Here is a 137,583-nt window from a genome sequence, read left to right on the forward strand (position 1 = left end):
ACGCGTATTAAAAAAGTACTTCCATTACTGGTCGCGGATGACCAAACAGGATTTATGGCTAATAGATACATTGGGGACAATATTAGATTCATATATGACCTGATAGTTTACCTTGACCACAAAAATCTACCAGGTTTATTGCTTAGTTTGGATTATGAGAAAGCGTTCGATACCATAGACTGGTCCTTTATGCACAAAGTATTAAGGACACTTGGATTTGGGACTGATATCTGTAACTGGATAAAAACATTCTACCAAAACATTAAGTCAGAGGTTATGGTTAATGGAAGACTATCAGATTGGTTTGAAATAAAACGTGGATGTAGGCAAGGGGATCCAATATCACCGTACCTATTCATACTTTGTGCTGAAGTCCTAGCAGTAATGATAAGGAAGAATGTTAATATAAGAGGTATTAGAATAAATGAAAAAGAACATAAAATATTACAGTTTGCCGATGACACACAAATCTTTATGGAGGGCGATGAAGTATCGTTTAATAACACTTTGATTACATTAAATAAATACACTAGAATGTCAGGACTACAGATAAATTTTGAAAAAACAGAAGCTATCTGGCTAGGAAATAGAAAAAATTCACCCATAAAATATGCCCACACCTGAAGTTTTAAATGGAATCCATCAGAATTTAAAATATTAGGGATATGGCTAAGCACTAAGTTAGAAACATGTTACACTCTAAACTTTAAGGAAAAATATATTGAAACAAGGAATTTAATGAAATCCTGGCTTAAACGAGTTATTACTCCAATGGGAAGAGTGGCTGTATTAAAATCATTAATACTATCAAAATTAATTTATTTATGGATACTGCTACCCAATCCCCCTATCCAAGATATACAAGAACTTCAAAAGCAATGCTTTAACTTTGTGTGGGATGGAAAACCTGATCGAATAAACAGGAAAGTTGTAGTGAAAACTGTTCGTAATGGGGGCTTAAGTATACCCAACATTTATCAATATATAAAAGCGCTAAAGCTGATGTGGATTAAAAAGCTAAATGTCACTGAACATAAATGGAAAGATGTAGTGATAAAGACATACCCAAAACTCGTAGATATTGATAAATATGGCCCAAATGTGTACTTTGACACACAACATAAAAATAAATTCTGGAAAGATGTATTAAATGCTTATGGGGAATTCTATTATTATGTCAAGCCAGAAACATTAGAGGAGGTGATGGCAGAACCAATACATTTAAACAGTAGATTTCAGCTTGGCAAGAATGTTATTTTCTTTAAAAACTGGGTTAGTAAAGGGTTATATAGAATTCAACATTTTTATAATGAATCTGGTGTACTTCTGTCCCTGGATGGAATTAATGCCAAGTATGGAACAACAATAGATATAGTTACATATATGGGATGTGCAAAAATAATTAAAAAATTTATACAGTCAGTGGGCATTACAATTAGGAACAACACTGCACAAGAAACTTCAAAAGCTATTAAACTAATTAATTCTATAAAGAAAGGTTCCAAATATTATTACGAAATATTGACAGAAAGTACAATCAGGCCCAAATGTTGTGAAAAGTGGGAAAATAAAATGGGGGTTCAATTACCCTGGAAAATAATATTTTCAAAGGTTCAAGGAATAGAAGATATTAAACTGAGATGGTTTCAGTGCAGAATTATACACATAATTCTAGGTACAAACTCCCTGGCAGAATATATGGGGGTATAGAAGTTAATAATAAATGTACTTTCTGTGGCAAGGAAAGGGAGACAATTGAACATTTATTTTGGCGCTGTAAGGCAACCAAACTATTTTGGACAAGCTTAGAAAAAGCAATAAGAGAAAAATGCCCTAAAAATAATAAATTAGCACTTAATGAATCTGTAATACTATTTGGATATGAAGAAAACTGTCCAATAGATAAGACGTTAGAGAATATACTACTAGAAGCAAAGTGGTTTATCTATAAATGTAAAATAGAGAAGAAACAGCCAGACTTAAGAGTTTTTATGCTACAGCTAAATAGAAAATACAAGATTGAGGAATTTAGTGCACTTGTTAATATGAAATTGCATGAATTTATAATAAGCTGGGCTGATTATAAGAATTTTATGAGTTTATCTGGAAATATATAATTTCACGACTATGTTGTTTAATGTAAATTGCATGGTGCAACATATTAATCTAACACTAGCCAAGTGGACACCTTTCTTTCTTTCTTTTTTTTTTCTTTTTTTTTTTTTCCTTCCCGCTCTATCTCTTCTCTTCAGTTATGGATTTTGTCTAGCAGATAGATGTATTTTTAAAATTGTTGAATTTGTTGAATTTATGTGCACATGTTCATTGTTTATGTTTGATATATGTATTGCTTAATAATAAAAAAAAATTACTTTGCCTGTACAGTTTCACAAGTAAAGTATAACTGAACAATTTGTGTGATATTTCATTGTTTAAAAATTGCTGTTTTATATAGAAAATATTTTGGTTCTTCATGGTTAGCTGCTGTGAACAAAAATGGGTCTTGCTATTATTGCTCGGAATAACAGTTTGTTGGCTGTTGCCTCGAGATTAAATAAATTTGTAAATTTCTATTATGCAAACATTCCGACATAGTGAGGGTGTAGTTACTGTCGTGTAATGACTAGATCGAACAATTGTTTTCAGCTTTTTACTAAAGCTTTTTCCTACTTTTGATATATACATATATATACATTTGCTGAACTTGTGTGAAAGATAATTTTTGTACAAAGGAGAAACAAGTTTTTGTGAGAACAGTATGGCTGCAGTTTTTGTGTCAGTCAAACTCTGAGTTATGCTGGAACAAACTGCACATTTCTGGAAATTGTTTTGCAGTTTGTGGTATGCAACCAATGAAGATGGAGGTTCTCTGTTAAAAAATTTTGCAATCACAACAGCATGATTGAGTCTGCACTGTGATGTCTCCAAGCGTTTATTGTAATCTAAATACTTGTTTTGCTAATCCTTCAGCCAGTAAATCAATCATTCAATCATCATCCTCGTAATCATTCATAATCATCCTCGTAATCATCATCAATATGTACTTGTACTTGTACTAATGGACTGCCTGCAGGCGATTTCTTTTCAACCTCTGGAACGAACGAATGATTGATACCTTATGTGCATATGATTGTATTATATTGCAAGATATTGTAATTTCTATTTCATGTATCTGTGAGACAAAATAAATGTTATATATAAAATAAAAAAAAAAAAAAAAAGTCATCAGACTTACAATTACAGAAACAGCAGAAACAGTAACTATAGATGAAAGAATCTGATGCGAAAAATATTCGGACTGAATTAAATACAAAATTAAGCAAAAAACAAAACAAAAAACAAACAAACAAACAAACAAACAAAAACAAACAAAAAAAAACAAAACACACACACACACTTTAAAAAACGAATTATTTTGATATATTTTCTACTTTGTAGAGGTTATTTAATTTGCACCAACGGGTAATATTAATCCTGGTGGTTGAATAATTTTTATCTGTTGTAGGTCATAACACACAAGATTACATTTTATCAAGGGCCGGACTTTCGTGAACATCAATCTGCATCCTTTATGAAAGTCATTTATGGCATGAACGATTCTCTCTTCCATCTCGTGCTATCATCAGAAATATCCAAATCACTTCGACTAAAAAACGTATCAACAATCAGGGCTTGTCTAGATATCGAACGTTTTTCGTGTTACTGATACCCACGCAAAGACAAGATTACATACGTCATCTCTAATTCCATTAAAAAGAAATAATGATGAAATGAAGCAGATGTGTATATAAGACTCATTCTCGAGAAATCCCACCAGAGTGCGAGACTGCTCACACGTACGTGACCATGAAGCTGTTGCTCGTTCTTTGTCTTCTGGCTTCTACCCTCTCGGTGTTCTCATCGACAAATCACAGTCTTTTGAACCTCCCATCAATTCCATCTACATCTGCATCTCTATCAAACCATCCAGGTCAGTTGCCACGCCAACAAGCTTACTTTTGCTCTTGTGTTGTCTCCACCTGACCCTCTCCACAACCACCTCTTCCCTTCCTCCTCCTGATGCTTCGTTCGTGTTTGCCACGGCTTCGTTTATTTTTCACTTACAAATATTCATTAGCCTCTTGCGCTGTTAGTCTCGGCGAGCCTAAACAAAGAATGTGAATAAACCGGAAGCTTTCTTGTCTCATATTTTGTTTCAGTAGTTAACTGGAAAAAATCGTCGTTAGCTTGTCGACTTCCGACAAAGCACTGCTTAAACAGATATTCACCTGTGTGTGGCACCGATGGTCAAACTTACCAAAGCTTGTGCATGTTGCGCATAACGAAAAAGTATTGCAGGTAGGTTAATTGTTTTCTTTTTAATTCCATCTTCTCTCTCTCCCTTCTTCTGTTTACAAATATTAAGAAAGTAATAATATTTTGCATGCAAAACATACCTTATTATTAATATTATTAATAACATCTAATAGCTAAGTCTCCAAATAATCGTTTGTGTATGTTTATGTTTCACAGCTCCTAATAACTTTTTAAAAACATGTTTTATCATCGCTCGTATCATCGAAGAACCTTTAATAAAATGAAAATCTGTTAGACTTTATGTTTCGAAACCTGGTTAACATCAGTAGTATAAAAAGGTGAAACTGTCGGATAGAGTATGACGATTCTTGTTCATAGTGTCCATTGCTTCCACTTTAGGGTACACATCTAAAATAACCAGTCAGCTCGAGCTCCCAGTGAAAGTTGATACTGGTGTATTGGTCAATAACGACACAATAAATATTATTATACGTTGTTTCCATTACTGTAGAAACTAACTCGTGTGAAAACAACCTTACATTTTCCTTTCTTTCCAATATGTCAGAAAATATCAGCTTCAGATGGCCAAAGTGGGACCCTGCCATCGGCGTTCTGTGTAAGAGAAGGTTTGACCTGACCTCCATCTGGCGACAGATTTGAAGACCGTGACCTTTGAGTACCGACTCTCCCAACATTGTTAACCGGCTTTACCTTGCTTTTGAATGATGTAATGTTTTATGTTATTTATTGTATGTGACTGGGCAGTGAACCGACTGAAACATACCATTGTTTAAATTTCAATAATTATGGTTGTATAGTCATTGATATTCAACCACCTGCGACCTGTCATGGATGTTATTTTTCTGCTTTTTTTAAAAAACAGTGTTTACCAACAGATCATCTAGATGCCGCAAAATTAATTGCGTAAGGTTTTGCATTTCTTTGCGTTCGGGTCAGTTATCTACAATGATAGCTCTGTAAGGTTGTCACCGCAATAAAGAATGTTTTATTAGTTTATGCAAGTGTCTGTGCGATTAGCTCATGCAAGCGTCTGTGTTTACGTTTGCGTGTTTGTGTTGAACCCTCGTGCATGAATGTTCATGTAGACACACAAAGAGACGCGCACGTGCACACACACACAGGCCTGACGAGAGGGGGGGACAGGGGGGTCTGGTGTACCCGGGCCCGCGGCTGTCAAGGGGGCCCGGCCTTGGTCAGTGGATTTTTTTTTCTTCTTCTTCTTTTCTTTTTCTTTTAAAGAAAGGTCTAAGGACAGAACACCAAGCATTACACATGCAGAAGTTGAGTTTCAAGTCTGTAGAATACAATTTCGGGGTGCTGGGGCCTGTCGTGAGAAGTGTAGTCAGCAGGTATCATATTCTCGCTGGACAAGCCAAGAGTTGACGGCCGCTGGACACCAAAGATTTTATCGCGTGTGAACCGCCCTGAAGAACGTTCGTGCCATGAGATTGCTGGCTACAGGTGCCACAAGGGGAAGGGTGGGGTGGAGGAGGGGGCGGGCCCTGCAAGCAAATCGGAATTAACAGTGGAGATCAGGCAGGTATGTTACTGATGTGTGGCCACTCTGTGAACCGACATGATGGGGGCCCGCCCCTGGCGCTGCAGCCTGTAAGCGAGAGACATCAAGGCTGCCTTTTTTCGTAGTTAATAAGCAACACTGAGACTGCAAAACATTTTAAAAACTGCTGTCCCGCAAATATTAGACTTATAAATTGATCACGGTGGTGTCGCGGGAAGTTTGGAGCTGGAGGAGGATGATAAAGAGGAGGCTAGCATGAGAAAGGTAATTTAAGTGTAGAGACAGCCCTGCGTACCGCAACGCGGGCGCACGCGTGCGTGCGCGGGCGCCTATGACGGGCGGGCCGTACCGCAGCGAAATTTGAGTGAGCGCCCGCGGGCGCACGCGTACTTGCTCTAGAGGTAGTACGCCACGGGCGCAAAGATGGCCGCCATGGTTGTCGAGTTTAGGCGTGTCGATGATATTCACGGTGGATCTTCTAATAAATAACTATTTTGCAACAGATAGATATATACGACGACAAAGAAGTGTATTAAAAGTTCAGATTTCATCGTCATGTCTTTCTAGAGATGGTAGATGAATTTGCCTTCGATCTTGAAACTCCGAATCGGGACGACAACAACAGAAAGTCTGCTCATCGTTTGTTTTTACGTGATATACTTGACTACCGCATTGTTCTTTCCACATAATCTTTAATTCTTATGGACTTTTTTTCCTCTTCTAGTTCCCAAATGAATGACACTAGAAGTATATTGTTTGGCGCTGCAATAGATTGCTTCTATTAATTAGTCGTCGTTGTCAAATATGTCCATCAACAAAATTATATTCTCGACTTCACTGTCAGCCGCCATTTTAACAGGCGCCCACGGTGGGCGAAGGGTATCACAAGCTCTTTAGGGCGTGAGTGAGCGCCCGCGGGCATCCGCGGTGAGCGCCCGCGTTACGGTACGCAGGGCAGTGTTCGACCGGTGGGTGGATGGCCCGGATAAAGGTAGGGAGGACAGTTATGTCACCGGGAGGACTCTGACTACTGTAACTAAAGGTGTGGGACGATCGCACGACCTCCAGCGATGTACCAGCATCGCCCTGTAATAACACATCGGCCTCCGACCTTCTTTTGCTCTTTGCCGACAAAGCCCCCGGTAAAAAGGAAATACTATCTACACACCATCCGTCCCCCATAGCCACCTCGGAATCTTTCTTATTGTGCGCTAGTTGTCTTCAAGGAAGCTGTCATATATGATGCTGCATACAGTCAAATCTCGCTACTATGCCACCTACCGGGACCGAGCAAAAGTGGCATAGTAGCGAGGGTTCGTACAAACGGATTTATTTGCTCAAGTTACTTGTCAGTCCTATGCTCTCAAGAATCGTCGGCTGGCGCTAGCTGTCTCCTCTCATTCTCCCCCTCGCCTCTTCATCCTCCACCCCTCCCAACCACATCCGCGCACCTGCATCCTGTCGCTAGTGGACCCCCTCACACCTTCCCACTTTCACGTGGCTGTCACCCGGCCAGCGACCACCCGACCCCCACATTGCCAGCCTCCACCCTCCCTGTGTGCGTGCTATGTTCCATCCCACTAACTGCGATGTCCACACTACCTGTTACGAAATTGAGTATTCTTAGTTTGACGGGGCCTTGGCGGAAGTGGCGATGTCAAGGTCAGGGCGTACTGCGTCTTAATTTTTTTATATATTTTTAATATTTTTTTTTTATTTTGTATTTTTAACATCTTAGAAGGGATCTATAAAAAGCTGGGGTAGACCTAGGTGGTCGTTATTCGATTTTTCTGAGTTTTTAGTAGTACTCTGTGTTAGTAGACTGTGTGGCAGTCCGCTGATTATGTGGTTATAACGTTGAGTTGTTGAACATTGAAATAATACTGAGAAATATTACAGTGTGAGCCGCTGTATACATGTTCTATCCTCTGTTCAACGGATGACTGAAGTGACTTTGTACAGGAAAGTGTGACACCGCAAATTTTCAGATCTTTAAACGAGCCAAGTTACCGCTACAGTCGTAACACTACCATACAGTATAATAATAGAGTTTATTGGCAAATAGCATTTGACAAGGCAGGAACAGCAGTGTCAATGAGAGTGACTAGCGTCTCAAATTGACTGACAATAATGAAGTTTGTGAGAAAAGCTCATAAAGTTTTTAGTCAGCAGGTAAAATGACAATATTAGTACTGTATAACTTTGTTCTATGAACTATTACGATTCAGCTAAAATATGCTAAACATTTCTATTTTTCTGTCATTTTTACAAAACCTTCTAATCTCCTTAAATATTAAAAGTATTAACACTTACTAGCTAACTAGTCTTTAAAACAGTTGCTTTGTCTTCTAAAACTGAGCAGGTATTTTAACGGCTAGTGACTGATGGCGGTTGAAGTCGACCGAGTTTATGCTTCGTAAAAAGTTGGATGAATTCAAAATTTCTGCTTTAAAGAGTCTGAACGCGACAGTTCAGTTATTTGTTTACGTGTAACAGCATGCGTGTGTGTAGTTATTGTGTGTGTGTGCGCGCGATAGGTGCTGCGTGTTTGTTATGTAAGTTGATAACAATGATAACTGATGTGCTCTGCTGTTCGTCGCAGCAAACACTTTTTTAATGAGGTTATTAACGACACTCGATGAAGACTTGTTTAGGCATTTACTTCTTCGGTTCTTCCTCTTTACATGTGGAAGTATAAATCACTTACATAGAGAACATTTCCTTGCACGTCAGTGAGCTTAGTACAAAAGCGCAGCACTTAACTTAGAACAAAAGGCGATGTGATACATCTAGCAGTTGTTCTAATCTGTCGAGGTTTTGACATCGCTGCTGACTAAGGGGGGGGGGGGGGGTCTGTGGAGCGGGGTGCTACAAGTCTGATCCTTTAACATCATTTGTCCTCATTTACTAACCACTCGCATGTAAACAACTTTATGTTCAAGTAGTGATGTAGATCCTAGTGCACTTGTCCTACTGTTTTCGTTACTGAATGAAGTGTAGATATTGAGATTCCAATTGTAAACATACATTATATACTGGGAAAATAATTTACGATTACAAGTACAAGGGGCCCGGAGAGGTCGTCTGTCCCGGGGCCCGGGCTGGCTCTCGGCGGCCCTGGACACACACAGTCTGTATATGAATGCAATGCGTGTTGCTAAGTGTACCTATAATTTGCACTCCTGGAAAAGACATATTACATCACACAAGCAAATCAAAACAGAAGAATTTTCTGGGTTTCTCTAGCATGCCAGATTTATTTTTGTCCTGTCACTTATCGTAAAGCCGGTCACCAAAGTCCGGACAGGTGGAGCTGAAAGGTTCGGTCTTCAAGTCTTTGTCCAGGTTGATTTACCTCGCATGGATCGCCGAGGGCAGGGTCCACTTTTTGTCGTCTTCAGATAAGGTCTGGAAAAGAAAGGAAAAGCTGAGATAATTGTCACGTGACTTAGTTTCTTCAAATTTTTATTTATTCTTTCGTTGGGAGCTCGTGCTGATTGGCTATTTGGACCAAAAAGTGGAAACGTTTCTAAACGTAGCATCATCATACTCTATCCCACATTTAATACTATCGAGCTTAACCAGGTTTCTAAAAACACTTTGCAATCTGACAGATTTTCATTTCTTAAAAACTTTTTCATTCTGTCTGAGATCTTAAGGATATATTATGTTATAACAACAGTTTTTATTTTAAGCTATCAAACCTACTCAAACTTCTCGCTGGAGACTTTGTATTCTTTATTTATTGGTTAATAGCAATAATAATGTTTGGTATTTTTCATGAACAGTTTTATGTATATATTAATACTTGTAAAGAAAGAAAGGGAGAGAGAGAGGTATAAAGAAAAGATGAACAAGAAAAAATGGACCCACTTGCAGTGTTTCTTCACGGCTTGGAACATGCACATGTTTCTGTAAGTAACACCATCGTTGCCACACACAGGTGCTCGTTTCTTTGAACAATGCCATGGTGGTGGTTCACAGCTTGACCATGTGGACACTGCAAAAGAGAGTATAAAAATAGGCACAATGATGATGATGATGAGAAAAATGATTGTATAACACAGTATAATATTATTTATGCAAGCGTGCTTGCCGAAAATGTAGCAATACCGATGTAATCAGTAACCGAAATTCCTTAGGGTTAGCACACAATAGATTTTACAATATTTTCAAGAGTAAAATGAGGAAACATGAAATACCTTACGGAGAAGGTAAGCCCGACTCACGATGCTACTCACCCACAAGGACAAAAGCCAGAAGACAAAGAACGAACAGCAGCTTCATTGTCACGTGTGAGCAGTCTCGCACTCTGCTGGGTTTTCTCGAGAATGAGTCTTATATACACATCTGCTTCAGTCCATCGTTATTTCTTTCTAATGGAATTAGCGATGATGTGTGTCATTCTGTCTTTGCGTGGGTATCAGTAACACGAGAAACTTTCGATATCTAGACAAGCCCTGAATGTTGATACATTTTTTGTCGATGTGATTTGGATATTTCTGATGATAGCAGGAGATGAAAGAGAGAATCGGACATGCCGTAAATGGCTTTCATCAACAGCCGACAAGAGGATGCAGATTGATGATACACAATTTTCGTGCACGACATGATGTGAGGCTTTCATCTGGTGTGTTATGACCTACAAGAGATATTATCGTTAAGAAAAAAATTGTTCTTTCAGTCCATCACCAGCAGGAATAATATGACGGTGGAAACTAAGTAGTCTGAATGAGACCAAAAACATTTTTGACCTATCCACCCCAAACTATTTGTGGGCTGTATCTGTAATTTTTTTTGTTGTTGTTGTCTCTTTTGCTCGGTTAGTGCAAAACTTCATTTGTAAACAATGTGAATTCAATAATGATTTCTGTCATTTCATTTGAATTTTTTTTTTTGGCCAAAAAGCATGTGTTTAAATTTCTCAAATTAAAGCAAAGCGACAAAAGTTTAGATAACTGCAATCTTCGTGCCATTAGCATATTATGGGTACCTCTCTTGCTTCAACTCCTGGGCGGTAAGAGAAAGGGAGCTTTGGTCACTTCAAGTGAATTATTTACCTAGCTACCTATCTCTTGGTCTATTGGAAGCAATATTGGTAGATAGAATATTTGACAATTTCGATTTCTAAAGTTTTGTCAGATTTGACCAGTGCCGAGAGAGAGGGTACGTGGACTTTCATTGAGCGAAAAGCACACTAAATGACAGAAAATCAAATAGATTATGGTGTATTTTGCGAATTAATTTGCACTTACCTTTTCTTTGCTCTGCTGTTTTCTTAAAAAAAAAAATTATTGTTGTGTTGTTCTTGATCGTGGAGTTTGCTCATTCTGTGGCACACAGTTTATTACATGGGTTGTGCATGACACTACAATCAGTTATTGGTGAAATTGTATGAAAAATGAAAGCATGTTAGGAACAGGGGGTTGTTGCCCCTGTCTGTTGTTAGTCAGGGATTATTGCCCTTACCAGTATGAAAATGTGTTTGCTGCGTCGTGGTTTCGCGTCAGAACCCGACGTCATTTTATGACGTAATTTTAGATTGTTGGGAGAGTGAAAATTTTTTGGAAGCATCATGTTGTCATCGTGTTTTGCAACAGTGAATCTGCTCGACCGGAAACTGTCTTCGATATGACAGAATGTCTGTGTGTGTGTGTGAGAGAGACGTCTACACGAACATTCATGCACGAGGGTAAACATCATGCAAACATGCAAACAAACACAAAGACGCTTGCATAAACTAATAAAATATTCTTTATATGACATTTATTTCGGCGACAACCGTACAGAGCTATCATTGTCGGAAACCGACTCAAACGCAAACAAATGCATCGCCCTAGGACAATGGGTTTTTACCGGCACCTTGGTATTTTGTTAGCAAGCAGAAAGTTAAAAAAACCAGACAAATAATATCCATAACAATGGAAGTCAGTTACTACACACAGGTAATTCTAGGTGGTATGTTTCGGTTGGTCCACTACCCACCCAAGTACTATAAATAACATCAACAAAGCATGGCATTATCCCTTTTTTTCGCTGTTGGTCAGCAAGGTTCCTACATAATTTTTGTGGGTAGATTAGTTCTGTCGCTCATATGTTAAGTTATAAGAAAAATATATCACTTCATGATATGAGTCGTTGAATCATACTGTAAAAAAATATACGTTTCAAGAAAGCTCGTTCTAATGGTCCATATTAAAATTAATACACTTAGATCAGACCTGGGCAAGGGGCGGCCCGCGGGCCGGATCCGGCCCGCCTCCTGTCTCTGACAGGCCGCCCGTCAGTATGCATACCATACATACAGTATTGGGTAAAACTGAGTTAACTATATTAGTCCGGCCCTCTAAAACCATCCGAATTTCTCATGCGGCCCCTTGGGAAAATTAATTGCCCACCCCTGACTTAGATGGAAGATTTTTAAAACACAAAACCCATTTATGTGTTGAAGTTTGCAAAGAATTTCGATTAAGTTTTAAAAATAATATCCTCCTCAAGCGTTATACAGAAGCCAGAAACAGCAATATTATGCAGAATTTAAGGAATATAATAAGTACCAATATCTAAGAAACAAATTTATTCTATGAGTTCTGAAGGTGTGATGCTTTTTCTACTTCTTTTACTTCAGCTAACAAGGTTCAGAATAAGACAACCCGAAGCTTCTAAACTTCTAATGTGCTCTAGCTAGAAGTTTATCTAGGGCGATTATTCTGCTTATTCAAACTCCTAAAAGCGCGAATATATAATTTTTTCAGAAAGCATTTTATCATGTGCAACTTAGGGTTACTAATGTCAACAACTATGTGCAAAATCTAAACTAGGGGTTAAAAGAAATTATAAACACAGCTACGCCTAGTGCTGCCCTTAAACAGAAAACAGACAGATTAAATATATCTTAAGAAAAATAAAGCTATACATAAGAATATCGAGTGTGAAGAAAACATGTCTGTACAGGAATCCTACATATATACATACAATGGGTAAAACTTTCACTTTCGATGTATAACTGTCACATTGACGATTCGAAATGTCACATTAGCAAGGGCTATAACTCACTGATTAACAGGTTAACATAAACTATGAAGAAAATAATGTGAATGTTCGGCTTTCAAACGGATAAGTACAGAGATCACAATGAAAGGCAAAAGGTCAACAAAAAAATTCATGAATGTAAAATACAGTATAGGAAATAATATACACGCAGTTGAAATGGCAGTTGATGTAAAAGCGTTAACGGTTTTGTCATGAAGCCATGTCTTTTTCCCTTCAAGGAAACCGTTCGACATGGATGTGGTGGCTTTTGTGGGTACGGGGTGGGGTGCTAGTGACGACAACGACGACGACGACGAGGAGGATGATCATTGTGGTAACTACAATGTTAATAATTTTCTCCCTTAGTTGCAGAGTGGCTAGGGTCTATCTCGGTCTTTACTCATTTTTATTTTAATTGTCATCATCATACTTGAATTAATACTTTCACTCAAGTACGTGTCCTTTCCTTTAATGAATCAATTTATGTCTGAGCCTCGACTCTGGTGAAGACATTGCTTTAAAAAAATGGAGGACAGTTGAAAAAAAAGTTTTGTAGGACCAAACAAATAATAAAAATATTTCATTTCATAAAAAAATGTTCACTTTCACTTTTCCTGACACAGCAGGACACAGCACAACCACCAAAAGCATTATTAAACATTCGAAATGCTGCAACTGTATTTTTAGAGCATATGAAACTGTCACAACTGTACAGAAAGACACTAAAAAGAGTATGAAAACAGGATTTCTACTTACTCAATATTATCAGTCTATAATGAAATGTGTCATGACATGTGCTGCAAAAATGAACAGAGGAAAAACAAAAACAAAAAAATGACATGGTGTAAACAATGTCGAAAATGATATGTGAGAATATCAATATCAGAAGGCACCTGCTCACGTGGACTCATACATAATGTCAGTATTCATACGAGGCTAGTCTCAGCGCGAGCACTCCCATTCAACGGTTCACAACTGCTTGCAAAATGATTTCTGATGAAACAATTTAATGATATCATTTGAAGTCCGATTTCATTATGCCATTCTAACTAGCACCGCGAACATGCCAGTGTTTGAAATATAATTCATTTTGGTCACTTTGATTGACTGGTGCTGCATGACCTTCGTTTTTTTAATTTTTTTTTTCTCCAAGAATTTTTATAATGTACATAACGGAAATGCATTTGCGGACTAAATTTCTTGAAGAGGAATTCTAACGAGATTACAGTTAGAAAACGTTTCCATCCGTGAGAGAAAAAAGACAAGTCTTGTCTCAGATTTCTGTTTCTGTGTCTTCCAAGATTTTGTACTCTAACATAGGCGAAAACACAGACTGGTCTTTGCCGGCCTGAAACCTCGCGATGACCTTAGCCATGCCGGAATGCGATGAGGTCAGGATCTGACCCTCCCACGTGAAGCCGATCTTGCGCTTGAGGTGGTGGTAGATGTCTCCGATGACAACGAAGACCTCTACGGCCTGCGGGATGTCCATCTTGAAGATGTAGCGTTTGTCGGTCAGCAGGTCGCCGGCTAGGGGCTCGTGCAGGGTGCAGCGCTGCCAGCGGGCGCACGTCTTGGGAACTCGCCCACAGAGGGGCTGGGCTCCTGACAGATGATCAGGTAGCGCATAGCACAGTCCAGGTTGTTGGCAGCCTCCCCCGCGGATGTAGTGTCTGCCGCGAACAGAGAGAAGATGTAGAAGCCCTCCTTGGGGCAGCGTACCAGGTAGTTGGCACCCTTCTCATTCCGCGAGCGCAGAAAGACGAAGCGATCGATGTCCGAGATGGAACCGTCGTGGACGTCAAAGTACTGAAAGGTATGGCTGATCTTGAGGTCCTTCAGTAGCTGGAAGTTGATCTCCAGGTAGTCTGAGTTGCAGACGATCAGTGGATCGACGTTGGTGTCGGCGGAGATACCCAAGTGTCCATCACGGGGGTGGGGCCGAAGAACGGGACTGGTGGGTAAGGAGGCGAAGGGCGTCCGGACATGGCCGGGCAGTTGATGAGAAAGGTGCACGCGCTCTCCAAGCACTCGGAGTTCCAGTAGTCGCCCACGTAGACGGTGAAGTAGAAGAGACCAGGGTTGGGGAGAGCAACAGTGAAGATGGCCTCGTTCTTCACGTAGCGCAGCAGCACCCGCCCGTCGTACTGGCGGGGATCCGACGCCGATTTGTTCACGGGCTCAAGCAAGGATCCGAACCCCAGGATCTTGGGCGTCACCAGACGGATCTCCACCATGCCGGTCTCCGTGGTTAGGGTGGCGCCGTAGTTGGAGTAGAAGCGAAGCCCGTAGTTAAAGAAGGGTGACTTGACTACGGGGAGGTTCAGGAATTCCGAGAAGGGCAGAGGTATCTCCAGTAGCTGCCAGGAGGGTTCGTCCGGGTAATGTTGATACACGTAGTCCTCCGGGTCTGTCAGGAAGTAGAATTCATCGTACTTGTGGAAGAGCTGCGGAAGGTTGTCCCGGTGGCCGGTGACGTGACGTGCTGCCCACGTGCAGTTGATCAGCCGCCACGAGCCCTCCACGTGCACGGCCGTCCACGAGTTGCGGAAGGCGTTGCCATCCATCCGCATCCCCGGCTTGTAGCCGGCACCCTTGGAGTATCCCAAGATGATCTCGCAGTGGATCCCCGCGTAGCTACACAGCATGAACAGCGAACAATCAAAATAATAAATAAATAATGTGTGTATGTGTTTATATACGTGTTTTGCATGTTATTATGTGTGAGCGAGTGTTGACATGACTCGTTTGTCTGTTGTCATTGCATTCGTTCTGTCCTCGATAAATTTCGTTGCATATATTAATTATTCTGTTTCAGATTTTTAATCATTTCTTTTTAATCCTGTCAAATTCGAAAATTTTGAAGCCTTTAAAACTCATTTAACTTTTATTCGTCTAATAAAAAACTTCTCCCAAACAAGTCACATTCTTTTACAGATACCATTTATAAAGTCAATACCATTGATACTATTTATTCGATCGACAGAATTAATCTTCCTCTTGACGGATCGCTATTTTTGTTGCGTATGTCTACTGTCATTATTTACTAATCGCACACCAAGGGGGACAATTAGTACATAGACTATCCTCCCCTACCTGCAGAGTTTCTTGAAGAGCTGGTGGTAAGTCTCCTTGCCGCTCTTGACACCTTTCAGCAGGGCGTTGGTCTGCTGAGGCCTCACGATCTCACTCACTTGGTTCTTGCTCAGGTCCTTGGCAATCACCCATCGGAATATGGCCCTGGTTTAAAGCAGTGTGGGAATACACTGAGCACAAAAGGTGTAGTTGATCGAACATGCACAGGTAAAACACACACAAAGGGTCGAGAATTCAAACATTCGTGCGCACATACACTCAAACACAGAAAAAGGACATTGCCACAAAAGTTCGACACAGGATAACCGAGCACCACCAAAACAGTCGTACCTGACTTTCTCAAGTTCGCTGTGACAGTCTCGTGTTAAATCCTTCACCAGGTCGGTGTAGTTTTCGTAATCTTTGTTCACCAGCTGAAACATGCAGATAATATAATGATAAATCTGTTTTGGGAAAGCCAGTGTGTCTCTCAGACCTGACGGTACGTATCTCCATCGTATTGTAAGTTAATTAACTTTAGATAAAAAGTAGTATTACAAGTCACGAACTAAACTACAGCCTTCAGAGTTATTCAAATAAATTCTGACCAAAGAACTAGGGTCGTTGGTGGCGCAACGGCTAAGACTCCTATCAAACCTGAGGAAATGGGTGGAGTTCAGGTCTCATCTTCACTCTGGATGTCACACCCGTTCCAAGACTCGCCCTTTTCCCAGCTACTCCAGGGTTCTTCCACTGTGTACGTAAATGTTGTCTCCTATGGAGGGTGTTCTTTGCACCCTCACTAATGTTTGCAAAAGTTATCTGCCCTTGCTGTTAATGTATGAATAATATTTAAAGACCTTAATAATAAACAGTATTAAAGATTATAAATAACATCATTTTATTACTAATGAAATCTCACACCCGTTCATCCGATTCTCCCACGCACGGATCCATTACTTACCGCGATCGCTCTCAGGTCGATGTTCTCGAAGACCGCGGGTGTCTTGTACAGGTGCACCTTCTTACTCTCCGGGGTTTCGATGGGAGGGCGCATGCTGTGGTCAAACAGGTTAGTGCGGTCCATCTCGCGGTCCTGCACACAAACACACACACACACGTGTGCAAGGTGTCTCATTTGACAGTGTCTTTGAAACTCATGAAGAAAATTGTGATCTACAAGAAAGAGTGGAATGACCAAAGATATATATATATAAAACATATATATCGCGGGACACCGCGGTAGCTCGCGGCCAGACAGCAGCAAGGGGCGGGCTACTTGCCTTCTCGCCGATGAGCATAAGCATCTCCTGGCAGTGGCGGTCCAACATCTTGCCGCTGCGGGTCTTCTCCTCCGTAGAAATCTTCTCGCGGACCAGCTTCAGGCGGTCCTCCTGCACGCGCTGGAAATGCTCCTCGATGCGCTCACGCTCTTCCACAAGACTGCGGGCACCGTGTTCTGCAGCGACATCTGGTCCAGGCTGTATGGCAAACAGAATGCTACGACTTCACCGGAAATGACTCGTTACAGGTAGTCAGGCGTGTTTCTAACAAACATGCATACATACACCAGCGAGAACAAACGCCCGCAAACACACAATCGGGCAAGCCATTAGGACACATAATTTGACGGATGGAAAGAAAGACAAATAGATAATAGATATAGGACAAACGTACAGACTTATGGGTAGGCAAGCAGGCAGACAGAAGACAAGAATGAGAATCAATAAGTGTTTTCTGCCAGAACGTTACTAACCTGCTTGCCGAAAGCGGGAAAGACGTTAAAAACGCCCGTTTAAAAAGTCGGCACTGCCTCTCACCTGCTCAGGAGGTCTTCCGCAGCCTTCTCTTTCTCGGAGGCGATGGTGTCGTTCAGCCTTTTGAATTCCTTCTCCCTTTCCTCCGCCAAAAACCGTTGCAGCCTCTCCTCTTCTTCTTTGTGTCTCTGCTCCAGCAAGGGCTGGACCTCAAAGATGCCGCTGTTCTCAAAATCCTGCCAGGCAGAAATAAATAAAGTTTACTTCACAATAAAGCATTGTCTTCCAGTCATTAACGAATCCTTTGATGTAGCTACACCAAGCTTCAGGATAAAGGCCGTTATTCAAGCGGACAAAGTCCTGAAGAGTCCAAACCTCCTAAGTACCCCGATGTCCCAATGTGTTGGCAGATTTATTAGCAATGTACTAGCAAACAAGTTTGAACTTGGCATGTTGGCCAAAGTTTTAATATTCTGACCGTTCGCCCCCTAAATATTGGTGTTCTGTGACTTTCACACACAACTTTGCGAAATTTGGATAAATGCTCGACATTGGCTTTGTTCAGAAAGCAAGTCCTACGGTCTTGACATGAAAGTAGGGTATGGGTGAAACAAGGTCATAACAGATTTTATTTCAATTTTCATGGGGATGAGGGCACGACTAAATACTCTTTAAAGCCACTCCCTGCAATGACTATAAAACAATAAATGAAGACAATTTAGTCTTTTACCCTTACAGATAAAAGGCACTAACATCGGGTCAAGGGTCAAATCATCCTCATCATCTTCCAAAGAAAACCACGTACCTCGTAACTCTTAAGAGTGGGCTGCGGATGCGAAAAGTTCTTCATGCTGTTGGCATAGCTGGCCGCCAGGGCCGAGCCATGGGTCATGTCGAAGGACGCGTTGGGCGAGGCCCTGGCCGTCCAGACAGATGTGTCGTTGAGGGAGCGGCCCGTGATGTTGGTCAAGCTGGGGGCAGGGCTCGTGGCCCGGGAGGTCAAGCTTGGAGCGGGGCTGGCTCGAGACACGGGCGATATGTGGGCACCTGATGACGGCAGGGCATGCCGTGAAGTGCCCACGATCTTGAAAATAAATTAATAAATAAATGTGAAAATAGAGGTGGCATTGTCCCTAAACAGAGGCTTGAATCAGGTTTGGATCTGCTGGAAAGTGAACGTCAGTGATTATTTGCACGAAGCGGAAAATGTTACTACAGTTACAAAGACACACTACCGGTTAAACTATTAATGCATTTTCAGACTTTAGAGACAGTAATAAATACATCAGTTGTTTAATATTAAGAAACGCAACATTTGTATACCGCGTACTCAAACTCCTAAGGTGCATTCTCTTAGTGCTTAAAACAAGAACGAGACAGGCAACATACGAGGGACATAAGAACAAACAACATTTGAACTATTGAAGAGTAAACAAGTTATTAATGCCAACAATCATCCCCCACAAGCCATTCTTATTTATGGGTTCCGTGCTGCTGACTCACCCAGGGTCTTCGACTGACACCTTGCTCCAAGCCTAGACAATGCGGAAGTTTGTCCAAAGGAACAAGCAAGACAACTGCATGATAGTCGGAAAGATTATTGCGCCTGCCCGAATAATAATATTTGCCGCTTGACATCGTTCTAGATAAGTTTCTACTCCTCCGAATCGGCTTAAAACTCAACAGCTTCTGTGCATTCAGCAAAATCTTCACATGCTCCACCCTGCTTCGAATGCAGACTCTGTACAATCTATCATCCGCACATTCTCGTTGACAAGGCATTTAAAAAAATAGCTTGCAATTTCTGCGACTAGCTACCCTAAAATGCTTTACCAAACTCAAACCAATTGTCGTATACTAAAACCACGTGACTCCCTCGTCGCAGAGCACACCCGCATCCTTCCTCCTTTTTTCCCTTCAATGACCAAGAACCATACGTCCTTTCCGCTTTCCGTCCTAAATTCTAACAGTACCCTTCAAATGAGATTTTATTTCCACCGAAAATCCGCAAAGCTGCCATAAAATTTGAAAACATTGTAAGAAAATTCGAGAACAAGTGATACATCCCCAGCAACATTTATGCGACCTTTAGAAAGAGAGAGAGAGAGGGGGGAATAAATAAATGATCAGTACAAGTGTCGCGGTTAAACCCTCTGATGGTCGGCACATCGCGACATTGCTCTTGCGATGGGTTGCGCGCAGATGTTAATCCAGAAGGAAGGCAGGGATGGTTTTCACAAACCTGCTAAGATCTTCAAACATCTGATATGTTTTCTCAGCGACGAAACGGGTAGATGCTTCGCTGGTGACGCATCCTGATGCACACCTGGCGGCACGGACGTTAAACAAGAAAACATCACCTTTTCTCCGACAGTCTTATTTTTAACTCAAGAAACATCTGTGCTTGCAATTAACCTTTAAACTGTACAAAACGTAATTTATCTTATATACCAAGTACATATGGGGTGGGTGGGTAGGTGGACAGGGGGAATGACTTTCACAGGCTGTCAGGTCAAAAATGAAATAATTTAGTTCTGGTAGAACTTAAATTCAGGTCTCATTAGTTTGTAACAAAAAGACGTTGTGAACTATTATTTTTTAACAGAAAGTCAGTGGATCGACCTGACGTCTGGTGTCACCATTGCAGCACCCAATGTGCTAATGCGGTCATAACCGAGCCTCAACCCTCGTTCTTGGACACAGAAAACGGGGTGTTGATCTCTCCAAACCCCAGGTGAGAACTGCGATAATCACATGCTTATAAAGCGTGGGACAAAACCAGGTAAACAGTTGGGATCGGGTATTACTACCCCGGGCAGATGCATCTCGTGAAAGGCACTAAACTGATCGCTTGCATATGGCGAATATTTTAATTCAACAAACAATATATTAATTAAAAATTTATATATCATTATCTCTTAAGCTTAAAGAATGTTTGTTAATGAAGGAACATAACCGAGCTGGAAATTTTAATCCTAATCCTTATCTATCTAGTTCTACAGTGTACAGCGGTAATATGCGATTAGCAGACGACAAAAGATTTCTTACATACAAGTTATAGCACGAATTTGTATTACTGGACTGCTGGCAGACAATTTTTTTTTTCAGTTAACTACTAAAACGAGGCATGAGACTACAAAGTTTCCGGTTTAGTCACGTTCATTGTTTAGGCTCGCCGAGACTAACAACGGAGAACTTCGCAAGAGGCTAAGCGTTGGTCTTGGCAGACAGACAGCAGTCCACCTATCCATGGTTATACTTTGATACTGTGACACGGAAAAAGCACAATAAAATACAGAAAATATTTCGAATGATTCTGTAAAATGTTTGATCCCAGACAAAGCGGAGTTTAAAATAGCCTAGATGGTAAATGAATGTAATTTTTTCAGGGTTTGATATATGGCGTCCTTCATTCAGTTTTTAGATTTAATCTACTTGCCAAAAGCACGGATATACATAGCTCTCTGGTTAAAATCGCCATCGCTGGTGACGTCAAAATGGCATCAACACGTGTGTATGACGTTGTTTTAGCAGACGCAGAATATTGACGTGTGTTTGAGGTCGTTAAGTACAGATTGTTAAAAGTTTTCCTCGAGCTCTTGAAGGGCTACATCCTCTACAGCCCTATGCTACACCAAGATCGTTAGACATGCAAAGGAAAGAAGCTTAGCAGCTGGCCAGACACATCGTATCTCCTTCAGTAACAGTGTCCTCTACCTTCTGTTCATCATCATCCTCTTGGAAAGAAAACTTCTTCGCGTCGACTGCCATGCACTTTCCCTACGGCAGGGGAATGGGGAGGAAAGAAGACATCTGTCACATTGGTCCCCCACTTGCTCCTCCGCCAGGTTTGAACTTCCCACCAGACGGCGGAGTCACGTTGGCTGGCGCACAAAGGTGAGTGTACTTATATCTACTTCATATTAATTGCCAGCATCCTAGTTTTGGACATGATCGTGAATGGGTCAAAAGCCAAAAATTTATTTCCTTCCGTGAACTCGGGTGGACAGTGTGTTCTACGTATTCACACACACATATTATATATATATATGAAAATCAATCTTATTGAATCAAAACCATGGTACGCCGATTAATAATATTTTTAAAATGTTTCTCAAGGTGTTTATGTTGCACATATTTGTGCTGCAACATTGAAGGCCACACGACTAGCCACGTGTATTTAAAGGGGGATTCACAAAAGTTTCACCAGTAAGTACACTTGCCACAAACTATAGCTAACCCCCACGCCCGGTGTTCACTTTTTGCGACTAAGACGCCCAATGCCTGGCCTGGAGGCCTAAAAACTGTTACTTTAAAAAAAAACAAAAAACGAGTTTCGTTCTGTACTTGTTTAAAACGTTTGCATCCTGCCATACTTGTTTATAAAGCGAAAAACCTTGACATCTTTAGTCTACATATTTGTCAAGCAATCTCTGAACAATAACAACAATGAGGGTTGGTGGGGAGGGGAGGCAACTAGAAGCTGAATGAACATTTCGGCCAGCTGACCTCGTACCTCAAACAACTGATTATGTTTCTATTTCAAGAGTCCTGTGTTTAATCACTGGTGCATGTATACTCTAGGGAGACACCGCACTCACCTCATCAAGTGAGCTAACAGAACCACAGGGTCTGTTATCTGTGTATACACAGCATCACATTACATGGGCGAAACCATTTTTTTTAAAGTTGAAATTCCTACATACTTTCTTGTATATATAGAAAAGAAATACTTCAATTTACTAGACTGTCATCTAATTAGAAGCACAACACGATGGGCATACACACACACTAGCTGACGAACACACCCACACAAATTCTTCCTCACTCTTAGTTTTCTTAAATTAGCATTTTTACAAGAATGATTCAATTGTTAAATATCACTTAAACAAAGTAAACTGTGAAAAAAACATAGTGTGTACATGAATATATATGTCAACATTTGTATTGAAAAATTATGTATAATTCCCCTGGTTTGAGATGGTGAATTAAGTAGTTAAGTACATGCTGTTTAAGCTCAGGCTTAGCTTACTCTGTAAACAAAACAAAATAAAGGAGATTGATGCAGGACAGGCAGGAGAAGGGGGGTAAAGTGAGTGTGTATGTGTGTGGGTATGGGTGAGGGATAATAAAAGTGGGGATGGGTGAGCAAGCAAGAGACAAATGTTATCTATATATCTATATATGGAAACAAAGGGACTGTTTTAACAAACAGAATGTCCTGTTCAACAGTGAAAAAAGAACTAAGACTGAAGGTCTCAAATAAAGCAAGACAAACTTGACAAACAGGCTCCCTGCACTTGTGTGAGAAGTATGGGAACCTGTTACAAGTTCAGGCCTGAAGAGGAAAGTGCATGCAGTGCAAGGCCATGGTCTAAACATGCAACAGGCCATTGATGATCTGTCAGGCAGATGTTGGGGTATAAAGAACATGCAGGAGAGTGCGTCCAGAACCATACATTGAAAGGCTTAGCAGGCATGCAACAAAAACACTAGGAGACAGTATTTAAGGTGGCAGCACAAATACACGGTATGAGCACTGCTTCAATAATCATGCAGAAAATGCTAACTGAATATTGGCTTCTTGTAAACAAAGTTGTAAGGTATGTCACACACAAACTGCAAGCAAATGAAACATCGCAAAGATTTTGCTTTTTTGATAACTTCCATTAGGGAATAGAAATAATATTACTGCCAAAATAACAATAAAAAAATAGTGATGTATGCCTCTGACAATGTTATCTTCAAATTTATGCAGATCTGTTGCAATAAAGTGTTGAACATTGAAATGGAACCAGTCCAGTCAAATGTGCTAGATTATGATTAACAAAGTTATGTAGCAGCAGAACTGGAAACTGGTTTACTTAGATACAAAGCAGACAATTAAATATGCCTCCTGCTTCTAATTAGTTGCTCTATCACAATCCTACCACAGATGGCTTTATTATCATTTAACTATAAACTCTTCTCAGTCTTAAAATGTTGACAAACCATCTCATGCATAGGGTTCAAATTTATTACATGCTTCTTCAGCAGTTATCTCCTTTCGAAGTAGCAATAGAAACATCAGTCTAACTACAGACATTTTAATAATTACAATAAAATTAGTGTAGGGTGAGTGTTATGGTAAGATTTTAGAACAGCAAGTCTGGGAACCGGTGATACCAGGGACCAGCATGTCTTACTGCTGACAGATCAACATCCCCTTTTTTGGCTAACGGAAATGTTTTCTTCGACATTGTGATTGCTAATCTCTCACATCATCACTGTTATATTATGCGACCACATATATTTTATCATTACTATATTATGTGACCACATGTATATTACCCTTCCTGTTACAGCCTCATGTTTTAACCAATTAACAAATCTTCTAATAAAAAAGGTAAAAGAAATGACACGGTTTTAATAAGCTAAATCATTTCTCATGCCTACATTAAATGAATAGCCTTAAAACAAATCTGAAAAGCTGTTCATGAAACTTAACAAGGAAATCACCTTAAAAACCAAGTTGTGCAGATGACTTAGCAGCCTGTGAATTGTAAGCTGCTTTATGTCAATACTACCTAATGCTATGAAGGCAAAAGCATTGTGGTACGCAAATGATGCCATTAACAGTAATAGAGAAAAAAAAATTATATTCTTATTTGAGTGGGCATAATTACTGAAAGAGAAACATTTCACCTCTTTTTTCATTATGCATGCATATGCGCTAATACATCATGCATACCCCACAGTTGCTTAATACATCTAGCCAAAACAAAGGGTCTATTCTGCAACATGTTAACACAAAATGGGATACATGTACACACCCATACATTTACTAACACTAATGAATAAACTCAGTGAAATGAATGATAAATGCATGCACAGGGGTTCTGGCACAAGGACAGACTTGAAAGATTTCAAATTCAGTGTAAAGATATTGCTTTTAAAGAAAATGAGCATATCATTTTCAAAACTGAGCAACTGAATTATATAAGCTTTGTCAATTTTTTATGTAGGATTCAGATTTTTGTTCTTTATGTTCAATAGCAATCAGTGCTTGTCTAGGCACTTTGTCTACAAGAAAAGTAAGACGACTAAATACTATACATGTACAACCAAAAACACAAATCCCATGCTTGTGCAAAGTTCATGCTTTGACAGGAGCTATATACAGTGCAAGTTATGATGAGGTCAAAGGGAGGAGGCTAACCTGTCCAGTTTTTACCAACCACTCCTGTGTGTACACGTGATTGTCAAAAGCTGTTTCTGTCTGAATAAAATCAGCAAATTGACAAAGGATGTCAAGCAAAGAAAGGCAGATATAATGGAATACTTGTGGCATTATATGTTTGCACTATGTGAACTAAGATATAGTGATTCAAGTGCATGCATATGCCTATCCTAAGCAAACTCAGAGACTAGACAACAGCTTTTTCCTTATAAGCAAAAATAAATACAGTATATTGCGTTTTATAACTTCTCTCTACTTCTGATTTTTAATAGTGGTATTGATGATTCAGAATTTCCATGTACCATACATATAAAACATCTGTTCAGCAACATAGGTAAGCAAAGCTCTTCTGCAAACAAGGTGTAAATAATGCATACATCAGTGTACAAACTGAAAGCAAGCAATGTAAAGCTTACAGTTAAACACAATGTTAATTGTCTTAAAGGGTCATGGACAGAAAGAGGTGTGTGTGTGTAGGGGGTGGGAGTATCTTTTCTAGTTTTGGAAGGCATTTTCTTACATTTTCTCTTCCTCAAAGTCTCTACCTTTCTGATTCTCTCCCACACTGACCCATTTTCAAAACAAGCAATACTGAGGTGAAAATAGATATTTTTAGCTTTACGTGTTGTATATATCATTGATCTTTACTTATCGAAGCCATTGATTGTAATTCTGTATTACCTGTACAACGTATTTTTCCCGTCGACTGACGGCCCCTCAGCACCCATCGCAGGTACCTCCCCTCGCTGGATCTGGCCGATATTTTTGCCGATGTGTGTCCGGCAGTAGACTTCTTTGTCGCTGCTGCCATTGTCGGTGTTACGATGAAACGTCTGCTGGGTTAGGGGAAGGCCGCAGATTCGACACCGGAAGCACTGCTTGTGGAACAGCACATCTGTGACCAGCAGCTGGTCCTTCGGCTGAACCCGGCGATTGCATCGAAAACATGGGTCGATGGGATCTGGAACCGGAGCGCGATTAAACTTGAATTCGTACAGAGTCGCTTTTTCGTATGTAAAAGAGTAATTATACGATTTGTCCTCGCCAACTTTCTCCACGATCTGAACCTTCGGGCCGTTGTTGTTTGCGGGAGTTGGTGGCATAGTTGCAGCCATGTTGTTGACGCTTGTAATTGTCGTTACAGCTCCTTTCTTTTCGTAATCAACGATCCGAGAACGATACGAAAAACATTACAACGGTCATAGTTCGGAAAGAAGGTCTACATAATAAATCGTATGCATCGAAAGTCCTCGATCACCACATCTAGGAAGAACGCGGATTGTCGGCCTCCATTCGAGAATGAAAACACACCTACGTCATTTCCACCTGGCGGGGAGGGGGGACGGTCGTCTGCAACAAGCTTCTGTCCTCAGGGTGTGCCGCGCAACGAATGAACGATACACTATTTTCAAACGATACAATCCAGAATGGAGGGACCAACATAACCTACTCATATCAAGGAAACGAATAATTTTTTTCAGTCTTGTTGGTAATTATGTCGAGTGGCTTGACCATTAAATTTTGAGCAAATAGCAAAGTTGATATGAATGCAGTTATGCAGGCGACAAAGTAGAGCACCTGGTTTGGGTATTGTATGGTCAGCGGAAGTGTATAGCTACACCCCCATTCATGGCCCATTACAGTGACCCAATTTTCGCGTCGCTCTGCGCGTCGTGTCGCGGCTCTGAGTCTCACCTGCGCGTGAGTCGAATGACGCATTCTTGTCTGGATGAATAGAATGCTAGGTGGTCCCGTTGCCCGCTTATTCACCCCAACGGCGTTTCTGGTAACTGTACTTAATTTCAAATGTACCTCTACAAAATGTCTAATCGAAGAAATAATGTGAAATGAAGCAGATCATGCAGGAATAATTATAACAAAAGACCGTGCATGTCTGCAGCTCTCTGTGTCTACATTTCATAGCAGGAATAATATATTTCTGCAATCCAGATGAAGGGAACAATTAAGAGCGTCGTCTGCATGCATGTCTTTTTGACGAATTTAACATTAATATCTATATCCACATTCCTACCCAAAACATTAGACCGCTTCTCATCAGACTCCCGCATTCTATCGATCCCTCCCACAAAGACAGTCACATATGGACAATTAATTAACGGACGTCCTCCTCGATCTGTGCTGCTATAAGCAGTGGAACTCTCTTCCACATCACATTCGCCACTTTTTAGTACTCCAGGGTTACATTCAAACGCTCTCTGAAAATATGTGTTCATAAAGTACTATCTCTGAATTAGTATTCTTTACTCCCTAGCAATATACTGTCTGTCATGTACAACGCCTTTAACACGTACGTTCTCTTTATATAGTATCTACATCCCTTCATCCATCGCTTTACATTCTACTCTCGTATCTCATCTTTATATTGTTGTGTGCCTATTCGTACCTCACTGTCCACTGGCTGTTATCTTTCATTTATCATTATTGGTCTGAACAAAGAGTACGATATGAATCTTATATAATTATAGTCGTGATGTTGCGCGTTTTAAATTCCCTGATACGATTCGGCGAGGGTTGATCAAGTGATACAGCATTAGGAAACAGGAAATCAAACTGTGGCACAAACATATAGCGCAGATACACGATTCTGTAGTCCAAGCGAGCGTTAATTATGTTTGACGTCGACGGCGTTGCGGGCGGATTCAAGTCCTTATAAAAAGCGGATTTAACGTAAACCCCTGACAAGGCCGGTGGTGCCATTAATTCTTTGAGACAGTACACTTGATGATGGCTTTTATTACACTTGATGATGGCTTTTATTACCCAATAGGCGCATATTTTTACATGTACGCACCAACTTTTCTCTTCAATTCTTTATTCTAAAACAAACAATAACACACTTGACATCAGTTGGGCGATAACAACTCACACAGCAGACAACGCCTCACTTGACCACTCCAAGGGACAGCACTCTGCCCTGAGCGGAAGTCAGCGGGGTTATGTGCCGCTTACTATCAACGAGTGACTAAGTGGGATACGTGTTGCAATGATAGAACCGACGTTTACTTCTAGTGTTGAAGAAACAAAGGCATTAGTAAACTAAATACGGTGTTCAGACTTCCAATACTGATACGTAACGGTAAGTACTACGTTGAAAATGAGGAAATTTCTTCGGTATTAACAGCACCGTTGCTTAGTAAGCTGTCAAAACACTCGAGTGTGTGTTGCTATTGCTATCAGTAGCTAGTTTATATTCTACGAACACCTCTTTGTCATCTAGCATGGAATTCTTCAAAATCTGGGTTTTTCGTTAAGCTACATCATTTACTGTCTTACAAACCTTTGTTAATTTATTCATATCGGTCATGACAAGGTAGCCTTGTAACAGGAAGCTGGATCAAACAAACATTTATTCTATAAGATAACTCAAATAAGAAAGCTAAGATCCTTTTCTAATTTCTTCTAGTGACATTACTTACTGCGTATTATTGTGACATAATCTGTAATAACAAATAGCAGAGAGAGAGAGAGAAGTTAATGTAGTTAATTTCTTGTGACATCTGATGATTTTGATGTACTATAAATCTCACAAAGTTTTCCTCTGGAAATCTCTTCATACCAAAAACAGTTTTAGATTGTCAAGCCCCATTAGCCACGCACTGTTGCCTCTTTTATTCTCAGTAGGAAACTCTTTGATGCTAATTTGCAGTTTACAAGACAACAGTGAGTGCTGCTGGTGATTATAATGATAATCATTATGATCATTGTTTTTCTTTAACATTATTCAGTTTTGTGTAAAATGTAGAATTTATATCACTACATGTAAATGACTTTCTTTAGTAGCATACTTCATTTATTTGATGCTGAGAATTTAAAATATATAGTTTAAAAAAATACAGCCTTTTTATTTTGTTTTGTTTCATATGGTTTCATATGGAAGTATTAATTTTATTTATTAATTAGTCAATATAGCAAATGCCATGCCACATTTTTAACTGGACCAATATTACAACTATGCCTTTATCCTTAAGAAAAAATCTTATTTGTTACAAACGTTCGTTTTGCTTGTCAGAAGACTGAATAGTTCTCTTTCACTCATTTAAGAATATCATTGCAGGAGAAAGATTTATTTCACAAGAGGTAATTAACCTTAGTATACAAGTTATACTTCTTTATTGTATGTTATTTAGAGAGAGCAGTAGGGTTATGTTTTAGTTTTTGTTGTTTCAGTTACAGCACAGGAACCAGCATGTATGGCATTTACAATAACCAGTACTCCAATATCAACTACCATGGACCTTCCTCTCCCTATGGTCATGGACTGGCTTCATCTTCTGGTGGTCCTTCTCCCATGCAGCAGATAGATGAGACAGCAGCTGTAGCTTTGCTCCAACATCTTAGCAAGACTGAACTTCAGAACCTTCTCAATGATGACTCAAAGCTAACAGACATCATTAACGATCTTTCTCAGGTAAAACTAATGTAAGGTGTATGTGTTCATTTTATTTACTGCCTTATTTTAGCTAGGCAAACTCATTGCAGTCCAAACATTCCTTTCATTCGTTTGTTTGATAAATGACAAATGTATTATGTGCATTTTTCTGTGCAGGCATTGAAGCATAATAAACACTTGTTATTGATCTTGCCCAGATTACTTCCATAGATTCTTAATCATTAAATACTATTTTAGGTTCGCAGTCTCCAGTCTGATCACGATGACCTAGTTGCTCGGAACAAGAGCCTGGCAGAGTACAACCTCTCCCAGCAACCTCGCCTGGACAGTCTTAAAACAGAGGTGGCAACATTGTATGAGAGAGCCAACAAACTGAAAACAGAACTTGGAGAAGAAAAATGCAAGCTAGGTACAGTGAAGGGAAAGCAAAAATCAAATTATAATGACATTAGAAGAGTGCTAAAGCTTTATTGAACTGTGTATGAGTACACAATTATATAAGAATGAAACATTTAAGCATTAGGGATGTTATCTAATATAGCTCATTCACAGCACCAGCTGGCCTCAAACCACTTTTCATACACACACAGGCACACAAGGACATACTTCTTTAGGCATCAAATGCACCTTCATGAATATTTATACAAACAGTGCAGAAATGCATACACCTTCACAGCAAACACACAGAGTGTACTTAAGGTGGAAGCTGCTCTGTAATATATAGCTCAACATATTTTGTCTTGGTATGTTTCATAACAGTGTGAGTAAATGTCTTCAAATTCAATTCTTTAATAAATGCACCAGTAGCATTTCATTGCATCAACCCTCCTCTCCCCGACTAAAGACATAATTTAAAAGACTTGAGGAACTTTAAGTGTCGAAGCATTGAATTTATGTGGTAGCTGTCTTTTCAATAAAAAAGTGAAAAAATTCCAATATATTTTCCAAAAATTAATAAATGAGAAACGTTTTTTACTTCATGAAGATGGAAGCTGCTTCTTTGTTTTTATCTTCCCTCCATCAATCTGAGGAGAGTGTGTTTGAAGAACTCACAGTCAGAAGAGTTACTGATTATATTTAAGACACTCTTGGGACCTTTTATATGTTTGTCTTTTAGAGTTCTTTGCACAGTACAAATGATTGTTCTGATCCTTGCAAAATGGATATGAATTCTTGCAGACTCTTTTGCTGGAAGTCAGAAACTGGAAACAATGCATGCACTTCTTCAAACAGAAGCAGCCAAGAGTGAAGAGGAATCTGAGGTAGTTTGGATTATTTTTTGGTTTTGGCTGATGTCCCCTATTTATCGCGATTGAAAGCTAAATTATATTAACAAGCCCTTTGTGCTTATGGGTAAGGGAGGTGACTCCGCAGGATGCAAAGCATAGAAGCTGGGCAATTTTTTGTACATGGCACAAGCACACAGCAGGAATGAAAAAAAAATTGCACATTAGATTGAACTAAAATTTACTGTTAAAGTAATATTAAGCAAGGTAAGGCTGACATTGGAGCATTAATGATATAAAAAAAAAATTGTAGGACCTCGTTAAATGGCTGGTCTTTGTCAACTGAATTCATGTGAAAATTTTACTTTTTTTAACGTAATTTTCAGATAATGGCAGATAATTTGGAAAACTGATTTTCGTCTAAATTAAAAAAATACTTTTTTATTCCAGCTTTTTGTTGAGAGCTTTTACAACAAAAGCCTAAGCGTGGAGGATTTTCTGGCACAGTTTCTACCAGAACGAACAAAAGCGCACCTGCGTCGAGTCAAAGCTGAGAAGATGGGAGAACTGTTAAGAAATGGTGGGCTTTCTGGACATATGCCATCTTCTTGGACTAGCCCAGCTCATGCTCCACTGTTCTCCACACCTTACCCATTGGGGCCTCCTGCAGGAGCTTCTGCGTTTTCTGTTTCAGGAGGTGTCCCTTACATGATGCCTCAACCTAATTTCTACAGACAATGATGCTCTTTGCTGGCATGGACAATTGATATGTGAAAGGCGGTCTTTCATGTTTGATAAATTGTATGTACAGATGGTAAATGTGTATGATTTTTATTTTTAACAAAATTAAACAATGATACATAGCTTTGTTGAATATAGCTTTATTTTATAGAATTTTGCATAGCTTATGATCCATTTAATATAAGTGGATTTTTTAAAGATTAGGGATTAAATTAAGCAAAATACGCCATTATTTAGAAAAGACATAAGTTTAGAGTTTTTATGCCAGAGTTTCAGTTCATGGCAAGATATAGCCAAATACAATTTTCCTGCTGGTGTAAATACTAGGTTGTTAATACATGTTAGTTGGATTTTTTTACATTAAAAAGTGTCATTGTAATAGGGATTTGTGATTTTACATGAAAAGGCTTTTATGCTACCACAGCTAATAGCTACATGGGGTGAACTGTCCTTGCAAAAAAGGTGTGGCCATCAGAAAAATATTTGTATGTATCAATAGTTAATGGCTTCTAGATAGTGCCAAGAAGTATGTGGTGCAATACTGTATATTACTGAAATTGACTCAAATTATTTTATATTTTCAGTTTTGTGAATCAGGAGTATCGCAATCCTGTTCTCACCTTTTTGTGCTGCTCTTGAATTGTAATCTTTTTATTTAATTGCAAAGTCTTTTATGCATTATATCTTTACTTGTAGTTTTTAGGGGGATCTTTTTCTCAGCTCTAAACCTTGTTTTAGTTCAGCCTAAAGATGGAGTTAACAGTTTGCATGTATATGTGTATGTATGTGCCTTCACACATGTGATTGAGTGCATATTTGGCAAAAGGTTACTATGTGTTTATTAGTGATTGTGATGTGAATATAGAAAAAATGCAGACTTTTGTATTCACATTTTCAGTTTATTTTAGGCATGTGCCATCCCACATGAGTAGTACTGATAGTGTATCATAGCATAAGTGCTCACATTCTCTAACAACATGAAAGGTCCAGCCACTGACTTGAATTCTAGTTGAAAAGTATACAAAGTGTACAGAGTTTGAAGCTGTACATAAGGAAGTGTGGAGTGTTTGAATACTACAGCTTGGTACAGAGAGAACACTGTGTTTAATAACAGTACACTGTAGCTACATTCAAGTTCAAATATTAGTCGCATGAACTGCTTGTTTTGCACATAAATTATCTAAAAGGCTCGCAAAATCAAAGAGAATATGAACCATTTTGCTGCAATGACATGTAATCTTTCTAGTGATGTAAATAAAGGGCTGGTTTTATTTATATATATATAATTACACATAATATATACATGATATTTGTAGAATATCCTTATAACTTTAACCCTAAAACACAGACATGACAAGAAAGCTACTGGTTAAACACAGCATTCGTTTGTAATGAGCTTATGTGCTTAATTATGTAAATATCCCTTGCACTTTGCATAGCTGTATTTATGTACATAGATGTGGTATGAACTTTGCTGCTATGGTAGATTTTATTATTGTGTACAAAACAGGATCTGAAATAAAAGTGCTTTAAAGGTTGTAGAGGACAATAAGCTTATGCACAAAAATAGTCAAACACAATGACACACACATACACATGCAAATGTACCCAATCTCACAGGTAAAACTTCATTAGCTAATTGAATCAACAACATAAATGTAGCCAGTATTATATAAAAGACAATGGAAGTAATCATGCATCTAGTAATTTTAAGACAAATAAACTGAGTATTCTAAAAGCGAAGAATTGTGTGGAATTTGTAAGGAGGGAGTGTTGTAGAAGTACATTGTTGGATTTGTTTTTCTTTTATCAGGTTTTGTTTCTGATTATAACAGACATTAAGAGTCTTACAAAACACTTCTTTTAAGTGTTCCAATAGGGACATCAGGGAAATATTTTCAGTGTCCTGCATATTCAGATAAAATTGTTATGACAACCCTACGATAATTCATTTTCTCATAGACACACATTGTGCGCGCAAGTACGCATCCATATGCTTGCATAATGAAGACAAATTTAAAAATGCATTTTGTTAAACAGTGCCGGTCTTCTAATTCCTCCTCCCTCGCATCAGAAAACCTGGATCGACATATACTCATCTTGTACATCATGCAAATCGTACACAGCGCCCTCTGCATGTATATCCGCTTCACTCATGAGTTCACAAGGTTACAATGAATTCGTTTTTTTTTAAAGATTCATGTGTTAACACCATTGATCACAAAAGGTACCGGTTTGAGTAGCGGGAGCTTGGATATCGAAGTTTGTCATTCATATTTGGAAGAAGATTTCCTGTAATCATAAGGCTATAAAAGGTAATAAAGAGACGTGGACAAATGTCTCAAAGAAAAAAATAGTCATCAAAATAATACATTATATATGATACAAAACAAGCAAAAATTAGACACTTTGAAGTACATGGTAAAAAATATGTTAACTATAAAATGAAAGGCTGGAACTGACCGTGTAATAATAGCGACTTCTTATTTTCTTTTTCTGTTTTTTTTTTCTTTTCTTTTTGTGAATAGATGTTTGATCTTTGGTTCTTGCTGATGGATGGTACGGTCTGTACGTGTGACTTATCGCCGCTACCGTCGCGTTTAATATTCATAAATCATGTTCTTGGCGGTTACGACAGGCTCATCACTTTTGTCTAAAGCTCATTGTCACGAAACGAGCCAGACACCCTGACATCAATTTCGATGTCTGATTGGTGGTAGCAGTGGAGGGAGGAACAGGGGAAAAAATAAAACTTTTCTTTTTGTCTTTGAAATGCTTTCTTTTGTCTGTCCGCATGTCCAGGTTATCAAAGGAACAAGTGGATGATCGCGCGAGCCTGTCAATCAAGCTCCCCCGCCCCCTTACAGCTGACGTCTGCTCGGATCTCTTTGTTAGAAGCATCAACTGACAAAAACCGCAGCATTTAAAGCAACTGGCTCCAGGCTCTGTCTTGAGGACACAGCAGCAGTTCCCATCGTTCAGTGTGAAACGCCATCTTCAATATAACAAGCAGTGAGAGGTTTGTTTCCCGTGCGAAGTCTTGTAACCGTCCAGCTTAGCTAACTGCTTCGGATTAACTAACCATTCAGCTAGGGACACGATTGGAACATGGCTGGCACTGGATTCAGTCTTGCAGTTTATATATATATTAGAATAAACTAATAATACGGTGTCTTTTTCAAAAAGTTTTAAACCTCTTTCTTTAATTAAGTTGACAATAAAGATTAGAATAAATTAATATACTGCTTGATGTAGGCTAGCTGGCCCCTGTGAACCAATACCCGCTATAACTAACCAGTCATAGCTAAAACCAGTCTGTACAGTTAGCTAAAATTCTTAGCTATTTATCTAACTGTGGACTTGACCCGCGACTTTCCTTTTCTACCATGTTGCGCGCCATGCCAGTAACATTACAATTATAATATATTCTAAAACTGATGCTTTAGCGAAGAGACAAAAGTATTTTTTTTGTTGTTGCTTTGTGGGAGTCACGGATTTAAATCTCTTCACAATTCTACTTTTTAATTCTTGGAAAATGATAGACTTTTTTGTTTTCCAAGTCAGCTAACGCCATGAGAAACATCATCATCATCGCCGTCTGTCTTCTACCGGTCGTCTGTTCTTTTTATATACGACCAGGTAGGTGGTTTATTCATCTCATTTTATTTTCATGTAAAACACACCCATGCCTCTACTTCAATAGCATAAACATTCTTTGTAAAAATAAAAAAATCGTGAAGAATTGTATATTTACTCTAATTAAGAATGATTAGATATTTGTGAAATCGAAGTTAAATCGAAAGGACACTGATAGTAAATATTTTTTGAAAACTCAATGATAATAAAATTTTAATTAAAAAAATAATTTACTTATACCAAGTGGACTTTTGTTAATTTATAATACTCTAGATCTCAAAATCCGACCAAAAAATTCCTTTCTGTTGGAGAGATACAAATCTTCAAGCAGCAACAGTCAACCTGCGGCGTCCTTTTGGAGTACATAAGCGGTTGTGTTGTAAAATTAACGACAGTAGTACACAAAGAAAACATTTTTTAAAGTTGTAGTTCAGTCATGACAGCCACGATTGATTATTTGCTGTGCATCATTCAGGCTTCCCAACCCCGTTCGTCTGTATTCTTTATTGATATATTTTGTTATGTAAGTTCTGGTCCAGCGTCATCCAGGATGTCCAGTAAGTCCTAGAATAAACTCGTTTGTTAAGGTGCTCCGAGCCTGTCACAGCTACCCGCTATAATCTGATTATTTTGCTCATTATAGGGTATCCCTACGTTGACGATGGTAAGTACACTTATTTCTTTCATCCTATTTCAGCTGCTTTTTTTTCCGCTTGGTGAATGGGTGTTGTAACCAAGTTCGCTGCTTTCGACTAACAGATAGATGTGTGTCTATGAGGGTGCGTGAGGGAGAAAAAGTTGGTTCGTAAGTGCATGATGGACCCTGATTTAGGTTTCCTGAGACCTTCTTTGCCAATGGGACAACTCATTTTGCTTTCCTTTTGTCAGGGTTTGACTATGGCGGGGACTATGACCGCAGGCCGATGGCAGGCGGCTTTTACAGAACTGACGGTGTGTGTGTGCGTGCGAGTGTATGTGTGTGTGTGCGCGAGTGAAAGAGAATGAAAGAGAGATGCATAGAAAGTGTATGTTACGGAATTACCACACTCTAGCACCTGTCATGCAAATCGAACTATTTCTCGAGGAAGCTAGAAATCTATAAAGAAGCTCCAAATATTCCTTCTTAAACATCCTTTCAAACTTTCCATTGAAATGCTAGCATTAATTTTTCATTGACCTGCAATATATTATGGAGTTGTCTTTGCATGGACAGATTACATGGACGGCCATCCGTTGTATGACCGTGACAACGTAGCTGTCTTTCCTGGGTCTTATCATCCTGGTGAGTTGACACCTTTGACCTTTGTCAACGATAGTGAAAAAAGGAGAGGTTGGGGAAGAGGGAGGTGATTTTTCTTGTTGAAAGATGCATCATTATGGAAGCACTTTCAAGTCGCGAGTGTTGACAGCAAACAAATCCATTCATTTGAATGGTCGTGGTAAGCATGCAATCATTCACACACAAACGCGCACACACACGCACGTACACACTAGCAAGCAGATGTAGACATAATTATTTGCATTAAGAATCTAGTAGAGATTATTGCTTGTTTTTGTAATAGAAGTGTGAACATTTATAGGATGCGATTGTGTACTCTCTTTTTTTATTTTTGTCAGGCTTTCACCAAGGGATCCCTTACCCACGTGAGTAATTTTTCACAATTCATCTAGTTTCATCTCTGCGTGGTATGAATCTTGTAAATAAATCGTGGCTACTTTTCAATAACTACAATCACATTAAGTATTAAGAAAACCTTTGTCAATTTGTCAATTGTTTGTATCGCTCTCTACAACTCTAGCAATCGTTTTCTTTTCGTCCCCTAAAAAGTCAACAGTAATACTTCTGTACTGGTTTTTTTTATCAGCTTGCTATCAACTTTCTTAAGATTTTTTTGTTTATTTGTTGAGGGGATGCTTGGATCGCGAATTCAATGATCATTGACCTGTATTTAAGAAGTTGACAATGTTTTGTTTGTTTGTTATTGATTGACAGAACCTTACCATCCGGCACCAAAGCCTTCTGACTACCGTTATCATGGCCGCTGAAAGCAAGTAAAAGTAGCTTCTCTTGCTTTTTGTTTTGTTTCTGTTGTGAGTAGACTTGGGGTGAGCAAAGCTCTGTGTTAGTGAATAGCTTTCACTTTACAGGGTTGCTTGTTTACCATTATCGTCGATTTTAAACACTTTTTTACAATTTTTCCTCTGTCTCAGGTTGTGAAAACATAAAAAGAGAATGGAATGTATAAAGAAGAAAATCTTTGAGTGATCACTAGATATTGCCATTAAATATAGTGCCTAGGATCATTAGGCCCAGAAAGCATTTATAATTGATAATATTGTCTTATTTTGTACTACAGCTATGCTAATGTCTATACCTACATGTATATCATATGCTAAGTCTAAAGAGAGAAGATAGAGAGAGGGAAGGATGGAGAGTTCAGAATGTTTAGCCAGGTCCGCTGCTTGTTTTGGTAACACAAACCGGATTGATGACACGTTACTTTGCTTCACACCTTATTTTTTTATTTTTTCAAAATTTCCGTTATAGGAGTTCGTCCATCTGCGCTGACGTCACAACCTCAAAACTTGTCAGAAGATGGCTGATTTTTAAGAAATTGTGTTGAAATAAAGTAAATCTTTAAACTATTACATCGAGCTGTTGTTGTTTATTTGTTATTGTTTGTGTATTGTTATGTATCTATGCATGCTTTATTTTCTTTTGCTAGTCTATGACAAGTGGAAGGACAATCTAATTTAGGCTCAAACGAAAACAGTGTAAAATATGTGGCAACATCTGCCTTCTCGCAAAAAAAAATAAATAAACAAAAAATAAGAGCAGAAGAACAACAATGTATAAATTTTCCCGCGTGAAGCGAGCTCAATGGTCTTCTTATAACTTTACATCACCCCGACCATCAACCCCACCCTTCATTCTTCACACTCCTTCATACAATCGATGTTAATAATGAGTATTTAAAATGTGTTTCTTTATTTAGTTATTATTCGCAACTTCCGTTTCATACCTGTCCTCGAGGTGGCTTTGCTTTAGCTAGATTGAGGACAGATTCTATTCCCGTGAACGGCAAAACATTTGAAATACAACTGTTACCTGTAAAGACTATTTTCAGTTCATTTCCACTCTAACATAACTGGTTTATATGCCCTGTGTGAGTATGACGACCTTTGTACTTTGTGTTTTGAATTTTTCGGTTTTGTCCTCTGGACGGGTTCCTGAATCATTTATAGAGTCATCTGGTTTAGCTTTTCATATAAAGAGTTATATTTTAAATATTATTTAAGTTTTCTAGGTATTAAAATTGTTGACGGCGTTGCAAACATAAACCCTTACTGATAATGTCAACGAAGCTTCCGACAGGACCCTCAGAAGATCTCGATGGAATGTTGTTTCATTGAAACCTGATTCTGCTGAAACTCCAAATGAAGCAGAGATGGATTTTGAAGGGTCGTGGGTTATAATGTGATGGGCAAGGGCCAGCAAACACTTAAGGGATCCAGGAAGTTGGAGGCGTGCGATTTGCTGCAGGTTCGTCACACTCCAGCAGTTTTCCCAAGCTACGTAGCCTATCTGTCACACATGATTGATTCCATCACATGCTGAGTACCAGCACCTGCAGTATATAAAGACGGTCCACTAAATTAATGAGTCTGACATCATCCATCAAGGTAAGGAGTATTTTCCCTTTATGAATCAGTGAAACCTGCCGCAAATACACGTATTACACTCATATTCCTCTTCAAAAACTATAGTTTGTAACTTGAGTAAATATCAGAATAATTTGTAAGTGTAGTTGGTTCTTTGTTCTTTCTTTCTCTTTCTTTCTTTCTTTTTTTACTTTCTTTGTCTTAGCACTTCTTTCTAGTCAGCGATTAAGCCATAAAGAAATCAGCAATTACAAAACAAAGTATCCAGCAATTAAGCCTCAGAGTACTCAGCGATTGAAGCAGAAAACATCAGTATTACAGAAATTTAAAACATCTTTCACGGAAGTTTAGAACAAACACAATTTTAAAAAATGATGAACGCATTGTTTACAATTTTGCACTAAAAGGTTAGTTTAAAGTAAACGTTTGTTAAATTATTCAGATGAGAGGTTTGACAACAGTCTGTGTGCTTTTGCTTGTCGGGGCGAGCTACTGTATGCCCCGAGTCGCCCGAGAAGCACCTGTAGCAGGTAAGTTGATGTGGACCTCTATCACCGTTAGTTGTGCATCTCAAGTATGTGACAGACATGATGACCAGCTTTAGAAAGTAATATATTATCTTGAAAGTTTTGACCTACAATCATCTCTAACATTTCTGTGACGTATGGTGACCTCTGACACGTTTGTAATTATTAAGTTCTTTTGCTCATGATGATCTCTCACACATTTAAAAATTTCCCCACAACGAGTGTCCCTACAAAGTAAAACATATGCTGTCGATTATTTGTTGTTTTTTCGTGACATATAGACGATTAAATGTCCTTGTTTAGTATAAACTGTGTTGATACAAACTGACATATGGTGCAAATCCGTTAGTGTTAAACTACTCTAACCGGAACCTTTGGTACAAGCTGTGATGGTAGAAAATACATTGCAATGAGTTTTTCTGGTATAGAGGCATTTAAAAATAATGTTTGCCTCTAAAACTGAAAGTTATGTTAACCTGTAGAAAATTCAGTTGTACTAAAACTCTGCACACACACAGCACGCGCACATACACACATGAGCGCATACACACACTTTCTTGGGTTGTACTATCATATTGTTTGTACTATCATATTGTTTGTCCTATCATATGTTCAACTGTTCTGGCAACAGAAAAAAAAACAATTAGAAGCTATGAAATTAGGGCTAGGCTAACAAAAAATTAAACCTAGTAGAAAGGAAGGTAGGACTGCAAATCAACATCGAATTGGAGAATTTCGTAAACTTAGGTTGATTATTTGCTTCAAGTATCAGCGTTAAATGCGACAGAAAAGAAAGAAAGACTGAAATATGAAAACAGAAGTGCACAGTGGTGAAATGAGAGTGTTTGGAGAGTGGCTACAATATTTATGGCAGAACGAGTTAACAAACCTGCAGTGCAAGGACAGGATATAGATGGCAGTCATAGTGGGCCTCGGTGGAAAATTCCGATAACAAGCTCATTTTACAACAAATAATAATAATATGGCTAAAAGATATATAGATGAATAACTTAAACATGATGCAACTATTTAAATTCATCAGCTAGTGAATTTTAATACATTTAGATTGCACTTTCCAAGAAACAGTAACAAAGGGTGAGCACAGAAATATATAATGAAACTCATCCCCTACCTCATCTAGATTACACAACGGACATGTGTTTAAATATACAGTGATACCTCGGTTCTCGAACGCCTTGGTTTTCGACCAAATTGGTATTCGACCAGGAAATTCGAGAAAATTTTGTCTTGGAATCCGAACAAATATTTGGAACTCGAACATCCGAACGTCCGAGATGAGCCGAGTTTGAGCCGAATGGCGTTCATGGGCCCAGTGTGAGTCAGTGTGATCAGCGTTTTTGTGGAGAGTCATGAAATGTGTGCAAAATGGGCAGAAATCGCAAATTTGAACAACATCACCCTGATAAAGTGGTAGCAAATAGAGCAGTTAACATTTTTAATGACAATGTTATGTCCACTTTCCGCAAAATTTTGCAAAGGAGAAAAAACAGCAAACAATTGACAAATTCTTCCGTAAAGAAATCAGACAAGCAACTGCAGAGCAAGATTCTGATTCTCCTCAGCAAAAGATACAGAGAACAGAAACACCCGAAGAGCAGTTACCCTCTGTTTTATTGAAGAGGACTCCCTTCAATACAATAACCATCCCCCTTCCCTCCTCCCTCCACATTCACATAAAGTTTGGTACAGGTACAGTAAATGAAACACAATTTACTGTATACATTTTATTTATTTTTTTTTGTTTTATAAATACACTCTTATTTCTTGTTGAGACTCATGTTTTTCTACATATTATATACAAATTAGGCCAGTAAATAGGCATTTTCTGGGGCTTGGAACGAATTAATCCAGTTTCCATTATTTCCTATGGGTTTCATTGCTTCGGTTCTCGAACAATTTGGTTCTCGACCGTCCTCCCGGAACGAATTATGTTCGAGAACCGAGGTATCACTGTATAGATATATCACTGTATCTTACTTGCTGAATAGGGAATTTAGGACAGCTTAACCTCAATTTTATTAATACGATCTAAGAGCAGGAGACACATTTATTTAGTAATTTTCTAAAGCAAAATATTCTTTAAACATATTGTAAAGCAGTGAAGATCTTATATATATTGTTTCTGTTTTTGAATAGAAGATTTGAAGTAGGATGGCAAGTAGTGATGGAGGATGTGATGGAGGGTGGGTGCGGGGAGGACATGGAGTGCGTTGTGGATTGATCTCAGTGCCAGGGGTGATTTTTATGGATGAGTCGCTGACGTGTCGTGTCCAGTATTTATCGGCAATACTGCAATCCGTCATGCGCAGAAATGGTTGTAAACTGACTGAATGATTGACGACACATCGTGCAGACGGCCGAGTGGCTGCCACGTCAGCTGCTGACGTTTGACGACCTTTTTATCGCCTGATGTCGTCGTCAGCCTTCTTCAGCTGCCAGCAATAATTATCCTCCATCATCTGAAACTTAAAGCCCTCGGCGGCATTTTGAAAGGGTTTCTGTCACTGCCCGGCCTGAGTAGCACAGACAACTAATTGCTGGTTAATTCAACTTCATAGTCAGGATGTACGTGTACCCAGAAGTTTAGTGTACCCAGTCGGGGTGAATTTGCCACCAAAAGTTACTGGCTGAAATGCTGTGTTGATGACAGCTGAACATTTTATCCCCTCTCTAATATATCCCAGATAATTTTCTCCCACATAGGTAAATATTGCGAAAATAAATTTGACACATTTGATGGTTCTTCTTCTTCATATTATTTTTCCTTTTCACCCCCAGTGGTCCAAACCTTTTTTTAAACATTTATTTTATTTAATTGATTTTGTTTTTGACTAAAAATAAAGTAATATTTTTGTTGTGTAACATTTGAACGTGAATGTCGTTTGGTCAGGGTAGATAAAAAAATGACTTTCAGTTTTTCAAATGTTTTTCTTTTACTTTGAGTCTTCACTGTTGTGATCTGAAGTGACAACGCATGCGCGGTCTCAGTTTTATCGGACCTAGTACTGAGCCGTTTGATTAGATAATTTCAAGTACTCATTAGATACGGAATCAAGAGTTTGTCGGCTTAATTTTAAGCGCCCACTCACTACACCAACAAGGGCAATTAATCTGATGGGGACAACAGACAAGAAAACGAGCAAAGGGAGATTAGCATGAACAAATACACTTTATCGTGACGTACACAACATATTATCAAATACACGTTTTGATAAAATGTACAACGTATTATCAAATACACTTTGTAATAAAATGTACAATGTATTAACAAATACACTTTCTCGTGAAGAACACAATATTTATTATTAAAGACACTTTATCGTAACATGTGCATCGTGTTATCACTTTTGTTCGCTCTGTCTATCTTAGCACCTGGTGGAAAGGAGAATGCTGATCCCAAGCTTGGTAAGTCTGTGTTAAATACATATATCCAAGCGTGTGTGTGTGTGTGTGTGTGCGTGTGCGTGTGCGTGTGCGTGTGCGCGTGCGTGTATTTGTGCGCACATGCTTTCATGTGCGTATCTGTGTGCATTTATTGATGAAGACAACAACGACGACAATGAATATACTGTTGACAACCACGGTGATGAAAACTATGACAATGCCGGTTACGAAGACGATGAAACCAACAACATAATCGACGACGATGACTAAGAAGATGATGACAATGACGACGACAATGATGAGACTTCAGCAAAGGGACCTTGTTTCCTCCCACAGCGCGTCCTCTGCCCATGGCCGGTGGCAGCGCACAAACGAACGGACTGGTGCCACCACCACCACAGACACCTGTTGGCTTCAGCGGCCTGCCGCCAGTGCCCCCCACTGGTGCCCTGCCCCCTTCCGTCTCCCCTCTGCAGGGCAGCAACGTCCCCTCTCCAGTCTCAACCAGGCGGGCAGCAAGGACAGCGAGTCAAAGGTCGATCCTGCCAATCCCCGTCCTAACTTAGGAGCCATGGGCCGGTTTGGTCTCTTCGGTCAACCGGATCAGATGCCACCGATGGGACAGAGGGGTCCAATGGGACAGATGGGACAGATGGGACCTATGGGACAGATTCCATTGAGAGACGGGTCTGCTAGCGGTCTAAATGGACCTATGATGTTTCCAGCTGGTCAAATGTCTCAAGCAGAAACTAAGCCATCTATGGGGCAGTTTTCTCCTATTGGACAGATGCCCTCTAGGGGACAATTCCCTTCTCTGGAGCAGCTGTCTCAAAATGGACAGCTACCTTCAATGGGACGGCTTCCTCAAATGCCTCCTATGGGACAGTTCTCTCCAACAGGACAGCTGCCACAAGGGGGACAGATGCCACCTATGGGACAATTTTCTCAGATGGGACAGTTCTCTCCGATGGGACAGCTGCCACCAGGGGGACAGATGCCACCGATGGGACAATTTTCTCAGATGGGACAGCTGCCACCAGGGGGACAGATGCCACCGATGGGACAATTTTCTCCAATGGGACAGATGCCACCTATGGGACAGTTTTCTCCAGTGGGACAGCTGCCACCAGGTGGACAGATGCCACCTATGGGACAGTTTTCTTCAATGGAACAAATACCAACAATGATGCCGATGATGAATAGTCCACAATCAAAAGACCAGACCTCCCCGTTCGCCACTACTGCTGCACCAGAGGAGGCTGGGTCAGCGTCGGGAACTGAGGCGGCGAAGGATTCCTCCGCAAATGATCCAAGCTCTGCATTCCAGTCTTTCATGTCCAGAAAGAACAGTGAGTTGAAAGCATGCACTCGTACCTCTCAAGGCTCTGTAATATTTTAATGACAGGAAGTTCTTTTAACAAATATCTACATTTGAGAACGAGAAAGTTTGTTTCAATTGTGGAGAGAAAGAATGGACGGAAGAACAAATTTGTAATGGAAGGATATGTGCAACAGCAGGGGAATAGAATAAACTACCATTTGTCAAATTATTGAAGATGAGCGTGTGAATTTTTTAGTTCTTCTAATGTTTCCATTAACTTTTCGTAAGACATTAGCTCGCTGGATGCAACCCTCTAGCAGTGGTATAGTTAGTTGTGGGAGTAACAGCAGTAATACTGGTTGATCGTAGGAGCATCAGCAGAGGTGAGAGGGAGCAGCAGTATGGTGTTCAAAATATTCTTATTTACCCTTAAGCCAGCCATGTTTAATTGTGAATCTTTTCTACAAGTAGCATTGTCATTGTTTCATCGGATCTTCCTTCATTATCTTCATGTTTTCCCCCTGTGTTCAGCTGGATTTGTTCCTTCCCAGTTCGACTCTTCCTCCACCGAAGGTGTCCCTCCCTTCGCTCATCCTCAGTCTAGGCTTGGAGGCAGTTCCTCTGTTGGAATGACGGCGGAAGGACCTCAGACAGGCATCCCACCTCAGTTGCAGATGCTGCTGGCCCAGGCACAGATGCAGGGCATTCCACCTCAGATTCTCCTTCAGCAGCTACAGATGCAGAGAATGGCGGCTCAAATGCAACCAACATCGCAGATGTCGGGCCAGATGACAGACATGCCATCCACACAGCAGATACCGAGTCAGAATCCTCTGACATCAGGCATGATGTCTCCGTCGTTGCCGGGCCAGATGCAAGGCATGCCACCGGCCATGCAAGGGCCAGGACAGAATCCTATGATGTCAGGCATGCCACCGGCCATGCAAGTGCCAGGACAGAATCCTTTTATGCCAGGCATGCCACCGGCTATGCAAGTGCCAGGACAGAATCCTTTCTGATGCCAGGCATGCCATCTCCCATTCAGCCACCAGGTCAGATCCCTGACATTTCACCCTCAACACAGATGCCAAGTCAGCTGAATCCGCAGGACCTGATGCGGTTGCAGGGTATGTCACCTCAAATGGAGCCGATGAACATGGCCATGCAGCAGGCTCAAGGCTCCCAAATGCCTCCCTTTATGACCGGCAATGGCTTGCCTCCGCAAGATGTACCGACCGAAAAACCAGCTGCTGAAGCGAACCCCATGCCTTCGCCGTTCGGTCTGCCCTCTGAAGCCCAACCGGCCAGAACCAGAGTCCGATCAACCTCACGGCCAACAGCGAACAACAGTCGCTCCTGTCCTCCCTGCTACCCGGTCCTGTGCGTGAGTAGCCGTCAGTTACTTGTGTTCCCTCATGCGTCTTACTGTGAAGTGATGGGTTGGGGGATTCAGCTGGATTTGGTAAACTGAATAATTAAATAGATTGTTTTTCAAATTGTCGATGTATGATACTAAAACTCCAGAACAAACGTTTTTTTCATGACCCTCTTAGTATGATGGGACAAGGATAAGTTTTTGACAATCACACTTGGGTCTTGTTTGCACCAACCTTTTTCTTTTTCGAAAGAAAAATTTTAATGATTTAGGGGTATTTTATACATTTTGTTCAAGATGAGCCTTACGATAAGTTCAAATTAACAAATTTTCAGTTGAAGGCGTGAATAGAACACCCAGTAGTGCGCAACACCTTTTTTATCAGGAAAACTGAAGGGTGGCCGTGGAAGTAGATGGTTGAGCTCAGCCATGACCAAAAAAACAAAAAGCAAACAAACAAACAAATACGGTGAACCACTTACAAGAGCTTTCTTACTCCACAGTTTTAGGCCATGTGTCATTTGGCGATCAGGTTTGTTTATTAACGAATAAAAATACTTCAGTGTCTGGTAGTAATACGTACATCAACACTTTTTTAGTGTTACATAGCAAACTGATTTTTCAGTCAAAAAGAACCTTTGATCATGGTTCAAGAGAAATCTGACGAAAAAATGGATATACCCATCTCAACGGGTATAAAAATATCTCAAAGATTGAGTAAAATCTGCGAGTAAGAATTCGTGGCTAACAGCGCTCGTTACAAGTGTGTGAGGAGTTGTCAGCTGTTCTGATGGTGTTTTGCAGAGGTGAGGATGACATCAATCCAGGATATGATGGCTTTCGAGGACAAAATGCAGAGAGTCAGAAGGAGGCTGCTCAAGAGCTTCTACACCGATCTCGCCGCATAGTGAGTTTTTCTTTCTAAAATAATAACATTACCTTTTTTTCTGAACTCTGTCTTCTTCTAAAGCCAAGTGCAATATTTTATTGAAGTTTAAAGGTAGACTTTGCCAATTTAACTGAAGGTTTATAGGGGGGGGGGGGAGAGATAAAAATAGAAGGGGAGCGCAAAGAAACTTTATGACTATTTCGGAATAAATAAAGTGTGCTAAAATGATGACAGTTAATCAGTTAATTTTATTAAAATGAAGGGAAAATCTCAGAAATAACAGAAAAGCAAAAGTCATTGGGTCAGGAAGGGTCAGAAAAGTAATATTAAATTTATTGAAAAACTTTTAAGTGATGGAATACCCATCTTGTTTTGTTTTCCTTTTAATTGGCAGGATACTGTCTAAAATATTATTTAGAACCTGTAGAAGGGATTAATTACTAAACGCCATCGTCTTCTTGTCTCAGCCAAACCCTGGCGCAGTACATCCAGCAGCGGATGGTCCTGAAGCTGGCCCTGCTGCACTTGATGGAGACTCGCATGGCCATGCCCATCCGGGGCTCTCTGGCCATGGCCTTGACCTCTTCCATGTCAATGGCGCCCAAGTCTGCGTAACTCTTCCAACCCCAAGCTTTACTTCTTACTTCCCCTGCCGGGCTACACAGAACCTCGTGGGTTGGTAGCGACCGACAGAAGTCACAATCTTCTTTGTTGAAAAAATAAGATGAAGCTAAGATTAGATAAATTAAATATTTCTGAAATAATTTTCACATGTAGAAAGCTTCTTTCGAAAAAGGTTCAGGCTTGACAAAATTAACCTGTGATTAGCATCGCTTTTATCTCTGTTGGCATTAGGGTGTTGCTTCTCAGTGACAGAGTATGTGTACAATAATGAACCTCTTTAAATAATAACAACAACTATGAATAAAGGTGTAGATCTTAAACAATAAACACTGAATGGCAGGATTTCAATTCTCTTTTGTTTACTTTTGAATATTGTTTACTTTTTCGGTTTTTTTCTCTGCTTTTCTTTTTATAATTTCTTTTTTCATGTCCTCTCGTTTCATCTTGTCAAACTTTATTTTTATTTTTTCATCCTGATATTAAATTGCTAATAGTTCACCGAGACGTGACAGCCTACAACTTTATGAGAAGCTAAGAGCTGGTCTTGACAAACAGACGGCAGTCCATATTAAATATTAAATCTTTAATTATCTTGGAGCTATTCTGCAAAAGACTTTAACCACGATCCAAACAAACAAAAACAATTTTAACTTTCAACATTTATTTCAATAAACATTGTAAAAAAATTGGTTATGACAGCTACAATTAATTAGAAAGGTATAAACAGCCTTAACGCTTATCAAAATACTTTAACAATGGGTCCTCGTGAAAAAAGCAAAAGCTACATACATTCAGGTAAACAAGAATGTAGAAGTTTATCCAAAACTGATCCAAACGGTCCAGCAGCTTAGTCGCACTTCTCGGAGGAAAACTGATTCCGGCGTGAGGAAATGGAACCAAGCAGAACTGGATTCTGGGAATGGCAGTTGTTGTGCACTGAAGTCATCAGCATCACAATGGATGCTGGAACCATCAGTACTTGCGGAGCATGTCTCGACCCCGCTAGTAGTCAAGACGTTCATCTTACTGGGAACAACAGACAGGCTACACTTGGTGTTTCTTGAACTACTTTTTTGCTTGGGAATCAGAAATACACTCTTTGCACTACTGACACTTTTCGATCTAATAAATATTGCGATTTTTCCGTAGAAAGAAAGAGGAAAAAAATGATAAAAAGAAATTAAAATAAATGAATAAAAATGAGATAAATGGACAAAGTAAGGAAAAGAAAGAAAATGTAAAGTATGCAGGAGATAAGAAGTCAACATCCTTTGACTAAAAGGAAAGAAGACAAACACAAATAGAAGAGATGTGCTGACCACCAGTATGCTCTATTGTTACTCTAATATTTAGGTGATGATGAATGGATGAATGGATGGTGATGGATGATGGATAGCGATGGATGACGATGATGATGATGGGTGTATGTGTTGTTGTTGTTGTTGATGGTGGTGGTGGTGATGATGATGGTGGAGACCCTCACTGCCAGTTTCTTCGCTAAATAATGTAAGATCGAAATTGAATGCAGATCTTGTGAATGATAAAGATGTCAAGGTTTATACGTCGAAGAAGATACGAAGATGACAAGAATATCGAAGATGATATAAAGGAGGTGCAGGTTACAAAAGGGCTTTACCTAATAGGAGTCGCAGGGAACCTTGTGGTGCACTCTTATGATTCGTTGTCTTCAACGAGGCTGCAGTTGCTGGTGGTGGTACCGTAGCGCGATTCTATGGGCAAACCTAATTTATTTATTATACTCGATGGCCTCAAGGAACGAGAAACGCCATACTCTTCCAAAATTTTCCTTAACCTGAAAATACCATGGGCAGCAGTCAATATCATCCCACCCTCCTTGAGCTGGGTGCACAACCACATCATCATCATCGTCGTCGTCGTCGTCGTCATCATAGACGTCGTCATCGTCGTCGTTGTCGTCATCATAGTCGTCGTCGTCGTTGTCGTCATTATCAACATTGAAATAAAGTGTTATTTTTGTGAGAAAATGACACGTAGATTGACTTAGACTGTAGCTACAAACTACAGTGTCAGTGAGTCAATATGAAATAACAAATGTGATAACAAATAATTCATACACATAAATTCCACACATACCTGCTGAAAGTCTTTGGGAGAGGGTTAGTGTAACCTTTCCTTCCCACCAACCAAAATGTTTGTTGAAATCCCTTTCCCTGGAAAGGTTTATCACAAACTTCACTCAATTATCTCCTCATAAAAGTAAAACTGTTTAATAATATATATAACTGTGCCTTTTTTTTTCAATCTGCTCGGGGAGTGGGGAGGTGTTCCGTCAAGCGCAAAATAAAATAACGGATATGGAAACTGTTTTATTATTGAAAAGTTCACTAACCTTGATCTCGATGACCCCTCGTTCTAGGGTCAGGAAGCCCATGTCAAGGCTTTCAAGACTCAGATTCATATCTGCGCTGATGTGAATGTGCAGAGCTATGACGTAATCAAAGGTCAACAGCTATCAGTATCACAGAAGATTGTGAATAGTTTCACAGTTCAAAATGGCTGCTTATGCATCAAAGTAATTATTTTATTGCAGAGACTGACAGTAGGAAGCTTTTATTGTTGTAGTTTAGGTCTCCTTCCTTCAGCGTTAGTTGTTATCTTGAGGTGATACTTTTACTTTTATTGCCATCTATATCTGGTTTAATGGCTCAATGCTTACGACATGACATAATAGATAGATGGTTATATACAATGTTCTTTTCTATTCATATTATTAGTTCTATACTAGTGATGCTGCTTCATAAAGATAAAGATTCAGTTGTCTACCTTTCCCTGTCGACTCCATGCGAGAAGCCATGTTGACAGTGTCCCCAAACAGACAGTACCTAGGCATCACCACACCTACAACCCCCGCGGCACAAGGACCCGTATGTAGTCCCACGCGCACGTTCAAGGTCTCCTTAGGGCGGTGGCGGATGCGGAAGCTGGTTACAGTGGAGACGAGGTCAAGGGCCATTTCCGCGATCTCCGCGCTGTGACGTCGACCGTTACGGCGAGGGCACCCGGACACACACATGTACGCGTCACCAATCGTCTCAACCTGTCCCACAGGATCATCACACGGAGTAAAATAAAATTACCTGTGTATAGAAAGGTTACAGCATGTCTTAGTTTGATACGCCATTACGCCATCTTGGTCGTCCAGGTCGCCACAATATCGATGTGTACTGATTGGGAGTGTTTAGTCTATTCATATTGTATGGGTTAAATTCCTAAATTAAAGTAGTTATGTAATTATCCGGACAGAGGATTAATTATCGAATAGCTATCTGTTCAATTCAGTTAAAATAAAAATTGTTACTTTCAATTTGACAGTTATATTCTTTCTGTTATAAAACGCACTTTAAATTTCAAGACACTCAGGAAAATATTTGAAAAAAAACTGTAAGCACCTTATAAACATCGTGCTTGAAAATAACATCGTCAAAGGCTGTGTACAAGTCGTTCAAGAACTCCACGATCTGCAGACCAAAGTTATTGTTAGAACAGTGATTGCAGTTACATTACAATGATATTGAATGCATTATCACAACGACAAATTATAAATTTGAAAAAAGATTAATATAAAATACTTATGAAAGATTACAATGACACATAGATCTTTATGTAGATATAGTTCTTCATTCCTAAAAGAACACATTTAATCATTCAGGCTACCGGCATAAGACTGAAACAGGTGCTACAGGGAGAGGTCATATGCTAAGTAGAGAAACACACACACTCACCTAGTACAACAAAGACAGACAAAGTAAAGAAGAATAAGACAAGGAGGAGAGTTCTTACTTCTAGCGGCTTGCTGTCGCTGGCAATAGTCGTGAAGCCGACGATGTCTGAGAAGAAAATGGACACAGAGTCATAGAACTCCGGCACAACAGGTCTCCCCATCTTCAGCTGCTCCGCAACGGACCTGCAGACACACGTCATCTTAATGACCAGGTGCTACTTTGTATGAAGAGTTTCTATGGACTACTGAGAAACAACTAGTCTAGAAACTCCTCATACGTCTGTGTGTATGTCCGTGCATGCACAACTGTTAAAGTAGATGATAGCAGCTGCAGGCACAGTTTGGGATAAATTTTAAAACTCGTCCCTAGAGATCACGTGGACGGCAGAAAATGGATGGGACAGAAATGGCCTGCCCTCGACATCGTTCGCGATAAAATATTAGTATCAACATGGGGACATTGATATGAAGCGAGGATAAGTCGTTGCCCTCAGGCAAAACGAAGACATCAGAGCCAAGAGTCTCGGAAGTCAGAAGCAGTGTATGTGTGTGCGTTCGTGCGTGTATGGTTCTGTGTGTGTGTGTGTGTGTGTGTGTGTGTGTGTGTGTGTGTGTGTGTGTGTGTGTGTGTGTGTGTGTGGTTCTGTGTGGTTCTGTGTGTGTGGTGTGTGTGTCTGTGTGTGTGTGTGTGCGTTCGTGCGTGTATGGTTTTGTGTGTGTGTGTGTGCCTATGTGTGTGTGTGGCTTAACTCACGGCGGCAGCATCTGGTACAGCAGGCGGTCCGTGCGCGCCTTCTCCTGTGCGAGCTCCGCCGTGCGCTCGGCCACCAGCTGCTCCAGGCGCGTGCTGTAGACCTCCATCAGCGACAACATATTGTCCACGACATTAAGCCTCCTGTAAAAACAATTCAGCAATATTCTTGTGAATAAATTCGACGATATGTGCAGTACATGAAAATAGTGGTGTGTGTGGGGAAGGGGGTGTCTACTTGAAAGCAAACCGTTCTCCCCCATCGCGACCTAATATTACAGGAATACAGAAAGGTCTCGGGCTTCTTGTTTTACGTTCCAAAACATCGTTCTACCAACTTTTATTTTACCGATTATGGTACCCGTAACTCGAAACTAAACACAAACGTACATTTGCTTCAGCTTTTAACGTTGTTGAATAGTAATAGTATTGAACCTTGATCTACATAATGCAGGTCTGCTGGCTGTGTATGTAACAATTTGATCTGAATATAAACAAAATTACAGAAGTAAAGACATCGGAGTAAATAAGTAGCTAATCAAAAAGTCAACGCAGTCAGGAGAACAAAACAACTTATAAACAGATTTTTAAAATATTATTTAAAAAACCTCTTAACTTCTAGTTTCTTTGCCTTTCTCATATCTAGACAAAAAGAGAAAAAAAGGGTTGGCCGTTGGGGGGATTCGGTATGCATCACTCACGTCCCCCGTTCAGTTCCACCACACGCTTTTTGATTATATGAAAATGGGGGCGCGAGTCTGGAACTTCCTCCCAGCATGAGGTCATTAAGGTCAGGCCCTTGTCTGGCACCCCGCTGTCCTCTGGAATCACAGGGCGGAAAGGCGGATCATCTCCTCTTTCGACGCGCGCGATGATCTCTGGGAAGAAAAATTACAGTTTTGATCAAGAAATATTCACATTCTTTCATCCACCTTGCACAATTTACCGTTTAATTGTTTTGTAGAATAAAATACATGGTGGTATCTTTAAAATAAGTTTGTCTACTTAACGTGGTTGAATATGTGAAAAATTTCAGTTTATTGCGGTAAATGTCTAATTTTAACACGCTATGCTTCGATGGGGAGGGATAAATGTTTGTGTCTTACTGTCAGTAGAAAGTTTGTTGTATTCATAGGGATCGACTCTCAGGAAAATTTCCTGCACAATAATGGCGAAACTGAACACGTCTCCCTTTTGAGTTCCTTTTTTAGGGCGAAGTTTGATACGAAGCAATTCTGGAGCTGTCCACAGCAGTCCTGCAACAATACGATGTGTGAACAACATTCCTACAACAATAAAATATGTGCACAGCAATACAGCACAACATCCTCACTCAGCAGCCCCGGTACGGACTCTCTATATCAATATAAACAAACAAACTATTGTAACCATGAAGTTACAGCAAAATTCTTCATTTCAGATAGGATGATAAATCCTTGTGATAGCAAAGAGGAAAAGGACAAGGAGGATGAGGATGAGGATGATGATGATGATGATCCCGCTAACCTCTACTTTTGTTAGGCTCACTTGCGTCATCGTTTTCATCGTCGGTGGATGACGTGATGGCACCAAAGTCCGTTACCTTGAGCATCCAGCGGCTGTCGATGACGCAGTTGGTGGACTTGAGGTTGCCGTGAGACTTGAGCGGCGACTTGTGCAGGTAGCGCATCCCCTGCGACACACCCGATACCCTACTAAAACATTATACCCGATACCCTATTAAAACATGAGCAGCGACTTGTGCAGGTAGTCTGACCCCTAAATACCTTAATTGTTACAATTAGTGGTGACCCTGATGGACGTCAGAGCTAGCTGCTCACTCAGAAATAAAACTATAAATAGATAACAGTTAAACATCCCGTTTCATTAATATCATAGATAGTTGATCACACACACACACACACAATATCTCGTCCACATACGTTTGCATACGTGTGCGAGAGAGGGATATATTTACATAATTCATACTTATAGCACCAATCGGTTGAAACACATTAGCTCTCATTCCACAACCCTACATTTCTACTGACTCGTGTCACGTGATCCAGCAAGCCCCAGCAGGAGAGACAAACCAGTTTGTATATGAGCTATGGTTGATCTGCCGTATACACTATGTCCTCCCCAATTTACTAGTGGAAGTGAACTTACACTGACTAAATCCATGATGAAAGATATTTTAAACATCCAGTCCAAGGGGATGTCCTTGTTATCCAAGACGTCCTGTTAAAGGGAAATCAAAGTTGTGACTGTCGGCAGGAACCGTTGAGTTCAAGAGTCTGAGGAATGATCTTTGTAAGCCTATATCTCGAGAAGGAGAGAAGGGAAAAAGTATCTTGAACTGAACTTTACCTAGTCACGAGAAAAAAAAAGCTCTCTCTTAGTCCTTTAAAATATGGACAGCATGGATGACTGCTGCGGCATCCAACTACATCACTACAAGGCGGGTTTAAAAAATAAAGTAAAGATATAGAAGCTTCCTGTACTTGCATGACAGGACACTCAAACAGGACAAGATTTCCTAAAAGTAATGGGTATAAAGAGTCTCTAATTACCCGTAGACTTCCTTTGGTGCAGTAATTAAACAAGATGTAATTGTTGCCGGGTTCGATATTAGCTCCGACAAATGTGTTTATGTTGTCGTGATTCAGCTCCTTCAGCTTTCGTGACGATACACAAACAAATATCACACACACACACATATGCACGCATACAGACAGATAGACACAATGAGAGATGATACTTTCAATATAAAATAATAACATTTTATCTAGATATATTGCACCCTCCCTTTACACAAAGTTTATCCGTAGCTATTGTACCAGACAATAGTACAACAATTATCGTATCACCTACTTTGCTGAAATCTGCAATCAGTTCCTTTGTCAGCTTGAAGGACTTATCCTTGATGGTCTTCACGGCAACAACCATACCCTACAAATCCAAAAATGAAAGGAAAAAATCAGAGAACAAGGAACGACGTTCGCTGAACAAATAAATGTTCATTCATGCGTTTCTGCGTGGTGATAGAGGACAAAGCAACTCTCCCTCTCAGATGTATCTGCTCACTTGGAAAATCAAGTTGGTCAGTCCTTACTCGTCGTCGAAGGGGCCTAGATGACCGCAACGACTGACAAGATAGCAGGACCTGTATAGTGGTCAGACGGTCAGTCCGCTCCTCTTTACCAAGTCATTAGAAAAAAATGAGCCCGGCTAAACTTTTAAACACCACGTGAACAAATGCCTATTGTTACTATTTTAAGAAGTATATTCCAAACAGTTTATTACCTTGTAATGTCCGACTGGAGTAAATAACATGTAGTGATCGATGGTAGTAATAGATCCGGGTAACTGAGTACCTACGGTTTCCTGGAGATACAAACGACAAACCATGGTTTCAATGAAGTATTTAAAAGTATATAACCGAGACAGACAGACAGACAGACAGACAGACAGACAGACAGACAGACAGACAGACATGCAGGCAGGCAGGCAGGCAGGCAGGCAGACAGGCAGGCAGGCAGGCAGGCAGGCAGACAGACAGACAGACAGACAGACAGACAGACAGACAGACACGGTGCCTGTGCACTCTAACCCTCTAACCATGCGCAGCAGACGACGTCTTAAGTGACCCTTGGTCTGTGACTGTGGGGTCGCCTGTTGGGTGTGTTGTCGCTTGAAGATGCTGTCATCGATTTTCCATGAGTTTTCTTTCTTTTGATGCTTCCACCATCTGAAAGAAAGAACGAAAGAATGAGAGAAATTAGAGAGATCAAGTAACGATATTCAATAGAGATGAGATTACATAATTAGAAGTTCGAGAAATCACTAAAAACCTGAATAGTATATCCCGTTATCAGGTACAGGATGCCCACTGACAAAGATTTTGTGCCAAAGAGGAGAAGAAACATTGTAGCATGGCAAAGCAGCTGAGATTGTATTACATACTCAGGAGAATGGGCCACTGGTCGATTTGACCATTTATCAATTCGACCACAAACGAGTCGAGTTGACCACTTTCCTCAGTGCATTCATCCACAGCTCTGAGTTGACTCGACCACCGAATACAGATTACTATTCACTATCATGACACATTTGTTGATCATTGTATGTAAACAAAAGAAAACTTACGATACAAATTAGTCACGTTAAGAATTTTGTTAAGAATTCTGAAAACATTGAGAATGTACTTACCTGAAGAAGAATAAAGCAGCCAGCAACATGAGGACTCCCGCCACCACAGAGACAACTATACGACTGGAAGTGGTCATGTCTGAATCTGAATAAAAGGAACCAAAATTATTTTTAATGCCTTTTAACTAAAGTGAGAGGATAGTTACTTTAAGCAGTATTTTTAACAGCTATCTGCACAGCCACATATTTTTCCAAGTTCAGAACCAAGTTCACTTAGAAATTCTTTTTCAAAACTTATTTAAAAAAAACAAAAATATAAATTTTAATATAAAACAAACATAGTAATAATTATACGAATGATCTGAAGAGGACGAGCAAATTATCTCAGAAAAAAAAATGTCGAGCTAGAAAACTACTGTTGCAAGTTTAACCTTCTATTTCACAGAATATATTAATTTTTCTTATCCGTGCAACAAAAGCGAAATGGCCTCGATATATACAATTAAGTATTCATTTGTTTTCGAACAGAACTTTACTGAAAACACTTTAATTCTAAAGAAAATGAGTTCGTCTTTACAGCTACACTTAGGTCAACGTTAGACAGCTCTGCCACAGCGCATGCGCAAACGACGACGGAAGCTGGCGCTAGGGAAGGGCCGTGTCACGTGACTCAGCCTCACGGACCCGAGCGTTTAATGTCAGGGGGATCAGTAGAAGCAGCAGGCAGCTGTCCGCCGGGCCACTTCAGGTCATCGCGAATCTCGAAGTCCTCCGTCAGGTCCGCCACCCGCCGCACGCGTCGCTCCTGGACCTGCAGCAGAGCGTGACGCCGCACCCTCTGACCCCGCTCATCTAGGCGCAGCTCGCCCGTCCTCGTTAGACTGTCTGTTAGTGCATCATCATCATCATCATCATCATCATCATCCAATCACTCAATCAATTATCCATCAATTATCCACCCATTAATAATCATCAATCATCAATCAATCATCATCCTCATCATCACATCATCATCATAATCCATCATCATCATCATCAGCAGCAGCAGCAGCTACTGCTACAGAGATTACGTCACAGCTGCTTATTTGAAGATTTCATACGAGGTCTGTTGTAACATGCTTGAATGAAAAATTTGAATAGTCTGCGATATCAAGGCATTCATCCATCGACTTTTAATTAAAACTCTTACCGGCAATGGTGAGGTTGGTGAAATTCAACGCTTCACCAGATGATCGACTTCTGGCAACTGCCCATAACAAGATGGCGTCGTGAAAATACTCCAGAAAGCCGGCCTGGGGAAGGGTCAGATGACAAGGTATTACTTTTCGATTCTTGCGAGTCTACGTTAAAAGGTGATGATTAAAAGGTGGGTTGTGGTTAAAGCTGTAAATAAATAATAATATTATTATTAATGAACATTTATGTACCGCTTTTCCAATGATTCGCTCAGAGCGCTTTAAAGATATTGATAGCGTCATAGATATTTGAAACAAAAACAGAAAAAGGAAAAAAATTGGGAGAAAGGGAAAGAAAAAGTAAAATATTTTTAAAACAGAAAAAAATAAAGAAAAAGGAAATTACACGAAAGGCAGGAGTAAAACAAACAAAACAAACAAACAAAAAAGCCAACAACAACAACAACAACAACAACAACAACAACAACAACAACAACAAAACAACAAAATAAATACCTGGTCCTGAAGACTGCTGGTTTGTAAAGCAGGGTTGCTGTGCGTTGGTTGTGTTGTCGAGATGAGCTGGACAAGGTGTGGGGTCAGCAACACGACGTACAGGACGTTGTCGAACCTGTGAAGCAGTTCCTGTGCTTTCGTGCCCGCCACGTCAGACCACGTACCCCACAGAACGTGAATGAACGCGTAACTTCCGGTTGTCATTCCCACGCTCTCCACGGACGTCAGGAACGCGGACAACCCACCGGAAGCAACGCAGGAGATAAAGACTGTACAAAGTACATGAAGTGTACATGTAGAAATAAAAACACCATCCACAGACAGACAGACAGACAGACAGACAGACAGACAGACAGACAGACAGACAGACAGGCAGGCAGGCAGACAGACCACCGACAGACAGGCAGGCAGACAGACAGACAGACAGACAGACACCTCTATGGTCTTCCCTGGCTTGCGTTAGAGTTTCTTTTGCACTTGTTTCGTTGGAGCTGTTGAAGGTGAACAGACGGACCAGCATGCTGTTTGATGATTTCGTGTTGACGATGGCCTCGGACAGGTGCGAGCACTCTGGGTCCTGGGTGAACACCATGGCTGCTCAGCCACAGAGAAACAAACTTCTTAGTATGAAGAGCAGGGCTAAAATACAAGAGCAGGACTAGAGTTTACAATCGGATGACAATTTTCGTTTCGATTCATTCTTTTCATGCTGTTTGATGTCCTTGCATATTCGGTAATAAAAACAATATCCCTAGCAGTAGCATTAAGTGCGAAGGTCAATAAAGAAAAAAAAAACTAAAGGACCAGAAAATGACCTGAAACAACATAAGTAAACTTGCTTTTGACAACCAAAAATAGAGATTTCTAATGGATACTGTATGAAGAGGACTTAGTAACAGTAAATGATTTTAAGCTAATCATCAGAATTTACAATTGCGACTGACCCACGTTTGTCCAGCCAAACTGGTCCAGCACTAAATGCAAGGCGACAGCGAGGCTTTTGTATGTGCCAAAGCTGCTTGTCACGTGGTCGTCGACGTCGGCGTTTTCATCGCTGCTGCCGTCTTCCTCGCCCTTGCTGTCCACTAGAGGCACCCAGCTTAGGACCGGCTTGCCAAGAAGGCCAGCAACGCGTGTGACTGCTCCATTAAAAGAGATCATCATCATGTTTCAACTAAAAATTAATCTCAGAATGTCAGGTGGCCAAGGAGAAGTAGTTTCAATCTTTCAATCTTTACTTTTAGCTTTATCATCACAAGTAAAAAAAAACTAATTATAATCTCAACAATTCATCTGAAAATTTATTGCTAGCACAAGAGGACAGCTTAAACATCTATCTCCTTACACTTGTAACTGGATAATCTCTGCATTTCAGCTTGAACTGACTTAAAGTAATTAGTTAACAGTATTCGCAGTATCTCCAACTATAGAATAATCTACCTGTACTTACCACTTGAGCACGGCGGGCCAATCAAAGCCTCGGAGTCGTAGCTAACGTTTAGGCTAGCCGAAACTGCGGTGCGGAAATGGCAAGTAGTGAAGTGCACGTGCATCTCAAAGCTGCACACAGACCGAAGAATTTCGCTCGCTTCCTTCCGAGCATGCTCGAGGGTCTTCCAAAAACTCGCGTTGTCCGAAAGTCCGTAAAGATCCAGGTTGACGGGTGCCACGACGCCCACCCGACAAACAAGCTGAGCCAAGGAGGTCGTTGTCTTGGCCTTGTCGGTACTAGAGTTGCCTGCCATTGAAATCGTGACGAGGGGGGTTGTACTGTTAGACGAACTCACCATGGAGACAGAACTAGAGAATGTCAAAAAGCACAACAGCAGGCAGATGCTGGATGGAGACCGGTCCCTTGACACACGACATCGGGATGTTTGTCCGTCCAGCTGGACATGGGAGTGGCGAGATTTCAAACAGCAAGCTGTCTCTCGTCCTGTCTTTCGGTAGTAAGAGTTACATTTCCATGTCATGAAATGGTGTTTCCCAAGTTCAAAGCGTTCGTATGTATTAATCTTTGGCAAACCATTCCTTGAACAACAAGAACCGCTTAGCAGCTTCGTCTTCATTTGCCTGACTTCGGAAGAATGGCTGCCAGGCCTGTTTCTTTTCTCCAGTGCACTAACATTATGTTAGCTTCAGCAATTCCTCTTCACACTTTTTTTGGAAAAATCTGTTAATCAACAATTGTTAATCGTCTCATAACATTCTCATTCTTACTATCTGGAAAACGATTAACGCATCCGCGAAAGAGAGGTGACACCGGGCAAAGACCTAGACTTGATCTGTTAATTTGATTCTTAATTCCGGATGTATTTCTAATGTTGTTGCATATGACACCCGACAGTTTATTCGAGCAATATATTTTTCATAACGAAAAGAAATAACCCCAGCCTTCTGTGATCGGAGATGACTCAGCGATGGACACGCGTGTGAATCAGTTCACATCGCCTTCCCCTACTTTCCTACCCTACTTCAATAGCGGAAGTTCCTGGGGCGACCACTCGTTGTTACAAACACTCACTAAGGCGAAGATAACTCGGACACGACACACTGTTCAGACACTGAGATTAAAAAATCTACTTTGGCCAGATCGTTGTCACCGTCTTCCACACACAGTAAATGAATAATTAAAGCCTGGATTCCTCTCTTCTCTGAAGAAACCTTCAGCAGCACCGTACTCTCCTTATCTTGCCTCTAACGATAATTTTTTTCCTAATATCTGTTTTTATGCCGACTATAACTTCCCCTTCCTTAAGTTTCTATTGGTTTGAATATAAAATACACTTCGGGTCTTTGATCGGTTATACAGAGGTGTATGGCATTTGGATGTAGTCCTTTATTTGTCCACTGGAAGACCTTCTTTCGAGGGAGCATGACCGACCCTGTCAGTTCACCCATGTTGTGTCCCACCCTGCTTCCCTTACAACTTGTGCCTCTGGTGCCAGTTAAAGAAGGTGTGCGTACGGATACTTCATGATTATGATTATTATAAAAAAAATCCCGACTTACCGAAGTTACGAAGCTGAGTTTGTAAACCCGTCAGTTGTGTGTGCATGACGCACGTCCCCGCAGGTAACCTGTTGTTCCAGGTGTGAACGTGTCTCCTCACCTGACACCTGCCGTCAGGATACAGAAGCATAGTCGCCACACATTTGTCATAGGGTTTCCCCCATAGATGCCACTCACAGCGGCTCCGTGAGTGAAGGAAGATTTCTTCTTTAAGTTTTCTTAATATCACGAGTCTGATTAGCTTTTCGGTGTTATCTGAATCTTGTCAGATGTCATTCACTCGTCTCTAAGAAGCAGATATGATAACTACGCTACACTATCTAGTCCTAAACAGTATTAAATGACACGCACGCACGTACAAACCCACGTATGTACGCGCGCAGACACACTGACAGAGACACTTAGCATGGATGCTGCGTCTACACGTGCACTTTCAAACAACAAACAAAAAAAAATTTTGTGGGCTAACCGATATTTTATGCTTAACCTAAACAAAAATACTTCTCTTTTCTGATTTTTTTTCGGAAGAAATTGTCGAACTCAGGAAGGTGTTATCGAAACATCTCACTGGCAATCCCTATTTCTAATCAACACACCCATATACTTCTCCACACCATGATTTATACGTAGAATTTTTTTTTCCTTTAAGATGTAATTTTAACAAAAGAACTGTCCCATCCTGACACTACACCTTTGGTAATACCATAAACCACACACTACCACTCAGGTGAATGTTCGCTGTTTCTAAAAGAACGCTATACACGTCTGCATGGACATTTCCGATTTGAGGAGTAGAGTTCAACCTCCTAGTCTTTAAGAAAGAACAGCAAAGAACATAAATTGATGGCTTGTTGTTTTGGCAGAAGTGGATTCCATCTGTGGGTGATTTCGAACTATCAGGTGCCAGGTATGGAGGAAGAAACCGGAGTGTTTGGAGAGAAAACTCCCAATGCCCTGCTCTGCAAACAAAAAAAGTGTCGCAAACAGAGTGGCCCGAGACGAAATCTGAATCCTAGGCCTTTCACTACAGTGGTGACAAGTTTAACCCAGTACACCATCGGGCACTTCATCGACAATGAACCACTTGAGTTTCGTTCTTATGTTGAGAGCTGAGTGCGACGTCATCCGCTCTGGGGTCACGCGTCTCGTTCAGCGCGACGCTCGCGCGACTGACCATGATGCAAGAGTGTTATCGGGGGATGGAGATGCTATAGCAGCGGTACATGCTCCTGCTACATTATTATTAGCATTCAGCTTTTCATTTACAATCGATTTATAATAACTCTTCGGGACCGACGGTCGATAAGAAAGCGCTAGCCATGAAGTGAGTGGGTCAAAGGTTATCTGCTGATATTGCCTGCAGCCAGGCCGCCATTGAAACCGCACAGAAAACACAGCGCATGCGCACACAGTCGCTTGTTCACTGTCGCGAAGCCATCTTGCATGACTGGACATGTGATGTGAGTTGTGAACACGTGAGGGTAGCACTCGAACCCGCGTGACCTCCCGCGGCCTGTGAAAGCAAGGACTGAGGACTGACGCCGGGTCCTCCTCAGGGGGATTGGTGTGTTGTATCTGTGTGGACAAGTAAGTGAACCTAACGAGCAATAGCTATTAATTTCACCCGTTGTATGGACATTTTTGTAGTTGTTTTATATTATTAGTAAGTGTTCTATATTTCTCTTTGATTATTTGAACCCAACACACACACACAAAGAGAATGAGACAGAAAGCGGATGAAAGAGAAAGAAAATTGACAAACCACTGAACTGTTAAAAAATAATAGGATGTATCAGATAAGAGGCCAATTGACTCTGGCCATGGGATCCTCATTATTATGTGCAAGGATATAACGAAACTGTAACGGCACAAATGAACGGCAAAAATGGTTCTACCAACCCACTCACACGTGACATAGATAAAACAGCGATCATTGTCTGAGTCTGTCCAGAAGATATATATATTTGTAGTTGTGGGATCAGGACTACACAGAACACAACAGCAAGAATTGTGGTCTTCAAATAGGTTGTAGAAACTTATCTTTGATTAACTTGTACATTCTCACATTCATTCTTCCTGTACATCCAGCCCTTGTGCAGCAAAGGGGTTAAAATAACCAGAAAAATAAGAAGTTACGGACTGGTTCGTGAGAGAAACATAACAATTGTTTCTGCCAGCAAACTCACACATCCTATGAACAGTGAATGAATATTGAAATATGAATTTGCGAATGTGTATTGTATGTTAAATGCAAGCATGCGGTAGAGACGGACTGGGGGCGCTGGGGAATCTCTTAAAGATAATGGAGGTTAGATGTAGGGTACATCTATAAAAACAAGAGAATTTCGTGTAAAAAAACTGTCTTAGATAAGACACGTTACACAAGGAAGACAGCCATTTACACTTTAAAGTATATAAAAAAAAAAAAAGAATAAAAGCCTGTTGAGAAGCCAACAGGTGGACGACGCGCGCAGGTGGTAAATGCATCTAGTCATGATGAGAAGGTGTACGAAGTTTGATTGACAAATATAGCTTTCCTCGTTCTTCTGGGAACATGCGACTGTGAGGCAATCAGCACAGTAACCCATCGAACTGGCTAGCTAGGTGGTTAATGTATCAAGAAGTTCGATGCCCTAGTGGCGCTGGGTACTTCTCTAATTGATGTAGCTGCTGAATGGGGACAAGCCAGTCTAGGGGGGTTGGGGAAAGTAAGGCAACGAGGGATAGATGGGCACCACCCTCACAAATCTTAAAGTTGGCCCCGAGAAAACTGCGGTCTCTACCACGTCATACCCCAACGACAGAAACGTTACCCGACGTTACCTTTTTTCAAAACTGTTTTGATGTCACAGTTAAAGCAGCAAAATGCTCTGCTCATTTTTTCTTTAAAGTGTAACCTGTAGTTGTTGTCACAATGTCCCTTACCTGATCTCGCTAAAGGGCTGTAGGGGCTCATAGAAGTCGTTTAGCATCAGCTAGCAGAAATGTGATTTGTTTGGTTAAACTACATTGTCATGTTTTAAAAAATAAAAATGCGCTTTCTTGACTTGTTTTTGGCAGCGCAAGATGTCAGAGGTAGAGGTTGAAATTGTTGTCGCCATTCTCGACAAAAACAGGGGCTTTGCTCTTGGCAAGAAATTTCCATGGCCCTACCTGAAGTGAGTATTTCAAAATAGATTTTCTTTCCCCCTAGAGTGAATCTATTAACATAGCCACCCTCTAAAGTGAGTACATAAATATACATAACACAAGGACGAGAACGCGCATAAGCACGCAAGCACACTCACTTCAAAGTGACTACATCACAATAACTACAAGCGTGTACACACACACACAAGCGTTTACATCAAACTAGAGACAGGGTGGCAACCACACACATACACATATGCCCCATCCAACACACATGCACAAACACAAGAGCATAAACACAACACTCGTACGTACAGTTTGTTTTGGGTTTTGTCTTGTCGAACCAGCTAAGCCTACATCACTTTCCATATGCAAGGTGTATGACATTATTCTGCTTTGTTTTGACATGGATGTTTCAGGGGTGACCACGAATTTTATATTAATCTGACAACAACTCGGACGGATCTCAGTAAGTACAGGAATTTTTCGTACACATAGCTCTCACCTGAACATACATGGCGGCTAATGTCCCCGACCATGCAACGTGTAACAAATAAAAATCAAATTAAAGATGACGGTTTTGACAGCGGTTGCAGCAATAAAATGGACAGTAAAATAAAATGGATGGAGAAGTATCCTCTCATCCAGGTACAAACGCGTTTATCCACCCATGGATTTATACATCAAACAATCCCACCCTCCTACCCACCCACGCAATCCATATATCCGTTCATCCATTTTTTTGTACATTCATCTTATTTTACAAGACAGAATGGCGCGCGCGCGCGCACACACACACACACACAGAAAGTATATGAACCTGTCTAATGTGCAGGTAAAAGGAATGCCTACATCATGGGGAGGAACACCTGGGAGGAGTGGCAGGGGAACGAAAAGCAGAACCCGGCGCTGTTCACTGTTGTCACCAGCAGGACCCTCAGGTACAACATGGTGTTCGGGATGGGGATCCTCGATAGTTGCCATATTTCTTTTGCAATCTTCTTTAAATTTTGATGTTGTTGCCAGTATCTTCACCATACTTTTAATATGGCAGGGATGACGGAGTGCCCCACCTCCAGAAAGTGTTACCTTCCCTTGAGGACGCCATCACTTACGTGACAACATCGCCGGTTCGCGAACAAATCGAGAAAGTGTTTCTCATGGGCGGCAAGCAGAACTATGATGTAAGCAGAAGCACTTCTTTATACATCATTAATACGTCTGTAACATGTTTGTTGATGGATTGTTTCTTTCCACAAATTTACCCTCGAGATAGGTGCATGTGCGTTGCACGCTTGGAGGTGTACGGTGCATTTACACGTGCAAAGTGATGATTTTCGTATTCCTGTCTTAATCTAACATCAAATGATATATATTAATTTGGTCTTAAAATAAAGATTTGAACTTTAGCTACTCGAGAGTTAAATACAATCAAAATTATTGTAAATGTATTTAGCCATTTAGCTTGTCGATTGTAGAGAAACGATGATCATGACGTTTCCTACAGATTTAACTTTCCTAAGAAATAATCACAGTCGAAGTGAGAAGAAAAAAGTGATTAATTTTCCACATGCTCGCCCCATAAGTTTATTCTACTTTATCGAGTTTATTGTAAGTTAAAGTAAACTCTTTACTAACTTTTACTTGATGGCACTAAAAACAAACAAACGCTTGGTTGACATTACAGCAATTTATCGACGATCCGCGCCTAAAACGGATCTACGTCACGAGAATCTTTGGCGACTTCGAGGCTGACGTTGTGTTTCCGGTGTTTGAGCACAGGTTCAAGAGGGTCAGGTAAGACAACTTTTTTCGTATATTTCTGTCATGTATGGAGATATTCATTCTAATATTCCTTTATCCACTTTTATCTTATGATATTTAACCTGAATTTTTCTTCAGAATGAAACACGTCCGGCTTAAAACTAGGAAATTGTTTACAAAAATTTTAAAAGTAGGAAAATCACGTGATTGACACGCATGGGTATGATGGGGTATATGCAGTTTAGATATATAATATAAGACTTATGTGAACTAATATTTATATAAAGTTTCTTTTTAAAAAGGTTTGCGACAGTTCACATTCTTTCGATTAATTACTAGTTTTATAGTTATATATATATTACTGACATTAATATTTACATAACTCGGCTATGCATAGGTTAGATTAACGCAGAATGTGTTGCTACTGCAATGGTGTAATATTTTATTCTTCAGTCCAGCGCCATCTTTGGACGAAAGTCTGCAGGAGGACAACGGAGTCCAGTATCAGTTCGAACTTTGGGAACCCATCAGCAGTTAGTACAACGCATGTGCAGACAGCATGGTGTGATTCACTTCTGGGATTTTTTCCAACATGATTTGAGACATATACCTGAGGATCCAAATTGGTTACAATCGCTGCTTGTGAGGCTGGTCGTAAAAACTAATGAAAGTGTTATTTCTTATTTGTTGCTTTATAAATTTTTGATGATTTGGCAACCACATCGCGGTGACATTTAAAGGCAGTAGGCAAAACATATCTATGTACAGTTCGCTGTCTCAAGGGTTCGTTTTTGTAATAAAATATATTTATTGTTCGAAGGGTTTTTGGTTATTTATTAATGTATATCTTGTTCGAAACCAATGCCTTTCCTGTAACACATATCCTTTACCCTATTTTTTCTTCAAACCTGGCAAAGATGTTCGAACGTTCTAAAAGCGGTTGCTGTGCTCACCGCATTGACGCTTGTATATATGTTTTCAGTCATATCCAGAATGTAACATTGGCATCTGGCTGATTGAACCTGGTCATTTATCTGAATTCCTCACGCGAAATGTCGACCGTATACTGTTGAGTTTGCTGTCAGCACGACGCTAGCTCTCTACTCGTCTTAGAGCTTTCAGCCACAATTTTCTTTTTTTAAGTTTAGGCATTTACCATAGGCAAACCAGATAATGCTGACGTTTTTCCTGCCTTTAAAAAAATTATCGTTGCGACAGCGACAATTTATAACACACTGGGGATCTTTCCGCCCATCTCTATGTTCGTATGTCTCTGTAAAGATAGCTGATCGAGTGTCCCATCACCCCCAACCCCCACCCCTGCTTTTGTTTGTGTGTACTGCACATACGCTGAATAATTGATCAAATGTCCTCATTTTTTAAAACCTGTTTACGTCTTGTCTCGTTCACGCTCATTTAGTCCTTGTCCAGTCCTCTCCCTGCCAGCGAAACCTGATCGCTGAAGGCATGTGAATTAATGTACGTCGTCCACATGCGATACACAGAGCGGCTATATAAACTTTATTGCACGTTTCCAACACAGTAAATCCGTTTCAGACATCGGGGCAGGAGACACCTGTAGTTTGCCTTGGCAGGACCAGACCAAGTTAATGATTTCGTTGGCCGGACTTTCTCCACCCTCGCTCAATCTAGTCAATGAAAGTAAGATCGCACACACACACAAACACAGAATCTTCTTGAGCTGTAAAGACTCGTGCACAGTGATCTGAGAGTACTTCATCATATCTACTGGACATCTTGTGGAAGGCAGAGCCTCGAGAAAACATTGCCCCTTCAGTGCCTTATTGAGGGGGGTAATCCATTTTTGTAATAGCCGTCGATTGCTGCTCTATAAAAAAAAGGAAGCTGTGCCTAGCTTTTTATAAATAAAATAAAATCAAATCATATTCCCCTTTCTCGTCAACACGTTACACAATGTTCGAAAATCGTGCGGTAGGATTTCACTAATAGACGCTGCTAGTTATCTCCCTTTAGCGCTCTTTTATTTGTTGTGTCCTCCAGTGTGATTGGAAATTATACAAAGATGTCTGCTACACAAAACGACCACAAATTATGACTCATTTACCAACAAATAAAACGGTGAGCTCTTTCAGTTTCAACTATTTAGTGCTAGGAAGTATTCTTGAAAATTCTCACAACCACCAGCGTAATTCGTTGTTGGTATTTTTGTGGTTGTTCTGGGGTTGATTAATGCTTAGACTAAAGCCTAAAGGTCATTATTTAATTTTGCTCTTTTAAATACTTTGAGGTTCATTCACAACTCCCTCTCCACTTTCGAAATCGATAAAGGTAGAGCATTGTAGTCATGAAGATTATTTGAAATAATAAAGTTATTTTAAGAGCATGCGAATATCACATTTATGTCAGATGTATGGACTTTGTTAGGTACTAGATAGAGGCCCATTTCTATTATGTAATTAATATTCGTATCCTGAGAAGTACACTTACTTATGTGATGTAACTTTGTTTGATATCGTAATGGGATTTAGAGAAAAACTAGTAACCCGCATGACTGTGACATCAAGTATTGATTTACTTCCTTTTGTTTCATGGCGTCAGATATTTGAACTAGCCTAAACTGTCAACTCTGGTGATATATCATCATTGTAACATGATGACATCGAAATAATCAACAGATGGCATCCATTATTTTCCATTACTATTGATAAGCAAAGCTAAACTATAAACCATTCACTATTTTTGATAATAAGATAGAAATTTGAACTTTACCTAGTGTGCATTGTCAAAAGTGACACAAATGTAGAATGCATTTCCATACTAGATAGACATTGACACAGACTTAGACTTGTTAAAGTAACACACAGCTGAGTTCATAAGAAATTTGCCTCTCCTCATTAAATATGTGATTGTCTCCATATTGTTATGTATAGCTCTTAGAGCTTACATAACAAAAGCCAACCAATGAGCAACAGTCTGCATAATTATGATATAAAATGGCATGCATTTAATTTTATAAATATAAATAATAACAATAACATCACTGTAGACCTTATAAAATGCTTTTTTTATTTTGATGGCAAACATTTTTCATAACTCATCAACTAACAGTTAGGACTTTGCATAATGGAAGGGTTAATCAGTTTGCGTCATTTCCTTTGTTTGTTAAGTAATAATACTGTTTAAATTACAACACCTATTATTAATAAGTACATTAATGCAACATTTTTCCATTTGCTTGGGATTCTTTCTTATTTGTTTTAGGTTCTTGCCCCTTGTAAGTGATTTCTGGCCATCACTTTGTTGTCACCATGGAGCAGAGCTGTGAAGGAAATTCCTTTGATGCTGGCAGTAGTAGCAGTAGTAGTAAAACTCAGAGCTCGAAAGACTGGCCAGAAGATACTGCAGTGGGCTACCAAGATCCTATGACTCATTTTTTTGTTGGAGATATGGAAGAGTATCTTGATGATCAAGTAAGTTGAATGCAGTAAAAATTTATGTCCATATATAGAAATAAGAGTGAATAGTTATCACATCAGTTTGTAGCTTTCATTATTTCTTCCTACCTTTGCCATTTTGCTTCTATTTCCATTATTATGTGTCAGTAATTTTTTCTAGTCTTAAGAAAGGGGTTTATTGCTAATTATTTGGGAAGCTTTAGTTCGGTTCTAACAAGACATTATGCATAGAATCATGAGTCCTAAATCCTAAGAAAAATAATAGAAGGAAAAGGGTTGATTTAGACCAGCATAAAGCATACTTGAGCAGATATTTTATTCTAGAATCATCAAAGAAGGGCAGCATGAGAGAGTCCTATTTCACAACTTTATAGATTTCAGCTAAGATCTTTGACATGTGGGAGAAGTGCTGAGATCCTTTAGTTTAGTGTATAAAAGGTCTTGATCAAGGTACTGTACAAAAAGTCCAGCATTGTGTAATCCTGGTGAAAAATCAGATCAGTGAGTTTTTCTCAACAATCAGAAGATGTTGAGCTCATCTCCTTTAACCCATCCTAATTGACCTGTTCCTTTAATCATCCAGTCCACCTTCTCAGTAGGGATTAGAACAGTGGTTCTTAACTTGTTTGAGGTGCCGAACCCACAAGTTTCATATGTACATTCACTGAACCCTTCTTTAGTGTCATCACGAATTGCGGTTCGATCGAATCCCGGTTAAGAACCACTGGATTAGAACCACTAACAGTCAATCCTTCACTGGTAATATAGAGCAGCTTGCTGGCAGCAGCAAAGAACTCCAAGAAATTGCTGACAATCCAAGAAATAACATGTCACGGTACATATGAAGTAGAGGTGAACTCAGACAAGCAAAGTCATTGCTCACAGCATAACTAATAATGCAAAATGACCATTAATGCAGGGAGAATATTTTTTCACATAGTATATGTAAAAGAATTGCCAGATTGGCGACACAGAACAAGACCAGACAACTACAGCAATACAGTCAAATCTCCCTACTATGCCACCTACCGGGACCGAGCAAAAGTGGCATAGTAGCGAGAGTGGCATAGTAGAGAGGGTTCGTAAAAACGGCTTTATTTGCTCAAGTTACCCGTCAGTCCAAAGCAGGGGTGGGCAATTAATTTTCCCTAGGGGCCGCATGAGAAATTTGGATGGTTTTAGAGGGCCGGACTAATATAGTTAACTCAGTTTTACCTAATACTGTATGTATAGTATATATACTGGCAGGCGGGCCGGTCAGAGACAGGAATCCTTTGCCCAAGTCTGGTCCAAAGCTCTCAAGAATCATCGGCTTGGCTCGCTGTCTCCTCTCATTCTCCCCCTCACCTCTTCATCCTCCACCCCTCCCAACCACATCCACGCACCTGCATCCTGTCGCTAGTCGATCCCCTCACACCTTCCCTCTGTCACCTGGCTGTCACCCGGCCAGCGACCACCCCCCCCCCACATCGCCAGCCTCCACCCTCCCTGTGTGCGTGCTATGTTCCATCCCACCTAACTGCGATGTCCCACACTACCATACAGTATAATAGTCGAGCACTGTGCGGAATTTTACAACTTGTGTCTTTTAACAGTCACAAAAAAGTGGCATAGTAGCGAGAGTAGGGGTGGCATAGTAATTTTTTTTTTACATTGAATTTATAGTCGGGACCGAGCAAAAGTGGCATAATACCGAGAGTGGCATAGTAGCGGGGTGGCATAGTAGGGAGATTTGACTGTACCAGACAACACATTATGGAGAAGCTATATTTTTAGCAAACCTGTGAAACTGACCAGTCTGAATCATACTACAGTCAAATCTCGCTACTATGCCACTCTCGGTATTATGCCACTTTTGCTCGGTCCCGACTATAAGTGCAATGTAAAAAAAAATTTACTATGCCACCCCCTACTCTCGCTACTATGCCACTTTTGTGTGAATGTTAAAAGGCACAAGTTGTGAAATTCCGCGCAGTGCTCGATTATTATACTCTATGGTAGTGTGGGACATGGCAGTTAGGTGGGATGGAACATAGCACGCACACAGGGAGGGTGGAGGCTGGCGATGTGAGGGTGGTCGCTGGCCGGGTGACAGCCACGTGACAGAGGGAAGGTGTGAGGGGGTCGACTAGGGACAGGATGCAGGTGCGCGGATGTGGTTGGGAGGGGTGGAGGATGAAGAGGTGAGGGGGAGAATGAGAGGAGACAGCTAGCGAAGCCGACGATTCTTGAGAGCTTTGGACCAGACCTGGGCAAAGGCCTCTTGTCTCTGACCGGCCCGCCCGCCAGTATATATACTATACATACAGTATTGGGTAAAACTGAGTTAACTATATTAGTCCGGCCCTCTAAAACCATCCCAATTTCTCATGCGGCCCCTTGGGAAAATTAATTGCCCACCGCTGCTTTGGACTGACGGGTAACTTGAGCAAATAAAGCCGTTTTTACGAACCCTCACTACTATGCCACTCTCGCTACTATGCCACTTTTGCTCGGTCCTGGTAGGTGGCATAGTAGCGAGATTTGACTGTATCTCCATCCTTTGTATGGATGTGAAAGATGGACAGCTGATATCTAAAACAGAGATGAAAGCATAATCATGAAAGCATAATCGATGTCAATGGCTTTGATGAGAGAACACATTCTTCAGGGATAATTATGGATTAATCATAGATCATCCTTATTTTAAAAATTGTGGATACAGCCAGCTTGATAAGATATTTCACATCATTCTGACCTGAACTTTGCTTTAATTGCAATAAGCAATATAATAAGTTAAATCATTTGATACTACCTGTATCTCTGACAATAAAGATTATGATCACCAGATCTTGTGATCTTGCAGTGAAGTGTTATTGGTAGTGATGATAATGCAGTAAAATACCATTCTTGATGAATCTCATTTTGGATTGAGTATATGTAGAGCAATACATCAGAACTTATTGCTCGTTTAAGATTTGTTATATTGATACAAAGGTAAAAAAGAAGAATGTTTCATTATTAAGTTATCATGGCTTGTATGTATTACCATACTAGCACGTCTTCTAAGAGGGAGCTACAGAAATCTTTGAGTTTTAAAATGTTAGAGCTCTTTGTTTTGTGTCCAGTCCTGAGCTATGGACTTTTCACAAAATTGGTCTGACAAGGATAGAAGTGTAAAACATGAGAGGGGAGGTACTTTGAGTTAACAGACAGAATTTACCTTGTAGCTTGACTCTTTATTTACAAAGTTTACTCGTTGCTAAAATCATGATCAGTGTTGGGATTGGTATTTGTGGCTTAATCTATGCATGTGCTGCTATGCCACAGTGACAGTAAGAATTTAAAGATATAATTTTTTTGCTTAGTTTGAATATAATATTTGTGTTTTGCTGGGTGGGAAAGCCCTGACAAATGGTTCTTTGTTTTTTAGTGTAGTGAAAGCATGCATGTCAGATTATGTGGTCGTGACATAACTTCAAAACTATCAGGGCAGCGATTGTAAGAGTGACAATATCATCATTGATTTATCATTATGAAGCTCACACATAAATGTAGTGGTAGATTGAAGCAGATACCTTTTTTCCTGGGAAAAAGATTTGCGGTAGACAAATGTACACGGATGACATGCAAAAATGGCAGGGCTTGACCTATTCCTGCACACCTTTTTCTATATAAAAAAAGGAAACTTCTTAATAGAAAATGTATGCACACACATTCATGCATGTGTGGAAAATAAATTGATCAAGGGAGTATATGTGTAACTAGGTCAGATGTTCGGGTTTTTGGGTGGGGGTAGGGGATGAGAATACCCTTATGTATGTCCTTATGTTACTCTGGACTGTATTCAGTGAAGAAATAGCTGATTGCCCTTATAATCCATTCAGAGTCATTGTTGGCTTGAGAGCAATAACTTTTGCAAATGCAAAGGTCATAATACACAACATATAGAAGAGCTCTCATTTCTTTGGGTCACTAAGGGCAATTAGGAGTCGCAAAAGGGGAAAACTGACACCCTAGAATGAGCTATATTGGCGCAGATATTGTGAATACTTGACTTCATGGCATGCAGATTTCAGGCAGCGTTTTATGGGAAGATTTTGCATACTTGTAATCCTCCCTGAGCTATAATTATCAGAGGTCCCTGAGCTATAATTATCAGAGGTATGCAGTGCAAACCAGTATTGCACTGACAGTTGTTGATGGAGTTTCTGTAGATGCACAGAATGATTCTATCTCCTCCTTGTAGACCTTTTGGTACCTATTTAAAAAATAATGGAATACTAAAGGTATGTTATTGCTCTGGAGATATTAATTTTATTATGAACTTTAGTAAAATGAATGGTAAATTTGTGCTTTTATTGATAATAACAGATAGAAAGGCATAAGATCCACCTATGCCGTCTGTTTTGATATGCAACTACAAAAATAACTGCAAAATAAGCTATTAAACACTTGACACTGAAGTAAATTGCATAAATGTTAATTAGGTATAGTTAACATTTATTGGATTTTGCACATACATGCATATAAATATTCAAATACATTTGTACACACACACACATGCACATATGCTGAAAGGGAAGGTCACTTAAAGCTTACTCTTGGCCATAAGTAGAAATGTAGCTATCACATGTGGCAAAATCAAATAGAATGTTATGACATTAGCAGGCAAGGCTTCCACTTGTTTGCCACAAGAATTTGAGTAATTGGAAATGTTTTTTTTGCAGCTAGTTTTTCAAGTCTTATAAGACTGCCTGCCCTTTTAAAATGTATGCCATTGAGTGGTTTACTTGGTAAATAGTGATTGATATGTACTTTAGTGTTTGGCTTTAATTGGTGTCAAGAGTTCATTTGTTTTATGACTACTTCTGTTTGTTGGTTTTTAGAACTTTAATGTTTTTTGCAATGTCACATTTCTTTTAATTCTTTTGTGACCTCAAATTTTCATCCAAAGGTGAATTTAATTTTTTTATCACTCCAGTGACTCCAGTGGTACTACTGTTATAACTTTTTAAAAAATGCACTCTTTATTTACATTGTTGCATTTTACAGATTTGCTCAGCAATTCATAAACTAATAGACCAGAGACCTTTGAGGTCTTAATTTTGCATACTCGGGTTTCTAATCCTGTGGTACTGTTTAATTATATGTATACATTTATTTATCTGTGCTTGTATGTGTTCTGTTCCTATTTCACATTGTAGTCATAAAAACACTCCTTGTGCATGCATAGACATAAACATGTAAATGAGTATGAATCTCCAACATGTACAGGCACAAGTGCAAATTATATACTATGCCATCAATTGTTGCAGGAAAGCACAGAGAAAAAGGTGATAGTTGGAATTTGTGCAATGGCCAAAAAGTCCAACTCCAAACCCATGAAAGAAATAGTAAAGCGTCTTGAAAACTTCACACGTCTTCAGATTGTCATATTTGAGGAGGACGTGATTCTCAACAGCCCGGTTCACGAATGGCCTGTGGTCAATGCATTTATTTCTTTCTTCTCAAGTGGTTTCCCTTTGGACAAAGCTATTGCATACAAAAATCTAAGGCAACCATTTGTTGTAAATAACTTGGAGATGCAGTACATCCTTCAGGATAGGTGAATATATATATATAGTGAAAATTAGTACAAGTTTATAGGCATAAGTTAATGGTCCTTAAAGCTATTTAAAGTTGACATAGTTACAGAAATCATTTTCATCAGATGATTTTGGATATTTTGTGCCTTGATAGATTTGCTAATGTTAAAACTCTGATTCTAGAGAAAGTATGTGGGCCTTTTGCCTCAGATTTAGTGGGGAAAAAAAGATTTTCTGTTAATAAAGATATAATGACCTGAACTATATATTTAAACATGTTTCAGGACTGAGGTGTACAGATTATTGTCAGAGCATGGCATTCCACATCCACGGTATACAGTTCTGAATAAAGAAAGAGAATCAGATTGTAAGTCTGATTACCTGCTTGTGCATCTGTATATTTGTGTGTGTGTTTGGAGGATAAAGGGGCTAGAAAGGTTGAGGTGAGAGAAGGGTGACAAGAAGGAAAATAAGAAGAGCTATTTCTCACTAATCTTACAACATTAATGCTTTTCTCAAAGGGTTATTGTTCTTTAATAGATTGCTTATTTGATAACTTCAAAAATAAAATATATAATAGTGTAGCGTAATAGTAAAACACTACTTCAGTGAGAGGCTCTGGGTTTAGAGCTTGTTTTGGGACACTCTCTGAATGTTACACTTGTTTCAGGGCTGGGCATCAGTTTCTTCCCCTCCTCCCTTTCCACCCATAGTGTGAAATTACCTCAAGTTTATTTCTTGCAACTTCTCGAGGAGCATAGGCCCACAACACCACCTCTCCAGCAGACCTGGTTTTGGGCAGCCTCTCTTATTTGGGCCCATGTGGTTCCGGCATTCTTTACCTCACTCTCTATTGTTCTTTTCCAATTCTGCGTTGGCCTCCCAACTCTCATTTTTCCTAATTAAAGTGGAATTGGATTCAAAGAAAAATCACTAAAATAGATTCAGCTTTTAAAATACAGTAGTTCCCTCCCTTGAATAATTTAGCAATTATTTTAAAAATGTCAAAACTGTCACATCATGCTCACTCCCTCCCTTACTCCTTATGGTGCATCACTGAAGCAAGTGTGCCTTATCACAAATAGAGGTTCAAGCTGTTGTGACTGAGTTTTAAAAAAAAGACGAAGATGATTGCACTGAGAGAGAAAACTGGGGCAAAAGTTTTGTTTAAAATAATGACCATCTGAGAGCAATTTGACTGATAACAAACCCCACTGTACTGAGGGAGTGTATTTCCTCCCTTTAAGCAGTCGCTGTTGTTTAATGTATTTTAACAGCTGGCAAATTTGTCTGTAGCAAAATCCTATTTTCTGTTATTTGGAATAAGGGAAGAGGGGGTAATGATAGCACATTCCTAGCACATCTAAATGACACCACCACTTTTTCCAAATATTGGTAAAAAAAAAAGTTAAAAGGTGTCACATTTCACATTTTCCAACATTATATCATATAATTATAGAATGCAAATATATGTGACAGTTTCATTCTCTTGAGGTCATTAACAAAGAACTAATCACATGTTAATATGTGAAAAAAATATGTTTTGGATGCAGACTGTTTTCATTATATACATGGCAGTCACCCAACCAGTAAGAACTGATTTTTCATGGTATCTGCATTATTTTCTCCTTTTTGTTTTGCATGACTTTCACTTATTTGGTGTTCATTTGAGTAAATTTTGACAAAATTTGAAATGTTGATATCAAATAATAAGAGCTGTTACAGTAAACTTTTTTGAGTTTACAGATGTTGATACCTGCATGCAGTCAACTTTAATGTAGTTATATGCATATCAGATGATGCATTTATTTAAAAGATGATGTAATTGCAGGTGCTGTTGTGGAGACAGAGGATTCTATTGAGATAAATGGAAAGCTTCATACTAAACCCTTTGTTGAGAAGCCTATCAGTGCTGAGGACCACAATGTCTACATCTATTTTCCACAGGCAGCAGGAGGTGGGAGCACTAGACTGTTTCGGAAGGTGAGGATGAGTTGGATTTTGTGCTCAGTATTTTGCAGCCTGCATGCTTCACTGTGCCAATGCTTGTGTATCTTTGTTCTGGTCTCAGCCTTGTTTTTTTAATTCTTTTTTTTTTTGTTCTCCTGTTACACAGTGATTGAGGACTGGGTAAAACAAGACAAAGCAAAACACAATTATTGGTGTTGCTATACACATTGTGAAATTATAATTGACTGCTTTGGCCAGCAAATGAAGAGAATAAAAAAGGGGGTAGAAAAGTATGACCTTGAAATGAGGGGTGGGAAAGATGTTGTGGCATCGCTTTGGAGTTAGAATGGTAACATTTCAGCTAGTGCACTGCTTGTCATTTTGGGAACACTCACTGAAATCTGTAAGTGATGAGAGAGTTCTCCTTGCTGGACAGGGCAAGGGAAAGGTGCCTGGGATATTAGACGTAAGTACTTGTGAAAAACAAACCCCCTTCCATGGGCGTGCTCAGTGCAAGTGCTCCAGTTACTGTATGCTGCAACATATTCATGTATATTTACTGCTAGTTTGCCGCCCTTATGCTCAGTTGCCAGGCACAAATGCAGCGGTCTAGGGCTCTCTCTTTTTTTTTTTTAATTGTGTGTGGATTTTGTTGTTTTGGTTTCCTGGTGGAGGAATTTGTAGCTTATAGATTTTTATTTTTTTTGCTCGAATGCTATGAATAAGCTTGTATAGCATAAAGCTAAGAATCAATGCATAACAAGTAAGCAAATCACAGACTTTGAATGAGAGAGGCTTTAGATGTCAAAGAATGAAATAGATGCTGTAGCTTTGAAACTGAAGAAACAAAAGTAAAAAGCCAGATGTAAAAATTTATTATTATGCCCACATTGTTTATTGTAGGTAGGATATTGTTTGCCTTCCTCATCATTTTCCCATTGGCAACTGGGCATCAAAAAGGGACAAAATTAAGCATCAACACATCAAGCTAACATCTTAATACTTGATTTAAAAAAAAAAGTATTTCAATAGATTTCAGTAGTGTGTTGTATTATGCTATGCATTTCCAGTTTTCTGTGATTTAGTTTTGTGAAAGAAAATAGTCAAGTGCTATAAGATATCAAAGATGACAGACTAGTTTTAGTCTCTCACTTGATGCAAACATTTGTAGTTAATACCTCGTGAAGCGTTTGGATTATAATTATTTAACTATATATATATAAAAATTTCTTTAAGAAAATTTCAAAAAGTATTAGGATCCTTTTAAAAAGTTTTTTGTAAATGTCTTTTATTATCTGTGGGTAAAAAATATTTTTTAGAATGAGAAAACAAGTTGTGACAGAGATATAAAAAAATGATAATTATGCTAAAGTACGTTTTCCTGCTCCTCCATCACGCCTGTAGTGGTTTTGAAATTTTATAATTTATTTTTTCCTTAATCTTACAGAGTATGTTGGTGGCTTAGGGAGTTTATTTGTAGATCACAGTGTGCATAATGTGTTGCATGTCTTTGTACATACCTGAAGACACCTGCATAAATGCATAGTGGTGTTCGAAAAAAGAAAAAAACAATGGAGGACTTGGTAGAAGACTTGTGCAGTTCTGACTAGTTCAGATAATAATAATAAACATTTGATTTATGTAGCTCATAATCATGCTTACGAAGGAGCATGCTCTCAGCACTTAAGACAAGTAGGCGACATGGACTAAATATGAAAGACAGAAGGAGAAACAACTATGCAGACAAGTAATAAAAGACAAATATAGAAGACACAAAAAAGAATCAGGTAACACATAGTAAGGATAGAGAGCATCATAAATCTGCAGAGAAAGACGAGCAGGGGACTAGTCAATTAACTATGATCACAACTGCTGACAATTATGTTGATTGGTATTAAAATAATGCTCATGGAACAGATGTGTTTTTAGTGCATGCTTAAATGGTGGGTAGATTGTGGGTATGGTAGAGAGAGAGTTTAGTTTCTTTGCAACACCGTAACTAAAAATCCCATGACCATATGGGGTTGTTCCGGTGATGGGGATAAAGAGCATACGCTCATCTGATGAAGAGCACAGTAGCCTGCTGGGATGTAGAGACTGGGTTCTAACTTCAGACAAAACCTTCCATGTTTAGAAATTTATTTAAGAACTTGTGAACATGTTCAGAAAACCTTGGATTACTGAGCCCCACATTTGGTGTTAATATGATTAGAAGAATTTGACAAAATGTTATTTTTGAAGAAGCATGCTGTTATCATAACAAAACTAAGATGTATTTTATAGGCAGAGTTAAAATTCTCTAGTCAGCTTAGGAGAATGTATGTTCATTGGCTACCTTACAAAGCAGTTTATTTGGAATCGTCCCCAAAACATTGCAGTAGTAAAAATAAAACGTTGAAACCTCAACCATTAAAGTCACGAAGAAGGTCAAGATGAGGTGCTGAGGGAGAGACTGGAGAAAGTGCGTTCCTATGTGTGTGTGTGAGTGTGTGAATATATGTTAAATAATGTGTTTGCATGGACCATCTATTAATAGTACACTCAGCATGTAGGACCAACTGCTTCTAAAAATATTTCTTGTTGTGAATAATAATAACAATACAGGAAAAACTGTAAGACATTATTACCTGCATGATTGCTTTCCTAAGCTTTCTTCAAATCTGCTGTCATAATCCTTGGTGATTTCTCCCAGTCTAGCACTAGATTCCAGATTTAATTGTTTTCTTTCTTCCTTAAATTCCTGTGTAATTTATCCCATGTCAGATCACAAGACTAACCACCAAATTTCATTGGTTAGTTTGGTGTACATTTTTAAAGCATGAGATTATTGAACGTATGTCTTACACCTGGTGTGATTTTCTTACCTCCCTTTTCCTCCCAGTTGTTAACAAAGAATGACATACGAGTGCATAGTGTGATAAAATACTGTTGGCTGAAACCTAAAGGGCTTATGCTTATCAGTAAATACATAATGTTTATGTTATAATTTGAATAACGTCCATATTTTAGTCTTAGCCCCCAAGCACAGCTAGCACTGGGTGCAGACTATCATCAAGAGGGCTGTACTTCTAGTCCCATATTTTCTTTGCTTTGTTTGTAGAGCTGTTTTTTGTGCAGACAATGAATTTTAGCTCTTTCTTCCTTGTAGTAAGAGAGAAACTGTTTATCAAGCTGCTTAAGTTTGCTTCTGTCTTTGACTTTATGGTCATGTTTTGGCATTATCTTCGAGATTTTTTATATATTTCAAAGAGACTACATTCTTTTATTCAAATTAGTGGCATGGCAGCTTAATGTTTAAGAAAATTTGGAAAAATCACTGGAATTAGGCAGTTGAGATAGTAGTATTCTTGTATGAGAAGTTTCTGCAAATCTGTATTGTTGGACGTTTATAGTTATATGAGTGTTGGCTGTAGCTTTGTGTCTTCTAACATCAACTTAAAATGTAAATTTTGCAAAATATTATTATTATAATAAATGATCATAGTAATAGCATAAATAGTTTCAGCACTGAATGATGAAAACTTTATAAAATAGCTACAAAAGTTTTGAGTTGTAGATTTTCGCTTATATACACACTTGCTGCTTAAAATCTATAATCAACTTCTCACATCACTATGAGAGAGTCTTGGGTCTTTCCATGTCAGGTAAAAGGACAGAAGTAGCGTCTATTCACGCACAAGCCGTGTTCGACGCAATGGAGCTTTTGTTTACGAGGACTTTATGCCAACTGATGGAACTGATGTCAAGGTTTGTGATTAAATCCTTTGTAATAAAGTAGCATTTTTGAAATTTATTTTGTGATTAGATCTTGCTAATTTACCATATTCTTTAGTAATTTTCTGCTGTAGAAAATTCAAGAAGCTTTTTATACACTTTTCTTAACTCCTTGTGTCTGTCTGGTTGGAATTTTGTAATCAATTTTTCATCCACTTCCCGTCATCTTAAATATTTGAAATTTTCACCGTTTACTGATTTTTGATGATGTGTGCAAAAAAAAAAAACTTTATTTTCGGTATTATTAGTAGAAGAAAATGTCTGCTTACATAGCAAATTGGTAGCTTCAGAGAAAGTTTAGTTAAGTACTTGATGTGTGCTAGAGTCTTTCATAGTCATTTTGTACAGTAATCTGTACTAAATGTTTGCACCACTCAAAAGTAATGAACCTGCTCTGATGGTGACTGCTACGTATGTGTAGATTTACACAGTGGGCATGGACTATCAACATGCAGAAGCTCGTAAATCCCCAGCTCTGGATGGCAAAGTGGAGCGAGATGAAGATGGAAAAGAAATCAGGTACCCTGTGCTCCTGTCTGCTAGAGAAAAACTCATAGCCAGGAAGGTGTGCAAGGCATTCAAGGTAAGGCTTGTGCATGAATGTGTTGTGGTGTTTGTTTGAGTAAGCACACAGGTATTTCTATCTAGTATCTATTGATATCTTTCTTGCCCCAAACTCTTCAGTCACTAGGACTGATTCACTACACCCAGGGGACCTGCATTCACTTTTAGTCCAGGAGTCCTGCTTTAATGTTAAGCTAACAGTTAAAGCAGATTTTGTTGTTACTGCTATCTGTAATAATATTAATTAACAAAGCTTTGCTATCCAGCTTAATTATAGTCACTAGCCAAAGGGTTCATTTTAAAGTCCTTGGCGAGGGATTAACAGTTGACTTTCATTTAGAAACATTATTTTAGAATTTTGTTTTCACTTTCTCTCTTCCACCGTTTCTGTTTTCATATGTGTGTGTGCGCGTGTGTGTCTCATAAGTAGCCAGCTATATGTTCAGTCTTTTTCTTAACAAGCAGTCTGGTGGCGCAACAGTTAGCTCTTTATGTGGCATCTGATTACAGGGCTGACTGCCTTGCTGTAATATAGCCTTTGTTGTTGGCTCCATGTAAAACAACAAATTCCCCCCACTCGTACCACCTTCTTTTCTTAACTTGTTTTAACTCTACCCTATTCAATACAAGAATCTGGATCCATATAAAGATGGTGAGCTTCTTTTTTGTTTTGTTTTTTAATTTGTTTGGAATGTGATATATGCAAGAGTATCAGACATAATTCTATTTTAAACTCCATATTGCATTGACAAGACTTTTTATATACTTTTCAGCAAAATGTTTGTGGCTTTGACTTACTTAGAGCCAATGGCAAATGCTTTGTGTGTGATGTAAATGGATTCAGCTTTGTTAAGACATCAAACAAATACTATGACGATTGTGCTAGGATACTTGGGTAAGTACTCTGTGCATGTTTACTCGTATGAGAGAGAATGAGAGACATAGATATCCTGTCTCAGCATGTTGATCATGTGTAGCATTTTTACTATTAGTACATGTTAAAATATTAATAGAAATGAGAAATCAGAACAAATGTTATGATGATTCCTACAGTCAAGCAGAATACACAAAAGATTTTTGAAATTTGGAGGCACAGGTTTGAATCCTGCTGAAAATCAGTACATATCTTTTTTTCTCTCTTTGCCATCAGCATTATAGGTAGTTTTAGGTTCAAGTCAGGTTTTTTTTGTGGTGGTGTGTTTTCAGGCATGTGTTAATGAATATAATTCACAGGGCTTAAGAGCCCACATACAGCAGCACATTAGCTGATATTATCTTTATGTATACTTCTTTGGTATGTGAAGATGTTCCTATAGTGTTGCATATGATAGTATTCAAGATTCAGTTATCTGTCACAGCACTCTTTTTCTCTCTCTGTCTCTTGGCTACTTTTATTACATTGCCAGTTCTGTTGTTTATTTCTACTGAAAAGCAATGGTTATAATTTGTACCTTTTTTTACAATTGACTCCACATATTATATAATTAAAACTTTGTATGCTTTTGTAACTAAGGAATACTATGACTAAATGGTTAAAAGAATTTAGTGCTTTGTCTTGATTTTAGTACGCTTATTTTGAGGGAGGTATGTCCAACACTTCATATACCTTACCCAGTGGGGCCAGCCCCAGAAGACATTCCAGTCGTGCCAACAACCAGTGGACCCATGTGAGTGGTATTTAAACTTCTTTGGATTAGTAGCAGCTTAGCTTGCAGTGACAGGCAGGGATGGAGACAATTTCTGCTGAGCTAAAATGTTGTTTCTCCTTGATTGCATGGCAATTTTTGCTTTACTTGCAGGATGGAACTAAGGTCTGTTGTTGCTCTTATTCGTCATGGAGACCGAACACCTAAGCAAAAGATGAAAATGGAAGTTAAAAATAAGCTGTAAGTTAATAAGCTGAAATATTCCTACTGGTTGTGCTTTTATCTGCAAGCTTTTTATATTAAGACTTTATATTGAAACTTTTTTTCACAAAGAAATCTTTTTTATGGGTTTGTGAAAAGATTTTATTTTAATAAAATTAAAAATACATGAGCCTGGAAATACCAGAACTTTTATCATTTTTATTAGATGGTAATTTATTGATCTATTTTACATTTCTGAGTGAACAGGGTGGTTGGGTATTTTTCTACATTTGGGTGGGCAGAGGAAGGTTAGGAGGCATGCCAGGGTAAGAAGCAGGTTTCTGTTTCTGACTCAAGTGTTAGTTGATGCTTTGTCACTCCAATCATCAGATTCTTTGAGCTGTTTGAAAAATATGGAGGATTCAAGAGTGGCAACCTAAAGCTGAAGAGACCTAAGCAGCTACAGGAAGTTCTTGACATTGTCCGTCAGCTGTTGGCTGATGGAACCGTTACTACTGACCCTGACCTACAGGATAAAAAGGCCAAGCTGCAACAGATGAAGCTAGTTCTGGAGATGTGAGTTAATCTTTTAATTCATAATCCTGCATGTCGTATATTTTGAATTTATATAAAAAAATTCTTTATCGCTGCTTTTTGTCAGCTTATATACACTGTGAGCTAAAAAGGATATGTTATTCGCTTGTATCTTTCATGCAGGCTAACAGAGTCTTTATGAATGGGTTTTTATTTATGCTTAGTTTGAGATAATAATCTTGCTATTTTCATCAGCTAGATTTTTATTTGGTGAAAACCTGTGAGATAGGTACAGTCATGGACAACAGACATCAGCACAGTATGTATGACTTATTGTTAATGTTACAAATTCTTGAATCTGTTGTGATATGTTGGTTTCAGTTTCTGGTTTTAAAACCGAATGTGTTTTGGCAACTTAGCAAAAGTCTTTTGCAGCACAGGCTGAGCACAGAAGCTAACAATCTCAGAACAAAGGAGATAAAGAAGGAGAATGGAAATGCTTTTTTCCTTGCCAGAATCGATCACATTTTGAAGTGTGATTTGCAGGTACGGCCATTTCTCTGGAATAAACCGCAAAGTACAGCTCAAGTACCAGCCTCAAGGGAGACCTAAACGTTCCTCCAGTGAAGATGGTGTGTAGCATGCCATTGCTTTTGTTTGTGTATGTAAGCATCCTCTGGAACACTCTTAAAAAGTTGGATTACCTTTTATATATATACTTTTTTTTGCAGTCTTTTCTCACTTGTTCCACAGCTGCTGTTTCTTTTGGGGGCTATTTATTAAAACTGTGTACCTGACTAAGCCTGAGAAGATTTAAGTGCTGCTTGATGTGCGTCAAGTAGGGCTTGATTTTTTTTTAACCCCACCTTCCTTTCTGTATTTTCGGCCTTCCTCTTTTGTCCATAATTGAGACCTTCTAATTATAGGGTTACATACGTAATTTTTGGTGTTTAAAAATTAGGCTCAAATATAGCTTATCATATTTTTCTATTATTTATTGGGACTGTATATAAAAATTTAAAATACAAAGAGGGATAGACGATTACAATGTTAAGTTGGTTGATGAAAGCATATTTCCACATGGGCCATAGTACTTTGCTAATATTACTTACCCATTTGTAATTCTAATATTACTCTGTGCTTAATAGTATATGTTTGTCTTTGCTTTCTTGCTTGTTTTTCTTTGCTTCTGCTAGATTTTGATTTGTATGATATGTATGTATTTAATTAAAATAATTACCAATCTACATCTAGGAAAAAACCATCTAACTGCATTTAATTGAGCATGGCACCTTTTTTGTTGTAAATCGCAGTATGTGCAACACTGGTCAGATAATCCATGGTTTTTCCCTGGCAACAGACTTATAGATTGATGATAGTGAGTTTGTTGGTGGTGGGGGGGAAGAATGACTCTGTTTGTGTGTGTGTGCATGTGCATGCATGTACACATACAGGATGCATACTATACTCATGCACCATTAAACTGTCTTAGCAGCTGACTTTTGCTGCTTATGCGTGCAGATCCCTAAACACAGCATTCACAAGTGACTTGCTATTTCTAATCTTAACGCATGCAGTTTCCACAATAGCCAGATTACCGCATGTAGTACATCTTATTCTCAGCACACACAGTAAGTTTCTTGCATTAAAATTTACTCTTGAAAGCAAATTCATATTGTCAAATTTTTAATTATTCATGTTTTAGGGGTTCCCTCTCCCCACAAGTTCCAGAGATCTCATGAATGAAACAAAGCAATGCTTAATCATTTGCATATTTTCTATCATGTTTCTCTATGAATAAATTGGATAGGGTTTTTTTTTTTTAAAGTGAATTGCATAAAAATGGGATAAAGCAGTCCTTGTAGTAGGGATATCAGTTGTCGTTTGGTGTCATTTTGTTTTCGGAGAGGTGTTTCCTTTTGTTAGTCTGTTGAGCTACACTACTGTTGGTGAAATATAAACAATAAATGCTGTTACTACACTGCTGCACTGCAGAGGGAACATAAAAATAGATGAGGAACTGACTGAAGCTTTAGGTCACTGTGTTGACATAAGTGTTCATGCTGGAAGTTACTTATGAAGCCATTGAAGGAGGATGTTGTACCTAGATACTGGTGTGGTCCAGAAGTGTTCAAACTGTCAATGGACTGGTGGATCTGGTCAGCATTGTTTCTGAAATAAAATTTGAGTTGCTCTCTGCAGATTCCACACATGGCATAGAGCTTGAGGCTAGTAAGTAGACAGACCTTTTATCATGTAGGTCTATGAAATGTCTCTGACATTCTTTGATCATGGTTTCCAGACACTAACAGGTGCTTCAGTTTTTAAGCACTGTTTTCAAACTTTGTAGGGTAGTGAGGTTTCCTTCAGCAGAAAGAATTTAACTCAGAGGCTGTTGTTACTTCATGTAAAATTTTGACTTTGAGGTTACACAGTACAGATTTTGTAGCTGTACTTGTACATTGTATGGGACCTATGCTTTAATGGTACTTTGAGGTTAGGATATTGGTATAAATTATTGTGGTGTTTTGAGGCTGTGATTTGTGACATAAGAGCAGTACTTTGCATTTACAATATGTGGTATTCGCTGGAGTGATACTTTAAGGCTTTGATATCCTGTAAAAATGGTAGAGGTGATTTGAAGCTGTAACATTGTGTATATACTGTAGTGGTACTTTAAGGGTAGGTGTGGTAGTACATGGAAGCTTTATTTTGCCATATAGATAATGGTGATTCAAAAACAACAAATCTTGCTAGCTGGAGAAGTGGCAAGCTGCAGGTACTTCAGAGTGTGGGTTTTATTAGGAAATTGTAGGGTGCTTTCTGACTGGCATGGCTCCTGTGAATTTTGGAATCTGTGAACTGTAATGTGCAGGCAGCTGAGGAGGTATTTTTGTGCAGGGAAGGTGTTGTACAAGTTTGAGGTATCATGCTGTACAAGTTTGTTGGATATTGTTAGTTAGCTACATGATTTCCATGAAAACTAGAGTTCTATATAGGTATATATACAGGAAGTACTACAAATAGTCTCATCTACGTTGGAGACTGTGGTGATAATGAAGGCTGTTTTGTGAGGTCAGATGCTGAAGAAAGGAAATAGAACCAGATTGTGTAAACTCATTTGAACTGAACAGCTTAATTTAAATACAATATATGGAAGAAAGGTCTAGAAACTATTACTTAATCGGTGATGTAGAATTCTGTTGTGTTGTGATAAAAATTCCCCTTTCCTAATCTTTTTCTGATGTTTTCATCCTTAAGTTTCAGATCCAAGGAAATCTTTTAGTTTTTGAGCTTTAGAAGTTGGGAGCATGTTCAAGAACTGGGATTAATTGTGATTTGTATGCTTTTGAGTATTTGAGCAAATGAGAGAGTTTTTTTTTTTTAAAGTTTTAGGAGAGCCAGAATGCTGAACTAGCTCACTGCTGCTCAGCAAAGGCCACTTTGGAGAACCTTGTTTCTTACTGCAATCCTTCATTTTTACCCTTCATTTTTTGGCTGTCTAATGTGTATCTGATGGATTGAAAGTGCCTGATATTTATGAGTTTTTCTTTTTCAGGTTTGATTTTCAGTGACCTTTTCAAGTCTTTTCAGAAAAGGAAAACAGTTCTCATGGGAGGTTTCTTTTGCAGAGTGCATCATGCATGATTGTATATTAGAATGAATGGCAGTATTTACCTGGAGAACTACATAATGATCATCGAGTGTTTGATCTAGCAGGGTGTTTTTTTCAGATTTCAGCAAAGCATTCCTTGTCTCTAAAATGCAGTAATTAACCAGACAAACTGCCGGAGTAGTTTTAGTTATTATTTATATGCTGAAAATTGAAATGTTTGGAGGCAACTCCTGTGTAAACAGAGCACTTAAGGAATCGCAGATACTTTGCCCTCTGAAATTCTAAATCTCATAACAGTTGTTTTTGGAGATTTTGGATTATTGTGAGGTCACTTGTAATGCCTATGCTTGTTTTTGTTCAATGCTAAGTGAAATAATTAGAACCTTCTTCCTTTGCCTTCTCAGTTCACACAAACTAAAACCTTTCAAATATGTCTCGGAAATTGGATGTTAAAACAAACCTTTAGATGTACTTTGAGAAAAAGTACATAGCTAATGGAGGAGAAGGTTGATTTTTAATTGAAAAAAAATTTTCATAATGAAAAGATGTATTGATGTAAATATTTGTGTTAGTATTTGCATCTGCTTTGTCTTCCTGTGCAAACAAGCATAGGTTTTATGAGCGGAAAATTACATAATTTTCCTGTTGTACATGAAGCTTGGTAACTGATTTTTCTTTCATTTTCAGCAAAAACTTGAGATCACCAAATGTAAACAGCAGTAATAGAAACTGGGAAAAGAAGATTTTAAAGTCTGGTGCTTGATACATTGCATTCTCTTTCTGTGTGTCTGAGTTGAGCTGCTGTGCTGCCCTCTGCAGGTACGAGTTTACAGGAATTCACCGCAAAGTGCAGCTGAAATTCCAGCCACAGGGTCGACCTCACACATCGTCCAGCGATGGTCAGTCTGCAGAGAGTGGCTTGCTGCTGTGAAGTGCTTTTGTGTGCTTCTTTTTTCTTCTTCTTTTAGTTTTATTAATCAATGTGTTCTCTCACATGGCATTGTTATTTTTTGTCTGGTAAGTGGAAGAAATTGTGTATATGTGTGTGTGTGTGCTCATGTGCATGCATGTAAGAAAGAGTGAGGAAGAAAAAGGTGTGGATGGTTGCATGGTTATGTTTTGGGGTGCATGCAGGCATGCTTGATTCAAGCATGCATGCATCAGTATATGAAAGCAACTTAAAATGTTCTTTGACATGCATTGTGTTAAACCCTTTGTCCTTGCTTAAAGAATCCCATTCTTGTATACATAATAGAGATATTTGCTGACATTTTCAAGGTTGTCACTTTTAGAATTAATAATATTTTGTTTTATATTTTTTAGATATCCTTTTGTTTCCATGTTTCACTGTGAAAGCAGTTAGGAAATGGAAATAGGACATCCATATGCCATCACTCCACATTTTACTCGATAAGATTCAGAAAGTAACCCAAATTTATGTTGTTGTCTGCAAGAGATCTTACAATATAATTATTGCATTAAATTAAGATGGTCCAGACACATCTTTGCACAGAGCTTGGCTGATTATTTTGCCAAAAGGTTCTAGCAGTCATTCACCCCACCCATTATCCCCGTGGTTGACATTCATCCACAAGCAACTTGATCTGGCAGAAAACAAGATTTAAGATGTGCAGTAAGTTGAAGCACATATAGACAGCATTGGGACTGATTTAACTTGACAACTGCTGAAGAGCATCTTGATGTGGGAGTGATGGCTTGGTGTTAAAGATGTTACTCACCTGAGCTGCCACAAGACTTGATGTCACAAAGATCAGGCTCAAGTTCTGAGGAACTTTGTACATGTAAAGCACAAATATTCTGCTTCTACGTTGAATAGAATCTAACAGTGAGATGGTGCTGTCATTGCTGTCTGCTAAATTATGCTTGAATATGCGACTTGGTAAAACACACAAACATGCATTCATTCATTCACCCATAACATGGTAGTACTTATGCACACATGGGAATATACACATTGGTTCAAATATTTAGCTTTAGGGAGACATAATTTGTGAATGTCTTTTTTGTTGAGTGGACATTCTTCTGCAGTGTGCCTTCATTAGAGATGTGTAGAGAATACACCAAACGAGGCAATGGATGCATCAAAGCCCTTGAAAATAAAACCCGACCAAAATCTGAGAAATCATGAACAATTACTTTCTTAAAAGGAGTTCTGCTCTACTTGTTTTAGCTGACATGGACATGCTAGTGGGGTCAGAGATGTTTATTTCTGGTCTGTTCAGTAGGTTGGCCTATTAACTGGTTATTTTGTGTCTTGTGATGTGCAGGATTTAGACATGCTGGTGTTTTGAGACTTGCCAGACAGTACAGTAAGATTCTGACTGATGTGTAATCCCTTTTGAAGATTCCTGTTCTGGTGGCTGTTTATGATCACTTTGTACATGCCTGGATTCATAGACATATGTCATACTTGCCTGGATCATTTGATAAAGGCTGTTCTTAATATTAAATGACCTCAGCACGTACCAGAAAACCTTTCTTTGCCGTATATAGTTCAGTGATATTTGCCAAGGAAATATTGGAATAGAACTTACTGGTGTTGAGGTGATTGTTAGTGATGGTGTTTCAGGTGATGGTGATCGGGTTTAAATCTTGTCAGTTTTTCTGACAGCAGTTCTTTAGGTTTAGGTTTCAGTTTTCTCCCAGCAGAAGCAATATGCCTCAAAACAAGATTGATTGAAAATTGTTTGTTTTAAGCAACAGAAATTGATCTGGCCTAGGACAAGCACAGTGAAAAGCAGGTAAATGCTTAAGCTGTTTAAAAGGGATATTTCTACTATTTATGATCACGGTCTTGCATACAGTTCTTATTTGTTGAAGTGGCTAGTTCTTCTGCCTCATTATCTGCTTAGTTCCTTGATGGCAAATTCTAGCCAGGACATAGTAATTGCAAATAGGCAGCAAGCTCAGGCTCTTGTCATGTCTACAGTTTAAATTTGGTGCTTCTTGAGGGCTTTTTTTCATAGTTCTGATTGCAGGTAGAAGTGAAGACTTTCAAACCATCATTTACAGACTTATTCATGTGCTGGCATGAAACCTTGCTAATAATTTGAAGGAGTCTTATTTTTCTTGAGAAAAATCTACCATTAAAACCCCCCACCCCCAGAAATCTAGATTAGGGTTGATTCTATGTGTCAACGGGATGTCAGACCCTCTGTTTGCACATACAAAAATAAAAGAAGTTAATTTACTGACGAATCCTTTTTCTACAGAAGGCTTTGTCTAGAGTAAAAAGACTCCATCTCTATAAGTTTTGAAGATTCAGCAAAGCCTAGGTGCCTTTGAAGCTGTAAAATAATATTTTATAACATTTGCTAAGTCAAACACAGTTGAAAAGAGGTTATATTTTATGCACTCAGGCTGATCCATGTGTATAACAGTTTTCACATGCAGGCTTATCCATCTTTGCTATATAATTTCTGTGTGCATGGTTTGAATGATTCGCTTGGTTATGAAATCCCTATGTTCAGTCTGTGAATAATATGCACTTGCTAATTCTTGCATGTATATTATTAATGTATTAGACTTGCCTTTGGTTTCTTTCTTTTCATTGCATGCTAATTAGGGTAAGTGAACTGTTAATTTTTGGCTTGGTGAATTTAAGAGAAATTGGTTTTGTTTTATTAATAATTATTTATATAACTCTGCTGGAAAAATGTTTATTATACCTTAGTATACAATTAGTGCTGTTGTTTGTGTCTTTGCAGAAATGATATAAAAATTAAAGCTTTTTGTTTAAAAAAAATGAATAGAGAGCCAAGCTGATCAAGAACAGAATTAAAGTCAGAAAATGTTAGTACATGAAGCTTATTTATCTTGTTAGAATATTTTAAAACAAAAACGTGTTAAATTCTATACTTTTGTTAGAAATTTCCCCCAAAATTTGGAAAAGATCTCATAACATCAACATGTTATTACAATATTGTTCTGCTAGTTTCCTGGTTTATAGAGATTTTCAGTGGCACTAGTCTTTTATAAAACAGGTTCTGTGCTGCTACTTCTTCTCCCCCTTTACCAGCAACATTTGCTTTAAAAACCTTAATATATATATAGGTACTAAGACTTTATTTATTTGATGTTGTCTAATAAACAGAATACATTATTATAATTTTGTTTAATCGAAATGGTCAAGCTCTTATAACCATATAGATGAAATAGAAAAATATGCAATATAAACTAGTCATAGCAACACATTAGCTGTTAGAAAATAAAGATTTTTTTCCTTGTACTCACTGCTTTCTTGCATTACAACAGGTACAGTGGGGTTGGGTCTGATGGCACATTTGCAGTTGATGCTGGTTCACATTTCTTGGTTTTTGTGTGTGTGCCGGTATCAGTGTTGTTACCACATTTTATCTTAATTTTTGTCAACAGTCATCTAGTTTAAATTCTCTTTCAGTTGAAGAAAAATACAGCTCTTCTGTCCTCATCAATTACTGATTGTTTGCTATATCTTCGGGTCTGTGATTTTCCTGTCTTTTCCTTCTGGTTAATTTTATCTGTAAATTTATCCCATTTGTTTTTCCCAGCCTTTTTTGTGGTTGTGTATTATTTGTATGTTCACGGGGAAGTGGAGGGCATTATTGAAATCTGTCCATACCGCAATAACCTTAAAAGGCTGTCAGTCTGTCTTTCATTCTGTTTGTTTCTGTTCCCTGTTTACTGTCTCGGAACGTCATGCCACACTGTTTGCCGTCGTTAGCAGAGGATGCCTCTACCCCCCTTGGGTCTGCGGAAGAGGCGGAACTGTACCCTGGCCCATCCGGAGTGCATGGTCATGGGCTGTGGGGTAAACTTTTCTTCCCTCTGTCTCAGATTAATTCATTCAGGCTCAGTCCTCTTGTGCATGCTTTGGCAGCCCTGATAACGCCAGGGAAGTGTTAGATCACTCTAGTAAAATCTCCTTAGCTTGAGACCCTTTCAAAAACATTTTGGTTTGTATGTGTTTTATAAAAACATGCTGCCCTACATGCATAGTTTCTGGTTTCTCTTATGCCCTTTAATTTTGTTTAAATCCTCACCCACTTTACCAAAGCAATTTGGTTTGGAGCAGAATGCCCCTTACTAAAAAATGTGAACTGCCTTGGTGTCTTTCAGTATGACTGGGTTCTTTCATTTTGGTTATCTTCTGATAAGTGTATAACTTGGAGCATCCAGTATGAGAGCTTTTGCTGTTGTTTCCTGTACATCTCTGTTTAACAAGAAAATTGTTGATGGAAATGCGTGAGAAAGATGTGCTGTCCTTAAAATGGCTGGTTTAATAATCCTGATCAAGTATCTCCACACTTATTTTTTTTTAAAAGCTTAATAATTAGGAGTTCTTTGTTAAACTTTTTTCTTTAATCGTAAAAGTGATATTACATATGCATATAAGTTTTGGACTTAAAAAGGGAATTGAAAAAATGAAAATTGTCTTTTTTTCCTTTTTTTTTTACAGATGAATATTTAGCATTTTTAAGTGGATGATTTTTTCATTTTAATGTATTTCTTTATTTCATTGCACTATAATTTGATGTAAGAAATATTTAGATACATGAAACTTTAAGTGTGTTTGTGTGCGCACGCATTTGTGTGCTCATGCATGCGTGCACATGCAAAGGTGGAGGGGCTATATCTTGTACACTGTAGTATACCATCCATATTTTGCACTGTCTGAAGCTACTTCCAGTAGACTTACGCAAATCTCTTTATGCTTTGCCTCATTGGTGTATGGACCATACATTAACTGCTGTCAGTCTGCCGAGACCAGCACAAATGTCACAGAGGTAAGATATCAGGTCGTGACTAGCCCCTTGAAAGCCGACTTCTGGAAACACAGTTGAAGATCAATCAGGCTGAAATTCTTAATGCCAGCAGTATGTTAACCATAAGTTTCTCAGTTACTTTCTTTTCTTCTTTTAGCAAAAGTCATTGACTCCACTCCTTCCTCTGCCCACCTCCCTTCAACCCCCAAGCTTCATACCAGCAAGCCAGAAACACAACACACCATAAAGTTTGAGATCATGTACTTCCATGAACATAACAGCTCCCTTCTTCTGCTTTGATTTGATAGCGAAAGTGGAAATCATTTACAAAGGCCTCATTTTATGAGTTAATAGAAAATTTGCCAGCAGTTCATGCCATATATATCCCGTCAGGGTACAGAGGCTATGACTTAATGCAGATCAGTGATTTGGATAAGCCAACTAAGACACAGTCACATTTTCTTCCACAAAGATAATCTTTGAATGGTTGAACTTGATGGAGGAATTGTTCACATAACGTATAACTCAAAAAAACTGCAATGTGCAGTATTAAAAGAAACAAAACAAAGAAAGGTGTTTTGGACTGAGCCACTGCATCTAGTTGGATTCTTGGAACAAAACAAAAAAAAAAAGACATTAAAAGAGAGACAATCCCTTGACCGCCTCTGTTCCTTCCTCAGATTTTTGTGATCACTCTCTGGCCACATGAGAAAAGGAACTTGGCTGATAATGCACTGTAATGATACAGGAATTAATGATAGACTTTACAACCTATTAATGATAGACTTTACAACCTACTCAACAAGCAACTTTGGACTTATTCTACATGCAGTCCTGGACCTTACAAGCCGTTCTACATAAGCAGATGCTTAGCTTGGAAAGAGGACTGGAAAATAAAATTCTTAGATATAGTCTTTTTTTGTGGTCACTTGCTTAGAAGAAGCATGTATCCTCTTTGAAAGGAGATTTCTCCTATGGTCTTCAAAATTAATTTTCCAATGTGGTAATATTGTTTAACTGCTGGGGCATTTAGTGAATCATAAGTTGAAGCATCTGTTCAGGACTATTTCATACTACTGAGGAACTGAACCCTTCATATTTGTGAAGATTACTTTTGCTAATTTTTCGACTGCTGCACAATTTTTCAGAGGTCTTGTGCATTTTGACTGGTTCCCTTTTGCTTAAAAATAATTTTATTATTTTGTTTCCTGAGAGCACTTTCTTGGCTGCCACATCTTCACTGTTTTCTCTGCCTGCTTGCTTGGTTTCATCATGTCTATTATTTATCAATAGTGGTTCAAAACTTATTACCCTGGCATTTTCTGTGCATGTAGCTGAGGAAGACTGTGGGCTGAAGTAATTGATCTGTGATCATGTGACTAGCATTTTCCAAAGTTTTATTTAATTAAAAAATTTCATTCAAGCAAAGCTTGCATTAGCTTCCTGTTTCATACTTTGTTTAAAGATTTTTATCTGGTAAAATTAAGTCACTGTAATAAAGTAACATAAGTTTTTCTCACACCGTCTTTATCAGCTTATTTTATTTGAACAACAACATCGGTGAGCTCAAAAGCAATCTCATAACAGCTCAAACAAAATCTTATACAGAATTTTCATGTTTGGAATACCAAAACTATATTTTCTTTGATGATGTGGATTTTATCATGATGCTACTAAAAATGTTTGTTTATAATAAAATGGGTCTCTGAGTGCAAAAGAGAACCTCAGTTCCTTGTCAACCAGTGGCGGGTGCTGAAACTAAGGGAAGCCTTCTGTTTGCACTCTCTAATTTACCTCCCATCTCCTCCTTGCCCTCCAACTCTTGGCAAAATAGAGTTGTCTCTAACTATAACAAATAGGAATTAAATTGTTTTTTGTGGACCACCTTGTTGGTTGTGCCTGTATGTATTGTTGCTGTTGCTCTTCTTATGTTGGTCTTGTTTGCAGCTTTGGGGTTGGGTTTATAGCTTTGATTTATTAATCAAGATATTTAAATGATTGTAAGTAGTGAGTGCCACATTAATGCTTGCTGTCAGTTTTTGCTTTTCCCAAATTACTAAGTACTTTCAAAGCATATTAATGATAGGCTATTAGCGTAGTAGATAGATACTTTTGACTAAAAATGCTGTATGGAAATTTCATAGCTTGCTATAATCCACCAGCCACATCAGTCAATTTAGATTTTTTAAATCATGCAATACTTTGTATGAAAGATGACAAAATATCAGTCATAAAAATCTTGCAGTAAAACCCTTCTTTATTGTAATATTAAGGAACTGGTGTACAGCAGAACCATTCTCTTATAGTAGCATTAAAGAGTTGGTGTTCCAAAGCGTTGTTTATTATCAGTCACATACAGAAAGTACTTGGAGTTTTAAGGGTGGGCTGTTGTTGGAGCATGGCCTGTTACTCATGTTTTGTGCAAATACTCTCATGATGGAGAGTCGACATTTTATTTGAGGTGTTAATCCATTAACCAAAAACATATTTCCTGAACAATATTGACAAAGATTAGTAATTGTAACTTCAGAGCAAAATGACTAGTAATTGTAATTCTCCATAATCCATCCATCTGTTAAATGCTTTTGTAACTAACTCAGATAGTTGGACTTGCTGCTAGCCACTGTCAAACTCATTTGTCCTAGAGCATGTACCCAGATGCTTTCAGGTTAAATGAAACTGTGTAAATACAGATATATACAGTGAATAGTATTTACTCAAGTAATTATTACATTACAGTCATGAGCTTCTTTCCATTATTCAATTGTCTCCGGTGAGAAGTAAAGATCAGATTGGAAGCTGCTCCCATAGAATTGTAATGCTCAAAAAACCTTATTTACATTATTTGAAGTTAATTATAATACTCATTCAGTGAACCCACCAAAGCTTTTAGTTACCAAGACCTAGCATACTTTGCAGGTAAACAAATCCTTTCAGAAGTTAGTCATCACAATATGTGGTGACAACATTTAGACAGCCCAAAATCTCCCATCAGACCAACCTGAATAGTTTGCGTTTTTTTGCAGATAATGGTAGATACAGGCGATATAAACCTAACCTGTAAATTTCAGCCTCCAAAACCCATCCGTTAATTATCAGTTAGCAAACCACGCGCTTTGCACCTGTGATCAACGAGTGCTGGTAACAGTATACTATGTCACGCTAGTGCATCATTCACAACGTTGCCAGCCGTCAACACCAAACAGAGAGAGAATGAGGGACAATTTGGATTATTCAGATGAAAGTCTGCATTTCTCATGCTAAATTAGCAGTTTTTCAAAACAACAAGAAATACAGACTGTCAACATCCGAATAATCTGAAATGTCGCTCATATTCTGTTTGGTGTTGACTGCTGGCAGTGTTGTGAATGGTGCACTAGTGTGATGTAGTACACTGTTAATGGTGCTCATTGATCCCAAGTGTGGATCATAGCGGATAATTATTGAATGGATTTTGGAGGCTGAAATTGACATATCTGCAAAAAACATAAACCATTCAGGTTGGTCTTTAATCTTGTAAATAAACTTGGGAAAAATCATTAATATTAAGATCTTTAATCTGCAATGATATTGTGAATTCTTTATTCCCAAAAAAGTTTTCTTTCTGCTTTTGTTCTGATGGTACCAAAAAATGTATTTGATACTTTTTTTTCAAGATGATGCACCTCGAGATCCCTCACTTCTGCTTATTTTAAAGTGGGGAGGTGAACTCACTCCAGCAGGCAGAATTCAGGCTGAAAATTTGGGCAAAGCATTCCGTACACTCTACCCTGGTGGGCAAGGTGAGTTGTTGACAGAATGTTACCACAGCAGCACAGAATTTTAACTCTGGATTTACTTGAAAGGTTAGTCCACAAATTGCATTTATGTGCTGTGCAAGAGAACTCAAGCTGCTGGTGAATTCAGTGAAGTGAAGTCCAGTGACTTAACGATGCTGGTAGCTCACCTGTATTCTCCCAGGTTTTTTATTTGTATCTCACTTGCACTTGTATTGACAACCCCATGCCTGTATTGACAAAGGTACAACTGTTGATATAGGTCAGTTTGAAGCCCCTGGCCTAGGGTTTCTCAGACTCCACAGCACATTTCGACATGACCTAAAAATCTATGCTTCTGATGAGGGGCGTGTACAGATGACTGCTGCAGCTTTTGCCAAGGTGTGTGTATATCTGTTTAATGTTGTAGTAGGCCAGTCTTGACTCGTACAAGTGTATTGAGACAAGTGAGCTATAACTATGAAGATGTTCACATTTGCGGTGTGTACTGTTAGGGAAGAGTTAAGAACTTGGAGTATGCTTGTGTATTAGGTCAGTCTCAAGGACCTGAAACTTGGCAGGGTAGTACATTAAAGTATAAAATAATGAGAGTTATGGTTTGTCGTGGTTGTAACATTTGTGGATTAATTGATAACTCACCTAGTGCATGGTGTACTTTCTTTAGTGTTTGAGCAAAGGGGAAGCATTTAAAGTATTAGTGAAGTCTGGTGTTATTGCATGAAAATATAAAGACTCAAAAAGATTTATAGAAATAAGTGAAGGATGCATCAGTTTTGTTTCAACAAGAAAAACTGTTTTTTTAAAAAAAGAAGTTTGTGCATTTGTAAGCATGTTGTGCAGGAAAGGTATATCATTGGTTGTTTTTTTTTTTTAATTTCGATATTTGCAGGGACTGCTTGCATTGGAAGGAGAGCTTGCACCCATTTTGGTGCAGATGGTAAAATCTGCTAATACTAATGGTCTCCTAGATGCAGATGGAAAGACCTCCAAGTGTCAGATAGTGTAAGTGGACAAAGGTCTCAAAGACTTCAGTTATACCATCCATAAGCTTTCCAGGCTTTTTTTTTTAATTATTTGTTTCATCCCTACACATATTCTAACTTACCTCCCTGTTGTATTTTTTGTCTTATCTGATGTCTTCCTAGTGCTAGACTTATGATTGTGTATGTTTTTGATGGACCTGCCATTGTAGCTTGGTTGAATGTGTAATGTGTAATCAGTGCTGAAAGCTGTATCAGTTATAACTTAATCAGAACTGACAGGATGAGATTTAAACGAAAAAGCACTTAGAAAAATGAAAAAAAGTTTTACCACTATTTTGTTTTAAGCTTAAATTTGTAATGCAAGTATCTGCTTCTTTCTACATGTTTCCTCAAATCTTTCCCCATCTGGTGTGGTACTTTGTGCTTTATCGTCTTGATTTAATTTTTCAAGATTTGTGTTTCTCCTTATGATTTTATGTTTGAAGCATTAATAAGGGATATGTGTTTTGAGCGTAATGTGTCTTACGTTTGAGACATTAATAAGTGTTATAAGTAAGGAGTCTTTTGAGCATGTGTCACTTCCTGGGCAGTCTTTAACAGGTAGCTGCACCATGTTTATAATTCAGCAGTCATGTGTAAAAGTATTCTACACCATCTGGTTATCATTATCGTTATACTACCAAAATCAATTTTATGTTGTCTTGTTTATATTTATGTGTTAACAAAAAATAACTTTAGTTGACATTGACTTAATGAACAACAAATTTGAATTTTAGTGTGCGCAGACTTGGATTGATATTTGCAGTCCAATAATTTGATGAAAATTGTGCACTTGAATGATTGCAATAATTTTAATAATGTTTGAGTACTTTGTTGATGTCTTGTCGTTAACTTGCTGTTGAAGAAATATGACTGTTTCACAGAGTGAAAGAAAAACTGAAGGATGTCTTCAACCAAAAGAGAGATTTTAATGAAGAGGACTATTTTAAGGTGAATACTAGCTTTTACTAGTATACTGCTAGCAGTTATCTATGTTAATGCAAATGACTATTTTGCATGTCATGCAGATATTTTGAAAGCAAAAATGTGACATTTTGCTTTTGAAAATGAAAATCTTGCTAATAATGTCTCTCCATATGTCACAGCTAAACCCATTGAACACTTTGGCATTAAATAATGCTATGGACTTTGTGAAGAATCCCCTCGCCATGTGTGAAAGGGTCTATCAGATGATCAGAGAAATCACATCCAAGATCCGCACTTTGAAGGCAGAGCTCAAAACACGAGGTAACAGAAGATGGTGGTATCAAAAATAAAGATCCTTGCAAGGTCTTACATTCGCTCCTTTCAATCATTTTCAATCTTATCTCTTAACTATGTAAATTTTACTGTGGTTATCAGATGTAAACATTTGACTTAGTGTAAGAACTTGTGAACTACTGTCATCAAAGACCTTCAAATGCCTTTCAAGGCTTCCATCCCAAAATGTTTGTCTTCAGTCAGATATTGTTTTTAGATCTGGTCAGGATGGTTTCCTCTTTGAAAATAGAAGTGTCTGGTAATGAAGGCCTGGCAGTGCAGAATGTTTTGCTATACCAAAGCGTTTCTTGTTATTTTGTCTGGGATTTTAATCTTGTTTGCAGACCTGACATTATACAATGGAGAATCTTGGGAGCTTCTTATACGGCGGTGGGCAAAACTCGAGAAAGACTTTCAGCTTAAGTCAGGGAAGTTTGAAGTCAGCAAAATCCCTGATATCTATGATTGCATCAAATATGATCTCCAGCACAACCAAAGCACTTTGAACTTTGAGCGAGCACAGGAGCTGTTTATGTGTTCAAAGGCTTTAGCAGACATCATTATCCCACAGGTAAGGTCTGTTTAGGACCACAACCAATGCTAGGAAAGAGCCTTCGGTCCTCTTTCCCATAGTGGCGCGATGGATAACCACTTCTCACCAACATAGTGAAAGTCAGCTAGCCTGGATTCAGATCTGGTCTCAGGCATGCTGTTCATTTTCTGCTTGTATGGTACCTATTTACGGAGCTAATTGCTTTGCTATGATATAGCAGGATATGACTCAACCAAACAGTTCAGTCTTTCCTTGTTTCCAGAACACCACTGTTATAAACAAAAATATCTCTAAATCTGTGTGAGCAGACCACTAAGTTCAAAAAAACAGTCTCTTGTAGACTAACAAAAACTCTGATTTTTCTTTCAAGGAATATGGGATTACAACAGAGGAGAAACTGCACATTGCTCAAAATTATTGCCTTCCTATATTGCGAAAAATTCGATCTGATTTCTTGCAAGTGAGCAATCTTGCAATGGATGATGATGCCACCCGCCTAGACTCCCGGTGAGATGGATTTCTTGTTGCCATTCTTAACATGAATATCATTTGTAAGGCCTATACTGTATTGCAAGTCTGTTGAGAGGAATCAACTTGCCTTGTTACTATCCTTGCTTCTCCAAATCTGTCATGTACATTCTTTGTACTAACTCTGTAAGCAATTTTTTTAAAATCACTTAATTGCTGTATTGGAGTTGTATGAGTTGGTTACCTGAAAGTGTCTCTTTCTGACTTATTAGTGTCAATTCTAATATCTTGAGTGAAGAACAAGAAGATCATGAAATCTGAGTTGACTTCAGTAGGTTTGACTGTTGTGTCTTGTCTTTAATGTGAAAGCAGTATAGATTAAAGTTCTGATAATGTTTTTTAATAGCCATAAATGACTAACATAAATTTTGAATACTTGTTCTGTCTCCTGAACTGTTGCAAATATCGTGATTCCTCCTTGTGCCAGCATTATTGCGATTGTCATAGAGACCTGTCTTGTGGGCACTTTTAATGTAAATGTTGAAAAGTTCTTTCCTCTGCTGGCACTTAAGGAGATGTTACAGTAATTTCTCCATCACTATTCCAAATGTTAAGGAAGTCATATGTATGCCAGGGCTTTATTAAATGGCCAGAAATCAGAAGCTTTGAAATGCCAACAATACACTGTAGCTATCGTTCTTTAATTTGTGTGTGTGTGTGCAACAGGTATTCTAAGGGTGTGTCATCTCCTGAACGGTTTGTGCGCACTAGACTGTACTTCACAAGTGAGTCACACATCCACTCAGTGCTCAACATTCTTCGCCATGGCTGTCTCTTTGAGGTTAGTTGTTGTTTTTAACTTAAAATATGTGGAAGCCATTTGTTTTTTAATTTCAAAATCTACATTCAACTTGAAACAAAATTCTAGTAGAGAAAATGTTATGGTTAACAGCGCATGCTGAAATTGATAACTTGTTTTTCAGCCTGCCTCAGACAGTCAGTGGGACAGAGCGATGAGTTTCCTAGATGCCACTGCTGAGCTAAACTACATGTCTCAAATTGTCATCATGCTTTTTGAGGACCCTTCCAAGGTGAGTGCAAACAGCAAGAGTGGGGTATGTGTCACTGCACCTTAAGGAAGTTAAAGTAGACCTGAGTTTTATGTTGTGTTGATCTTCAGGTGCTGATAAGCCCTTTCGTTTTGATGAGCATCATTTTGACACAGGTAAAGGTTTCAGTGCTTGTTTCAAACATAAAAAAAAGCACCTAACTTTTTTGTCGCTGAACAAGTTGTCTGAGTAATCACCTTGTGATACTAAGCAGTTAAGTATCCTGAATGATTAGCAGTTATTTACTGTGAATGAGATGTGTGAAAATGTACCTCAAGTGTTGTTTTCTTCCAAATATGTACCATGAGTGATACTTTACAATTACTGTGTATCAAAAACATACTTCAAAGCAGCTGGATATTAAACCTGAAGAACCTTTGACAGCTTATTTCACTGAGGGAAATAGTTTTTATTGAAGATAAGTAACAATAATTTTTCTAATGAATTTTATCGTTTATCTGATTAATTTGAAAGATCTTGTGTGTGGTATTAATCCCAGTGTAAGAATCACCCAATCTTTATGTTTTAAAATATCTCTTATAACTTTACTTGCCAGATTCTTTTATTAAAGCTAGCAGATCACATGAAATATAGCCCATCAACACTTTAAAGAAATGTTTTGTTTCCTAATGCACAGGGCCTCAATTCAGATGAAAGGTACCATATGGAGCTGCACTTCAGTCCTGGAGCACACACATCTTGTGATGAACCTAGCGAGCCACGTGGAATGGGTTATAGACCCAAGAACAATAGCACTTCTAGACAGGTATAGTCCTGCTCTTGTCCTTCTGTTATATTATTCCCAGGCCATAAATTACCAGCTGAGACCATCCAGTCAAAAATTTGTCGTGCATTTCATAGCTGTGTGGGTGTGACCAAGATTTTGTGGAATGCAAAAGAAACATAGCATCTGTTCTACCATCTTGTCTTCACACTTGAGCGAGAGCTTTTCTTCAGTGACTGTGTGGTAGACAAAATCATAATAGTAGAAGTCATCATTTTCATTATGTTAACTTCATTAAAGGTTGTCTTGTTGTATGGCAGGTAACTTCTGACAATGACAGCTTCAAAACTCCTTCCCGGCTGGTATCAGCATTTGCAGGCCCACTGCCCTCAAATAAACACTTGATGCGGATGGACATAGCAGCAACATCAGACCTGGGAGATATTCATGAATCGGAACTGTTTGACTTGGCATTGACCCCTAGCAGCTCTCTACCAAGTTCTCCTCGTTCACAAGACACACCTACCAAAGTGAGATTTTAATGTGATACTCAACATATTTTCTTGAGAATGTTTGTTTTCAGGAGATGGGGGAACCCTTCTTATCAGCTGCAAAGTTTTGGGGCATCTTGAATTCCAATCTAATTTTTCTTTCTACTTAAAGTGTCTTTTCCCCCTCCTTTTTATATTTTGTTGCTGGGTTATGCTTAGCATGGAAGACAAAAGATTCCTTTCACCATTTATAGTCAGGGATCATGTCTGTTCCTAGCCAAACCTGTGTCTGAGTTAACAGAAAGAACCTGATTTATGACTTTTGCAGTCCATTAGTTCAATACTCTTTACTAAGATGATAGGATTCACAAATCAAGGTTTGGCTTTTGCCTCATGCTGATGGACATGGGACTGAATGGGTACCTTACTTCATAGAGGGTTGGAGAAGGTAAGGCAGTGAGGGAGAGGAGATGGGCACCTCCCTCATGTAAAGCTCGCCCTGAGAAAAGTGAGGTCTCTAACACTTCACTCCCCAAATGGCCTGAAAACTTAGATCATACCAGCTGTAGACAGTTTCTGGTGCCTCTAGTCATCAAGGTACAAAAATGTTGATTTTAAGTGTCATATTTTTATCAAGAACTAACTAGTGTTCTAGTGAAGGCCTCTTTAAAACCAGAAAAAAATTCTCTGACGAGTTACCTAACTTGTTTAGTTCTTATATGATGTCATGATTGAATGGATCATTGGATACACCTCTAGTCATATAAGGGTTGCTCTAAGCTTTGATAATTCTCAACCAGTCACAGGTGAGCACCCCAACACAAAAAGCAGCCAGTTTCATCCCAGGCTCCCCAGATCCCACCATTCCAGAGTGGGACTGGGGAGATGAGGGTGAGCACACATCAATCACTTCAGCCAGTGCAAAGCCTGAAAACACCTTCCAAGCAGATGAGGCATCCAGGGACGAAAGCATGACAAGTTTAGAGAGAAAAGACATGAACAGTGAGGTAATAATATTTTTTTTTCTTTTCAAAATATTTTCTTTAAATATCTGTAGGTGACATACGTGAATTTCATGCACAAATTAAAAAAATTCAACCTCTGGCTTAAATGGGTTAAAGAGAATACATGATCACAGATGAAACAGTAAGGTTAAAGTAGCATTACATTCATTTTCTTGGTGTGTATTCTACTTTTTTCAAGGTATAGAATTTTTCTTTGTGTAATAGACTTTTAGGAGGTTTGCTCTTTAATGTAGACATGAAGCAGTTGTGAAGTTTCTTCATCTTGTTTCACTGTTCACTTAAAAAAATGTATTCCATTTATGTCAATATAAGTAAATAATATGTACTACTTCTGCACTGACAATCCCCTTTGTCAGGGATAAGATGCCCGACTAATTTGTTAAGCTTATTATTATTGTCTTGTCTTGATGTATTATAAATTCACACTCATCAGGTGTTAATTTTTCTCAGTGACAGTTATAGTTGTCACTCAATTTTACTCCATTCATGCCGAAATTTAATTAAAATAATAGCTTTGGTACAATGAAATATTATATATATATAAGTAGATACCTGCAAACTTCACAAAAGCTAGTAAATGGAATTAAAAGAAAATGCATGTGATGTTTGGTATAGTCACCAAATCACTTGCAGAAACTGTATTTTACATGGAATCTATGCCACTTTAATCTTCACCATTCAGAACACTAAATCTATTTGTTCATCATTTCATTTTTGTGATTCATACTCAGTATTCACCTGAACACAGCCACATTACATTTTCTGAGAAATGTCCATGGTTGTCTGTATTTTTCCGCAAACAAACAAACAAACAAACAAACACAAATAAACCTAAAGAAAAGAAAGTTGTTGGATTAGAAATGATGGTCTACTGTGAAAAGGGTACACATAATGCTGATAGCTGACTTTTGGCACATTGCTAAAGATTTAGGATGGACATAGGCACATGCACATTAAGAAAAAAACCACAGGTGGAGATCATTATGTTTACAGGAGAGAGAGATGGTGGGGAGAGATTGTCATCCTCTGCAGAGGAGGTGAAAACCAACCACCAGGATTCAGATGTCGTACGGCCTGTGCTGCTTTCCTCTCCTCCAATGCTGATATCCCGCCAGCACTCAACTTCACAGCCCATTGACATTAACATTATTTCACCCAGCAGTACTAGCACAGGTAACTTGCAGTTTGGTTGACCCATGTGCTCTATTTTTCAACTTGTGGGGAGTAGTTTACATATCTCACTTACTTAAATCTTCACACAGGTTATAGAGTGGTGGAGTTTTGGGTTTCTGTCAGATTTAATTTGGCATAATATTTCTTCACATGAAATTGTTATGTAGTATTTAAACCTTAAATACACTTTTATTTGTGATTACACTTTATTTGATTTTGTTGTGTTAATTGGTCATTCTGATTGTGGATACTTTTTTGTGTTTGTGTTGAACATTATTGTTGGGAATTCAAGCATGACTGGCTTTGCTGTTTTGTATGAAGCTGTGGGCTTATTTCTGGTTCACACTGCCTTTCATAATCAACACAGATGTGGCATAAGTTAGAGATTGCATGCTTCTGCCAACCACAGAATTGTACAGCCTGTAGTGATCTGCTTCAACATAATAGTAGAAACACACATTGTAACTTGCAGCAGACACAAGTAAGCTGAGTTTCGATGAAAAGAGAAGTCGCAGTCTGGAAGAGAAGAACGGAGCTTCAGCAGATAATGGTGAGCCTTTTGCATCCTTCTGGCTGTGCATTAAAGACAAACAAGTTCATTGGCAGAGTTTAAGGTTGAATTCTGTTACCGCTGCCAGTCATCACTATCATAAAATCACCTGGCATGCTGAAACGATGAAGAACTGTCACAGTTGCTGAGAATGGCTTACTGATATCTCTGCACTTAAAAACTCTTTTTGGGGAAAAAAACCCCACAAGATCCTTAATGTGTCAGTCCATCTGTAATACAGGCTGATATAGTTTATGTTGCTGTCAGATAAAAAGGACAGTCATCCATGATACAGAAGTCTCCACCACAGTTATCACGTATGGATTATCTCTGTTACATAGGATGCATTATGCTGCTAACATGGAATTCTCATAAATGAATAGAAAGTTTCACTTGTTACATAATAGTAAAAATGTACCGCTTACATAACAAGAAAACTGCACTGATCACCTTATAGAAAGGTGTATTCACATAATAAAAATTGAATGGTTTTCATATAATATGAAAGTTACACTTGTAATACAATAATAAGCTGTTTATTTTACACAGTAATATAACTGAATTGCTCTCATAACAATTTAGAAAGTTGTACTAAATTGCATTATAATTTAAAACTTATACTAATTTGCATAATAATAAGGCTGTACTGATCATATATTTAGAAGAAATCTGCAGTGTATATTAAAAAAAACCTTTACAGATCACATAAAAAGAAACTTACACTTTACACAGTGAAGAAGCCATCCTGATCACATGTTTCATGGTCTAAATGTGGACTTCACTGTGTATGCTTACGTAGTGTCCATGCAGAATACATGTATCATGCTTGATGTTGGCATTGGTGTTGGAGCTTATCTGGAAGGGATTTTAGTGCACACACACAACACACAAACATGTACATGTAGGTTTATGTGACTTTTTCATGTTTGCTTTTTCTCCTGATTTATACTTCATTATTCTCGTTAAAGTCTTGGGCTTCTGTTGTGTCATTCATTATCAAATTTATTCATTGCTGTCTTATTTGTCAAGAATGAAATGAAAGGCAGAAAAGAGAGCTGTTTGCATTTATAAGATTTAACTGACACTTGTTCATGTATCATGTTTATAACATACAAATTTGTTTCAGATTGTGCATCTTCGATTAGTGGCAGGTCTATATGAGGTCGAATCTAAAATATTTAATTGCATATGAGGATATTCTGTTATTGTGGCTTTTATGCTGTTCCAACAATCACATCTAGAAGCAGCACCTTTTAGTATCTCTGTGTGTGTGTCCAAATGTTACATTTAAATATAAATAAAATGTCACAACATTATTTCATCTGTTCGTACATATGCAGAATTCTTTTTGTCCTGATGCTGCATACTTCAAATACTTGTTTTACAAAGAGCATAATCAGCTTCTTTACCTTTTAATCAAGAGGTTATTTATCCAAGGAAGTTCATATACTTCATCTTAAACGATGTTATAATTTTTGAACATTTTTCCACAAAAGACCCGTCTGCATCGCTGCATCTTTGTTAAACCACTTTCACTTATGGAGGTAGGGGGGCAGCAATCAATAATAAGATGGCTTAAATACCTATTTATTATAAATAAACTGTCAGGAAATAAATCTTATCAAACTTTATTCACCAGCCATTCAGCGGCACTACAAAACAGTTCACCTGCCCTTGCGCACTGATGTGGGACTTCGCTGCTCCCTTCCTAGTCTTTTCTCACTGGGAATTTCCCTAACAGGAATTCGAGGTAGGTATCTGGGTGCTTAAGGAGAAAGCCCAAAATCTACTGCCACCTATTATCTGTGTCTTGTCTGCTTTTATTTTTCCTTTAAAACTGGATGTTGCCATTTGCTGTTTAAATTTTGTCCAAGACTGTTTGAAATATAGATAAATATACTACTGTTAGGTTCGGAATGCAAACCAGTCCCATTTTAGCACAAAGATGGGACTCCTGTGACTTGCTTTCTCTATCTTAACAATAAAACACACAATTGTACAAAAATTTTAGTTTTTCTGTACTTTTACACAAGGTGTTTTTTTTTTCCCTCTGCACATATGTACACTCCATAAATGCAGCAAGAAGACAGTAACATGCCGAAGACTAGTTCTAGAATAATACCACCTATTTTGCCCTCTAAGCTTTGTCATTACTTGTCAGATGATGAGAATGTGAAGAGTGCAAAAGAGGCAGTATAAAGTGGAAAACATTAAAATTTACGCCACAGTTCAAGCAAAAAAATTCTCGTTTATAATCAAATGTGAATTCTTGTAGCGTCAGGATACAGGGAAAGAATGTTTATAATGAGAATCCGGAAATCATGGTATTTTCTAATTATGAATATAGGCTGCTGAAATATTTAAACAGATCTACAATGTGAAGTAAGCCATACCAACAGTATAAAATGATGTTGACACACTGAAGCTAGTTAATTGGAAATTACTTTATTAACAAGTATGAAAAATCATTATCATAGGACATAAATGATATTCTTTTTCTTGCCTATTATTTCTGTTTGTTTTGGGATTTTTCCTATTTCTGTGCTTCTTCATCTTTCATCATCATGCTTTTAATCTCTAAAATATCAAATAAGGTTGTATTTCCATGTTAGAAAATCAAGACTTAAAATCCACAAACCATTTTTTATGATTGTTAAAAAGTTATCAGCTCCAACATAGAACACAGACACATCAGTCTTTCCCCATTTGCTGCCCCTCGTAAAGCCCAGAAGGATCTGGTGCACGAGTAGACAAAGAAAAGCTTAAATTTATAGTGCTATTTGAAAAAAATAAAACCTATTTAGACGTGCCTTAACAGGTTTTTATGTAAATTACGCTCTAAATTCTTACAAGCCTGGTCAGGACTTAACAATATAGCTCTGAAGAAAGCCACCAGGTTTCCTTGACCCAGTCAAGGGGAAGAGTACTCCAGAATAAATCGCAAAAAAAAAACAGCAGCAAAAACCACTCCTTGGCCTCAGCCCTAATTTTCACATTCTGTACTAGTGAAGTCTCTTAATAATGCCATTACATCAAAGAAAAAGCAGCCATCATGAGATGCTGGCACCCACACTCTTCCATGCAAATTACTCCCCATCCACTCATCATTTCCATTTCCTTCCCTTTTGATTTACCAAAAAACGAATTGAGCAGGTTTATGGCAGGAAGTTAGCTTTCTTTGTTCCACAGGATGCATTTAGTTGATGATATGTTTGCTTTTGGTCAGTCTTTGAATTTGTTGCTTTGCAGCGATGTATTCTCATTTTTTTTTTAATTTAACTATTTACTATACTGTACATTTTTCTGTACATAATGCTTTCTGAAATATCCTTTTTTTCCTTTCTTTAGAATACTTAAAGTTTGTTTGCACTGAATTTTGTAAAAGGTATTTAAGATTTGAATGAGCTTTTATTCCCTAAATACCTTTTTCTTTGGTGAATGGCAGTTACTCTCAGCTTGCAGAAATGAAGTTATGTGTATTAGGTCTGCTATACATTTTTCAGAGTTCTGTACCACATGAGCAAAGCTCTGATGCTATGCTGATGAAATAATTTGTTATTCGGTACCAGAGAATAGTTTGTGTTTGTGTGGTTGTATAACTTTATGATCGATCCACTTCCTACCCTTTACCCTGATGAGCATAAAATGAGAAGTACATGTTGGGTTTGCATAGTGCCGAACTACTGTTCCTTCAAGATGCGCCATAATAGTGACTCTGCCTTGGCAGCCTGTCGCTCAGAAATGAAGGCGCTGGATGTCAGGAGGACTAGGGGTAAATGCATCGTGTTTGTTGCGCTGTGGTCTGTGACCAGAGAATGGCTATGTCAACACTAAGCTGGCTGCTTGAACCACTTAATCCTAACCCACACCTTTCCATTTCAGGCCCCCTGTAGTTTCTTGGTCCACCACTGTTCACCTGTTTGTTTTTTTTATCTGTGCAAGATATTTAATCTCACTGATGCAGAATATTACCTGTTTAATCCTCCCCAGTAATCTTTTTTTCTGTTGTAACTTATTCAATGCGTATGGTATATTTTTTATCTGTTGTATTAAATTAGTGCTGTACATGTTGTCTTTTTTTTTAAAAAAAAGGTACCAGTCTTGATCTCAGTCATATTTGCATCCTCTTTATATTGAACAGTCTTTCAAATATCAACCTTAACAGAAAATGGCTTACCAAATTAACAAAATACTAACACGGTATCACCATTTTTTTAAGACTAGAAATTAGTTTATAACTTGTAAGTGATCCTCAGTATCAAGGATAAATATGGTGTTTTTCAGGGTGACGACTTAAATGTGGGAATGAGTAATTTTGTTGTCCCTATGCAGTTTATATAACAATTCCTTTTTTTTCTTCATATCTGCTATTTTTTCCTGTTGTGGTCTTGAACAAACTTGCCTTCTCAAGAGGAATATCAAAAAGAAGGTTTTTTTTTTTGAAACTTAGCAGGTGGTGGGTTTTTTTTTTAACTAACAAAGAACTAGAATATGTGTCTTAAACTTTTCAGGTGTTACAGAGAATAACGACAACTCGTGTGAGCAACTGCAAAACTGTTGGGTCTATTTTCGTTCAGTTTTGTTTTTAAACTTCATTTTTCATTCAGGACTTTCTGGTTTTAAAAAATGTCATTATTGTTATGGTAGTAGCTGATGTATTTTTCAAGGGTATCTTTTTAGGTTGAGGAGGGGAAGGTTACGCTAGGTGGGCATCACTTCTGTCGTTAGCTCAGTTAGGCAGGATATGAGGTAGGGTGACTTGGCCTTGTGGTAAATAAGCCTAATTTTGGAGCAGAAAAGGAATCGTAAAGCGCTTACCTTGGCCTTCGACTGCAGAGCTCTGTACCCCACTCAGTAGCAGTCGGTACCTGATTAAAAGGGAACAAACAAAAGAGCAAGCTGCAGACACACAGGCATGCAGACAGTTTGAGAAAACTTCACAGGAATTTCCATAGATTAAACATGGTTTTAGTGCTTCAAGTTCTTAGCATAAGAGCTAACTTGAAATTGGATGGAATTATTTCATATGAAAACTTTGTAAGTAGTGCCCTTAACAATGAATTAATTTATCAGCAAAGGTAAATGACAAAAAAATGGTATGTTTGACCTCCTGTGTGGTCTGCTCTTGACAGTGTTTGTTGCCACCATGCTATGGGAACTTAATTGTAGCTTTACTATGCCATATGACTTCTGCATAATACTAAAAGGAAAAAAATCAGGTTTTCTTTTTTCAGAAGGTTGGTTAAAAAGATGTAGGCTGTAAATGTTTTTCTGTCATATTTATCTAGCTGTTAATTTTGTAATATTTGCATTTTGAAATCCGTGATAACAATTTGTTTCATTTTAGAAAATGTTTATCTTTGCTTTGTTTTTATTTTTAATGGTGATTTGGGCAGGCTTTGCGTCTTTTAGCAGTTCGGAACATTTCTAGATGTATGAAACGCTTTCATGCATGAAATGTTTTCTGTGAACAATGGTTGCTTATTGAGATTGAGTGTATTGTTAAATATATCGCATGCTTTTAAAATCAGATATAAAAACTGAAGTCCAGAATTTTTTATTTCTGAATTTTCTAGTTCTCTTTTGTTGTTATCTTTTTGTGTTTTTCTTTTTGATTTTTAGTAACATGCACTCATAACCAAGAATGCAAATAGTAACCTTAATTATGAAAGAATATCAAAGTTAATCTCATGCTTGTGTTAGAATGCTCTGTTGCACCTATCATACTATCTAACTTCATGTTTTAACATATCACATAATATGGTGCACATATTATTCATTCCCCTTTTTCTTTCAATTTGTTGTATGGATAAAGTTAATAGGCAAAAATTTTGAATTTCACCACTGAATATGTACTATGAATATGACTTATGAACTGATAAATTTTAGCCTCACTCCTAGAAATGAATTGAAGAGAGCAATGGTGTGTGTGTTCGTATGTGTGTGTAGGGGAGGTGATGCAAGGGAAGTGTCTTTTGTCAGCTGGGTTAGATGTATAGATTTGATTATGTTTGAGGTCTTATCTTTATCGTGCAAGTTTTTTTCAGTTTTTTTATTTATTTTGTCAGCAGGAGACACAAACTTCACCTAGGAAAGAAAAATTATCAGATTTTAAGAGTTGAAAAAATGGTCCCCTTATGAAAACATTTGCTTTTAGTTAATAAAGTTTTTGTGATCAAGCTTCCAGACAGTAACTAATGATTAGTCTAAAAATTTGTATCAATAAATGTTGATATATCAGAAGAACTATACTGTTATTATTAAGTTCATCATTTGAAGTAATTAGAAAGCTTTTGCATGTGTGGTTTCTTGTAGAGCATAATAAGCCTCTAAAATGTGTGGCTTGTGTGATGGCATGATCATGGGTTTTTATTTTCACAGTTTCCCAGACAGATGCACATTGATATAGAAGAATTTTGTTTAGGGGCAAACCAGAGAGGTGCTATTGTCACCACATTTTCTAGTTACCCTCTGAAAATGACCTCTGTAAGGTTGAATTTGGATGCATCCAGTGCCCTGGGTGTTTAGAATTGCAGAGGCATTTATAAGTATCTGCTCAGAATTTCAGATTTCTCAAGCTGTGGGTATTGAAAGCTGCCTCCTTCACAAAGTTTGACTAAGTCAAGTGAAACAGATTACGAGGAATGTTTTTGATGTCAATGTCAACATTATATTGTGTTTAGCACAAACCCCATATCTGTATCCTCTTCCTGATGTGAGGAAATGTAAAGGGGCTAGAAGAGGGTATCTTTCAACCAATAAAAATCATTGCTGAACGCGGTCAGACTTTCTTGACCGATCAGCTTGTTTCATTTGACTTTGTCTGAACATGAGGCTGAACCAGTCGCCTCACTTTCCCTTGGTATGAATGAGGAGGCACTTAAGAAGAATGTCAGCAGGACGCCAAGTCATCTTAGCTGATTGTAGCATGCGAGTGTGCTTGACAGTGAAACCACATTTGGCCAGAACTGTGCAGTTTGAGCTCTTGGGTCAAAAAGTATACATGAGAATGAGAGAGAGCATGAATAGAGCGGTATGTGATGGTGTCTTTCTTTCTCCACTAGGAAAGGACGATTTATTCTTGCCCGGCCTAATGTGCTCCAGCAGCACTCCAGACTTTAAGTCTTTGACAGAGGAGCAAACTGCGGGTATGTAGCAGGTTGTGCATGCCAGCCACACCCAATGCCTCCTACAGTAGTCCTTCAGGCACACCCAGGTCGCACACTGAACAGCAGTGACATATTGCAGACATCCAGGTGTGTTTGAAGGGCTGTCAGAAAATTTTTTTCATGCTTTTGGTCAGCCAGTAACTTTTTAACAGCCATGTCACCTCTTAAATTTTCAGGGCTTTTTTTTTCTTTAAAAAAAAAAAAATCTAAAAAAGGTGACGTGGATGGTATTTTCATGTGATAACGTGACTGTTGTATCAACTGGCATGCTAACTGCACCCATGCTGACGCAAACCAGCAGTGCCTAAAATCATCCTGGTCCCTTGAAAATCTGTCTTTAGTCACGATATGCGCAGGCTGCCTTCTGATACATCCCTGTCCTGGTGTGAATGCAGGGTGCATGGTTTCAACTCTTTGCATCCACTTTTGCGATAACATGTAAACAGCAAAAAAAAAAAAAAAAAAGCTTCAGTAAAGCATGTTCCCAAACCATGTAGTCCTAGCTTCTTTCATTGCTTATATTAGCTTTTGGCTTATCAAGACTTCATGTTTACTTGCTTTCTCAATATTGTATGTGAACAAAAAAAAGCTAAAACTTCAGAGTTTAGAGTTGTAGAGAAAGAGCTTTTATTTCTCTCTTTCTTCCTCGTTATTTCAGACTCTCTTTTGTTCTTCATGTCATAACTAGTGTAGTATCATCTTGCATGCCTTTCAGGAGTTTTTTTTTATTACAGTGATTTAGACCTCATCATTACTGTCATTGACATAGCATGCTTTGGAAAGCTAGTATTCACAGTGTAGCTATTAGTATTTTTTTTTTCCTGTAGTATGTCTGAAATTTTCTTTAAGGTTTCTGTGAAATACAACGGCTTTATTCCTGCAACAGTATTACCTCCTTTGGCTTTTTTGCAGCATGAAACATTTGTCTCCCTTTTCCACTTCCTTCCTGAACCACATTGATGCTATATTATGCTAGATCACAGTTTATTAATCATTTGGAAAACTATAATATGATATAACTTTGTATTAATCATAGTTTAGTAAAAGGTACAAGTGTATCATGAATTAATCCTGTGGATTGTCTAGAACATTTTATGTGTGCATTGAAAGTTTTGGTGAAATATGAAATGCAAGCAAAGTTGCTATGTGTCATTAAGCACATAAATTTTTGATTATATCATGGTGTCGGGTGATGTTGCAAGGGTAGCTAAGGGATGCTTAGTTACCAGACATAAAAGTTGTTATTGGAAATGTTGATGCAGTTTTTGCCAGCATCTCTTTTTACTTCATTTCATAGGTTGTTTTTTTTTATCCAACACTTTATTTATGGCTTCTGGCTCCATCTGACTCCTTTTGAGATTATTCGAATAATTCTCAAGAGTTACCTTTTTTAAAAATAAAAACCAGCCATTGTCATTAGTGCCTATCTACTTGCTGTTATACCTGAGCAGGTGCTGCTGCCTGTCATGGTGCCATCTGGTATTGCTCTGTTTGCTTTAGCACCTGATGTCCTCTTTGGGGTGAAAGTTGTCTTTCAACAAGATACCAGAGTTAGCAGATTAGTAGTGATAGCTCTTTGATACTAAGTTTCAACATGGTCATACTTCAATCACTTTACTGACAACCAATCTGCATACTTGATCTGGTACTATAGAACATGGTTTTTCTCACTTGCACTCATTTGATTATGTTTATTTATCATTTAATTTATCAGTGTATCCTGCAAAGTTGATAGCTAAACAGATTGAAAGATGTGTGGGGTATTTTTAAAATTTTTATATTCATTCTCAGTCTTTGGAGAAGGTTGGGATGAGTGTGGCGACAAATGATAGTGGGTGGATGGATAGAAAATAAAGTCATAATCAGTTGTTTCAATAATTTAGGTGCCTAATGTTCAGTGCTTCACCCTCAATGATGTAGCCATAGTCATTGTTAGAAATGTTTGGTTACCTCGTCATTCTTGTAAAGTAAGATTAGTTGTGTGTAAGGGTTACATTATTTTGTAAAACAGCATTATGGTGTGCATGTGGGTTATTTCTGTACACTTTTTCTTTTGGGATGGGGAGGTAATGGGAAGGGTGGTAAAGACTGAAAGTAAAAGGAATTACAGACATAGTTATGTGCTAAAAAAAAGTGTATATGTGAGAGAGAGATTGCTGTCCTTTGAAACAGCAGAAGCACTTTCAAAAATTGTGTTTTAATTTTATTCACAGCTTATTTTTCCTATGTTGAGACACATGTTTTAGCATGTTGAGACAAATCACATAACTTAAAATAGCTTACAATGATTTTAAGACTTTTGGAAATTTTGTTTCTCCTCCGTGTATGTTCTGACTTCATGTCTTATCTTCCATGTTATAACTTTCTGACACTTCATTCTCTCATTTCTCAATGAGACTTCTCTTGTAATATAACATACTTTTGTTTCAAACATCCAGTTACTGTTATTCTGTCTGTCTTTAAAATGTAGCTTGGATTTGATATTATTACACAATCTTCGTATCTAATTGATTTGTTATGGCTTTTAGTCTCTTAACTGGACAAACATCGAATAAGCGTTTGGTCAAGTTTGGCAGTTTGTAATACTGTAATGTAAAAACAGTGTTAAATTTGGTCAAGTGTTCTCATTATGTCTCTGGTTAAGAACAGTCTTAAGAATGGAGGTTAGAAAAAAGAATGAATGACTTAATTTTGTTTAGCATATAATGTCAACATCTAGGTTACAACTTTTGGACACTGACAGAAAAAGGCAAATGATTTGGGGAAAATGCATGTTGCTGTCTTAAACTCCTTGCTATGCCTAGGCAACATCAACACTTGCTTCACAAATATATTTGATATGCTTAATTTTTTTAAATATGAACATATGAATACCCACTGAAAGATTGTGTCATTCTAGTAATGCAGATAATAACCTTTTGTTTGGTAAGGAACTTTATTTTTGTTTGTTTGTTCTGAGAGCCTTATTCTTAAAACACAAAGATCTGCTCCACACAAGACTTTGTTAGCGCACATATTGATGTCATAAAAGGTCTTATTGATGTTGCTAAACTGTGCTAGTGCTCCCTCTATTGCTTCTGTACACACTGTATAATCTAGTGTTAACAGAATATCCTAAATACCTAATTCATTGGCTAGTATATGCTGAAGGTGGCCCTTTGACCTTTGTGTCTTCCTTGCATTCTTATGGCTTTTGTACTGCTGTATTTCATATTTCAAGACTGCTGCTTGTTTTTCTAACAGTCATTCACAGGTTGGCAGTACTTTTTGAAGACTGCCAGTCATTGAACTTGTACCATGTAGTAGTCACTGTAACTACAACAGAACTTTAGTTGATATCTGGAGCTAAAAGACGTCAATATCTAATTGATAATTTGTGAAGTAGAGGTTAGTATGATTCCCCAATCATTGCCCTGCTTGTCTTAGTTGAAGGACCACATCTGTCTTCATGAAATATGTAGATTTGCATGCATTTGACATGTGCTTACAGTCCTAGCATGCTCTAGCTTCTGTAGCGTTTGCCAGTGTCTCTTATGCTTGTTGTTCCTCTTGCCTGTGCTTGTATAATTTCCCCTTAGACTGCATTTGTCTTTGCTGTTGGTTTTCAGGAAACTTTGTTTCTAAATTTGAAAATACTGGACTTATTTTATTTAAATTTGGCAACAGTGGTTACCAATGCTTGTACATCTGAAGAATTTTACGCAGAGTGCAGATCGAAGAGTAATGGTGTCATAGGTCTGTATCTTGCTGACAAAAAAGTTGTGTATTCTGTCCGACAGCTCTGGAAGGCTTCAACTATGTTCCGCTGCTGCACCCACTTGAGACCCTACACAACAACCTGACTTTTCGTGAGATGGATGACTTTTTGGGTCGCATCACCACCACCCGATTCCCTATGCCTCCCATCTCGCCGACTCTTGTCGCCTCCCACCCATCTCTCATCCTTGTCTCCCCAGGAAAAAGTGAGTTCCATTTACTGTACCAGAGTAAGGGAGGACTAAAGTGACATAAAGGCCTTATTTTATAACCATGCAGAGTTTTCTTGCATCCCATCTGATTTACCCAAAGAGTAGATCTCAGGGCTCGGGCCATATGTTTTTCCAATTCATTTTGTTTTCCCTTCAGTTCACAAGAATTTTTCCAAAATTTGTTATTCTGTCCCTAACAATGCCATGAATAAAATAATAATAAAGTTACAGAGTGTTTTATCACACTATAAAAGGTTATATTTTGAATCTCTTGACAAAAAAAGTATAAACACACAGACAGAATAATACACATGCATATATGGACACATTCAGCAGAGCATGCAAATGTTGTGTCTATAGAATGCCATTGACAGGATGAAAGATATCATCCTTATTTGCTCCCAGCTTGTTCATTTTTGCTCATTCCATTTGAAAGACTGTAAGCAAGGCTGCAAATGCTGTTATCGACACCACAGTTCCAGTAAAGTAAAAGTTGGCTTATATTGCATCCTATCCCTACCTGTTGGGCAGGCTGAAGGCACTTAGAGTAGCATGTATGGACTGTATAAACCATATTCTGCAATCAAAACAGCAAACAAACAGAAAGATACATCTATAGTAGACATAGCTCCAAGCACCAACAGATGGTCCAAGTGGCATTGGAATGGCAAACGAGCCCCAAAACACATGAAAGTCTGCTGAGCAACCAAGATCAGTTAAAACAGATATCATAGTCAATTGAACTGTGTCAGTCACACAGTCTTCTCGTCAAAATGGAATCAAAGCCATCAACACAGATTGAGGGGAACATCCAAATGCATGATGGCAAGCATGTCAAAAACACACACCAACAACCAGTCCAACATAAAGAAGACATCCGATAAAGACAAAAATGCAGCAGAGTGCATCCCTTTACTGCAAGTTGAAGAGACATTACTATTTAACAAACACCAAAAACATGCAAAAGTGTTCGCAGCAACAGAAAAGGACTTACAACTGCCTGTCAGAAACAAATAACCTAATCTGAAGTTTAGAAAGGAAATGGTGAAACTTGTAATAGGTCCCATTTACATTCTTTTACAGATTTAGTCCTATGCAGATTCTTTACCTATAGTAACTGCTACTTTTCTCAGCTGTCTTCCACTTACAGTATCAGTTTGTGTTTCATCATTCAATATTTTTGTAGGTGTACAGAGTTATCCACCCTCCAGTAACTCCAGTTCTGCACCATCATCTCCAGCATTATCCATTCCACTTGACATCTGGCAGAACCTTCGCATGTACATGGAGCGAAGTGATGGACAAGTCCGTTCCGACCCTGACACTGATTCCTCTACCTCCTCGGGCCGTAGGGAGGTCCCAGCTCCTCCAAACTCCAACTCATCCATTGCCAAAACGGAGGCTGTCCAAGAGTGTTCAAGCAGAGTGACTTATGATCCCCTCTTAGAAGCATCCAAAGAGTTGTCCGAAAATCAAGATCTTTCAGTTATCAAAAGCACTCACAAGAGGTCTGCTGGACTGGAAGAGCACTTACAAGTAAATTGTGAGTCAGAGCAAATTACCAGACAGACAAGGGAAGAGGATTTGAACAAGAATAATTCCAGTGCTTGGAGAAGCGAAGCCAAAGATGTCATGTGCCACAAGTTAGACAAACAAGATAGCATGCTTGACAGCACGTCTGTGTGCATCCAAGAACCCAAAGTGCAAGGTGCTAGACACTTTGAGGTTATTAATGCAGAGGCAAAAGGTCAAGACCTTAATCAAAATGCACCATGCCTAAGTGGAGCATCATTAGTTCTGTCTCAGGAGGCCAAGGCCAAGAATCTGACAGCCTCAGGTCAGAGATCTTCCTCAGAGAGGCTTCTTCCTGCCCCTGTGTCAACCACTGTGTCAACATTGACGACCACCACCCTGACCATCCACAGCACAGCCCCTATGACATTGACCGTGCAGAGTCAGGCCCCCATCACTCTTTCTATAAACAGCATTGGTTCAGTCTGTATATCAGGTCTTGCACCCACTGACCTAACTCCTGCTCCAACACCGACCTCCAGCAGGTTTGCAGTGTCCAGGGCAGTGGAAATGGATGTTACAAAGCCTGGGGTAGAGGGAAAGGCAGCTTTAGCGAGTGTAGCAAGGACAGATAAATAGCAGGAACCCATTGCAGTGTAGTATTATAGATCATTGACTCAGGACGACGGGTTGTGTGAGTGAAGAGATATCAGCAGTTGAATTGCCTGGTAAAGGTTCTGGCTTTTACACTTGTGTCTGTACTAATGTGTATACTTGCGCAATTAAGTTTTATATGCATGGATGGGCATGCATTTTAGGGGTAGGATGTATGCATGAATGAGCATGGAAAGATGGGTTGATGGTTTTGTATACTGTGCATTAGGATCATAACTTGTATGTAGCGAAGGACAAAAGAGTTTTGTGTACACACACTGTCAAGCTCACTATCTAGGCAAAAGTACAAAATCAGTAAATGTTCTTTAGGCTCTTCAGCATTGTCTGTGTTTTGTGACGGGATCATACTTGGGTATCCATAATTTTCTAACTTTTCCATCCATACTTTCTTTATCTATTTTCTAAAAGCATCTTGTTGTTGCAAACTATATCAGGGTGCTTGATACATTAGATTGTTTCTTTCTCCTAGAACAGTAGTAAAATTAAGATGCAAGGGAATGTCCAGTTGTCTGAAAGGTGCTTAACTGAAAGTAAATTTTTGCTGCAGCTCATGTTGTATAAGTTTAGCTTATCATAAGTCATAATTTCACTACACATAAAGAGACCAACTCTGTGTTAAGTGGTGGTTGGTTTACATTGCATACAAGAAATTAACTTTTTCATCAGATGAATGTGTTGTCTTCCATAGAAGGTGGGGGACGGGGGGAGGGCAATGATAACAAATACAATCCTCATCCTTGTCCTGTTTCTGTTCGCAACATTGATGTGAAATTTTAGGTGGTGTGTTACATACCCCAGAGAAATTTGTTGAATTTTTGCTGTTTTGTGCCCTAAATGTGAAGGCTGGTTCTTTATCATTTAGGGCTGCTCCTGTGACCTCAGTGAAGATCCAAATGCATAACTTTTGTTGAAGCTTAAATAGAATGGATGGGGGGAAGCTAAGAAAGACAATAATTGTCTGAGACCTGTTTACCATAAAGAAAGTCACTGCTGGTGCTGATTTTTTGTTTTTACATAAGCATCTCACTTACCTTAGTCACCTGCCAGTCATCTGTAACAAATATGGAGATTTTCCAGTTCATTTCTCAGAGCTGTAATTTGTTTATAGGCATCATCTTATTTTTTAATATGTATCTTTCCCCATCTCTAACACAGGCATTATTTTCATGTTTTTATTGCATGTTTGGAAAAGTCTGTTTTTATCATTTCTCAGACTAGTCAATCAGATTTTTCTTTAGCTTCCAGCCTTTGCATTGCAGGTTTATGGACAGTTTGTCTCATGGACAGATGCATTGCTAGGTCTTTGGCAATAATAAAGAAGGCAAAATTTGTAATTGCGTGTGTGTGTGAAAATAGAAAAGCATGTAAAAATGCCAACAGTTAAATACTCTGTTTTAAGATCAGTGACAGCATTTTGGAGTCACATTTGGGTGAATTTGTATTTTGTAGAAGAGAACTTACATTATTTTGCAGCAGCCTTGCATAATATTATTCTCTAATAAAAGGTGTTGAACAGATGAATAGGCTCTGATAGCCAAGGGTGATAACCAGAGCACATTTTTGCGTTATGCAATCCAGTTATGGTGCTTTTACCAGGTGTAATCAGAAAATGTATTTGTTTCATCATTCCAGAAAATAGACCCCTTAATAAACAAAAAAATTGTCCTCAAATAAAGAGTTCTATAATCTTCTATTTTTAGTCATTCTTTTGTGTGTTCTGCTGTCAAAACATTGTTTACATCTCTGTGTCAATGAAAATAATTTGATTTCACTAGGTTGTACATTTTGTTTAAAGTTTAATTCCACTGAAGTTATTGAAATTATACTGTGTCATCTGTGATATTTTTAACAGATTGTCTCAGATTGCTGATCACTTTTTTCTAGCAAATTAAAGTAAAATTTTAAACATGTTCTTGCATTCCTGTTATCAAAGTCTACTTTTAATTTCTTACAAGTGTGTGTTTGAGAGAAGCAAGACCTACAACTAACCACAAGACAAATTATCTCTTGTCACAGACTCTCACATGTGCACTCAACTAGGGCATTCTTTTTGTTGGAAAACAAAGACAGCTATATCTGTCTCTGACAGGCCCTGTCTGCGTTTTAATTACAAAAAAATGCGATGAATAATAAATACAGGATAAACGTAAAAGAAGCAAAATCTCAATCAATATACATCCAACAGTTATGCATAATTATTACATAATGACTTCTATTATACACACATTACTAAAAAAATTCTTTTTCTCGGTTCAACAGTCCAGTCTGAAAAATACTAGGAATTATAGTTTGGCATAAGGTCATAGTTAACACCTCGTACTTAAATCTATGATTCTATTCATCAGTGCCTTCTGGTTTCAGCTGGCCACATCCTACTCGATGTCCCAAATATTCAAGCTCTTGGAAACCAGGCTGAAGCTGGTAGTTGATGAGAAAGTCATCAAGTAATGATACTAGAATCGCACTCAAGTCCAAGTCATGGCACTGCTCTGGCTTAGGTCACTGGCAACTGTAACCAACCCAAGTGATGTCGCTTCAGGTGAGAGAATGTAAAGTCGAGGGGTTCGACTAGTAAGATCCATTCTTGGAAGTGAAGTGCCATATCAAAAGGCGGAGCCAGAGAAACGGCAGCATAAATATCCTCCCTTCTATATTTTTTAATATGACACGAAAAATTTTGTCTCGATCTTTGATTTGTAGACAGCAGTCAAGGTGCTGCTCCTGAGTGATGGAAAAAGGGCCCTCCCATTTCATCAATAGTTTATTGGCCTTCATGGGGAGTACTATCAAAACTTCATCTCCCTCTTTTAGCCTTCATTTGGTTGTCTTCTGATCACAATAGTGTTTGCTTTGGGTGGAGGCCTTATCAGATTTTTCTGCAGTCAACTTTAGAGATTCTCTTAGAATGTCCCTCGGATATAAAATGTATTCAAACACTGGTTTTTCCTTTCCAAATGTTTATTCTTCCGTACAGAGGGAGACCTACAATCACTGAAGTGTTCGCATGTATGCTTCACCTTGGTCTCACCCAAGTGCCTTGAACAAATCTTGGGTCTCAGTGGATTGAAACTTTTGTCTGAACCACTTATAGCATGAAAGAGAGCCGCTCGCCACTTGTCGCTATACCTGCCCGTGGAAGCCGAAAAAAAAAACTTACACCGAACGATTTGATACTTGTACAGTTGCATTCTACCATGCAGCAGTAAAAACCACCTTTTGTGTGTTTCTTTATTGTTGTTACTCTTGCAGACTTTGCTGACTTAGCCATTGAAATTATTCCCTAAACAAGGTGGCTAAACCGGAAGCTTTGTAACAATTAGCCTCGTTCTGGTAGTTGACTGAAAAAAATCGTCTGCATGCAGTCCAGGGATATATTAGTTCGTGTAATGGATCGTATCCGAGATTATCTGCCCTGGTTCTGTTCTCTTGGTTGATTAGGTCTTCTTTCAGTGTATACTTGATAATTCAAAACAAGACGATGTGCTGTCACACCAGACCCAGACTTTTACACCCTTTCCCTGGCTCGCTGGGAATGTATTGTTTCAAAGGATATCTGCCCCTAAAGACCACTAATAGTCCATCAAAAGTCACATTTTCTGAGGGTTCGTAACATTCTTTCAAGTTATCTGCCCAAAAATATTTCAGAGACTTGGCGATAGCTTTTCATCGGGTTACCTTTGATGTCGTCCAGCATCATGATCAAATCCTCAACTGCACGAGTTTAGCTTTGAACATCGCTTTTGGAAAAATTACTTTTCCCTTTCTTCTTGCTCCACAACTGTTCTCTCGGTTCATCCTGAGCTTTATAGACACCAACCAAAATCAGTACACCCATAAAACACTCAAGTTCGAGTTTTATACAAAGCGAAACTTCGGTCGGGATCCGTATGGACCCCAGCGGCCGTTAGAGGGTTAGTTGATAAACAGTAAAATGGAGACCACATTAACTTTTACTGTTAAAACAAAGCGACCTGAACCTCAGCTGTAAACACTGACCAACATAGGATGTAAACATTGTTTCTCCTCCAGAAGGCTTGACCTTTATTTGCACATCACGAGATGCTCAACGTGTAACAACTAAATATTTATACACAGGCCCGGGTCGCTGATTTTTTTTTCCTAAACGTCCCAATGAAGGGAAAAACTTCGGAAGCCTTCGGGAAGCGTGACGTCAGCGACCTTGGCCGACCTCGCTCAGAGAAACCCTTCGCTTCAGTCTTTGGATGCTATGAAAAAGCTATGAAACTTGCTCTGGGGCTTATTCAACTACTGTTAAACACTATGAAGAGCTGCATTAAATTAATTGTGACAGTCAAAATAACTCAAAGCCTAAAACTGATGAGAGGTAAAGTAAAATAAATGAGAGCCCAACACAACACAATGTTTAACTACAAGTAGGTTACATTAAACCCTTCGCTTCAATCTTTGGATGCTTTGAAAAAGCTATGAAACTTGCTCTGTGGCTAATTCAACTACTGTTAAACACTATGAAGGGCTGCATTAAATTAATTGCGACAGTCAAAATAACTCAAAGCCTAAAACTGATGAGAGGTACAGTAAAATAAATGAGATTGCCGAACAACGCAACACAGACAATGTTTAACTACAAGTAAGTTAGATTAGAGAGCATTGTAAGCTGTTCTCTGTGGCCTAGAGTTTAGAATCGTCGTCTCATAAATTGATAGGTGGTGTGTTCATATCTTGGAGTGGGGTTTATTTTTATTTGTTTTGTTTTGCGTTGGGATGTTTTCGTTTTCTAATATGATCAATTTTCTATCAAGCCTTTCATGAAAACCTATTGATTGCCAAGTGAAACCATACATATAAACAATTCTATGTCAACCATTTCATGAAGAACCACTACTATATATACACAGCATTGGACAATTGCTTCACTAATTGTTTTGAAGATAGAAATCGCATCGGCAAATATGCGTGTTATACTTTAATCATCCTTTTCTTATCTGGGACAACTCTAACGTGGAAAATACGCGCACAAAACCAACATTTCCTCAGCATCTACTGTCAACTCCAGTTTGATCTGTTACGATGGCATCAGCAAAAATAGATCAGAGAGATTGCGATCGTGGCTTGGCTACTACGTCAGCTGTTATGGGTCATCACGCCTGCAACGAGCAACAACTTAAGTGTGTGCAAGTAAGTCTATTCATTCAACTGACTTTATTTTTTATCCAAAAAATCATGTAATAACTGCAAGCAAAGCGCGTGAGAATCGGCCACAAGTACGCTGATCTCATTTCGACCGTTCGCCGATCACCGAATTTATAGTCACACACTCGCACAAGCAAATAGTAATAAGATCATATCACCTCCCAAACTTCTTTTGAGATAGGGTTCATACGAGACAGAGTGGTGCAGACCATCTAAAGGTGCCACGAATATCTTGAATTAGGATTCATATCCAAGAAGATATATATATATAGGTGTCATACTGCGCTTTGTACCTGACACTTTCTGGTCATACAAAAACAAAAAGTACACTCTCAAAATTAGCATGGACCTTTATGGCAAATTTTTTTAAAATCCGGACGCACGATCTGGAGATCACAGTCACAACCACTGGAATTCTTCCTGTGGTGTTCATATTTATTACTGTAAAAGTGATGCAAACAGAATGTGTTATATTAAGTTTGTATTTATAATACTTGATTAGCCAAATGCTATAAAATTACAGACAAAATTCGTATCTCTTTATTTTAAATTATCCAGGAAATTTTACCACTTGGTTCCAAGAATTCAGAATGTCCAGCTCTGCTAACAACTGCTGTACGGAGACAGCTTGGAAAACTCAGCAGGTACTACTTTTGAAGTGTAAATATTATGAAGATCAAAAGAAAGATAATGAATATGGGCAAGGCAGTATGTTAAGTTTACACATATTTTGTCTGTTAATGTTCAATAACAAAGTAACTACAGTCTGTATGTCATTAATTTTAACAGTACCAAGCACTCCTCTTGAATTAAGAAATGTTTGTATGTATTGTTTTCGGATGTGCATCCATGTGGAACACTTTTTTTGTTCAACACTTACATAGTAAATATGGGGAAGACGACATTTGATCATTGTTGAAGCTGTGATGGGTGTATGGTTATGTAACTTTTGTAGCAATGAACAGTCAGTGAGATGTTACATCCTTGTTGCATCCTAACACACTCACAATCATAGTCTGTATAGTGCTGATTCTCTACGTCATAGGGATGTAAATGATGAGACAATCGCCAAATTCAAGGGGCTTTTTTCAAAGGGCCACTCTCCATCTTCAGCACTTGAAATTCATAAGATGGATCTCCATATGGAACATGGAGTAAATTACATTTATCAGGCTGCTGACAGAGCTTTTTGTCCTGATCTGCCGTTTTGCCACAGGTACTTAATATCTTCAGCTGGTTTGTCAATATAATTAGATGTTCATAGCATTTTACACATGACTTGACCATAATTTCACCCGTTCTACATAATCCTGAAGTCCCTAGGGTTTCTTTACTTGTGCATTCTTATATGTTTACTTTACAATTAAAAATAAGTTCACATAAATAAATATGTGCCTTGAGCATTAGAGCACAGCATAATTGATGTTATCCCCTTACAGTCAGGGTTTTGGGGGTTCATTACATTATAGAATTTTATCAGAAACTGCAATATTGATTTGATGAAGAAATGAGAAGTAAATAGTGGCTAAAATGTCTATGATTTGAACATTGAGCTATTTTTCTTCTATTATAAGGGGTGTTGAATGTCAGGATAGAATCCTTAGTTTTGACAGAGCAATCATGAAACATGTCAGTTTTTAAAATTTTTATCTGTTTTTATTTTATTCTTGTAGCATTATTTAGCTCTTGTAGTAAAGTCTTCTTTTGATGAGCAAATATCACATGTGTATTTGGTCGATCTAAGGACTGAGCCATTTGAATAATTAACTGTAATTTATTCCAAACAAAGAATTTAAGAAACTCTTTACTATTTAATTTCTTCCTCCCCCTACATTTCAGGCTGTACAGGAAAGTATTTGAAGAGAAATACTCTCCAACCTCTTCAAAACAGTTGATTGACAGCCTAGAGACAGCTTGTAGGACATTCAATGCAGAACAAAATGGGGAGTTTTGCAAGGTAAAACAAACAGCATCAGGGAAGATAGCCATAGCTGTCTGCACTCTCCTCATGATGAGAATGCACACACTGCACCGTGCAAGTGGTGAACTCATTTTTATTGCTGCCTCAGGGGGTCGGACAGGTATGACTTCAGAGTTTTCCTTCTTCTCACTCACGGTGTTGCAGGTAGACTCCATTTAGGCTGCCTTATTGTTTCTTCTGAAGCAACAGAAGTAATAACAAATGCTTTCTTACTGTATAAAGAACTTTTGCCATCTGATGCTTTTTTGGGAAGAGGTAATAGAGGACCTCAGGTGTACCTCACAGATGACAGTAGTGCTGAAAGGCAGAGCCTGCAAGCTACATTCCCTGAAGCAACACTTCTTCTTCTACAAATAGACTCAGTTTTGTGTATAGATAATTACTCTGTAGATATATGTATTACTAACACTTTTTGATGCTTTAGTACAACTGTATGTGACCTTTCATGCAAATATGGGGTTGAGAAAAGCAATGAGCTGATATACAATTACCATTACTTCAATGCTATGTTCATTCACTAAAAGTTACTACAAATGGATAACAATGAGAAACTGCAGTAACAATTATTTAATGCTGTTGAATCTTCAACAAAATTGAGTAAAGAACATTTGAGAACATTACATTTTGTAAAATGCATGTTTATGTAAAAGAAATGCCTTCTAAATAATGTTGGGTATGAATACCACTTTATACTTTTATGGGAGTTTTTGAAAAGAGCATGATGTAAATTATTTTGCAAATTCTGCTGAGATAATCCAATCTCATACAAGTTTAAATATCTGGTAGCACTAAGAAAGATGTTTTAACAAAATTTATAAGAATAATCCAATTCCCAATATCATAGCAAATTCAGTGAAAAACAATTAAGATCAAAGTTGTTATTGTGTACATAGTGAACATTTAATTACTTTGTCTTCATTTACTTTCTGTGTAATATAGTTCTTCAAATATACTGTGCATATATCACATATTTCATTATTGTGTATCATACAGTTTGTTCTACATGCCCTCTTAGGGTTCTGATTAAATTTTTGGGACTTTGAGCATTGAGTATACATGTTTCAGTATGGTTTTACAAATGTCTGACAGAATGAAAGCCAGGGTGGACCAAAAACTTTATGTTATTGCTGACAAATGATAAATCTTTATTTACTAGGGTAACAGAATAAGCAAAAGTTGAGTGTTGTTTTTTTTTTACATCTAGCCCTGTATGAATATATGAGAAACGTATTATGCATTTTATATGTGAATGCTTTTTTTTCACTTTTTAGAAAGGAAGCGACTGAAGTTGCTTAGCGTAGCTTTTGCCTTTGCCTTTCAGTTAGAGCATAGCTTTACTAAAAATGTCACCACGTACAGTCGTACACTATACATCAGCCCTTCACTTTACCTATACCCATCGATCGCTGAATACTAGCTCGATCGTTTGAAATAACACATCACTTCGCAAAAGCGTATCCAACAACTTAATCTCGCAGTAGCTAGGAATGGTTCGAATTGAGGAAAGAAACACACATATATAAAATAATAAAGATATGTTCTTTTAAAAGCAATAATTATTATAACTATACTGACGCAATTTTAAGCATCTGTTAGTGTAAAATATGAACATTTCAATATCAAAGTATGATAGTAGAGATTATGTGTCTATCGATAGGACTGTACACAGCTAGATTACGAAAACCTATTGATTGCCAAGAGAAATAATGTAATCTAGCTGTGTATAATATTATAAAAACCCACTACACACACACAGACATCTGCTTATATATATTTTTTCTAATACCCCTGACACACATATATATATATACTTATGCCTATATATATAATCACCCCTTCCCCACAAACTTTCTTGCGATGCATTAGTTCCCACACAAACATTTGACTGAACAGCACGACAGTTGTAGCTCACTTAAGTTTTGATGATAGAAAGTTAATACTGTATATAGTTCACTCTTTGAAAGAATAATCCACCCACCCACCCCCACTTCTAAGATCGCTGTGTATATAGTAGTGAGTCTTCATTAAATGGTTGACATAGAATGTTGTTCATATTAGGGAAAGAATAAACAAAATACATAAAAAATTAGATCCACCTAGATTTTAACATATACATGTATAGTCGATCATGTCAAGCAAAATTAATGGTCACTTGTTATATGGTTACATATGATTATGTGGTTTCGCTTGGCAATCAATAAGGTTTTCATGAAAGGCTTGATAGAAAATTGATCATATTAGAAAACGAAAACATCCCAACGCAAAACAAAACAAATAAAAATAAACCCCACTCCAAGATATGAACACACCACCTATCAATTTATGAGACGACGATTCTAAACTCTAGGCCACAGAGAACAGCTTACAATGCTCTCTAATCTAACTTACTTGTAGTTAAACATTGTCTGTGTTGCGTTGTTCGGCAATCTCATTTATTTTACTTTACCTCTCATCAGTTTTAGGCTTTGAGTTATTTTGACTGTCGCAATTAATTTAATGCAGCCCTTCATAATGTTTAACAGTAGTTGAATTAGCCACAGAGCAAGTTTCATAGCTTTTTCAAAGCATCCAAAGACTGAAGCGAAGGGTTTAATGTAACCTACTTGTAGTTAAACATTGTGTTGTGTTGGGCTCTCATTTATTTTACTTTACCTCTCATCAGTTTTAGGCTTTGAGTTATTTTGACTGTCACAATTAATTTAATGCAGCTCTTCATAGTGTTTAACAGTAGTTGAATAAGCCCCAGAGCAAGTTTCATAGCTTTTTCATAGCATCCAAAGACTGAAGCGAAGGGTTTCTCTGAGCGAGGTCGGCCAAGGTCGCTGACGTCACGCTTCCCGAAGGCTTCCGAAGTTTTTCCCTTCATTGGGACGTTTAGGAAAAAAAAATCAGCGCCCGGGTCTACCATTGCGAGAAATAGGAAGCTGCCGAGGGCGTAAACATTAATTAAGGGAAGGGACAGCAGAGATAGTGTAAGTTGTTTTATTTTTCAAAGTGACGAATGATGACAATAGGGCATTGTGTACATGACTGTTCATAATTCATGCAAATCACAGCATGAAAAAGTCTGTTGTAAATTTTACACTTTAAAGTGCAGTCTATCATTTAATTACAGTCATCCCAATGGCGGACACATGTCACGCTGTTCAGTCAACAGTAATTTTTGTTCAAACACAAATTCCTATTAATCTAAAACAAAGCATTAAAATAATCATAGACTATAAAAAGATTGACTGCTAACTATGGGATTAAATACCATCTAGAAAGATACCTCAGAGACAGTATACACTGACATCGAGAGATGTGATGAAGACAGTTGTGGAAGCCATGCTTTGAACTGTTGTTATAAGACATCAAAGATGGGAACTTCTGCATGTCTTCCTCGCTCGCCTTTTCCGGGTCTTTCTTTCCCTTCCTCTTTCATTGCTTTTCACTAGTGATCAAAAGGAGCGTGGAAATAAATAAATGTGCTTTGAACCTCACAAGCGGCCGCAGAGATGACCTCAGTGTCTGTGGCGACGAACTAATTATCTAAGGGAAAATTATTATTCTGGTCAATCATGTGTACATGTGCCGGCTACCCATTTATCTAAATAACATGTTTATGATTAGCTATCTTTTCGCGAATGAAAATTGAAAGATATCTAAGCTTGCACCCTGCTGATTGTTAGGGTTTGATTTGCAAGTTCATATACGCAGCTGTAAAAGGTTCCCCAAGCCTAAAAAGAATCCACCCCAAAAATGTCTGATCTTCATTGTCCAGTATAAATTATTTCTGCACCACACGCATTGTTCATTCAGAATTTTACTGACTTGCCAGTTACTGTAACTACTGAAGAAAAATGTTTCTAAAATGTAAAATAATTAAAAATTATCCGAGGTCAATAATGCTGCAAGACTGGTTGGGCCACCATATGTATTGAGCAAGACTTGGCGGCTTCATTAAAATACCTTTCATGCAAAGAGAGATAGATTTTAAGCCTTAATTTGATGACCATAACATAAATTAATTGTTGGATGTGTTATTTGTGACATTTTGGTGGAGTCAGGTGGGACGGGGTGTCTTTCGCCTAGAGCGCAGCATACCCAGCCTTGTTTATAGAGATGTAAAGGTTGGATTGTAGTGGTGATAGAGGATGACACTGGCAATGAAGTTATATTACACTGTAGTTATATTAATATTTAGCCTTCACACCCCACCCCAAGAACTAGGGAGCAGCATTAAGTCTGAAGCTCGCCTGCTTATCATATCTTACTGCGATCTCGTGTTGTTTTGAGCCTGAGGCTACCTTGTCTATTCACCACTCCTTCCTTGCTCCTGAGCGCTGTTCAGTTGTTTTGCTTTTCAAAGGAATGATTGAAAACAAGTGTCGCTCAGTGTGGAGCATCAAGGTCTCTTTCAGAGACTTCCTACATTGCTCCATTCACTGAAAAGATTAGGAAAAGAACAGAAAAAAAACTAGCAAAGGAACCCAGCATTGCCCGGTGATGACCTGTCTCCATGACGAGGAAAGAGAGAGGTTAAACGGAGGAGGAAAAGGTCACCAACAGTTTCTAATGAAGGCATTGAAGGGGAAGATAAACATTGCGTTGATGTCTGTCGCTCTCTCGCTGTCCTCCCCGCACTACCCCCACAGAGGATCCTCTGAAATGAGGGGAAATTAGGTGTAATTACCTGTGCGCAGGAGGCTGGTTACAAAATTTGCAGCCAACAGCGACACCTTGCGGGGCATCAGCGTTGCCCGGACGACGTGTCACTGTTTACAGTGTGTGTAGTGAGTGTCTGTAGGTCTGTGAGCAAACATGCGTGGGGCTCGGGGTTGGGGTGGGGGTGGGGTGAGATTCCACAGTGAGAGATAACTCTGGCGGGGGCGCCACCGGACTCTCGCTATCTCTGTTGTTACATTTCTCCCTCTGTCTCTCGAAGATTCAAAGATTTTAAGATTCAGATTGTTCATTCCTTTTACACACTCCTCCCTACAAGGACATTGAGGGTTTATTATGAATGACATTAACAATAAAATTCCTTATCAAGTATTCATAATCGCTCTCTTTCTCTCTCTTCTTGCTTCAATCTCTCTCCCCGTTTGAACCACCACCATCATTATCATTTCCGTTTCACACTCATCATAAAGTCTTGCCCTTTCATTTTCTCTCTATTTCAGTCTCATCTTTTTTCATTCGTTGCCAACAATTTCTTTCATCATCCACTATTATTATTAATTTTCCTATTCACATCAGTGTCTTTATGGCTGACTTCTTTTTCTAAATATTAGTCTGTAAAATACAAACTGTGGTTTCACTCCCACATCGGCTATTTCTGGCTCCCGATCTCACAACGATGAGAATTGACAATATGGTTCAATAAATCCATCTGAATATCTGCTGGAAGATGTTTCCTTCTTTTTTAACAAAGGTTTGAATCCATAACGATTAGCGAGTTACCGCGCATCATCCGGGGCTTTCGTACTTTTTGTGTTTTCCGGCCGGAAGTCGCTTGCGTCAGCCATGATTGTTTTATGTTCTTTTGTCTAATGCACTTTATTTGGAACATCATACAGGGACAAAGTGTTTGGCAGCTACATGCTAATGTCTCGCAGCGGCAGAACTATCGCCATGCCACTGAGAACTGTTATCAACGTTCCTTGGGGATTCGAAGAAAAGTTAACTTTTCTCCTCCACTTGCTGGACAGTCTCAAAGTGTAGAGTAGGGGAGTGTAGCGATTAGCTTCGACATAAAGACCCAGAACTTTCTGTTATCCGTGACTGCTTTCTATTCTTTTGCCCAATACACATTATTTGAAACATTATACGATGGCAAAGTGTTTGACAGTTGAATGCAGCACTTTATAGGATACTCTAGGATACAGGTCTAAACCAGGGATGGGGAGTAGCTGTAGCCTAGCTACAGCTACTGTAGCCGGCTACAAATTTTGTAGCTTGTAGCTTAGCCGGCTACAAATTAAAAAAAGTAGCTTGTAGCCGTAGCTACATTTTAGAAAGTAGCTGTAGCTTGGCTACATGTTGGCTACTTTCATGACTGTAGCACTCTAGTTGTGTGTGGTGGGGGGAATTGGTGTTTTACGCCGTGTCAGCAGCTAAGGATATATTACGGCAGGCAGCCAGCCCTGTAAACAGATGCCACGTGCAGAGAAAGAACAGCATGCCCGAGACGAGAAATGAACTCAGGGCAGCCAACCTTCACTGTATTGGTGACAGGCGCTAACAGCGCTAACCGTTGCGCCACCGGACCGCTCACTCTAGTAGTGTACAAAGTATAATGTCTTTGGGTTGTAGATTTGCATCTATATTCCAGAATGTTCAGCACGGCAGCAATGTAAAAGGTAGAATGTCTTTGTGCGAGGGAGGAAATGATGTTCAACAATGTAGCCATGTTCAAAAATGTCTTTATTGCGACGAAATAGAATGTCTGTGCTAGAATGTTCGAGGGGAGGGAGAATAAATAGCAGGGCTGACAGTGGTGTGGGACCTCTTTGTGAATTGGAGAGAGAGAGAAGTTAGTCCAGCTGCTGAGAAAAGATACTGAATTAAAGAAACTTCAGTGTGGAATTCAATCTCTTGTGTTATTTCTGGTACGGACAGCACTCTACGTAGCCATTTGACATGTTGGTTACACGACCATCGTCGACAGCGTGTCAGCAAGACGACGACAGCCACTGCTCTCACTGCTCGGTGTCTTGACAGCCAGACACACGTGTCTCGCACGCTCAGTAACCGGAAAGTACCGGGTCGTCCATGTGGCGGGAGCGATTTGAAAAACGAAGATGGACGTACCCATCAATTTCCAGCCTTATTTGAAATTTTTTTACATTTTGCGAAGCCACAAAATGTGGGTATAGATTTCAAATGCAAGAATGGGTGCGGCAGCACGAAAAGTACTCAAGCGAACAAGACGTACCGGTACCCCTGAGAACAACTACCTTCCTGATGTCTGGATTGTCACAGAATGTCAGTGAACTGGACAAATAGCCCACGGTCAAACAAATTTATTTGCGCACCAACACCGTCTTGCCAAGCAGTGCTGCGGTTGAGAGATTGTTCAGTCTGGCAGACTTATCATGACAAAGCTGCGCACTAGGGTGACAGACAGCAACTTCGAGGCCAAAGTCTGCGTCAAAATTCAATTCCATGAAGGACTAAAAGAATGTAGATTTGTTTTAAGGTTACCGGTACACTCCAAAAATTAAAATCCATATTTTAAATATCTTTAAGGGTTTTTAAATATAGAGTAACAAAATAACATAAATATAGCACTTTAAAACTGTTTTTGAGTACCTAAAGGGAAAATTGTGACTTTAATCAACGATTCTGTTTCAAAACGTACAAGTATTTAAAAAACAAATTTACATAATACCATAAGTCATATACCAAAGGTTTTGGGTTTTTGTAAACTAGAGGCACTGATAAGAAAACTGATGCATAAAGCCGTTTTGATATCTCAAGATTTCTAGGAGATATTAAAAAATCAGACATTGGTACCCCCCGACTCAGTGTGAATGTGGCAATTAAATATTTAGAAAAATATTTAGAAAAATGTTAATCTTTTATCAAAAGTAATGTTTATATCATATTCTCAAATGCATCACTTTGTAGCTTATGCATTTCTAAACAAAATTGCAAAATTTTACTGCTGTAGCACAAGCCAATCTTGAGAAAATATGTTTTTATAAATTATGACTGGATGTCAAAAAAACGACAAACAGAGAAATTCAAGCTTAAAGATTTAAAATAAATATATCTTGTATCAGATCACTTTTGAAAAATATATTTTCAGTGTTTATATGCTACATTTGACATCCTACTATATAATTAAAGTCTAGTCTAGTATGCCAGGACTATACTTTTCACCCTATCAGCTTTTGAAACAACATTAGTTTGTGTTCCTTTTCTTTGTTTTCAGTGTCAGTGTTAGAAAAAAATGCCTTATGATCTGCTTGCCTAAATTAGATTAAGCAGTGTTTTACTTATATTCCATGCAAATCATTTATTTCAATGGTCTGTTGTTCATTGTCACAGTATTGATAAGAGGTTGACATTTTTCATCACCACATAACCTTAACTTATTGAAAATTCACAGGTACCTGATACTTAAGCATCTGTTTAGTTTTCATTTCTAAGTAAATAGGGAACAAATAGTTATAGAAAACAAATGTTTATCGGAAAACTTATATAATTTCTTTTGTCACTAAAACAGGATGAGGAAAAAGATCAGAAATGTTTAATATAATCGTAAAATACGTGTACTCTATTGTGTGAAAAAGGCGGGGAGGAAGGGGGCAAGGAATGAATGAAAGCATTTATTGGAATTCACTAAATAAAATTGTCGGTATATCGCAGTTCTCCGTTTCATTATTATAATAAAAACTTTGTAAAGCAAGTAATAGTGTTTCGTGTGTATGTTTGATGTTTGTGTATGTTGCTACAGCCAGCTGGTACAGCTAACTTGTTATAACATCACCCTTTTAAAAGTAGCCAAAAGAAGCTGGCTACATTTTAAAAGTAGCCCAAAGTAGCTGGCTACTTTTTTGGAAAATTGTAGCTGTAGTGTACCGACATTTTGAAAAAAAGTAGCTGTAGCGTAGCCGGCTACAAATTAAAAGTAGCTTGCCCATCCCTGGTCTAAACCTATTAGAATAAAATTTTAAAATAAGATAATAAAAAGTCATGTTATACTTCAAGTTTCTCACATTTATAATGAAGTATTTTTCTATTTTTCAGCCTGAAAATACCGCTGTCTTGTTGGCTATTGTCTCATGGTGTGGTGGTTAATTAAACTGCGTTGTTTGACGATTAACACCTCCATCCTCAGCTCTCCGGTTTTCTGGCTATCTGTCCTTATCTCCTGACCTTTACATCTGCCCTGTGAGCACGGGGGATTGTCTTGCTGGGACCCTGCCCCCAGGGTCAAATCTTATAACGCAGTTCTTTATCGCGTGATGGACATGTCATTCGACACATCGGGTATTTCTTACCACCCCGTTCTGGTAGGAACACCACCAGTCGGTTGGCGAATGCTTATACACCCAGGAAGAGTCAGGTTTATTTAGCAATAAACCTCCATATCTGGGGGGCTACTAGCTCTTATCCGCCACCTGGAGACTCACTCGGCTCGGGATGGTCACCCCGCTACTGGAGTGAGGACAGCCTAGTCGCACTCACTATATCTTGATTTCATTTGTATTAATCAACAAGTTCCAATTATCACAATGTTTCTTTAAATTTTTTTAAGGACGTTCTGGGGTTCATTTGGAGTTTCCGAACAAATAAAAGTGCCATCTCGATATAGTAATAAAACATGTAAAACACATCAGTATCCTCAGGCTAAAATTTAAACTTTATTGCAGCATTATAGAGGTCTGAACGTAAGGTGGAGTTCTGAAGTGTTTTTTGTTTATTAAGAAAGACGGCAAAAAATAATAATAAATGAATAAAAAGGGGGCAGGTTTTCCATTTTCTGACTCAACCAGCGTAAAAAAACTAGATTGCTTTACATTAATCCTAATATAAAATTTATCTTTATTATAGATACTGTCTATTAATAAAAATAAAAGTAGTGCTCGTTGAATTTATGGTGCGGTCTGTCCGATGAGTCATGGAAGGACAGGTTGATTTTCACGGTTGCTACAAGCAGGGGATGGTCTGTGGCTGCATCTGCACCAGCCTTACCCTGACCTCCAGCATATTTCTTCTAAGGGGACAATTGATGGTGATGTGGTCGATCTGGTTTTCTGTTTCCATCTGGTGACATCCAGGTGGTCTTGTGAATGATCCTGTGTAGAAAAACTGCCTCCGACTACACGGTCATTGAACAGACAGAATATGAACAGCTCACATGGTTTCATGGGGTGGGGCCGCTATCCCCCGCCCACCCTCCTTATCCGGGCTTGGGACCAGCAGGCCGGGGGGGGGGGTCCAGGTGGAGTTGTCGTATTATACTATGTAAAGTAAAAAATGTTATCTTTTGCTGAGTGTCCAGAACAAAATCCTACTTGCTGCTTTCCAAGTAGGTTCCTTTCTTCTAGGTCTATCTTGTAAACATTGATCAAGTATACTCGTAAATAACTTACCAAGACAGCCGCATTGGCCAGAGGAACAGCCGAGTGAATGAGAGGACATGTTCCCTGTCCCTAATACCAGTCAAGGGACACATGACTGATGACTGAAGCACTCACTGAGCACGTTCGTAAATAACTCAGCAAGACAAGTAAGAACTGCTATGCCACGATATTTGCTAGGGTTATGTGCCGATTATACCAGCGAAACATAGGCAACGTTTCATACTTAGATAAAAGGATTGTTATGGCAGGAATGGATCAGGATCGAACCAACAGCGTGGATTTGTATAGGTATCATTCGCACGATCCCACTGCCCCCTCACACACACACATCGATCGCAATGAGATGGACGTACACGTGTTGGGGTCATGGGAGGGGGAGGAGAGCAGGAGGGAATAGCAAAGCAACAGCAACCGCCGTCAGGTTTGTACACTCTCCATCTTCCCTCTGTCCTGCCTTTCATCACTGATACAAATCAACAATTTCATCACCGCAACACCCTTCGCTGCACGGCAGTCACCCAACCTTCTGTATCGGGGGTCAAGGGGAGGGTTGGGGAATGGGACGGGGATGGCCAAGCAGCACAGGTCCGGTCATTTTGTGCGGTTCCGCTGTCTCTCCATTGCAACGCCTGTTCGTCTGAACGTATTAACCACTTTTATTACGGCAATAAACCTCGGCTGCACGAGGCCAAGGCGACCAGCCAGTCCTCATTTCCCTCTGACGGAGGCTCGCTGGCGGGGAGCGTCGAATCTGGCACGAAGCAGCGCGCGTGACCGCGGAACGAAAATAGACCGCAACCCGACCCACAGCCACGAGTCCCACCTTTGGCGCAGTCGCGCTTGACGCAAGGCAACATGTAGTTCACCTGCAACCAGCCGAGAGGAAAATTCGATGCAGTCATTTGAGACTGCAGCAACCCCGCAAATCGCGGGTTAGGGGTGGCCTGTGCAGTGTTTACACAGAATGCGGTTTATTTGTATATTTTTTCTTAAAAAGTCGGGTGTTGCGAGGATGCTACAGGTTTGCGTTGGGTGGTTCCAGCGCTTTTCAACCCTCGGCACTGATTTGTCTCTCTTCTCTCATGTGGATTGGAACGGAGACAAGGTTGTGTCCGTGACTGTCAGGATAGCTGTGACCAAACTGTGGCTGAGGTAAATATGATATGTCAATTTCTCCATGATGAAGGTCGGTAGTGTTTTGCTCATGTGTCTGTGTTTACCAGCATAGGATGCGGCAGAACGAATCAAATACCTTCCGCTTCCTTGTGCCTGTGTTGTTGTTTGTCGACCACCCCGGGGTGTTGCTGTCAAGTCGTTGTGTTTGCGGTCATAGAGATATGGGTCGTGTGGTGTACAACATGGCGACCAGTGTGTTGGGTCAAAGGACGAGGTCGGTTTGCACCAGGTCTTTAATGACCTTTTAATCAAACAATAACCAGTGTTTACCTGCCCTAGGTGCACTCTACTTAAAAAAAACACTAACTTAGGTCTTTGTTAATTATCGATCATTTGTCTGACGGGGGGCGCACCTGTTCATTTTCCCGCGTGTCAGCAGCGATCAATGCTTGAAGGCGGGGTGTGACGGGATGGCTGTCGTCGACTAGCACCGAGAGGGTCGTTTCGATAACAACATTCGACACAGACACACATCGCCTTGACGAGAGTGAGGAGGAGGTATGGGGAGGAGGAGTGGCTGAATGAGGGAAATTCACGGACTTGGCCTCACCGCCCCTTTGCAGCTGCCATGTCCTGCAGCAGCATCCACGCTGTGTCGTTTACATTATTCAGGTGGCTGCGTGCTGTATAGCAGTCTCTGTGGTATTGAACGTGAGCAACAACAACTTTTTTTTGGTTGTTATTCTCTGTTTCTCTACAGCTTCACCCCAGCATTTGAGGTTGTTAGAGCATTTCCGAGAGTACGACTAGTAAATTACATGCCACTCATAGCAATTCGTTATGTCACATACTCTAACATTGATTCATTATGTTGATGTCAGGACAGTGAGGTAGAGATGATAATAATTACTTGGTTTAATAATTATAATATATGTATAGCCCATGCAAGGAACATGCTCGTAGTGCTTAAAAACAGAAAGTAGACATGGGTAACATACGAGGGAAAGAAGAACCAATAACATATGAACGATGGAAGGATAAACAATCGGACTTGTCAAGCCGGGATGTAGGGAAAGAGAAGTTCAGAGAAATAATCAGGACAGGTGCCAGCTAAGAAATTAAAACACGCTGATCTTGCGTAGTCAGTAGACAAGCCTGTTGTGACTAGTCTATCACAGTAGACTGACATACAGACAGCTGTGACTAGTCTATCATATATAGAGAGACTGAGAGTGGAGAGAGACAGCTGTAACTTGTTTTAGCGATTCACCGGCCACATGTATCCTGCTTTTATGACAAAAGAGGTTAATTTTGCCACTTGGTCTGAACTGGGTGAATAAATAAGTTGATCGCTGTGGGATAGGAGGGTGCATAGCTACACACGTTTTTTCTCTAACAGTCACGCTGTTTGGGGTTTCTCTTCCATAGAATGCTGGTAGCATCGATTCTTTGTTTCCAGTCCACTTTGGGCTCAATGTAACATGCACCTCATCTCCTTTAGAAGTTTTCTCGTTTATTGCTGTTATCACATGCCTTTCTGAATTGTAATGGAACCAACAAATTAGTTAGGATGCGATTGATGAGAGAGTTTTGGAAGATGCTTTCTTTGTCGACAGGCCGCCGTCTGTATAGTGCAAACGGCTGGAAAATGTCCATAAGTATTCAGTCAGGAGAAGCATCACTGAAATACAACAGAATATCAACAGCGCGCACGGCAGTCTCCCACCT

At 38.8% G+C, this 137,583-nt stretch overlaps 8 protein-coding genes and 2 long non-coding RNA genes across 23 annotated transcripts; 7 read left to right on the top strand and 3 right to left on the bottom strand.

Moving 5' to 3' along the window:
• Positions 1–3,412: 3,412 nt before the first annotated feature.
• LOC112563192 lies at positions 3,413–5,313 on the top strand. Its single transcript, XR_003098978.1, has 3 exons — positions 3,413–3,970; positions 4,200–4,338; positions 4,862–5,313. It is a non-coding gene; the product is annotated as an uncharacterized LOC112563192 (long non-coding RNA).
• Positions 5,314–9,064: 3,751 nt separating this feature from the next.
• LOC112562706 lies at positions 9,065–10,221 on the bottom strand. Its single transcript, XR_003098912.1, has 3 exons — positions 10,078–10,221; positions 9,710–9,836; positions 9,065–9,244 (listed from the first exon to the last, which is right to left on the bottom strand). It is a non-coding gene; the product is annotated as an uncharacterized LOC112562706 (long non-coding RNA).
• Positions 10,222–11,572: 1,351 nt separating this feature from the next.
• LOC112561921 (hillarin-like) lies at positions 11,573–20,735 on the bottom strand. Its single transcript, XM_025234775.1, is given in 11 exon segments — positions 11,573–14,452; positions 14,455–14,787; positions 14,790–15,505; positions 15,965–16,108; positions 16,295–16,377; positions 16,908–17,039; positions 17,227–17,388; positions 17,391–17,424; positions 17,764–17,936; positions 18,506–18,784; positions 19,204–20,735. Coding segments are annotated over 11 exon segments (2,646 nt in total). The 5' UTR covers positions 19,483–20,735; the 3' UTR covers positions 11,573–14,141.
• A 576-nt stretch (positions 20,736–21,311) lies between these two features.
• On the top strand, positions 21,312–33,037 carry LOC112561922 (vacuolar protein sorting-associated protein 37B-like). 2 transcript variants are annotated; one of them, XM_025234777.1, is made up of 5 exons: positions 21,312–21,597; positions 29,108–29,348; positions 29,568–29,739; positions 30,510–30,592; positions 31,007–33,035. In XM_025234777.1, exons 1-5 carry the CDS (start codon positions 21,470–21,472, stop codon positions 31,295–31,297), a joined length of 915 nt encoding a protein of 304 aa, XP_025090562.1. In that variant the 5' UTR covers positions 21,312–21,469; the 3' UTR covers positions 31,298–33,035. The 2 variants fall into 2 exon arrangements, with proteins under 2 accessions (XP_025090562.1, XP_025090563.1); XM_025234778.1 differs by lacking the exon at positions 21,312–21,597 and adding an exon at positions 27,859–28,016 and having other exon boundaries at positions 31,007–33,037.
• Positions 33,038–38,558: 5,521 nt separating this feature from the next.
• Positions 38,559–47,079, top strand: LOC112562758 (basic salivary proline-rich protein 1-like). The gene is made up of 7 exons (XM_025236230.1): positions 38,559–38,617; positions 39,039–39,126; positions 42,514–42,549; positions 42,865–43,877; positions 44,381–45,233; positions 46,029–46,131; positions 46,581–47,079. The coding sequence occupies exons 4-5, from the start codon at positions 43,100–43,102 to the stop codon at positions 44,866–44,868; spliced, it is 1,266 nt and encodes a 421-aa protein (XP_025092015.1). The 5' UTR covers positions 38,559–38,617; positions 39,039–39,126; positions 42,514–42,549; positions 42,865–43,099; the 3' UTR covers positions 44,869–45,233; positions 46,029–46,131; positions 46,581–47,079.
• Positions 47,080–47,166: 87 nt separating this feature from the next.
• LOC112562759 (atrial natriuretic peptide receptor 2-like) lies at positions 47,167–60,318 on the bottom strand. Its single transcript, XM_025236231.1, has 24 exons — positions 60,086–60,318; positions 58,524–59,246; positions 58,018–58,215; positions 57,509–57,667; positions 57,074–57,342; positions 56,572–56,674; positions 56,067–56,267; positions 55,443–55,527; positions 54,852–54,981; positions 54,537–54,617; positions 54,105–54,182; positions 53,804–53,908; positions 53,400–53,471; positions 52,758–52,923; positions 52,358–52,507; positions 51,949–52,129; positions 51,255–51,392; positions 50,560–50,683; positions 50,169–50,237; positions 49,543–49,816; positions 49,109–49,203; positions 48,853–48,929; positions 48,374–48,550; positions 47,167–47,763 (listed from the first exon to the last, which is right to left on the bottom strand). Exons 2-23 carry the CDS (start codon positions 59,140–59,142, stop codon positions 48,409–48,411), a joined length of 3,516 nt encoding a protein of 1,171 aa, XP_025092016.1. The 5' UTR covers positions 59,143–59,246; positions 60,086–60,318; the 3' UTR covers positions 47,167–47,763; positions 48,374–48,408.
• A 959-nt stretch (positions 60,319–61,277) lies between these two features.
• LOC112562307 (dihydrofolate reductase-like) lies at positions 61,278–65,658 on the top strand. Its single transcript, XM_025235480.1, has 7 exons — positions 61,278–61,672; positions 63,146–63,243; positions 63,634–63,683; positions 64,050–64,155; positions 64,269–64,398; positions 64,902–65,011; positions 65,432–65,658. Exons 2-7 carry the CDS (start codon positions 63,152–63,154, stop codon positions 65,514–65,516), a joined length of 573 nt encoding a protein of 190 aa, XP_025091265.1. The 5' UTR covers positions 61,278–61,672; positions 63,146–63,151; the 3' UTR covers positions 65,517–65,658.
• A 1,280-nt stretch (positions 65,659–66,938) lies between these two features.
• LOC112561504 (inositol hexakisphosphate and diphosphoinositol-pentakisphosphate kinase 2-like) lies at positions 66,939–103,628 on the top strand. Of its 13 annotated transcripts, none has more exons than XM_025234039.1 (27): positions 66,939–67,078; positions 68,222–68,430; positions 73,713–74,002; positions 74,267–74,349; positions 75,814–75,968; positions 79,581–79,679; positions 80,128–80,289; positions 81,044–81,165; positions 81,836–81,937; positions 82,070–82,156; positions 82,508–82,693; positions 82,941–82,970; positions 83,198–83,283; positions 90,991–91,077; positions 95,689–95,814; positions 96,071–96,189; positions 96,698–96,810; positions 97,715–97,781; positions 97,937–98,078; positions 98,435–98,661; positions 99,014–99,150; positions 99,838–99,952; positions 100,095–100,202; positions 100,858–100,986; positions 101,265–101,474; positions 102,236–102,442; positions 103,454–103,628. In XM_025234039.1, the coding sequence occupies exons 2-27, from the start codon at positions 68,269–68,271 to the stop codon at positions 103,499–103,501; spliced, it is 3,399 nt and encodes a 1,132-aa protein (XP_025089824.1). In that variant the 5' UTR covers positions 66,939–67,078; positions 68,222–68,268; the 3' UTR covers positions 103,502–103,628. The 13 variants fall into 13 exon arrangements, with proteins under 13 accessions (XP_025089824.1, XP_025089825.1, XP_025089826.1 ...); XM_025234040.1 differs by having other exon boundaries at positions 90,994–91,077; XM_025234041.1 differs by lacking the exon at positions 83,198–83,283 and adding an exon at positions 87,087–87,166.
• Positions 103,629–111,247: 7,619 nt separating this feature from the next.
• Positions 111,248–119,417, top strand: LOC112561506. The gene is made up of 3 exons (XM_025234053.1): positions 111,248–111,439; positions 115,132–115,314; positions 116,507–119,417. Exons 2-3 carry the CDS (start codon positions 115,206–115,208, stop codon positions 117,469–117,471), a joined length of 1,074 nt encoding a protein of 357 aa, XP_025089838.1. The 5' UTR covers positions 111,248–111,439; positions 115,132–115,205; the 3' UTR covers positions 117,472–119,417.
• A 2,795-nt stretch (positions 119,418–122,212) lies between these two features.
• Positions 122,213–126,048, top strand: LOC112563307. The gene is made up of 4 exons (XM_025237173.1): positions 122,213–122,664; positions 123,238–123,323; positions 123,725–123,895; positions 124,519–126,048. Exons 1-4 carry the CDS (start codon positions 122,557–122,559, stop codon positions 124,817–124,819), a joined length of 666 nt encoding a protein of 221 aa, XP_025092958.1. The 5' UTR covers positions 122,213–122,556; the 3' UTR covers positions 124,820–126,048.
• The last annotated feature ends 11,535 nt before the right edge of the window (positions 126,049–137,583 follow it).

The sequence above is a fragment of the Pomacea canaliculata genome, linkage group LG4, assembly GCF_003073045.1.
Source record: "Pomacea canaliculata isolate SZHN2017 linkage group LG4, ASM307304v1, whole genome shotgun sequence".
In the NCBI taxonomy this organism is placed as follows: domain Eukaryota; kingdom Metazoa; phylum Mollusca; class Gastropoda; order Architaenioglossa; family Ampullariidae; genus Pomacea; species Pomacea canaliculata.

What these genes read in the sequence shown, in the direction of transcription:
- LOC112561922 (XM_025234777.1), top strand. Translation starts at nt 21,470, where the DNA reads ATGCACTTTCCCTACGGCAGGGGAATGGGGAGGAAAGAAGACATCTGT. An exon ending in ACGTTGGCTGGCGCACAAAG is followed by an intron (nt 21,598 to 29,107) that starts GTGAGTGTACTT and finishes TTGTTGTTTCAG; the next exon opens with TTACAGCACAGGAACCAGCA. An exon ending in AGAGTGAAGAGGAATCTGAG is followed by an intron (nt 30,593 to 31,006) that starts GTAGTTTGGATT and finishes TTTTTATTCCAG; the next exon opens with CTTTTTGTTGAGAGCTTTTA.
- LOC112562758 (XM_025236230.1), top strand. Translation starts at nt 43,100, where the DNA reads ATGGGCCGGTTTGGTCTCTTCGGTCAACCGGATCAGATGCCACCGATG. An exon ending in TTTCATGTCCAGAAAGAACA is followed by an intron (nt 43,878 to 44,380) that starts GTGAGTTGAAAG and finishes CCCTGTGTTCAG; the next exon opens with CTGGATTTGTTCCTTCCCAG.
- LOC112562759 (XM_025236231.1), bottom strand. Translation starts at nt 59,142, where the DNA reads ATGAAGACGAAGCTGCTAAGCGGTTCTTGTTGTTCAAGGAATGGTTTG. An exon ending in TCATCATGGATTTAGTCAGT is followed by an intron (nt 52,924 to 53,399) that starts GTAAGTTCACTT and finishes GGTGTGTCGCAG; the next exon opens with GGGATGCGCTACCTGCACAA. An exon ending in CTCCCAAAGACTTTCAGCAG is followed by an intron (nt 48,551 to 48,852) that starts GTATGTGTGGAA and finishes TGGTATTTTCAG; the next exon opens with GTTAAGGAAAATTTTGGAAG.
- LOC112562307 (XM_025235480.1), top strand. Translation starts at nt 63,152, where the DNA reads ATGTCAGAGGTAGAGGTTGAAATTGTTGTCGCCATTCTCGACAAAAAC. An exon ending in GTCACCAGCAGGACCCTCAG is followed by an intron (nt 64,156 to 64,268) that starts GTACAACATGGT and finishes TTAATATGGCAG; the next exon opens with GGATGACGGAGTGCCCCACC. An exon ending in CACAGGTTCAAGAGGGTCAG is followed by an intron (nt 65,012 to 65,431) that starts GTAAGACAACTT and finishes TTTATTCTTCAG; the next exon opens with TCCAGCGCCATCTTTGGACG.
- LOC112561504 (XM_025234039.1), top strand. Translation starts at nt 68,269, where the DNA reads ATGGAGCAGAGCTGTGAAGGAAATTCCTTTGATGCTGGCAGTAGTAGC. An exon ending in ACTCTACCCTGGTGGGCAAG is followed by an intron (nt 95,815 to 96,070) that starts GTGAGTTGTTGA and finishes CTGTTGATATAG; the next exon opens with GTCAGTTTGAAGCCCCTGGC. An exon ending in TTTTTGAGGACCCTTCCAAG is followed by an intron (nt 100,203 to 100,857) that starts GTGAGTGCAAAC and finishes CCTAATGCACAG; the next exon opens with GGCCTCAATTCAGATGAAAG.
- LOC112561506 (XM_025234053.1), top strand. Translation starts at nt 115,206, where the DNA reads ATGGATGACTTTTTGGGTCGCATCACCACCACCCGATTCCCTATGCCT. An exon ending in CCTTGTCTCCCCAGGAAAAA is followed by an intron (nt 115,315 to 116,506) that starts GTGAGTTCCATT and finishes ATATTTTTGTAG; the next exon opens with GTGTACAGAGTTATCCACCC.
- LOC112563307 (XM_025237173.1), top strand. Translation starts at nt 122,557, where the DNA reads ATGGCATCAGCAAAAATAGATCAGAGAGATTGCGATCGTGGCTTGGCT. An exon ending in CAGCTTGGAAAACTCAGCAG is followed by an intron (nt 123,324 to 123,724) that starts GTACTACTTTTG and finishes TCTACGTCATAG; the next exon opens with GGATGTAAATGATGAGACAA. An exon ending in GATCTGCCGTTTTGCCACAG is followed by an intron (nt 123,896 to 124,518) that starts GTACTTAATATC and finishes CCTACATTTCAG; the next exon opens with GCTGTACAGGAAAGTATTTG.